The sequence below is a fragment of the Sus scrofa genome, chromosome 14 (assembly GCF_054392235.1).
Source record: "Sus scrofa isolate SSC_HxYL_T2T_F1_AM1 chromosome 14, Sscrofa_HxYL_maternal_Yorkshire_Landrace_v2.0, whole genome shotgun sequence".
Classification (NCBI taxonomy): Eukaryota; Metazoa; Chordata; class Mammalia; order Artiodactyla; family Suidae; genus Sus; species Sus scrofa.
This window is the reverse complement of record NC_139396.1, coordinates 83,481,766-83,607,240: the sequence shown is the minus strand read 5'-3', so window position 1 is coordinate 83,607,240 and position 125,475 is coordinate 83,481,766. Positions and strand designations below refer to the sequence as shown.

The 125,475-nt window shown below is 47.3% G+C and overlaps 2 protein-coding genes across 12 annotated transcripts; both read right to left on the bottom strand.

Moving 5' to 3' along the window:
- Positions 1-8,870: 8,870 nt before the first annotated feature.
- Positions 8,871-51,951, bottom strand: CSGALNACT2 (chondroitin sulfate N-acetylgalactosaminyltransferase 2). 11 transcript variants are annotated; one of them, XM_084996993.1, is made up of 11 exons: positions 51,812-51,951; positions 48,473-48,653; positions 45,981-46,062; positions 34,920-35,116; positions 34,181-34,367; positions 30,858-31,074; positions 29,342-29,443; positions 25,918-26,096; positions 23,816-23,910; positions 13,722-13,803; positions 8,871-11,521 (listed from the first exon to the last, which is right to left on the bottom strand). In XM_084996993.1, exons 4-11 carry the CDS (start codon positions 34,938-34,940, stop codon positions 11,229-11,231), a joined length of 1,176 nt encoding a protein of 391 aa, XP_084853119.1. In that variant the 5' UTR covers positions 34,941-35,116; positions 45,981-46,062; positions 48,473-48,653; positions 51,812-51,951; the 3' UTR covers positions 8,871-11,228. The 11 variants fall into 11 exon arrangements, 8 of the variants coding, with proteins under 8 accessions (XP_084853119.1, XP_084853118.1, XP_084853117.1 ...); XR_014827947.1 differs by lacking the exons at positions 45,981-46,062; positions 48,473-48,653 and adding exons at positions 27,529-27,686; positions 28,364-28,452 and having other exon boundaries at positions 34,181-35,116; XM_084996992.1 differs by lacking the exon at positions 45,981-46,062.
- A 10,906-nt stretch (positions 51,952-62,857) lies between these two features.
- RET (ret proto-oncogene) lies at positions 62,858-118,520 on the bottom strand. Its single transcript, XM_021072832.2, has 20 exons — positions 118,262-118,520; positions 92,989-93,252; positions 90,794-91,081; positions 88,261-88,502; positions 86,892-87,087; positions 85,459-85,658; positions 82,795-83,053; positions 81,631-81,756; positions 80,809-80,919; positions 80,454-80,576; positions 79,065-79,321; positions 76,250-76,397; positions 74,765-74,872; positions 73,596-73,810; positions 73,390-73,512; positions 71,328-71,398; positions 69,583-69,720; positions 68,454-68,553; positions 66,297-66,444; positions 62,858-64,954 (listed from the first exon to the last, which is right to left on the bottom strand). The coding sequence occupies exons 1-20, from the start codon at positions 118,326-118,328 to the stop codon at positions 64,797-64,799; spliced, it is 3,342 nt and encodes a 1,113-aa protein (XP_020928491.2). The 5' UTR covers positions 118,329-118,520; the 3' UTR covers positions 62,858-64,796.
- Positions 118,521-125,475: the final 6,955 nt, after the last annotated feature.

Here is a 125,475-nt window from a genome sequence, read left to right as displayed (position 1 = left end):
TGCAGGGAGGCATGCAGAACGCAGTTCTTTTTGTTCCAACAGGTCACACTTGAAAAGCTACAGAGAAGGGATTTATTGAGGGGGTACACAGGAGCTTGTGCAATTGAAGGAGAGGAACCAAGACACTGCTCTTCTCTGGTCCATCCCACCAGAGAAGAGCAGTGTCTTGTCCTGTCCTCAGTGCCCAGGCTGATGAGGTCTGCTCACCAGACCTGACTGTGCTCCTTCGCAGCCAATTCAGCCCATTAGAACAGCGCTGCCCAGCAGAAAGCTTTCTGCACTGAGGGGGTATTCTGTACCTGCACCATCCAGCATAGTGGCTGATGGTCACACAGAGGGACTGAGTGCTGATAGTACTACCGAGGAACAGAATTTCTAATCTTGTTTACATATTTTTTTTTTTAATAGCTACACCTGTGGCATATGGCAGTTCCCAGGCCAGGGGTCGAAATGGAGCTGCAGCTGAAGCCTATGCCACAGCCATGGCAACACCAGATCCAAGCCACATCTGCAACCTATGCCACAGCTTGTGGAAAGGTCAGATACTTAACCCACTGGGCGAAGCCAGGGATCGAACCTACATTCTCACAGAGACAATGTCAGGTCCTTAATCCACTGAGCCACAATGGCAACTCCTTATTTACGTTTAAATAGCTAATGGCCACCATGCTGGATACAAGGCTAGGCCTGGGGGCCTCATCATCTGTTGCCCCTCCATGTACCTTGTGGAGTCCCTTGAAGATGCATAAGTGAGTTTTGGGTAAAGGACAACACTTTTTAGGTTTTTCCATTCAATGGCACCCTTGATTTCTTGGTAAAGTTACTTTTGGAAGTTTCTACCTACCTCTGCTTAGTCTGTGTCTTAGATGCAGAGCCTGAGCTGGGAGCAAGAGGTAAGCTGGCCTGGCTAGCCCCGGCACTGTCCTTCACCCGGGGGCAGGCTCTCCAGGCAGTGTCCTCAAGGTGTGGGTCCCAGCCTGACAGCCGTAGCCACACTGGAAACTTGTCTGAGATGTTTCTGGGCCCCCACTGTAGACCTGCTGAACGGTAAGCGCGGGGGTGGGGATCCCAGGCAAGTGTGAGCAGGGATCCCAGGAGGTCCAGTTCTGCAGGAGTTGGCTCCGGCCTCCCTCATAGCCCAGGTCTCCAAGGGGCACGTTACCACTCAGGCACTAGGCTTACACTCGTGCACGTTCACCTCCTCCAGTATATTCTCACATGCAATCTCTGAGAGTATCTCTGAAGAGCATCACGTCTTCCTGGTGAGTGGCGCTTGTGCTCCTCCGGAACCTGCCCCACCTTCCACATCACAGGGCTGGAGTCTTCGCTGTTTCTGTGTAGGAGCCTCTTGAGTAGCTGTGTGGCCAGTGACCAGCAGAGGGCGCAGTTCCTATCTGTGCAATGACTGAGGGCTCCCTTTCACTTCCCATCCACCTTTCAGGAACAAGTCTATGTTACAGCATCAGATATGACAGGAAGCTAAGCTAAGGATCTCTACCAAGGCCATAGCCACTTCTGTGACAAGACTTGGTTTTTTGGTGAAGTATACACCTACCACACTCACACATTTGTAAAATGTGTTATGTTCTTTGGGAAGGCAAGACAGGACTTAAGTGTAAAAGCAAGGAATGAAGAGCTCAACTTATAGAGTCCTCATTTCCAGTTCCCAGCTGGGTACCCTTAGACAAGGTCTCTACCTTTTTCAGCTTCCATTTCCCCAGGATTAAAATGGAATTACAGTACTCTAGACCTCATGAGGCTATTGTAATGTTTGTTATATATGGCAGAAAGTGCGATGCTTGGCTCACTAGAAGCGGTCAGTGTGAGCTGTGTACCAGCAGTGGTGCCCCTGATAAAATGGACCACTTCTGCCACAGAGAAATCCTTCAGGAAAAGTGAAACAAAGGATTATAAACACCCTTCTCAAAGGAATAATGGAAGCCTTGGTCAATACAAATATATTCCAGCATTACCAAAGAATCACTTAAGTATCAAATTTAACCAACTATAAACATAAGAAAAATATGAAAACATAGGGAAAAACATGAAAAGATTCAAAGCTGGGATTTAAAACTACTTTCTAAATGAAATACTACTGGTAACTTTAGACCATGCCAACATAATGTCTATCTCAAAGAGGATGTCATGATACTGTGAGGGAGGTAAGGGGCTGCCAACCCCCCCACAAGTATCTACCTCCGCATACCTAGGACTCTCAGGTATGGAGCTTCAGCAACAATGTTAAGGGAACAATGCTGTCAAGACTATGAGAAAGTTAAGCACCTCTTCATCTCTGGCAGCATGAAAGACTAACTGCTTTCCTGTTGAAACCAATGGAGTCCCTTATGCAAAATTTTAACCTCCAAGTCAAGGGGGATAGTCCAGAGCCTGCTTGCTCGAGAAGGGTCAGGTAGGAGACTCTAGCTGACATCCCAAAAAACCACCCCTCCCTGTGATGGTGAATTTGAAATAAAATGCTCCTACTCCAACCCCATCAAGGAGGTTAAGAAAAATTGTCTGTTTTGAACCTCAGCACTGAATGGAGATGGGGAAATTTTACCCCAGATGATTTATAACCACAAGTCAGTAAGTGTCACAAAGTTTTACAGCACAAATCACACTGGTCAAAAAATACTTTTTTTTTTTTGCCCATGCCTGTGGCACGCTGAAGTTCCCAGGCCAGTAGCCAAACTGGAGCCATAGCCATGACCCAAGCAGTTCAGTGACAACTCTGGATTCTTAACCTACTGAGCCACAAGAGAAGTGTAGAAACATTTTTTTTTTTGGGATGCGCCTACAGCATGCAAAAGCTCTCAGGCCAAGGATTGAATCCGCAACACAGCATTGACAACACCAGATCCTTAACCCACTGAGCCACCAGGAAACTACTGGTCAAAAAAATTTTAAGCTGAGAATTTAGTCTAATATGGCCCTTAATCGGTACCATCCCTAAGTTACCCAGTAGAAGCAAAACTTCTGACCTATATTCCAGCTTAAAAAGTCTCTCCTTAGCTGTGTCTAATATTCTGTTAAACACACCAGCTGTATTTTAAAAATTTATTTTCATTTCTAGATGCTCTATTTGGTTCTTTCCCAAATCCATTTGGACAAAGTTCTGTAGCGATTACCAGATTGTAACACAGAAAGACAAAGTTTGGAAAATATGAAACAGGTTTAACATATGTTATCAGAGTTATAGAAGGAAAGAGAGAATAAGCCAGAGACAATGAAAATGTAATAGCTGAGAATCTTTCAGAAATAACAAAAGACAACAATTTGAGAAGCCAAAAGATTCTCATGTAGGATCAGAAAAAAATAAATCTGCACACAGACATATCAGAGTGATACAGAATAGGGATAAAGAGATTTTAAAGACAGCCAGAAAAAAGAAGGCTGATTACCTTCAAAGCCAATGGAGTTCCCATTGTGGCTCAGCGGTTAACAAAACTAAGATCCTTGAGGATGCGGGTTCGATCCCTGGCCTCCCTCAGTGGGTTAAGGATCTGGTGTTGTTGTGAGCTGTGGTGTAGGTCGCAGACGCAGCTTGGATCCCGCGTTGCTGTGGTGTAGGCTGGCAGCTACAGCTCCAGATTCCACCCCAGCCTGGGAACTTACATATGCTGAGGGTGCGGCTGTTTAAAAAAAAAAAAAGACCAAAAAAAGCATACATATAAACTGTTAAGCTATATAGCGGACTTCACAACAGAAATAACTGAAGGCATAAGACAGTGGGATAATAACATCAAGGTGCTGTGGAATTAAAGAAACCTCAGCTAGAGTTAAGAGAGTTGGAACAGGCCTGGTGGGGCAGTTCTCGTACCCAGCTACACATCATCAATTACTCCAAACAGGGAGAGAGGAAGCAAACATCTCCATCAAAGGAAGGTGTTGCCTGTTTTACAACCAAGTAGGAAGAAAATTTCTCTCCCCTGAGGACAGTCCAGCCAGGAGGAGGCTATAGCAGCCCACCAATGAGAAGCCTTCATACTCTGGATTCCCAGCTTCCTACAGGGAACTCTTTGGTCATTACGGTCCCTCCCAACTGCTCCCTTTACCTGATAGAAGCAAGTTTCCTTTCCTTGTTCTCTCATTTGCCTGTGGTCTGCCATAGTTCAGGTATCTGTACATGGAACTGCAATTCCTTTGGCTATTCCTGAATAAACTTGCTTTTGCTCATACAATAACTTTTTGATTATTAAAGTTGACAGTACTAAAGATTTTTCAACCTAGAATTCTTTTTTCTTTCTTCTCTTAAACTAATTCTTGATCTTGATTTTTTTAAATTTTATTGAAGTATAATTGGTTTACAATGTTGTGTTAATTTCTGCTGCACAGCAAAGCAATTCAGTAAACTTATTTCTTTCCATTATGGTTTGTCACAGGATACTGAATATAGTTCCTGTATTATACGGTCGGTCCTTGCTATTTATCCATCCTATATATCATAGTTTGCCTCTCCTAGATGCAACCTAAAACTCTATACCCCTCAAAAAAATATTTCTTTAATAAGATAAAGACATTTATAAACTAGTATTTGTTATCAGACCTCTACTAAAAAAAAAACTTCTAAAGGATGAATCTTCATTCCCACCGCACAATATATAAAAATTATTTCCAGATAAATCATAGATCTAAATATGAACAGCAATACAATAATACATTTAAAAGAAAATATGAAAATTTCTTCTTTATTTTGGAGTAGGCAAAAATTTTAAAAACTGGTCACCAAAATCACTAATCGTAAAAGAAAGAAAACTGATAAAATGGATTTTATCAAAACTAAGACCTTTCACTTACTAACAGATGACATTAAGTGAATAAGGAACATTCTCTGCCTGGGAGAAGATATCTGCAGTATATAAATCTGACGAAAGACTCATATCCAGAATATAGCAGTAACTCCTACAAATCCATTTTTTTTTTAAAGCCAATTAAAGGGTTAGGCATTTCACAAAGAAGATATCCAAGTGGTCAATAAGCATATGAAAAGATACTCAACATCATTTCCCTGATGATAAAAGTAAACTAAAATCAAAATGAGATAACTGTACATATCCAACAGAAATGAAAGAGTCTAAATTAACAACACTGAAAATATTTGGAGGGGGAGGATGTGAAGCAACTAGATGTCTCATATGTGGCTGGTAGGGGGTCAGTTATGTGTAAGAACCGAGAAAAAACTGGCAAGGCTATTCAAGAGAAAAGAAAAAGCACAAATAATATCAGGAATGAAAGAGAGGCTATCATTATAGATTTCACACATATTATACAGATTACAAGATATGGCAAACAACTTTGCACATTTCATCTATAATTTCAAATTTACCAGTATAAATTCCTAGAAAATGGCACCTTACTGAAAATAATTCAACCAAAACTAACTCTAGAAGAAACAGAAAATCTGAATAGTTCTACAATCACTAAATATATTGAACCAGTGATTAGAGATCTCCCCATATAGAAAAGTTCAGGCCTTGGCTTTCAGGCAGTTCTCCCAAATATTCAAGGAAGAAATAATTCCAGGCTTACGTATCTTTTCTAGAAACAGAATAAGAACATATTTTACAAGCTAGTAAAACCGTAACAGAAATGCCCAAGGATGAGAAATAAATATATATATAGGCAATCTTACTCATGAACGCAGATGAAAAACACCTGAAAAAAAATACATACACGTACACACACAAATATACACAAATATGTAAACAAGTGTTTGTGTGTGCATGCAGACAGAATACAGTAATGTATATGGATAATATAATATGTCATAACAGACTGGCGTTTACCCCAGGAATGCAAGGGTACTTCAGAAAATCTATTAAAGAGTTCCCGTCGTGGCTCAGCAGTAACAAACCCAAGTAGTATCCATGAGCATGCGGGTTCAATCCCTGGCCTCCATTAGTGGGTTAAAGATCTGGCGTTGCATGAGCCATGGTATAGGTTGCAGTAGCAGCTAGGATCCCACATTGCTGTGGCTGCGATATAAGCTGGCAGCTACAGATCCAATTAGATCTCTAGCCTGGGAACTTCCATATGTTGTGGGTTTGGCCCTAAAAAAACAAAAAACAACAATAAAAAATCTCTTATCAATTTAACACTGAAGATGGAAAAAAAAAGTCATATGATCATCTCAATAGATAAAGTAAAAATATTTGATAAGCGCTCTCAAGCATGATTAAAAAACTTGCCAGGAAGGAGCCCACGTTGTGGCTCAGCTGGTTAAGAATCTGACTAGTACCCATGAGGATTCAGGTTCGACACCTGGCTTCACTCAGTGGGCTAAAGATCTGTGCCGCAAGCTGTAGCACAGCTCACATATATAGCTTAGATCCTGCATTGCTATGGCTGTGGTGTAGGCCAGCAGTTGCAGCTCCGATTTAGCCCCTAGCCTGGAAACCTCCATATGCGGCAGGTGCGGCCCTAAACAAACAAACAAATAAAAACTTGCTAGGATATAATAAAAGCTAATTTTATTTACTTACTGATGAATCACTAGGTATCTCTCTTGAAATCAGGAACATGGGAAGGCAGTCCACTACTGCCATCTCCAGGTAACACTGCACAACAAATCCTGTCTCCCACGGGAAGACAAGAAAAATAAAGGTATAAAAATTGAAAAGGGGAGTTCCTTTCGTGGCCCAGTGGTTAGCGAATCCAACTAGGATCCATGAGGATGTGGTTCGATGTCTGGCCTCACTCCATGGGTTAAGGATCCAGCGTTGCCATGAACTGTGGTATAGGTTGAAGATGCGGCTCAGATCCTGCGTTGCTGTGGCTGTGGTGTAGGTCTGCAGCTGCAGCTCTGATTCAACCCCTAGCCTGGGAACCTCTATATGCTGTGGGTGTGGCTAAAAAGCAAAAAAAAAAAACAACCAAAAAACAAAAAACAAAATTGAAAACTTTTGCTACTCATAGATGTATGATTGTATTCAGCAAAAGAAAAGCAAGAGAAATTAGGAATACATTATTAGAATTAACTGGGTTTGGCAAGGTTACTTAACACAAAAATTAACCCACAAAAATCAATTGGATTTCTAAATACCAGCAATAAACAATAAAAATAAAAGATCAAAAATCCAAATGCATCAAAAATGCAATCTAGGAAAAAAAATATAAAAAATGATACATGTAAGTCCACAGTGTGAAAAAGTATAAAACTTAATTGAAAGACAATAAAGACTGAAATGGATAATATTATGTTCAAGGATTGGAGGACTCAATATGATAAAGATGTATGTTTTCCCCAAAGTAATCTTACAGATTCAGTGAGACCCTAGTCAAATTCAGAAAGGTTTTCCTGAAACTTAAGCTTATTCTGAAACTTAAATGAAAATACAAAGGCTATAAACAGCCATGACAAACTTGACAAAAAGTGAGTGGATTAGCTCTCAGAAATATCAATTTCTATAAAGTTACAGTAATTTAAACTGATGTTATGACGTGGTGATAGACAGAAAACCTAATCTGTTGAACAGATGAGAGCCCAGGATTAGACCTGTGCATATATGACATCTGATGAGTGGGAGTGGTTCTGCAGATCAGAGGGTGAAATGTGGACTTCAGAGTAAAACAACACTGGAAAAAAAGTAAAATTAGATACTTACCTCATGTCATACACAAAACCTCTTCCACTTAGGTTAAAGACCTAACTGGAGAAAGAAAGCTATGTATGAGGGATTCAGAAGATAATACAGACCAATACCTTTAAGAGACCATTTTCTCTATGACAAGGTCATAAATGAGTATTAAAAAGAAGAATCTGGAGTTCCCATCATGGTGCAGTGGTTAACGGATCCGACTAGGAACCATGGCATTGCAGGTTCGACCCCTGGCCTTGCTCAGTGGGTTAAGAATCCCGCGTTGCTGTGGCTCTGGTGTAGGCCGGTGGCTACAGCTCCGATTAGACCCCTAGCCTGGGAACCTCCGTATGCTGCAGGTATGGCCCTAGAAAAGGCAAAAGACCAAAAAAAAAAAAAAAAGAAGAACAAGAATCTATAAAGGAAAAGATGAATTAAACACATTAATTTTTATTCATCAAAAAGCACCATCAAGAATGGGAAAAGATAAGCCACATCCTGGGAGAGAAGACACATGCAAACATTTAACCAATAAGAGTTGGTACCCAGAATGTGAAGAATTCCTATGAACTTATAAAAATGTGCAAAAAGGTTGGAAATGCAAATTATAATTCATGCCTAATGCCCAGTAGATTGGCAAGAATTAATAAACCTGACAAAATTATTTCCAAGGATGCAAAGCAAACCTCTTACAGTGCTGCAGGTGGTCCACCCTGGAAAGTAAGTTGAATGTGCACACAACTGATGACCTGGCATCATTACTCCTAGAGAGATTCTCTCACTTGTAAGACCTGCTCAGCAGTATTCATGGCAACACTGCTTATGACAGCAAAAGTAAACAACAAAAACTATGAATGACCCAAATACCTGTAAACAGTAGAATAAATATTGTAGTATATTCATTCAGTGGAATACTAGGCGGTAATAAAAAATGAATTAATTTTGAGGTTAACGTGAGTGAACCTCAAAAACAATACTGAAAGTTAGATAAATAATGAAATCACATGTGTAAAAATGCAAAACGGTCTATTGGGTAGAGATATACACATTGTTGGAAAAATTGTGAAGAAAAACAAGTGAAAATTAGCACAAAAAATCAGGACAGTGACTACTATGGGGACAGTGAGGGTATGTGGTCTGGCAAGAGCACACAGAGATAATGGTCTCTATTCTAGTCTGAATAGCTGGTGCACTGCTGCTGGCTTCACTATTTTTCAAAGTACACAATTACATGCCATATGCTTTTCTGTATTTATGATATTTTACAACAGAAATAAACTTATCACATTTTCATTTAACTTTTGGTAATAAAATACTTTATTGGTACCGTTTAATGTCAAAAACATAGTAATGTTTCCATTGCTTAGCTTCCATCTTTAAATTAAAAGCTTGTTTTAAAAATAGGAGGAAAGAAAAAAAATCACTCAATTCTGTCAAAAAACAAGGTACAACTCACTTTTGCAAATAATTAAGTTCTCTCACTTTAAATACCCTAATTCACGGGTCTTCACAATAAATAACTGCGTATAAAAGGAGACAATGGCCTGAACAATTCTGCAGAGAACATCTTATAGATCTTAAAAAAACAAGCCTAAATGCTACCCCAACTTAAACCTGTAAGAATATTAAGTTATTACAAAATTGAATTCATGTAGCACCAAGAAATTTAGGATTTATAACATTTCAGATGATATGATTTACTGAGCAAAAAAGAATAATGATTTGTCTTCCATGAATTTTCAGGAGTTTATATACAAAGAGAATTCAATATAGATCCCTTTATAAAGCCAAAGTTTCAAAAATCTATGCATGCCTTTCACCATAGCTCCAATTTGTGGATCTAGCAATTGACCCTATGGTAAAAGATCCATGTGTGATTAAATAACATAGTACAGTCCTATCTGAATATAATTTCTTATTCATTTTGTCTCAATATAATTTACACCTTATTTAAAACATCATTCTATCTACAAGTTATATGTTTCTCTAAAGTATTCTGTAATTCAGATTTCCATTTAGACAACCCTCCCCTCCTCCCCTTTTCTCAAGTCAGTGTGATCTTATGGTTTTACACCTCATTCAATTGTTTGGTTTTTCTCCCTTCAGTGAAACTCCTCCTCAACTCAAAGTATTATAATAATGCAAATACAGATGTAGCATAATTAATATGTTAGAAAAAAGGATAATACATACATATGGATCCATGCTAAATGAAACAATACAAAGCATAAAACACACATGCTACACTCATCTATTCTGAACTAGCAATAAGAAGGCCCTGACAGGGCTCTGGCTCATGTAAACTTATGTTCCCAGATGCCTTTAGTAACCTGTACTCCAAAATAATAAACTGTTCTGTTAAAATGTTTCCATGTTTATCTGTTTGTTCAAAGTAGTTTATAGAAACTTCGGTTCCTAACCCTGAACATAATAAATGAGTAGTACCACATTATATTTTTCATCAAGTTATAGGTGCTAACCTAAGTATTTTCTATTATTACTCATTTGTTTAAAAACATTCAGGGGGCTGGAGTTTCCACTGTGGCTCAGTGGTAACAAACCTGACTAGTATCCATGAGGATGTGGGTTTGATCCCTGGCCTCACTCAGTGGGTTAAGGATCTGGCTTGGCCATGAGCTGTGGCGTGGGTCACAGACGCAGCTTGGATCCTGTGTTATTGTGGCTCTGGCAGAGGCCGGCAGGTGCAGTTCTGATTTGACTGGGAACTTCCATATGCCGTGGATGTGGCCCTGAAAAGAAGAAAAAAGAAAGAAAAAAAGAAAAAAAAATTCAGGGGGCTAAGCAACAAAGTTGAGGAATTTTTTATCTCTGTCTTCTCTTGATTAGTTGGGGATTTCAGATGTGTCATTTAACTACCCTCTGCTTTGGTGAAAAAAGGATTCTTCAAGCAAAAGACCAAAGATCTACATTTACAAACCAAGCGGGTTGACTGAGTGGTTGGCAGGTGAAGAGCCCCTGTCAGCACACTCCATCCATAACACTCTGTCCTCTCTGCAGGAAGAAGATGCTTCTGACCCACCATCAGCACAATACATTCCATCCCTCAGCGCAGATGCAACCAGAATACAGTCAGAACATGGAGCCGGATACAAATTAACTCAAAACTACTCTTAGGAGTTCCCATCGTGGACGATGGAAACGAATCCGACTAGGAACTGTGAGGTTGTAGGTTCGATCCCTGGCCTCTCTCAGTGGGTCAAGGATCCGGCGATGTCGTGAGCTGTGCTGTAGGTCACAGACATGGCTCGGATCTGGTGTTGCTGTGGCTGTGGTGTAGGCCGGCAGCTACAGCTCCGATTAGACCCCTAACCCGGGAACCTCCATATAACGTGAATTCAGCCCTAAAAAGACAAAAAGACCAAAAAACAAACAAACAGGAAACCTACTCTTAGAACAAAAACCAGATTTTGATTTGTCAATGATTCCATAGTGCAGTATTCTCACAAAACAGAAGTTTTGCATTGCAACACTTGTTTTTTCTTCTTACGCCAAGTTAAATTGCTGAAGCAATGTCAGCAAGAACGCAAGATAAGCACGTCTTCTCTGAAAGAGGCACTGCATCTGGAACTGGAATTAAGGCTAAATAAATAGTGCTGGCTTCCGGTTCAGACTAACACGTCCATGATTACATTAACCAACAGCTTCGCTATTTGTCCTATAGGCCTGTTTGTGAAGATGTGTCTCTATCTCCTCCCTGAAAACCAGCATTCCCAGGTGCGAGTGAGAGGCCTCGTTCATGGCTTTGGACTGGATGCACATGCGGTACTGCTCAGGGGTCAACTCATCAGCGCAGCGCTTCTCATGCCAGAGGTGGAAAAGGCCAGGAACTGGAGTCCGAATCACAATCAGGTCACCATGTAAGTATTTTCGATAAAGATGAACATCTTCTCCACCCCAACCTTTTACTTCCATGTCAAATCCACCTGCAGGAACAAAACTGACACTATTAAATAACTGCCTGGCAGCCAAGAGCACAGTCAGGCCTGATAAATATTTAAGCATTCTGCTTCAAATGAGATGGTACTGTACAGTCCAAAGACACCTGAAGTAGAGGACTGATGTTCTGGTTTGGAATTCCAGTTACCAGCTGGCATCTAGACGCTCAAGGTCTGTTGTTGAGAATATCAAAACAAGATGAAATATTTGAGAATACTTTGTAAACTTCAAAGTTCTACAGAAAATCTCTAGAAAGTCAAATAAAGGAGAGGGAAATATAAATCACACATGATATTGCCACCCTTAATATTTCATTATGTTTTCTTTCTGTCCTTTGAGATCCAACTTTTTCTGGGTCACAGAAAACTTCTCAGAGGGGAAAACAGAAGAAATGGTCAAGGTGGAAACATAAAATTGAGAATGGGCACACAGATGACTTAAAGCCACAAAAGTGGATGAAACTGCTAGAGTTTTTAGAAAGAAAACAGAGCTCATGCCTAAATGCTAAGAAAGGCCAGTTTCTAGAGGCAGAGAAAGACAAGTCAGTAAAAGAGACTGAGAGATGGCTCCAGCGGAGGGAGGAAATTCTGGAGAATGCGCCAATTTAGCAGTCAATGAAGACAGCGTCTTCAGGAAGAAATGGTCAATGGTGTGCTGCTCAATTAAGAATTTACAAAGAATCAAGTAGACCTGGCAACACAAATGTCACTTACAGCCTTACCAACAAAAAGGGAGAGTTTAGACTATTTCAAATTAATCTAAACGGAACTAATTTTTTAAAGAAAAATTTGAGTTTTTTTTTTTAAAAAGTTAGAAAAGATTCCTAAAAATGAAGAAAACATTTATTCTTTAATTAATAGCTTGGTTTCCAAATTATGTTTTTGTCAAATAATTCTGTCACTTAATAGCATAGTCACAGGATGACAGTAATGCTGAGATCTCTGAAAAGTATTAATTTAAATTGTCACAGTTTTACTAATTGCTATATCTTGGCTTTTTTTCCTTATAGATATGAACAAGCTCTTCAAATATTAGAGATAGTGTAGATAGCGAAAACAAACAGAGAACTTCTTGTTTCTGGTCCAGTATGTACAGAACTTAGAAGTCATCACTCTGTTCTGATAACAAGTAAAAAGTTGAACAAAGAGGTCTTCTCAGACCTCTCAGAGAAATAACAGTCACAGAGCAAACTGCTGCTCCCAAATTGTAGAGATAAATAGGTGGGCAAGACAGAATTACAACTATGAGAGAAGAAACCAACGAGTAGAAATCTCCAGGGGAACCAGTACTGGGGTAGGAAAATCTGAACTATAATTGATGAACTGCTAGAGGCTCAGTGGAAAAGTCTAGCAGTTGGAAACTCCTGGAGGGGCCTCTACACTTCTGTGAGTTTTACCTCCAGGTCTACCAGGTCCTCATGGTGAAGACTGTTGAGAAATCCCCCAGTGCTTACAAAAGAAGGGGGAAAGTAACCCTCTTAAAATATGCCAGAGCATTTTGCTCTTCTGAACAAGGCCTGCCCTCAGGAAAAACTATTTTACCAGAGTCTAACCTATCTGGGAGAAGGGACATACCCAACTCCAGCCCACTATGGCCATCCTGCTCCACCTAAGGTTGGGGCAGTGCCTGAGAAACAATTGTGAAGTTCTAAGTACAGACTCACAAACTCTTTAACAGAGTGAGACCACGTAATAGGACAAAAGAACATCTCCTCTTCTCCCACACCTCACCATCACTTCACTAAAGGTCTATTTACTGCACTTTCCTTTACCCAGTAGTCATGTTCAGCTGTGAAGAAAAATATTAGGCAAACTAAAAGTCAAAAAACAGTTTGAAGAGAAAAAGCAAATATCAGAACTAGACTCAAATATGACAGGGATGTTGGAACTATAGGACCATGAATTTAAAACTACTATGATTAGTCTGCTAAGGACTCTAATGGAAAAAGTAGACAACATGCAAGAATATAGGTAACGTAAGCAGACAGGCAGAAATTCTAAGAAAGAACCACAAAGAAATGCTAATTATAAACTCACTTTGCCTTTCATATTTCCAGACTCTTTAGCTAATCTTAAACATTCACAATTTAATAGGAAAGACACTCAAATCTGAAATCTTTTAGATAAATGACGTAAAGTATTATAGTAAATACCTAGAGTCCTATCCTTAAATCTAAGGTATACTTACCAATGGTCAGGAAATCTGATCGATACTGACAAGTCATTCCAAAGCCAAAATCTCGCCAAAAGCCAGAATCCTTTTTGTGAACCTAAAGTTTAAAAAATAAAATTCAATTTAATCCCTCAAAAACTGGAAGTTGTTTTAATCAACAATGAAACAAATTAAAATATTTTCCAAATAATACTTTTTCCTGTCATTTATGTGACTGATAATGGATCACATGCATTTGTATTATTAAATGCTTACAAACTGCCCCCTCCACCCCAAATAGTAATTCCAATGAGCACAGGATTCCTGCCACTCTTAATTTAACTGAATGCAAGCCTTGTACAAGGTGGCAAGCTCATGATCAAAGAAAATGATGTGACCTTAAGGGGTTTACATTCTATTTTAGGAAGACACCAGCTTGCATGAGCACATACTGCAATATCAGTTCTTCACAGTAGACCTTATTTGGTGCTTATCCCCTGCCCCCTTCCTGGTTGTGTAAAGTTCTGCTCTGGTAATTACTTGGCATCATGCAGCCCATGAACTTCAGGGATGCGCCTTCTACTTGCACGTAGAAGGGTCATGGGCACCCTACACCAGTGAGACAGTCTCACTCCACTTACTGTGGGAACTGACTCACTAACAGGCATTAGACAAAGTTCAGGTCAACATGCTAAAAAAAAGAAAGAGGGTTGTTTGGAACTTTGGAAAACAAAGCTCCCTCACTCTTCTGAGAGAGATACTAGAAAAGACACCTGCTCTCTCTTTGGATGGTGTAGGGCAGGAGTAAGCAAACTAAAGCCTCCAGGCTACATCTAGCCTGCCACCTGGTTTTATAAATAATTTTATTGGAACACAGCCACACTCATTTGTTTATAAACTCTCTATGGGTATGTTCATGGTACAATGGCAGAGTTGAATACCTGCAACAGGTACTGCATGACCTGCAAAACCTAAAATATTTTCTATGTGGTTCTTTATAGAATAAGTCTGCCAACCCTTAGTGTAGGGTATAGATGTGAAGTTTGGAACTGCTGCACTACTTTTCCACCATGAGGGAAAACAGCTTTAAAATGGAGAAGTCACCACTGAAGTCCAAGTAGAGAAAGAAAATCAGGACTTTGATGATATTGAGCCTGCGGAATCAAGTAAAAGTTGAAGCTTGATAAACCTTTTTTATCTATCTATCTATCGGCTATGCCTATGGAAGTTCCCGGGCCAGGGATCGAACCCATGCCGCAGAAGTGACGATAGATTCCTAATTGTTAGGCTACCAGGAAACGCCTATAAACTTTTTTTTTTTAATGCAGGCATTCATCAAGTGTTTAATCTGTTGGATTTGGCTCTGGGAGCTGGAATCCAGCAGTAAACAGAGGTGACCAAGTCCCTGCTACCACAGAGGCTCTGTTTTGATGGGAAAAGAACAAATAAATAAATAAATATACGTCTCAGGTAGTGATTCATGCCAGGACGAAAGATGCAGTAGGAAGAAAAGAGAGCATGACAGAAGGCCTGTTTTAGATATAATGGCCACAAAGGGCTTCTCTGAGGAGTTAGCATTTGAGCAGGGACCTTAGTGAAATTAGGGAGCAAGCTACGCAAGTATCTCGCGATCTTTTCGAGACACAGCATGTACAATGGCTCTGAGGTACAAGTGCACTTGAAGTGTTGGACAAACAGTAAAGAAACAACTGTGGCGAGAGCTCAGAAACCATGGGCAAGTTCAGAAAACAGGTCAAGAAACAGCTATTATACGGGAGTTCCCATCACGGCACTGGTGGGTTAAGAATCTGAGTGCAGTGACTCAGGTCACTTGTGAGGCGCAGGTTTGATCCCTGGTCCAGTGCAGTGGGTTAAATGATCTGGCATTGCCACAGTTATGGCACAGGTTGCAGCTACAGCTTGGATTCAGTCCCTGGCTTGGGAACCTCCATATGCCATGGGTACGGCCCTAAAAAGAAAAAAAAAAAAATTTAAGAAACAGCTATTATATTTTTCAAACTTCAGTGTTATTACAGTTTTTTTTTTAATAATTTTTTTTTTTTTTTTTTTCCTTTTTGGCTGTGCTCACAGCATGTAGAAGTTCCCAGGCCAGGGATCAAATTCTCACCACAGCAGTGACCTGAGCCACAGCAGTGACAATGCCGGATCCTTAAGCTGCTGAACCATCAGAGAACTCCAGTATTAGAGTATTTCTGATATGCTTATGGTAATGCCCTAGAAGAGGCAAAACATTAGGACAGGAGAGAGTGAACAATGGCTGTAGGGCGTCCTTGTTTAGGCATGAGGGATGGGTTCTAACTAGTTTACTACAAAAGGATGAGCTAGGCTTACAAAGGGATGGGGGCAGTTCCTCCACTGAGACTGGGGAGAGGCTGAGGGTGTGACACAGAGGCAGTGAGGCTGATGGATCTTAGGACAGGAGAATAAGGAAGTGAACATCTGACAGCTTCTAAGTGAGATGTGAAGCAGGATACATGGGGAGTAAGGAACACTGAGTGTTGCTGGGAGGTGTGAGAAAGACAGTGTGGCTGGCTTGGAGAACAAAGAGTGGGTGAACAAGGGTAAGGCACAGGATGTCAGGGCAGTCTGAAACCCCTGAGGCCTGTGGTCACATAGTTAAAGCTCTGCTGTGTACTGGGACTGGATGTTTCTCACTCTCCATATTCTGCTCCTCTGTGGACAGAGTTGTCCTTAACCCGGTTGGGGTTCTAAGAGAAAACTAGAAGGAGTGAGAGATGAAAGAGGTAAATATATAGCTGAAAAGAGGCCATGGACAATGCCTGTCCATGGTGTCTGAATTGGGTAAGGAGGGAAGTGTGGATGGATATGGATATAAGGAGGCTGATAGAAAGGAGAGAGGCACCTCACCCAAGCTGCAGCATCCTCAGCTTCCTCCTAGAAATGAAGCTAGAGCTGGGATCTGAGAGATAAGGAGGAGTTAGCTAAGTGACAGAAAATGTGCTGGGAGAAAGTTCCAGGCAAATGAATAGTTTGTGCACAGGCCTGAGGTGGGAGAGAGAATTGTGGATGAAAGATGGTGGGACTAAACACTGGGGTCAGAAGGTGCCCACAAATGTGAAACAGGGCTCGGTAAACTTTTAAGTTCTGCAGGACACAGAACCTTTGCCTCACCTACTCAACTCAGCCACTGTAGTGTAAAAGCAGTCATTAACAATAAATAACCAAATGAACATGCTGTGTTACAAAAAATTTTATTTATGGCCACTGAAATCAGAATTTCATACAATTTTCATGTGCTATGAAATACCATCCTTTTAAAAATATTTTTCAACCATTCTTAACTTGAAGGCCATACAAAACTAGACAGCAGGCCACATTTGGCCTAGAGGCCACAGACTGACCCCTGGCCTAGAGTGATCAGTAGGGCCACATCAGAGAGAACCATGTGTGCCTGGTCACAGGGTTTGGGCTTAATCCTAATGGCCAAGGGAATTCTCTGAAGAGTAGGAGCAGAAGGAGTAACAAGATCAGATGATGTTTTTAGAAGATCATTCTGGCTGATAAGAGAGAAAAGATAAGACGTAAGAAGGCAAGGACAGAGGCAGGGAAGCTGATTAAGAGGCAACAGTTACAAAACAGTGTTTAGTCCCACCATCTTTCATCCACAATTCTCTCTCCCACCTCAGGCCTGGAGATGGGAGGCTGGACTACAGACTATCATGGTACGTACAGAAAGAAAAAAAATCTGATGGATGTAGGACAAAGAACTCACATGAGTCTGGCAGGAGTGGGGCATAAGAGGGAAGGATCAACCAAGAATGATAGCAGACTGCTGTTCTGACAGTGGGTATGTGATGGTTCCTTCCCCAAGAGGGGGAGCAGGGGGGAAAGGGCCAGCCCAGAGAGGAATGATGTGGAGCTCGGTTCTGGACATAACAAATCTGAGTGAGATGCAGGGCGACTACACAGAAATTCTTATAGCTGTCTCCTCTGTAAACTAGGGGTAATAGCAGTCCCTACCTCCGAGGTTGTTGCAGGATTAAATGAGTTAACATGCATGAAAAAAAACAAAAAATAAAAAACTGAACAGTACCTCCCACATAGAAAAGGGTACATATAAAATATTAGCTATTTTAGGATTAAAATTTCTAAAAATCATATACAGCATTTCCCTTTTCTCTTTTTTTTTCTTTTTTTTTGGTCTTTTTAGGGCTGCACCCATGGCATATAGAAGTTCCCAGGCTAGGGGTCAAATTCGGAGCTGCAGCTGCCAGCCTACGCCACAGCCACACAGGATCCGAACCACCTCTGCAACCTATACTGCAGCTCACGGCAACGCTGGATCCTTCACCCACTGAGCAAGTCCAGGGATTGACCTACATCCTCATGAGTTGCTAGTCAGATTCGTTTCTTCTGAGCCACAACAGGAACTCCACCATTTCCCATTTTTAGCTTTACATTTGCCTCTACATTTATACTGCTATATTTATGTCCATTTCGTGAACATTGTCTTCTTGACATAATATTAACCACAATATAATTCAATTTATCATTTTATTATTAGAATTTTGCTTGCTTTTAATCTTGTCAATATTATACGCATACTGTTATTCTACAGCTTCAGATTATTTCCTCAGGAGAGACTCCTAGGAATGGAAATAGCTGGATCAGAAGGATGAACTTGTCTGAAAACTCCTGACCCAGAAAGCTCACCTGCATTCCCACATCACTGGCAGAGACGGAAGAGCCTCCACTCTACCATCCTCACTCACAAGGCTGTTTTTTAAAAACAGCAATTTGGAGTTCCCCGTGGCGCAGTGGTTAACGAATCCGACTAGGAACCATGAGGTTGCGGGTTCGGTCCCTGCCCTTGCTCAGTGGGTTAACGATCCGGCGTTGCTGTGAGCTGTGGTGTAGGTTGCAGATGCGGCTCGGATCCTGCGTTGCTGTGGCTCTGGCGTAGGCCGGTGGCTACAGCTCCGATTGGACCCCTAGCCTGGGAACCTCCATATGCCGCGTGAGCAGCCCAAGAAATAGCAAAAAGACAAAAAAATAAAATAAAAAATAAATAAAAATAAAAAATAAAAATAGCAATTTGACAGCAGAAAAAAAGTAGTACCGCATTGTTTATTTATTTATTTTTAGTAAAAATGACTATTTAAATATGTTTATTGTGAATTACTGTCAACTACCTTTTACATATTTTTTCCTACTGGATGTACTTTTTTTTTTTTTTTTTTTTTGGTCTTTTGTCTTTTTAGGGCCACACACCCACGGCATATGGAGATTCTCAGGCTAGGGGTCTAATCAGAGCTACAGCTGCCGGCCACAGCCACACCAGATCTGAGCCACATGTGCGACCTACAAACTCAAGATCCTTAACCCATTGAGCGAGGCCAGGGATCGAACCCGCAACCTCATGGTTCCTAGTAGGATTCGTTTCTGCTGTGCCATGATGGGAACTCAGTTTGTTTTTGTTTTGGTTTTTTTTGTCCTATTTACTTTTAATATATCTTTTTTTTTTTTTTTGTCTTTTGTCTTTTGTTGTTGTTGTTGTTGCTATTTCTTGGGTCGCTCCCGTGGCACATGGAGGTTCCCAGGCTAGGGGTCCAATCGGAGCTGTAGCCACCGGCCTACGCCAGAGCCACAGCAATGCAGGATCCGAGCCGCATCTGCAACCTACACCACAGCTCACAGCAACGCCGGATCGTTAACCCACTGAGCAAGGGCAGGGACCGAACCCGCAACCTCGTGGTTCCTAGTCGGATTCGTTAACCACTGCACCATGAAGGGAACTCCTACTTTTAATATATCTTTAAACATTATAGAGAGGGAAGTTTTTTGTGTTTTAACTGAGGAGACTGAAGCTTAAAAAGGTCAAATAACTTGCAAAGGTTACAAAGTGATGAAACAAGACTTCAAGTAGAAGTACTTAAACTTATTTTTCTAGACAACATCTGGAACAGATGAATCCACACTCCGGTCATTCCTTGCCTACATCCTCCCAAACCAGACAATATTATCAGCACTTCATCCTTGTAGGTTGAATCCATTTTGGATTTTTTTATTTTTGGTTTGCTTTTCAAGTAGAATTTTCTATAAACTTTTTGTTTTCAAATAATTTAAGGGTTACAGAAAAGTTGCAACATAGTAAACAGTTCCCATGTACTTCACATGCAGCTTCAGCTTCCCCTAGATGTTATTTTACATTGTTATGGTACACTGGTCAAAACTAAGAAACCAGCACTGGTACATTACTATTAACTAAACTCTAGACTCTATTTGGATTCCACAGTTTTCCCTTTAATGTCCTTTTTTTCTGTTCTAGGATCCAGTCCAGGGGATGACAATGCACTTGTTATGTTTCCTTAGTCTCCTGTGGAACAGGGACAGTTTCTCTTTTGGATGACCCTGACAGTTCTGAGGAGCAATGGTCAGATATTTGGTAGGATGTCTTCCAATACGGGTTTGTCTGAGACTTTTTTTCATTAGGCTGGCGTTATAAGTTTTTGGAAGGAAGACCACATGCGTGAAGTGCCCTTGTTACATCATATGAAGGGGTACATGACAACACTTCATTACTTGGTTTAAGGTGGTGTTTACTAGGTTTCTCTGTTGAAAAGTTACTCCTTTTTCATACTTGTTTCTTTGAAAGTGAGTCATCTAGCCCCACCTTCTGGAAAAGGGAGTATCTACAAAAGTTATTTAGAATTCTGTAGGGAAGATCTCTTTCCCCTAATCTAATACAATCAACCCTTATTATTTATCTATTAATTCACTCACAAATTTATTTATATCAATATGGACTCGTGGGTATTTATTTTATGCTTGTGGTTTTAATCCAGTACTATGTTATTTATTTTGTTGCTCAAACTGTTCCAGCTTTGCCCCTGGGAGCTCTTTAAGGCTCTTGAGTTCTCTGACATACCCTCGCCCTTTTGTTGTTTGAGTATTTCCTTATTTTCTGGAGCTATAAGATGCTCCAGGTTCCTCTATTTCCTGCCCCAGCACTAAGATATGGAAGCTAGGTGTGCTTGTTACTCTAAAGATATCACTGCTTCTAGGCCCTCTCCAGGACAGAGCTAGGTAATACACATACAGATACTATGTATACATCCTTTGACTTTTTAATCCTAAATTGCTATTAACTTCTTTTACGTATTTCATCAACAACTATTTAATCAAAAGTGTTACTGGGTTTTTGCTGTTGTTGACCATTGTTTTATTCTCAGATCTTCCTCTTTCAATGTGTTCATTTCTCATTCTGCTGAATTAGAAAAGGTCTCAGAGAAAAAAAAAAAAGTTTTTCAATGTTCAAAAATGTCTATTTTGCCCTCAGATAGTTTGAATATGGATTCTAGAATCGAAGTTGTTTTTCTTCAGTATGTTCAAGGTATCACTTGATGGTTTTCTAGAACCAATATTATCACTAAGAAGGCGAATGCCAACCTGATTATTCTTTCTTTGTAGACAAGCTAGGCTTTGCTGTTTCTGGCATCTCTAGAAACTATTAGGATTGTCCCTTAACTTCTGTTCTCAAATGCCAGAGGACTTATCTTTCTTAGTTCTTTGAAGTTTTCTTCTGTTTCCTGCCTGCTCTGTTTTCTCCTTTTTCTTCCTTCCGAAACTCCTATTACACAATCTGGGAACTTCTGGATTGATCTCCTACATCTCAGTTTTTCTCTCACATTATTTCTTGGTCTTTATGTGCCCATATGGCCTGTCTTCTAGTTTACAAATCTGTTTCAATTGTGATGATTCTGCTATTTAGTCCATTTACTGAGTTTTTATATTTTCACAATTTCCAAGTTCTTGTTCTTTTAGCAACACGCAGTGTTTTGTGAAATTAATGTTTTCTCTAATTCCTTAAAGATATATTTAAAGTTGTTTTTTGAATTCATATTCTTGTGTGTGAATTTTTCTATTTATTAAAATGTGCTGTCTCTCTCGTATTGTTGGTTTCCCTCAAATATTTGGCTACTTGTAGTTAGCTGCTACTCATTTTTGTTTCAAAAAATCATTGTTCTAAAACTTACGGCTGTTAGCTATGATTACAGGGGTCTATCTCTCATAAAAGCGAAGAAGGGGCTAAACGTGGTCCTAGGCAGAATGTGCCAAGAGCAGCTCACGTTTGGAGTCTGAGGCTCCCTATCCATCCTACAACTCAATATTCCTACAACTCTCCCCTGCCTCTCTAGCTCCAGTGACCACATACACTGCCTCAGCCTGTAGGTCAATGCCTGTGATGCCTGCCACTTAGCACCCAGGGAAGCAGACACACTCCACCACTCCCTGCTCTCTGTGAGCTCAGAGGATGCAAGGTTCTGTTCTCTCCTCCATCAATCAATCCTATGACAACTACTGTCATCTTACAGAAACTTTTCAAAATTTAGATCTAGTAATGACACTTCTTTCATTCTCTAATACTAATATGCTTTTTATTTTTAGTAATCATTTTCACAAAGGATTGAGGGTAAGACAGTTATGGATGCTTAGTTTGCCATTTTGACCCCATTTGTATCTATATTCCTAACTAATACTAGCCTACAGATAAGGCAGGAGAGAGAGAGAGAGAGAGAGAGAGTGAGTGTGTGAGTGTGTGTGTGTGTGTGTGTGTGTGTGTGTGTATATACATGCTTTGCCAGGGTTTGGTATGAAGACAATGCTGGTCTCATAAAACATATTAAGTAGATCATATGGCACTAATATTACCTGCTCTTTGTTTTGTTTTTGGCTGTGACCATGGCATGCAGAAGTTCCCAGGCCAGGAATCAAACCCGTGCCACAGCTGCAACCCGAGCCGCTACAGTGACAATGCTGGATCTTTAACCTGCTGAGCCACATGGGAACTCCTGCTCTTTGAAAGTCTGAAAAAACTCACCAGTGAAACCTATCTATGTATCTGCATGGTAACTGGTAATTGTTCTAGAAATTTATTTCTCTCAGTGTTTTCTTATTTCTAATGTTGTGTTTTCCTTTTTATCATGCATCTGCCCACTTTATGATTAAGTTTTTTCTGCACGTAAAGAATAAGCTCCTATAATTTGTCAACCAGTTATTTTTGGTTTATTAATCCCTGCCTTTTTCTTTATTTCTTTCCTATAGTTATTATTCATTTTTAAAACATATTAAATAGTTTTCTTGGTTCATTTGTTTCCATTTTTTTTCCCTAATGTTAACAGTAAAAGATTAGGCTAAATGTAACACAGTATCCTGGACTGGATCATAGAACAGAAACAGATTTGTAGAAAAACTAGTAAAATCCTAAATAAAATCCATACTTTATTTAGCGGTAACTTACCACTGTTAATTTCTTTCTTTCTTTCTTTTTTTTTTTTTTTTTGTCTTTTTGCCTTTTCTTGGGCTGCTACCGTGGCATATGAAGGTTCCCAGGCTAGGGGTTGAATCGGAGCTGTAGCCGCCGGCCTACGCCACAGCCACAGCAACGCGGGATCTGAGCCGTGTCTGCAACCTACACCACAGCTCACGGCAACACTGGATCCTTAACCCACTGAGCAAGGCCAGGGATCGAACCCGCAACCTTATGGTTCCTAGTCGGATTCATTAACCACTGCGCCACGACGGGAACTCCCACTGTTAATTTCTTAATTCTGATGAAATTACATGGTCATATAAGATGTTAACATTAGAAGAAACTGGGTGAACAGGAACTCTCTATATTATCTTTCAAACTTTTTTATAAAGTTAAATTATTCCACAAAGTTGATTTAAATTTTCTTTAAAATTTATTTAAGTTCTGATATATGGCATTCTCATTCCAAGACTTTCTAGGTAATTTCTATAGTATATTATTCCTTCTTAGTCATTTTAATTTCTAGTTAGTAAGGTTTTTAAAATTAAATTTTCAGTATTTCTAAAAATAAGCTGGTAGAAAAGACCATACAATTTTCACATTCTAGAATATGAATTTTTCTCTATAGCCTAAAGCTTTTTTCCCTGCCCTAGAATGACACCTATTTCTGAAACAATAAATATGAAAGCATTTTATGGAGGAGGGTAGACTATGAAAATGTGTTTACAATAACTATAGTTTTTAATTGAAACTTTGTTTTCTACTTGTGAAACAAACATAAAGGAACCTAGCAAGGATCTCTGAGGCTTTTCATAACTGATAGTAAGAGACTTACCAGCTGCTGTTCCACAGGTGGGGGTACATCCTGATTGGCATAAACAATGGCAGGGTTGTAAAGACTGAACACCACAGGGTAAAACACCTTCTTACCTATAAGTTAAAATACACATTTACATCACAAAAAGAAGTCATAAAATATGGTGTGCACCATTATTGCAATATCTACTAAGACTTCATTAAAGTCTTTCTTTGTAACATAGGATGATTTTATTAATATTGTATTTTATCAATGTTTAGGTTACTGAAACCTCATGTTGATGAAAATGATGATGATTTTATAACACATCAGTAGGTCAGGCTATGAAACTATAACCTTGGAAACGAACGGACAAAAAAGACTAAAGGATGCCTTTACTCCCCCCCTTTCTTTAAACACATTTTTTTCTTTTTAGGGCTGTACCTGCAGTATATGGAAGTTCCCGGACTAGGGGTCAAATCAGAGCTGCAGCTGCTGGCCCAAGCCACAGCCACAGAAGCACCAGATCCGAGCTGAATCTGTGACCTATGCCACAGCTTATGGCAATGCCAGATCCTTAACCCACTGATCAGGGCTAGGGATGGAACCTGCATCCTCCTGGTTACTAGCTGGGTTCTTAACCTGCTGAGCCACAATGAGAACTCCTTTTAACTTATTTTTTTAAACTTTTTTTTTTTTTTTTTTTTTTAGGGCCACACCTGCAGCACATGAAAGTTCTTGGTTTAGGGGTCCAGTTGGAGCTGCAGCTGCTGGCCTTTATTCCCTTTTGACATGTTTATTCCCTTTGACCTTGGGAAGAGGCACAGGTCTATTCTCTCAGCTGTTCATTACGTGAGTCATTTATTAATCATTATTTCATCAAATTAGCAGTAACAGATGTAGATTAACCTCTGACAATCACTAAGAAACATAGTAACTTCTCTTAAATCCGCCCTTCAATATGAATCATAGAAACAGTGAATCTAAAGGATATTGTACAATGGATACAGAGAGGAAACTAAAATACAGAACTGCAGACAGATTTGAATAAGATTGGAAAGCTTGGGAAGACTGATTTAAAAATACCCAATGTGATAGCCCTTCCAAAAGGCCTTGTCATTAGTATTCAAACTGTTAGCAGTTTAAGGCTAACTAACTAGCCCATCTCCCCTCACCAGAGAACTTCTTGCTGCGACTAGCCTCAGTCAGACATGACAGACAACACGAAGGGCTCAGAAACTGTCAAAGACCCTGGAGGTAATGTGACAACCTTTTTATTATACGGTGGCTTAGAGATGTTCATATTATCTTCATTGATACCCACTTAGGCAAGGGGAGCTAAACTTCCTAGAGGCATATTGATTTCTTTACATTAAAGAAATAATGTCAAATACATGAAAATATTTCTATAAAATATTTCTTTTACATTAAGCAAATACGTTTCCTTCAACTTTCACATTCTGGACTTCATGCTGCCTAGTGTAAAAAAATATATATCTAACTCTCATTTACCCACTAGGCTCACATGGAGTTCCCTACAACTATCCCTAACCAAACTGATTAATAAGAAGGTAGTAATTGGCATGATATGAGCAGTTCTATATAGAAAACATTTACTGTGAGTTTTTTTTTAATGCAGAAAACTTTCTTTTCACATTTAAAAGAATATTTAATATATAAAAATGTCATTTGCTCTTAAATTTTCTTGGAATATGTACAACATAAAGCAAATTAATCATTCCAATACTCATGCATAGTCTGGAGAACAAGCACCATCTGTATCTCCACCTCTGCGTGAGCGCCTGCCTGTGTGTATGCTGGCGCCATCTGCCTGAGGGAGAGTGCTTCTGACTCACATCACACTGCTCTTTTTCTGATAAGTGTTGCCTCCTCCTTGTCAATTTCAAGACTTTCAATTTCTTTGCACTTGTTTATTTGGATTCAAATGTAGACAGCAGAATTGGCCGTAGAAGAAGAAGGAGTATGAACTTCAGAGGAGAAAATTACTTTTTTTACTTACTATTCCAGATAAATTATGCCTAATATAACTTAAAAAACATAATTAACTTGATTCAAATTATGGGACATGCTGACACTGTTCTAAATTCTACACTCAACTCACCCACCAATGTTTTACGCACCTGGCTCAGCATTTAACCGGCAGCTGTTAAGGAACTCGGCTGAGAAATATATATCAACATCACAGAAAAACATCAAGACCTCGCCCTTGTCCCAAGCTCGGGCACCCACATTTAGTCCTCGTCCACGATTAAATTCTTCATTCAATGAGACCAAGGTGTAATTGTGAAAATTAGACTCACTATGAGGAAAGCACATACAACAAATGATAAGTCCCACTTAGAGTTGACTCTCTCCCTTCAACACAACTTACAAAATATATTCTACCCTTCAGGTATTTATTATCTTGGTTCTACATTCATACAGGGAAAGGCAATCATTGGCTTCCCGTGCCTGATCATCATCAGGGACAGATGGACACTAAATGCCCACATTTGAGGCAACATGCTCATAGTATGAAGTTAGTATGAATTGAGGGGCCACTGCCCTTCAGGATCTTAAAAGTTTACTGAGGAGATAAGAAACACACACATGGAAAAATAGCTGTAACATTTGGTAATAAGTAATGCAATTCACAGGGATGACACATACTAAGAATGCTCTTGAGTTCCTCAGATCTTTGCTCAAATGTCCCCTTATCAGAGGGAGCCTCTTGTGTTCTATGTGAAGTAGCCCTGACCTCCCCTCTCTTGGTCTCTATTCCCTGCCCAGCATTGTTGTTCTCAGTACCACCAGACATCTTTGTTCAATTGTCTCCCACTAGAATGTAAGCTCCATGAGAGCAGGGATTTTGTTTTGTTCACTGCTATGGATGCGGTGCCCCTTATAGAGTAGGAGTTCAATAAATATTTGCTGGATAAATGAATGAACAGTAGTTCTGGGGAAAAAAAGACTGCTTTTGTCTGGAGTAGTTAGAGAAGATGTTAGAAGCAGAATTTAAGTTATGCCTTGCTTAAAATCCTGAATTCAGTGGCGAGTGTAAAGATCATTCCAATTAATTATTCTCAAAGGCAAGGAGGTAAGAAAGTAGAAAGCATTTTAAAAAAGAGGGACCAGACAAGTCAGATTGGAAAAGAGGGATCCTAAAATGGGAACAATGAGAGAAGACCGAAAAGGGTCAGACCGAGGACTACCTTCCATGAGAAGTTAAAGAACTTAGTCAGTGTTCTGAAGTCAAAGGTTTTTCCACCAGGGCAGTGGTTCTCACTCACAGCATCAGATTCCCCAGGGAACATGTAAGAAATGCAAATTCTAAGCCCTCCCCCGCCCAACCCTTAAATCAAATATTAGGGGAGGAGCTGAGCATCTGTGTCTCTCTTGGGACAAGTCAACTGAGGTGACTCTCATGTTAAAGTTGGAGAACTGCCACACTTAGGGAGAGCTGGATTAAAAAAGGAACACTTCAAAGAGATTACTCTTACAGTAGTATAGAATGGGAAATGGAAAGATGGAAACAAAGGCTCAATAGTGCATGGAGTGGACTCCAAGTGCTCTGAGTGCCCACGCTCCCTTTTACAGGTTATAAATCTCTCCCTTCTTTGGGGAAACTGTCAATGGCCTCACATTCCCAGCCCCAAGTGGGAGAGCTAATTACAGAATACTCAAACGCTAGTAATTTCAGAGGGGCAGGGACCAGACTCAAGCTGGGGTAATCACAATCCCCCCAACCCCACCTGGCCACAGTGACTGGCTCAAGAGTGGGCAAAGGTCCTTCCCTGGGATTTCCTCAACTGGATCTGGGAGAAAACTCTTTCCTCTCTGATGGCAAAGCTGAGAAGACGTGAGCCCAGAGCCGCAACAGTCATATACCTCACATGTGGAAGAAGCCAATCTGCAACAGGAGAATGAAGTCAACATGCAGGGAAAAACAGACAAGAAGACAACAAGAGAATTCTGACAGTATTCGAGTCTCTGGTCCCAACCCCTATGATACCAAAGCTGTTTTGGTTTTCTACATTAAATTTGGTTATAATAATCCCTTTAATTTTGAGAGTTATCCAAGATTCTTCAATAATGCTCCCATTTTTCTCAACCAAGTTCAAGATAAGTTTGCATCATTTGCCACAGAGGAGTCTTGGTTAATGCAGGGACAACTTCAGTAATACTAATGTGAGTCATTGGCACCTAGTAGGTGATCTGAAGATGTTAAAGAGGGAAGAGACAAAAGGAAGAAATGGAGAGGGGGAGAACCTTGATTAGAGTGGTGGCAACAGCAAGGAAAGGACGGAGTAAAGGCCCCGTGCAGTACACAGGAATTGACCAATTAGAGGGGAAGAATGAATGAAACACACTTGCTCTCAGACATCAAGCCCAGGGGATCATGAGATGGTCCTAGTCAGGACTGAAAGGGGGCCATCAGGAGGAGGAGCTAGTGAAGGGGGAGGCCCAGACAATGTTTGTTTCTCACACTCCAATACTATGACAGTCCCTTTGGGGCAGGGACTACAGTTTCCTCCTTTGCACCCAGTCCTATCCCAACCACCCCGGTCAGACTCCCAAGCGGTGTACCTGGAACATAGTCGGTAGGACTCAGTGAATGTTAGTTGAACGATTCGAGAATGGTCGGCCAAATCTGGACTCTTAGGGAATGGCCACAACTAGCAGAAAGGTAAAGAAGCAAGTAAAGGATACAGAGTTGATGGGGTCAGAAAAGACAACCTAATATCTTACATTTTAGCATATCTACATTTATAAAATATTTACATTTACAAACATCAGAGGAGAGTTTTAAGACAGAAGTACTGCTGAGCTATCAAATGTAAAAAAGCAGTCAAAGAGGATGACAGAGTAAAGGCTGAATTTGGCAGTTAGGTTATAACTTTGTTTCATAACTTAGAGATGAAAAGGATGAGAAGCTATAGAATTAATAATAGAGTATTAAGGAATTACTAATTCATTCATTCAAACCTCTGAGCACCTACTATGTGCCAGGTACTATAGGAGTTGCTTGGTTAGAGGATTACTGTTCTATGAGGTTTAGCTGTGGAAGGACAGAAACCCAACAGTAGCTATGGGGTACTGTAGAGTCAGGTGGGGGTCTCTTAAGGATAGGGGATACCTAAGCATCATTTACAGGGTGACAAGGAACTTAGGAAAATGGAAGGAAAGAAAATAAAGGTGGCAAGTAAGAGACAAGCTCAGGAGATGATATCAAAGTGAAGGGATTAGAGTGAGAAAAAGGGCAAGAGTCAACAGAAGGAAATAAAGAATAAATGGAGGCAAATATACAGAAGGTGAGTGGGCTGCAGAGGGAGAGCACCCTAGTCATGCCATGCTGTCTGCCAAGAGGTTAGGAGAAGACGAGTCTTTTAGAGATGCATGAGTGCACTTAGGGGTGAAATGAGGAACTCTCTACCACCACCACTCACATGCTCAACCAACTTTTAAATGGCAGATGTTCAAAATTATTAACTCATGAAGTATCTGAAATTCTCATTCTTCTAGTGTTACATATCAAGGACTTTAATGTGGACATGGCTCACCAACCTTGTGACAGATTCCAGGATAGACTTGACTTTAGATAGTCCTTCTTTACCAAAATACACCACTGTGAGATGGATTCTCTTGTCCTGATGAATACACACATCCCTAAAAGAATTGAAAAAATAAAGCTCATTCGGAAAAATACATAAGGCACTACTCATTCTGAAAGCAATCACATGAAGCTTTAACAAGAAAATAAGCATTACTCATTTAGAATGAAATCACATGAAGGTTTAAATAAATATAAAACTGGCAATATTGCTGAATTATTAAAGGCATCACAGCAAACACATAATAATATATGTCTAAATGAATGCAATGCTTAGACGGCCATGTAAGCAACCCAAAAGGGTGCCATATTTCAGAACATTTTTGGAACTTTTGCTTTGATATTGCCCTCAGAAACAAATTATAAGCTATTCAAGGAAATAAGTTTAATCAGTTCAAAACCACATAAATAAATAATTCAAATTTGAGGTCAAGAGTTATTTTGTCTTCAGACTGGCTATTTCCAGAAATTATACCGATCATTAAGGAATAAATATTCGCCATGATTGAGATTATAAACTGTAAAGAATAACATAGCATATGAAAGGAACTTCATGAAAGGCAATTAAAAATGCTTAGGAAATCAGATCTCAAGAGAGCAATTTCAAAAAGGCAAAACTCATTTGGCAGCTTCCAGATATTATATGACAGATTTAGGCTTTTATACCCAATAACTTCAGTGAGAACAAAGATTGGGGTTACAAAGCATTAAAACTAACATATTAGAATATTAAAAACATGACATCTGTTAAATTAAAATGAAAAGGCTCGACTTTCCCCACTTACCCTAACACGTAGTTGTTAATTCCTTAACATTTTAGAATTTTAAAATATCCAAATGTAATAACCAAAAAAAGAAAAAATTCTTTTAAAAACTGTTATAGTCTCTGCTTCCCAAGAAGGAATAATGTTCTCCCATTTTTGCATGCTTTTTTTATTTGTATTTCTAAAATTTCCTTCAATTTTAAAATTCAATTGGTTCTCAGGGGAATTTTCTGAGGCGACAGCAATGTTCTATACCTTGATTGGAGAGGCAGTTACATGAGTGTATACACTTGTCAAAAGTCATGAAATCTCTATCCTTAGAACATGTGGATTTACTGTATGTCAGTTATGCCTCAAAAAAGTTATTTTTCAAAATTCAACCTGTTCTAAAACAAATTCAAACACAATGATAAAGGTGATCAAATTTTGTTTCTAATAGTGTCACCCTCGACTTACTTCATAGTTCAAACTGTCAGTCACAATATACTATACATGCTTTAAGAAAAAAGGGACTATAAAATTATTCCAAAGCCTATAAAATTATTCCTATAAATTATTTCCAAAGCCTATAAATTATTTCCAAAGCCTATAAAATTATTCTACAACTCTAAATAATCATACTCAATGAAGGTAGATTAAATAAAATGGCATTAAATGTGCTTCTTTGTAGAAGCACTTAGCCAAATTGCTAAGCCCTCAGAGTTACCTGAAGTTCTGCATAAACTGTGCAAATGCTTCAGTCCTTTCAGCGAGAGGCACAATGATGTTAATAATTGATCTAGTAATGTCAATCATCTCACTCTTCACTTTCATGAGAGGTCCAAAAGGGCGGAAGAGGGTCACATGTCTATATTCCATAAGGTCTGCTTTCTTAAAAAAGAGTTCATACTGTGTGCCCTTATCTCTCTCCGTGCGATAATAACCTAAAAGAAAGAATTAGGATAAAGATGTCTTCTGCCAAAGTTTACGAATTCAATATGACTACTGATTTTACTCAAAGATCAAAAGTATGAAAACAGACTTGCAGGGTTTTTATCTATTTGTGAGAATTTTATCCCCCTGGTACAGTCATTAACAACTATTTCTTTAAAAGGAGAGGTTAGGAGTTCCCTGGTGACTCAGTGGGTTAAGGATCTGGCGTTGTTACTGCTATGGCTCAGGTATGATCCCTGGCCTAGGAACTTCCACATGCCTTGGGCATGGCCTCCAAAAATAAATAAAAGGAGAGGTTAAAAAATGTTCCCCACTCTGTTATATTATTTACTCTATAAAATACGCTCCAAATGACAATGTTTCTTTTCAACATATGACTTTTTAATAGTGGAGCCTATCAACACAGAAATCAAATGATGAAAATAAAGAAATTACTTCTAGCAATATTAAATTCTACACCTGAGAGTCAAAAGTTTTTTTTTTTGTTTGTTTGTTTTTTTCCACTTTTTTAGGGCCGCACCTGCAGCATATGGAGGTTCCCAGGCTAGGAGTCTAACTGGAGCTGGAGCTGCTGGCCTATGCCAGAGCCGCAGCAACAAAGGATCCAAGCTGCATCTGTGACCTTCACCACAGCTCACCAGATCCTTAACCCACTGAGCAAGCCAGGGATCGAACTTGCAACCTCATGGTTACTAGTCAGATTCATCTGCTCTGCACCACAACAGGAACTCCGGGACTCAAAACTTTTATTGCTCAGTTCACCTTAACAAAAAAAAAAAAAAAAAAAAAATGAACTGAGAAGTTCCAATCATGACACAAGGGTTAAGGACCCGATGTTGTCTCTGTGAGGATGTGGGTTTGATCCCTGGTCTTGCTCAGTGGGTAAAGGATCAGCGTTGGTGTGTTGCTGTGGTTGTAGCATAGGCTACAGTTGCAGCTCCAATACGACCCCTGGCCTGAGAACTTCCATATGGCACAGGTATGGCTGTTAAAAGAAAAAAAAAAAAAAAGAGAGAGAGAGAGAAAAGAAAAAAAAGAACTGAGTGCATTTGTGTTGGGCACTGACGTTATAAAGGGGTTTACGAGGTCCCAATTCTGAGGAAGGGTCAGTCTAGTGAGGGAGACAGAAAAATAAAGAAATAATATAGTAATATACACATGCAAACACACAAACTCAGAATAAGATCAAAGAAAAATTAGTATAAATTCATACACAGTGATTGAGATGCCTCTGGGGAAAAATATGTAAAGTCTACTGGGCAATCTGATTTTTAAGTGTGACACTTAGGAGAGAGATTAGACCAACAGATGTGTCTGGAAATAAAATGCTGAACAAGATAGACTGGTTCCACTTCTCCAGAAGCTTATAGTCTAACAAGAACTACAAATCAGAGATGGGCAATGCCATATACTATGACAAATGCTATGAGAGGGGACACAGGGTAGAGGTAACAAGAGCACCCAGGAAGCACTGCTATCTCAGACATGCACGTTGCAGATGACTTCACAGAAGTGACATCTAAGCTGATGTATGGAAGGGGAACAAGAGCTACTAAGTCACTGTCAGTAATTATTTTTTTGGTGAGGGAAGTGGCACAAATGAGAAAAAATGAGGAACAAAATATGTTCTATACAGAGAAAAATCCTGAAGTGATAGAATCCGGGGGAGGTTTTTTTTTTTTATGTTATCTTAGTTATCTTATTTCCCCTGCAGCTTTCAATTCTGCCATAAATTACAAACTGAATTTATGAAAAGACAAAAAGCTGAGCTTGCAGAAAAATTACAGGATTTTTGAAACAAATAACACACCAAAGGCTGCAGGAAGTGACAAGAGGCAAAAGAGGTGGCGAAAGGGAGAAGACAGAGGAAATGCCACAGAAAAGCACAAGGCCCTCCCTGATGGCCTTTAAAGGCCCCAAGGTATTATACTACAGCAAGTGATATCCACAATGATTTGGGGTCCAAAAAACTACATGTGGTATACTGTTTATAGACTCAAGCAAAGAGAACTTTAAGAAACATTTGTGTCCAAAATGGTTTTAAGTCTACAATTAAATATTGAGCAGGGGGTATTAAGATCGAGATGGGTTGAGATCTATAGTTATTCCTGTTTATATCAATCAACAAATACATTAAATTTATACAAGTGATCTTCAACTTTTGAGTCATGTCCCATCTTGACATACAAAAATCCTATGCCCTTTCTGCAGTCTGTATTAGGAAAATAGGTTTATTTCTTTACTTTTCCAAATGCCAAATATGCTTTTCAAAACTATGTATGCCTCCTGATATATGTTTCTCCTCGTCCTAAAATACAGAATAACTACTAATCTGTTAAACTAGATTCTTTTTCTTTTCTTTAGCAAATAGTTTTCAAATCTGGCGCCTTAGTGCACACATTTCAAAAAATATAAAAAAGGAATTAAGATTGAATGCAATTACAAGTTAAGAGATGAATGTAAATATATACACATGCAAATAAACACACAAACCCCAAGAGTCCTTCAACTTGGGGAGTATTCTGCTATATAAGCTTAGATTTATTCTACTTCCCTGGTCCTTATTTTCTATTTTATTATAATCACATTGTAAGGTTTTCTAAAAAGTCACTTCAAATTCTTGGTAGAATTTAGTGAATAAGTCAGCCATACAATGAGACACCAACATTGAATGCTTTCACCGACACGTGGCATCTGAAAAAAGGACAGACTTAACTTCTTTGCACAACAGATGCTGACTCACAGACATTGAAAAACTTATGGTCTCTGGAGGAGACAGTTTGGGGGTTGGGGGGATGTCCTTGGGCTGTGGGATGGAAATCCTGTGAAATCAGATTATTATGATCATTATACAACTACAGATGTGATAAATTCATTTGAGTAATAAAAAAAAAATAGCAAAGGGAGCTATATCCAATCTCCTGGGAAAGATCACGATGGAAGATAATATAAGAAAAGCAATGTAAAAAAAAAATTTTTTTTTAATCATTAAAAATGATTTTAATTTTTTGGATAATGACTGACTTATATTACCAGCATACAATAATATAATTCTGTCATACAAACATTACTATGGACCAACATTTTTCACATTACCTTCTATGAAGTCATTTTCATTAAATATCAGTTTCTCTCCAAGGGGACCATCTTCATCTTCCTGTTCATCATCTTCATCAGGATTATTAATGACCTCTAGGCCGGCTTCAATAACTTCTACCAATTCGTCTCGTTTATCTTTTCTAACTGGCTTTTCCTCTGGATGGCGAGTAAGACCCATTTCCAACTGGAATACTTTCATTAAGGTAAAACTTTCAAAGGGAATGACCCCATACTCGCTAGGTAGTTTGGCTCCTATGCTAACTTCAGCTTTGTCAATTTGTGAATGAAGAAACTCTAAAAGGTCACTAGGTACTTGTTCTTTGTTGCCTTGATAGCCTATACCATTAGCCCCCACATTCTTTCTCTCTTGCAATGATCTCATCTTCTCACTCATTTCTTGTAATTCTTGTTTTAATTGGGCAATTTGGCGTTTCAGACTAGTTGCTCTGGTTTGATAATGTTCTTCTTGCTCCTGCAGGAGGGCTTGATAATACTCTTTACCATAATTTTCCCCAACGATACCGGGGAGAGATGCATTTCCATCCGTCTGAGGGGCACATTCTAGAAGGTACAAAAATAATACCAAACTGCAGAGTAAAGCGAGACCCAATAGTAGCCAGTGGCTCCGGGTCTGAAGAATCAATCCTCTTCTAGGCATTCTTATTAATGTGGACTTGTCTAATGAGATAAGCTCTCTGCTTGTTCATACCTTTAGTAAAAGATTATTAAAAAGTACAAACAAAATCAGGATTTCCATAAAAGGTGCCAAAATGAATTTGGTTGTAGCTTTAAAAATTTCTTTCTTCAGCAGTGAAGACTATTTGCAGAAATGAGAAGTAATGCGTATTTTCTGTATTGTTACCATGATACCCAGAATAAAGAAATCTGATCTACACAATCAGATAAAATTCCATGACACGGGTGGTGGTTTTTCTGAAAGAAACAGATCAGAATCAATCAGCATTTTGTTTCCTTGAGTATATCAAATTGTTGATAGCTTCAGTAAACTTGGCTATGTGACTACCACAGAACATCATGAGAGGCACCAATATAGAGAGAATATTTAGTAAATGTTGGAAGAACGTATTAAGAAAAATACCTTATTAAACACTAAAATATCACATGTAATATTTTCAACCAGAACATCTACATATCCATAACCTGAAAGAATCAAAGAAACATTAAAACTATGTTGCGTTATAGATTTTATTGGTCCCTAACAATTTGAAAATTATATCACATGTAACTCTTTATTAACATAACACTTCGATTAACTTGCCATTTTCCACCTATAGCATATCATCATTTGGGTGTTGAGTTTCTATAAATTGTTTCTGTTATATTGGTAATGGCTTTTTTTAATGCCTTTTTTTTTTTTTTTTTTTGCTTTTTAGGGCTGCACTCACAACATATGCAAGATCTCAGGCTAGGAGCTGAATCAGAGCTGCAGCTGCTGGCCTATGACACAGCCACAACAAGGCAGGATCTGAGCCATGTCTGTAAACTATACTACAGCTTAGGGAATGCCAGATCCTTGACCCACTGAGGGAGGCCAGGGATTGAACCAATATCCTCATGGATGCTAGTCAGGTTCATTTTCACTGCTCCACAACTGGAACTCCAATAATGGCTTTTTAGAAAGAAAGATTTTCTCCCAGCTTATTCAATTCAAACATTCTACTTCATTAATTTCTATAGCTCAACTCAATCTAAGAGCCTTAAAAATAAGTGGGGGGAAAAGCAATTTCAAAAGGTCACATACATCTGGAAAACTCATTAAGAAACATTTTTATATCTGAAGTCCTCCAGGAGATTATTTGAGCATTAGATCATATCTTTCCACTGTATTACACAGCAACAGATTTCCCACAAGTCTGGAAAGGTTTGGAGTCTACATAAAGCAAAACATGAACATATTTATCTTCAGGGAAAAAAAATTTAAGAACCATTTATAAATTTACAAAATTACATGCTATAGTTCATATCACAACCAGTTGTGATATGAACTGCACAACCAGGCAGAGAAGGCTTCCACTGCAGAAAGAAATTCTATTCTAATGAAGTGTTTGTCAAGAATATGATACTACAGTAGGATTTTAACAGTTGATTTCTACCAGTGCAGCAGAACCTGTGGAGGGTCATGAGGGAACATCAGTCCTAGTCAATTTCTTAGTGATTAGGGCAGCCTGGATGCCTTCTGTGAAAAATGCTGCAATACGTGTTTTTTGTAGGACAATATGTACAAAATGTAGGACAGATTCAAACTTCTTATGGCAAGTTGGCAAGTGGACCACAAACAATAGACTTAACTATCTTAAGCCATTGTTACTTTAGTTAACCAAAAGATTACCAAGTATGTGTAAAAATTTAATTCACCATAAGTAAGTTTTACAATGATGGCATCTATTTTACTGATCATAAATCTTTATTTTAAGTGATATAGAAAAAAAATAGGAAACAATTTTGTATTAAGAAAAGTAAGTAGAAAAATAAGAAGGCAAAGCTGGTATTAGTTCCAGGACTTTAACATGCCTCAAAACTCTAATTCTTAGCATAAGAAACCACTTAAATTTCATTGTTTAAAAGTTAAAACTCAGCAGTATCTCTTTTTAACTATTTATAAGTTATTACCAGTCCGTTTATCAGAGAGAAGACTAAAACTAAAAATGTGGAGATATAATCGTAAACTATTAATAAAATTATATTTTTATACTATATTCAAATTTGATAATAGAACTAACAGTATCTAAGTATTTCAACCTTTTATTAATATGGTAACTCATTTCTTCTTTATCTAAACAATGTATTTTAAACTGTGATATATCATGCATTAGTGGATCACTACCAGAGGTTTAGTTTTCAATAAAACAGAACAGGAAATATTGCTGTATACTGGTGTTTTGTGTTGCAAATATTATGTATATATCTACACATACACACATACATATGCATATGCATGAGATATCCACATAAAATGTATTTATAAGTCAGTTGTGATACTGACTTATAAAAATACTGACATACTTTCAAAATAGTGTTTGCTATTCTCTTCATTGTGTGTAGGAAAAATAGCTCAGAAATGAAAAGATTTTTAAAAGGTTACATAACTATTAAGTAGTAGAATCAAAGCCAAGGATTTCTTTCTCCTTCCTTTAAGCAAATATAGGTTTGAGGTGTTACATGCTTATCTTACAGTTGAATATTACCCACTGCAATGAAAGAAAAGCTGCTGTAAGTACTTGAAAATACAAACATTAGCTGCATAGCTCTGTAGTTGTTAAAAACAAAAGATTCCAATTAAAGTCTTATTTGCCTAATTCCTGAAGGAGACTCTTTAGACACATCCTAAAGGACTATGACAGCTCTAACTATGTTAAGAATAGTAGCAGAGGAGTTCCCATCATGGCTCATCGGTTAGGGAACTGACTAGCATTCATGAGGATGTGGGCTTGATCCTTGGCCTCGCTCAGTGGGTTAAGGATCCATCAGGGCCATGAGCTGTGGTATAGGTCGCAGACACAGCTCGGGTCCTGCGTTGCTGTGGCTGTGGTGTAGGCCAGCAGCTACAGCTCCAACTGGACCCCTAGCCTGGGAACTTCATATGCCGTGCGTGCAGCCCTGAAAAGACAAAAAGACCAAACAAACAAACAAACAAAAAAATAGTATTAAAGAAAACATCCATTTTCTGGTGTTAAATTCTTAACTGCCATCATTCTTTGTAGTATGTCTGTGTGATTAACAAGATTTGATCATAACCCAGAGTGAGCAGTTCTGTTTGTGACTCAGTGGGTTAAGAATCCAACTAGTATCCATGAGGATGCGGTTCGATCCCTGGCCTTGCTCAGTGGGTTAAGGATCCAGCATAGCCGCGAGCAATGGTGTAGGTCATAGATGCAGCTTGGATCTGGCATTGCTGTGGCTGTGGCCTAGGCTGGCAGCTGTAGCACCAATTCGACCCCTAGTCTGGGAACTTCCATATGCCACAGATGCGGCCCTAAAAATAGATAAATAAACAACCCAGAGTAAATAAGCAAACTTCCAAGCACCAACAGCAGACAGTTAAGTGTTCCAAGGAGAGAACAGAATACTGTGGAGATGGGAAATTGTACTGTCAAAGATATGTAAAACAAAATCAAAGATGTCAGAGCTGAAAGAAACCTTAGCAGCCACCAAATTTTACTCTTTAAAACAGACTAAAGATGCTTATAGCCAAGGTGCAATAATATGGACCAGATTCACTCTCATACTTGAAACAAAAACAATCAATTAAAAAAAAATATATATATATGATTTTCAAAATACTGAACATTAGTTAATAAAGTACATTGACTCCTGAGGAAACAAGAAACAAATGACTGCACAGCTTACTGCCTTAGTTTCCAGGCCACAGCACAGCGAGGCCCCTCCTAAGCAGAGTCCAGCCGACCCCCTGAGATCATGAGGTGTAGCTACCAGTCTGAGGAGAACCAGGTAGCCAGGTTCGAAGGATTCAGCACCAGAGAATAATGCTGCACGGAAAAATAACTCCAGAGATCTGAAAAGAACACCCTCTGGATGTGCAGCAGAGCACTGATCAGTATAGGAATATGAAGAAACTAACTGAGGTTAAGGAAAGAAGCACACAAAAAATTAGAAGACACAGAACTCAGCATTCAAACAGGGCCAAGAATGGTGAATGTTCCCACCAGACTATAAAACCTCAAAATTCATGAGCATTGGATAGAGTACTCAAAAAGGTCTCACCTCAGTAGTGGGAAATAATTAGCTCTAGACTAAACATGGGTCTGATCCTGCCAACAAATCTTAATGGCAAGGCCTGAAAAGATCAGATTGTTTCCATGTAACTGCACGACAAGCCTCACAAATATTTATAGGAATACAAAAATATCCAGCACCCAGTAAAATTCAAAATGCTTGACAGCCAAACAAAAATAATCAGGCACAGAAAAAGAAAAATACAACCCACAGTGGAAAAAAAAAAAAATCAGTGACTGAAACTGACCTAGAAATGACACAGATGCTGAAATTCACAGAAAAGGACATTAAAACAGTTCTTATAACTGCATTTAAAGAGATGTTCATGCTAAAAAAAAAAAAAAAAAAAAAACTAAGAAGGGACTTGTATGACATAAAAGATCTAAATTGAACTATAGGAGATGAAAACTTCAATGTCTGGGTTGAAATATATACTTAATGGGATTAACAGCAGATTAGATATTTTAGAACAAAATAGTAATAAATTGAAGACAGAAATTATTCAAAAGGTAGAAGGAAAAAAGATTGAAAAACATAAATAGGGCAACCTGATAAGTTGTGCTACAACTTCAAGCAGCCTAATATATAAGTAACTAGAGTCTTATATGTATCTAATTAGAGTCTCCAAAGGAGGCTAGGGGAAATATTTAAAGAAATAAGGGTGAAAATTTTCCAAATCTGATGAAAACAATCAACAAAGAGATCCAAGCTCAATAGATACCAAATACAACAGCCACAAAGAAAACTAAAACAAGGCTCATGATAAATTGCTCAAATACGATGATAAACAGAAAACCTCAAAAGCAGCCAAAGGAGGAGCTCCCATCATGGCTCAGTGATAAAGACCCCAACTAGTATTCATGAGGATGCAGATTTGATCCCTAGCCTTGTTCAGTGAGTTAAGGATTCGGCTTTGCTGGTGTGAGCTGTGGTGGAGATCACAGGCATGGCTCAGATCCTGCGTTGCTGCAGCCATGGCACAGGCTAGCAGCTGCATCTCCTATTTGATCCCTACCCTTGGAACTTTCATATGCCACAGGTGTGGTTCTGAAAAGCACGCACACATGCACACGCACACATGCACAAAAGTGGCCCAGGGAAAATTACACATCATACACAAGAAAAAAAAAAAGAGTGAAGCAATGTCTTTATAGAACTAAAAGGAAAAACAGTCTACCTAGAATTCTACACAGAAAAAGTATCTTTCAAGAATAAAGGCAAAATACTTCTTTTAGGCATTAAAAAGCTAAAAGAATTCATCACCATCAGACCTGCACTTATAATCCTTTAAGCAGAAGGAAAATGTTAGATGGAAATACAGATCTACACAAAGCAATGAAGAAACCAAAAATGTTAACTACATGAATAATTATAAGATTTCTGTTATTATTTTATAACTGAATGAAGTGGATAAAGTCCTAGAAAGACAAAAACTACTAAGGAGAAACAGTAAACATGAATAGACTAATAACAAGATGGAATTAATAATCAAAAAAATACCCACAAAGAGAAGCCCAGAACCAGATGGTTTTACCAGTGAATTCAACCAAGCATTAATAACAATTCTTCACAAACTCTTCGAAAAAATAGAGTGAATACTTACCAATTCATTCAATAAGGCCAGTATTACTGATTCTAAAGCTAGATAAAGATATTAAAACTACAAATATTCCTTATAAATTTGGACACAAAAATCTTTAATAAAATATTTTCACACTAACTTGATCAACACCTAACACCATGACTAAATTTATCCCAAAAATACAAGGTGAGTCTTCCATCTGAAAATCAATTAACATAATATATCACATAAATAGAATAAAAGACAAAACCCATGACTGTTATCAACAGACATAGAAAAAGCATTTGACAAAATCCAGGACCACTTCCTGATAACATCACTCAACAAAATAAGATTAGAAGGAAATTTCCTCAACCTGATAAAGGGCATATACAAAAATCCCACAGCTAACTTATATTTAATGGTGAAAGACTGCATGCTTCCCAAAGATCAGTAATAAGACAAGGATGTCTGCTCTCATCATGTCTATTAAACATCATACTGGAAGATGTTCAGTACAATTAGGCAAGAAAACAAAATACAAGACATCTAAATTAAAAAAAAAAAAGACTATCTCTATTTGCAGGTGATGTGATCTTGTATACAGAAAATGCTGAGAAATTCACTAAAAGTCTATTGTTAGTAATGTAGGAGCTCGGGTTGCAGGATACAAGATCAATAAATCAGAGATCCCTTGTGGTGCAGCAGGTTAAGGATCCAGCGATGTCACTGCAGTGGCTCGGCTCTGGTCACTGCTGTAACATGGGTTTGATCCCTGGCCAGGGGATCTTGCACATACACAAAAAAGATCAATACACAAAAAAATCAACTACATTTCTATAAAATAGTAATGAACAATGTGAAAACAAAATTAAGAAAACAATTTGATTTATACAGAAAAGAATAAAATGCTTAGGAATAATTTTACCAAAACAGTGCAACTTGTACAACTTTACAGAAATTGACAAGCTTATTCTAAAATTCATATGGAAAATTCAAGGAACCCTGAATAACCAAAACAGTATTGAGAAAGAAGGATAAAATTGGAGGACTCAACTTTCCCATTTCAAAACTTACTTCAAAGTTAACAGTAATCAAGATAGAATGGAATTAGCATAAGACTAGACAAATAGACCAATGGGATAGAATTTAAGGTCCAGAAATAAGGTCATATTAAGTCAACTGATTTTCAACAAGAGTAGCAAGGTAACTCAGTGGGAACTGTCTTTTCAGTAAATGGTGCTTGGATACCTGGATACTCACAAGCAAAACAATGAAACTGAATCTCTACCTCATCCTATATTGAAAGTTAACTCAAAATGGGTCAAAGATCTGAATGTAAGAGTTAAAACTATAAACTCTTAGAACAAAACAAAACAAAAGTGTAAATCTTTATGACCTTGGATTAGGCAATGGTTTCTTAAATATGACACAAATACCAAATAAATATAAATCTAACTTCATTAAATACTTATGTGCTGCAAAGGATATCATCAAGAAAGTGAAAAGGATGGGGTAAAATATTTATAAATCATATATCTGATGGGGTTTGTAATTAGAATATATAAAGAACTCTTACAACCCATTATTAAAATGATAAATAACTCAGTGAGCAAAAGTTACGAATAGACCTTTCTCTGAAGATAAAGCCTATAAGCACATGAAAAGATGCTCAATGTTGTAAGCTAACAGAGAAATGCAAATCAAAACCACAGTGAGATACTACTTCATTTGTACTAGAACATAATTCAAAATTAATCAGAGGGGGAATGTACATGATAGGGGGAAGGGGATTAAGAAGTACTAACTATTAGGTATAAAGTAAATAAGATATAAGGATTCTAAGGCACAGGACAGGGAATATAGCCAATATTTTATAATAACTTTAAATGGAAGATAGCCTATAAAAATATCAAATCACTATATCATACCTGAAACTAATATTGTAAGTCAACTATACTTCAATTTAAAAAAAATCACAAAACGAATCATAATGCAATAATAAAACAAACTCAATGAAAAATTGGCAAAATATTTGAACACTTCAAATAAGCACACACAAAAAAATGCCTGGGGGTTCTCGTCGTGGCGCAGCAGAAACGAATCCGACTAGGAACCATGAGGTTGCGGGTTTGATCCCTAGCCTTGCTCAGTGGGTTAAGGATCCGGCATTGCCATGAGCTGTTGTGTAGATCTCAGACGCGGCTCAGATCTGGTGTTGCTGTGGCTCTGGTGTAGGCTGGAAGCAACAGCTCCAATTAGACCCCTAGCGTGGGAACCTCCATGTGCTTTCATACACTGCTGGTACGAATGTAAGATGGTTTCACAGGTTTTTAACAAGTTAAATATAAGCCTATCATTTGATCAAGCCATTCCATTCCTAGATATTTAACCGAGAGAAATGAACTCATATGTCCATACAAATACTTGTACATAAATGCTCACAGCAGCTTTGTATGTAACAGCCAAAGACTCAAAACAATTCAAATGTCCATCAACAAGTGAAGGGATAAACTAGTACAACCAGAAAATGGAATATTGTTCAGCAATAAAAAGGAATAAACTACTGATACATGCTTCAATATGGATAAATCTCAGTAACAGAAGCCCAATAGGAAAAGAGTACAATGAAAGAGTATGATTCCATTTATGGAAAATTCTAGAAAAGGTAAGGTTAATTTGTACTGACAACAGAGGAGTCAGTGGTTGCCTGGGATGAGGCAGAGGTGGGGAAGGTGGTATCTGGAAGGAATTATAAAAGTGCACAAAGAAACTTTGCAGAGTACTGGATAGGTCCATTATCTTGACTGTGGTGGTGATTTCAAGTATATGCATATGTTCAAATTATCGAATTTTATAGTTTAAATATGTATAATTTATTACAAGTCATTATACCTCAATCAAACTGTTTAAAAAATAAAACCAAACCAGAAGTTCCCACTGTGGCTCAGTGGGTTAAGAACACAACAGTGTCTAGGAGGATGTGTGTTTGATCCCTCGCCTAGTTCAGTGGGTTAAAGATCTGACATTGCTGCAAGCTACGGTGTAGGTTGCAGATGAGGCTCGGATCCAGTGTTGCCATGGCTGTAGAGTAGGCCTGTAGCTGCAGCTCCAATTCAACTCTAGCCTGGGAATTTCCATATGCTGCAGGGATGGCCATTAAAATAAAAAATGTTTTTTTAACAAATTATTTAAAAAACCCAAATCAGATTTAATTCTAGTGGTATTGCTAAAGAGTCATTTGTGAGTAAACTCCACCTTGTTCATTAAGATAAACATGAAGATTGGTTGACAAGTTTTGATTTAAAAAACAAAACTAAGCACACCTCTTCCCCCTTCCCCACAAAAAGCAGAATTCAGACTACTCTGAAGGTCTTATTACAGCTTTTCTATTTGGTCTTGTGATGCTGAGTCACAAATGAGTCCTAAAGATAGTTCATTCTGGAGTTCCCGTCCGTGGTGCAGTGGTTAACGAATCCGACTAGAAACCATGAGGTTGTGGGTTCGGTCCCTGCCCTTGCTCAGCGGGTTAACGATCCGGCGTTGCCATGAGCTGTGGTGTAGGCTGCAGACATGGCTCGGATCCTGTGTTGCTGTGGCTCTGGCATAGGCCGGTGGCTGCGGCTCCGATTGGACCCCTAGCCTGGGAACCTCCATATGCCGCAGGAGCGGCCCAAGAAATAACAAAAAGACAAAAAAAAAAACAAAAAACAACAACAAAAAAATATAGTTCATTCTACAGCATTGATCCCTACATAATATGACCTTTAAGCAGTTTCTACTCAATATTTTGATTCTGTAATTTTATGGAACTACTAATACACATATCATACATCATTTATTTCCAGGATACTTACACTGCCAAACACATGTTAGTGTGTCAAATTAACTTCTGCAATAAGAGTAGCTTACTGCCTTTTATAAAATACAAAGCAATCCATTTGAATCTGTATCTACCTATTTTCAAAGTTCTAGTCTGTATAATCCTCCTAAATTTTCTGTACAGAATAATTTCTTATCAAAGTTTCTAAAATCTAAATTTATGGAGTTCCCATTGTGGCTCAGGGGGTTAACAACTTGACATAGTGTGCAGCTGTAAAAAGGAGAAAAAAATCTAAATTTATAATTTTGAGTTCATTTTGTAAACAACAAAGTCACAAAAATTATTTGGAAAAAAAACCTGTCAGTAAACTAAACGAAAACATTATGAAGTACAAACACATGTGAGGGAGGGAATTAGAACTTTTTATTTCTTGAGTATCTGATGAGTATTATAATAGTACATGTATTCTTTAACATGTCACTGAATAAATGCTTTGCAAATATTTAGAAATACTGATCACCACAAGGCAGTAATACTCATGTATGTAGAAACCCTAACCACCAATGTGATGGTATCAGGAGAGAGGGCCTTTGAGAGGAAATAAGTTCATGGCAGTGCAGCCCTCATGAATGGATTAGAAAGAGACCCCAGGGGACTAAGTAGCCCTCTTTCTGCCATGTGAAGATACAATAATTTGGCAGTCTACAACCAGGAAGAGGGTCCTCACCCCACCATGATCTCAGACTTGAGACATATATTTGTTATTTATAAGCTACTCAGTCTATGGTACTTTGTTATAATTGCCCAAAATAAGACAGGGACTGTGTTATGTGTCAAGAACAAGTAACACCAGATAGATCATTTTGACAAGTGTTTCTGGGGAAAACTAAACTTACAATAAGTGGATTTCAGCAAGACAAATGGCAGTAATACCTATATCATTACAGGTGAGGTAGAAAAATGTGCCAAAGGCAGCCTGTGGCACAGTAAAAACAACTCAGAGTCAAGTGTAACAACTACTTGACAGTTATATAATCTTGAGCATGATACTTAACCTTTCTGGGCCTGTCTCTAAAAAGAAGCCATTTGCCTGGATGGCCAAAGTTCCTTCTAAGATGTTACAATTCCTTTATGAAAGATAAACTAAAAATACATACATACACACACTCTTATATTTTGGAGGACAAATTTGATTTAGCTTAACTATTTTTTTTTTTTTTTTTTTTTTGCTATTTCTTGGGCCGCTCTCGCAGCATATGGAGGTTCCCAGGTTAGGGGTCTAATCGGAGCTGTAGCCACTGGCCTACGCCAGAGCCACAGCAACGCGGAATCCGAGCCGTGTCTGCAACCTACACCACAGCTCATGGCAACTCCGGAGCTGAGCAAAGGCAGGGACCGAACCCGCAACCTCATGGTTCCTAGTCGGATTCGTTAACCACTGCGCCACGACGGGAACTCCGACAATTTGATTTAAATGCACTGCCCTTTAATTTGATTTAAATGCACTGCCCTTTAATGCAACAATTTGCAACTCCACTTTTAAGTTTCTCAACTATAGAAATTTTCATACTAGTATATAAAGTCACATGAATAGTCTACTAGCATTATATGCAACAGTGAAATAAAAACAGATAACAGATGAGAAAACTGATGCTTACAGAGATTAAGGAACTTGTCTATATTGATGAGTTAGAAAGTGGCAGAGCAGCTACACAGATTCAGGCCATCTGGCTCCCAACACTATTACACAGATAGAAAATGAGAAATATTTTTAATTTGTTAACACCACTGCACAGATATTAGCTATGTCAACACATCTGGATTTACCTCATCTGTTAAGTGTGGACAGTTACAGAACCTACCTTGGAGTATTACTATAACAATTAACCAAGTAAAACATGACAAGCATTAAGTATTCAATGAAGTGTTAGATATTATTTCCCATTAAGCAAACTTTTGTTTTGTTGTTGTTGTTGTTAACATTAAACCTACCAATCGTTTCCTGCATGACTTCTTGATTTTGACTTCCCTACCAGAAATAATACTAATGATAAAATTTATTTCCTGGAGTTCCCGTCGTGGCGCAGCGGTTAACGAATCCGACCAGGAACCATGAGGTTGTGGGTTCGATCCCTGGCCTTGCTCAGTGGGTTAAGGATCCGGCATTGCCGTGAGCTGTGGTGTAGTCACAGACACGGCTCAGATCCTGCATTGCTGTGGCTGTGGCATAGGCCAACAACTATAGCTCTGATTAGACCCCTAGCCTGGGAACCTCCATATGCTGCAGGAAAAGGCCCTAGAAAAGGCAAAAAGACCAAAAAAAAAAAAAATTTATTTCTTCAAATCGTCAATTCTTAACACTTATTAAACAACCTATGCTCCTGTCACTAATTTGAAATGCCACTTTTGTCATAAGCAAAATTCCTATATGTATAGAAGTCTATTTCTGGCCTCTAAATCAGAGGTTAGCAATCATTTTAGGCAAAGGGTCAAGTAGTAAATATCACAACCAGTCAACTCTGCCTTATAACACAAAAGCAGCCACAGAAAATGGGTAAATGAATGATGCAGGTGAGTTCCAATGGAAAGTGAAATTTGAACTTCGTGTAATTTTCATGTCATAAAGTATTATTCTTTTGTTTTTTTCTCAAGCAATTAAAAAAAAGCCACTCTTGGCAGAGTTGTCATCGTGGCACAGAGGAAATGAATCCGACTAGGAACCATGAGGTTGCAGGATTGATCTCTGGCCTCGATCAGTGGGTTAAGGATCCAGCATTGCTGTGAGCTATGTGGTGTAGGTTGCAGATGTGGCTCAGATCTGTCATTGCTGTGGCTGTGGTGTAGGTCAGCAACAGTATCTCCGATTAGACCCCTAGCCTGGGAACCTCCATATGCTGTGGGTGAGGCCCTATAAAGCAAAAAAAAATAAATAAATAAAAACCACTCTTGGATCTCAGATCATACTAAAACAGGTGGTCAACCAGATCTGGCAACCCATGGTTTAAACCCTTACAATTTTTACATTCCTAAAAAAAATTTTCTGTATTTATAAAATTCCACAAAATAAATACATTAGATAAAAAGGTTAAACATGATATAAGGGCATATAGTAAAACCTTTCCCTTCTCTCCCAGAAGCCCAGTTTTTGTGCATCATTCTAAATATACTGCAACTATTAAACATCTCAACATGAATAGCCTTATATGTATACACATGACTTTCCACATGTTAATTCATCTATACTATAAAACCCCGGAAATGGAAATGCTGGGATAAATTTCCTTAAAGCATTCATTCCAACATGTAATTAGTATCTATAGCTTCCCTTTACTCAGGATAAGCCTTCCAACATGGCTTTATCTTTTTCCCACCTTCCCAATCAATTTTAAAATCAGGAGTTCCCAGGTGGGTTCATGGCCTAGCCATTAAGGATTTGATGTTGTCACTGCTGTGGCTTGGGTTCAATCTCTAGAACTTCCACATGCCACAGGCGTGGCCAAAAATAAAATAAAATCTTGCAGCACTACTCACAATAGCCAGGACATGGAAACAACCCAAATGTCCATCGACAGATGATTGGATTCGGAAGAGGTGGTATATGTACACAATGGAATACTACTCAGCCATAAAAAAGAATGACATAATGCCATTTGCAGCAACATGGATGGAACTAGAGAATCTCATACTGAGTGAAATGAGCCAGAAAGACAAAGACAAATACCATATGATATCACTTATAACTGGAATCTAATATCCAGCACAAATGAACATCTCCTCAGAAAAGAAAATCATGGACTTGGAGAAGAGACTTGTGGCTACCTGATGGGAGGGGGAGGGAGTGGGAGGGATCAGGAGCTTGGGCTTATCAGACACAACTTAGAATAGATTTACAAGGAGATCCTGCTGAATAGCATTGAGAACTTTGTCTAAATACTCATGTTCCAACAGAAGAAAGGGTGGGGGAAAAAATGTAATTGTAATGTATACATGTAAGGATAACCTGATCCCCTTGCTGTACAGTGGGAAAATTTAAAAAAATATATATAAAAAAATAAATAAAATAACAGATTCAAAATAAATAAATAAATAAAATAAAATAAAATCACATTAAGTATTTGTTCCAGATTACAGACTTTACAAATATACCTACCCTGGTTTATGACTCCTTCTGTTGCATTCCATTAAATTTCTTAACTATAGTTATCAATGCCTTGGAGTAAAAAAATAAGTTCCACTGTTTTCTTTGATTACTGTTTCTTTATTTCCACATCTGTTTTTCTTGGATTAATTTTCCGTTTGATGTAGTACATCCTGAGGTATTCCTAGTGGGTCTGGGTGAAAATGACTTTATTTTACCCCTACTCTGAATAACAGTTTGGGCAGGATAAGATTCTGAGTTCAGAATATGTCCAATGAGCACTTTTAAAACACTGCTCCATGGTCATCTAACTTTCCACATCCCAGATTAGAACCTAATCCGGTGTCCAAGACTGCATGGATACTACTGCCCTCATGACCTGTCGTCTCTGTGGTTATTTCTCCTCTTCTAACTTCTATTCCCTCTTGGAACTCTGATTAGATGTACATTGGCTCTGTTGAATCTATTTTCCATGCCATGGTTATTTTTTCCTACTTTCTATGTTTTAACATTCAAGAACTGATTACTTAGTTTCAGGGCAGCCTGTATATGTTCAATAGGCATAACAACCTCCCAAATCTGAGCGTACTATTATTTATCTTAAAGTTTCCTTCTTTTTCTTACGTGAACTCAATTGCTTCAAGGCCAGTCCTTATATTTGTCTAGTCTTATATGCTGCTTTCCTACAAGTGTTCAGTGATTTCTGTTGTCTGTTCCCACAATAAATGTACCTGTATATCAGTACAAGTGGAAATCACTGTGATCCTGTAATAAATTCAATTTTGTATTTATATCTAGAACTTGTGCAGTATGCTAACAATAACGTAAGGTTTTTGACATGCAATCCCATGATACTTCAATCCATTTTTAGTCATATCCTTTCCATGTTTCATTTCCCCTAACAACCACTAACTTGAGTAACACAGTTCTTACCTAAGTGTTATGCGAGCTTCAGGGACAGAACATAACTGGCTCTAACAGACTTGACTAACAGACAGTTAAACAAATATGAGAAGTCTGGGAAAAGTCTTCTGGTAGAAGACTTTCATAAATATGCAATCTAAGGAATAAACAACAGTAATATGGTAATAAGTCTTGAAATCATAATAGGTAGGCTTTTTACCAATCTTTAATGTTACAGAAGTTAAAATAACAAATTGTATCTTTTAAAAGACTCCGTGATAAAAGTTAAAATAACAAATTGTATCTTTTAAAAGACTCCGTGATAATTAAAATGTAATTTTCCATCAACTTATGATTTAGCCATGCCACAGCTGACAAAAAGGCAGATGTTCACCAAGCCATTTACAAGAATGTTCACAGCATTATTGAAAGTAATATACGATAATAACATATAAAAGTTGGAAACATAAATATCGACCAATATCTCTTCTATGAGAAGAGCCATATATCATACAATGGATTACCACACAGCAATAAAAAAAGAATTACTGACATATGAAACATTATGGGTGAATCTCATAAGCAATATGCTGAGGATACTGTATGATTCCATTAATATCAAGCTCCAATAAATAAAACCAATAGGAATCACATGACATGGGTATAATTAATTTGGAAGAAGCAGGGGGAAACTCCTGGGATGACAGATATAATTTGATCTAGCTGGTGGCTGCCCAAGTTAATACATACATAAAAATTCACTGAGCTGTACAATTAAGACTTATGCACTTGATGACTTCATATATATTTTATACCTCAATCAAAAAGTTAAGGAAAAAAATGTAACTTCCAAACTGCTGGAACTAAATATTTATGTCAAAATTATCTGTGCCATAAATACTGGACATCAAAAGAGTTCTCACTGTGGTACGGTGAGTTAAGAATCAGACTGCTGGGAGTTCCCATTGTGGCTCAGGGGTAACAAAGCCACCGGGTATCCGTGGGTTCAATCCCTGGCCTTGCTTGGTGGGTTAAGGATCTGGTGTTGCCATGAGCTGTGTGGTGTAGGCTGCACGCACGGCTCAGATCTGGTGTTGGTGTGGCTGTGGAATAGGCTGGCAGCTGTAGCTCCAATTTGACCCCTAGCCTGGGAACTTCCATATGCTGGGGGTTCAGCCCTAAAAGACACACACACACACAAAAAATGAGACTGCGGTGGCTTAGGTCACTGTGGAGGCACATGTTCAATCCCTGGCCCTGGCCAGGGAAGTTCCATATGCCTCTGGTGCACCCTAAGAAAAAAAAAAAAAAGGAAATCTGATATCCTTTTTACATTACTTAAGGCATAATGACAATTTTAAACAAATGGTATCAGAATAATAATACAAAATCAATGTTAACATGCTCAGTCATAAAGTACTTGGATTCCTAATTCCATGTTCCAAGTCCTTTTTTTTTTTTTTGCTTTTTAGGGCCACACCTGCAGCGTATTTAAGTTCCCAGGTTAGGGGGTGAATCAGCGCTACAGCTGCCAGCCTACACCACAGCCACAGCAACGTGGGATCTGAGCCTCGCCTGCGACCTACCCCACAGCCCAAGGCAACACCGGATCCCCAATCCACTGAGCGAGGCCAGGGATTCGTGTCCTCTTGGATACTAGTCGGGTTTGTTACTGCTGAGCTACATCGGGAACTCTTCAAAGTACTATTTTAATGCATTAATTCTACCAAAAATCAAGGCCCAGCTACTGAGAACCTTCATCAATAGTTAAATGTCCAGACATCCGCACATAAACCTAAGGGGTAGACTGAAGGATAAAAACTTAAAGATTTATAATCAAATTTTCATTCTGCCAATAACATCATCATAAACAAAAGCTTCACTACTGCGTTTACAGATTATTCCTCAGCAAGCTGCTCAGGAATAGTGTAATTTTCAAGATGAAGTCTGAAAATGCAAGAAGCTTCCCGACCCGTGGTCTCCACGGCCCCAACTAATTCCTATATAAAGGCGCATCTTTTAAAGGAGCCTAGTGTCTGGCAGAAATAGAGAGGCTGCCGCCAGAAATGACTATTCTAACGCAATAAAGAGGTAACAGCTGACTACAAAGTTTATCCACTGAGGGGAGCAGAGACGGTGGTTGAGTTGGTTAAAAAAAAAAAAAAAAAAAGTAAAAATAAAACACGCAAACCAACGGTGTTCTGGCAGCACCGTTCTTAAGAGACAACTCAAACCGCACCGAAAACCCGCCGCTGCTCCTGACACCGGAGCAGATTCCGGAGAGCTTGTCTGCAAGGCGACCCCATGGGGACATGGCCCCCAGGGTAGCTCGTCCGTGAGGTGACCCGACTGGGACGGGGACCCAGAGTCCGCGGCCCCAGCGCCTGCACGGGCCGGCGGAGCCGTGACAGCCGCGGGCGGGTGAGGCCAAGAGGGCCAGGTACTCACCGCGTTCACCCGTCAGCACACGGCGGCCACCGTCCGGCCGCCAACTCCCCAGCCGCTGGCACACCTAGGCGGCGCCTGGCACACTGCAGCCGCCACCACCTCACCGCCCACCCTTCGGGCGCGCCGCCGCGCCGCCAGCCTCTACTTCCGGCGCGCGTGAGGAAATGAGGCTGCCGCCCGGCGATGCCCGCCCCTCCCCTCCTATGCCCGCCCAGCCCGGACAGCCCTGCCCACACCACCCCCAGCCCCTCCCACTCCCCCTCCCGAGTCCAGGGCTAGGCGAAAGGAAGGCTCTCTAATCTGCATCCAGTACTGATTAATCCGATATGTTACAAATATGTCTGTGTCCGTGCGCGCTCGTGTAGTTCAAAAAACAATTTGTGGCGGCTAGGAGGGTGCAGGAGGCAGGAAACCGCTCTTGCCCGAGCAAGTGTCTGCAGGGAGTGGAGTACCAGCCCGGCCTGAAGGCTAGCTTTGCCGGAGGGACGCCGCGGAAGATGGCAACGCTTTCCTGCTCTGGAGCCCTGTCCTGGAAGCTCGAGGGAGCACTGAGCTAAGGACATACAGGTCTCCAGAGATGTCCGAACATCCTCAGGAATGCTGGGCTGCGCATGAGGCCCAAGCCGGGAAGCCCCGGGCTGCCAGTCACTCCATTTTTTTGGACCTGAATTTCCTTATATATGAAAGGAGGGGGTGAGGTAAACTTACCGGAAAATGGCTTCAAGGTCTCACAAGGCACAACTTTATCGGGTCGAGAAAAGAGAAAAGCCCGCCTTGGCATCCCCTCCATTCAGCTGCTTATTTCAGGGACATCCCCAAGGCACTCTGTCTAAGCTGAGTAGGTGAGGGGCTACCCCGCAGCGCCAGCCCCTGCCCATGTCTGCGTAGGACATGGCCGTGCTAAGAGGAGCTCTGCCTCCCATCTGGGCTCTGCTTTCCTTAATGGGTGACCTTGGCAGGCTATGCGGACTTAGCCTCTATAAGCCTCGGTTTCCACAGCTGTGTTATGGGGACAATACCAATAGCCTATTCTTCCTAATATTGTTCTGAGGATTAAATGAAATTTTGTATTTGAAATGTTTGGCACTGTACCTGGCAGGTGGCAGGCAGTCAGAGCTCGTTGCCATTATTAATGCATTAGTTAGAGTAGAAGTCTGGGACGACTGGGGGGCACATCCTGCAGGAGGGGCAACGTTCCAGGGGGATATGTTCCTAATCACCACTGTCTTCACTGGATGATGATTTTGGAGATGTCTTTAACTCGGATGCTCTCCTTGGATATGTCCTGTGGGAAATTCCATGGGTAGAAAAGTCTGGACAGCCTATGTTTTTTGTTTGTTTGTTTGTTTGTTTTTGCTTTTTAGGGCTGTACCCACAGCATATGGAAGTTCCCAGGCTAGGGGTCGAATCAGAGCTGTAGCTGCCAGCCTACGCCACAGCCACAGCAATGCCAGATCTGAGCCACATCTGCGACCTTCACCACAGCTCATGGCAATGCTGGATCCTTAACCCACTGAGCAAGGTCAGGGATCAAACCCGCAACCTCATGGTTCCTAGTCAGATTCGTTTCTGCTGCGTCACAAGGGGAACTCCCTGGACAGCCTACTTCTTAAAAAAAAAGAAAAAGTTTTTTTTTAATTGAAGTATAGTTGATTTACAATGTTGTGCCAATTTCTGCTCTACAGCAGGGTGATCTAGTCATACATATACATATATTCTTTTTCTTATATCATCTCCCATCATGTTCTATTCCAAGAGATTGGATATAGTTCCCTGTGCTATACAGTAGGATCCCATTGCTTATTGATTCTAAATGTAATAGTCTGCATCTGCTAACCCGAAACTCCCAGTCCATTCCCACTTCCCCTTAGCAACCACAAGTCTGTTTTCCACATTTGTGAAGCACAAATGAACCTATCTGCAAAACAGGACAGACTACTTCTAAGCCAGTCTTGCTGAATCTCCAGTCTCTACCTAATTTAAAGATCTCACTTTTCTCTCAAGTTATTTCTGAGCAAATGAAAACATTTGTAGTTCTAATGCCTCTTCCTCCCAACCTAGCCCGAGTAAAGAATGAACCAGTCGTAGAGTCCATGGGTCTGTAAGCTCCTACAAATAAGGACCATGTCTTTTTCATCTCACAGTACTTTGCACATAGTAAGTGTTGAGTAAAACAAATTGAATTAAGAGAACATGCAGTGATCCCTCCCCCCGTCCAGAACCTCTGCCACTTGACTGGCTCCTTGAGCAGATGGCATGACTGATTACATTTTCCATCTGTTATAATTAAGCTTTTGGTCTGGTTGGCTAGTTAAGTTCTAGTGCAAGTCTCCTGACATCCTATGGAGTAGGTTATGGTCTTCAGCTGACAAGAGAGAAAATGGAAACTTGGGAGAGGAAACTCAGAGAGGCTCTCCTAGGGCAGGACCTGGCATGAAATCACAGTGTAGGGTTAGGATTAGTGTCATGTCTTTAAAACTATTCTTTGAATTCTCCATTAGAATTGTTTTTAAAATAACTGAGGTTCTGCCATCAATGGATTTAAATTGTAAGTGTATTATTATCTTAACTGCCAAACCAAATGCTAAATGTATGTAATTTGAATTTGGAGATAAGATAATGCATAATTTAAATTCAATGGCAGATAAAGGGTGATGTACCAGGGCTTATAAAATAAGTAGTTCCCTTGGGAAAAACACTAAAGTACTACTGTGGTGTGATTAATATCAGAAAAATGTATTTCAAAAAAAACACTAAAATTTCCCACCAATCTCTAATCTGAGACTTTTTTTTTAACTATAAAGCTTTCCCATTCCCCTAGCCTTCCTTTGAGTCTCTGCCAAAAGCAAGTGATGGGTCTGACTCCGTAGCTATCACACGCTGAATAAATAGCCTTTGCCTGTTTCATTTGAGCAATCTTCATTTGTTTGCAGTTTTCCTGGTGGCCCCCACCAAGATATAGCCTGCACCACAGTCTGCTTGTTGTCTCAGACTGCATGCAGGCTGCATCAGGTGTGGTACCCACAGAGCCCTCCTTGTGCCTTGCAGTTCTTGATTTATCCAGTCCCCAAGGATGTGAGAAGTTGGCAATGGGTCCTAACCTCTGCTCTCTTTGCGTTGAATTCCTTGGCTTTTTATCTCAGTTTGGTACTCAGGTTTTGTCATTGATTCCCATTTTCTGGGCATCTTTGATAGAATCAGTTCACTCTTTTGTATCATTTTCACTGTCTTTGGTGTTACTGTTTTGAGTTGTGCTGTCTAAAAATGCTGTTTGTCATCAGGAGAGTCAGAGCATAGAATACTGTCATAGGTCCTAGAACGGTGCTGTTCAAGCCAGCCTCACTAACCTGTGAGTGGGGTTCTTACCAGACAGGCAATAACTAGGACAGAATTTATTGCAGTTGCTAATGAAACTGGATGGGGTTCTCCCATCTTGATTTTATGTCCTGAGAGACATGGAATGCACAAGCATTACATTCCACCCACTGCTGTCAGCTCACATGGTGTTGCCTAGGTCTAAATTGTCTCCTGCAGGAAAACCCCTGCTTCTTATATGTGCTCTTTTTGCAATTGCAATCCCAATTTATTTCATTTTTTGGCCACACTAGCAGCATGAAGTTCCTGGGCTCAAACCCACGCCACAGCAGTGACCCAAACCACAGCAGTGACAGTGCCAGATTCTTAACCACTAGGCCACCAGGGAACTCCTGCAATCTCAATTTTGGGTCTGTCTCTCCAAATGGCATAACTTCATTGAGGATGGTTTGGGTGTTCAGTGGCCACTCTGAGGAACAGTCACTTTGGACAAGTTTGTTCATTTAAGAGATGCCTTAGAAAAGAAAGAGAATAAGCTTTCTCAGGTCTAATGGCATGATTTGAATCATATTCAGAAGTCACCAAACAGAATTCTGAGTCCAAAACTGTCTCCCTGAAAGATTCTTTGCCCAAAGCTGATGAGAAAAATTTTTTTTCTTTTTTGCTTTTTAGGGTCACTCCTGCAGCATATGGAAGTTCCCGGGCCAGGGACTGAATCCCAGCCACAGCTGTGACAAAGGCGGATCCTTTAACCCAATGCACTGGGCTGGGGATCAAACCCATACCTCCTCCTCCACCTGAGCTGCTGCAGTCAGATTCTTAACCCACTGTGCCACAGCAGAAAACATCCTAACAAGAAATTTGACAGACTTAAGCAACAACAAACTAGACTCATTTTTCTAGAAACAGCTTTTCCTCCTGCCATCCTATGTGGCGCTCTCCCTTCTCCCCGCATCGTTTTTTGGTTGCTTTTTAGTTTTGTTTTTAAGGCCATGCCTGTGGCACATGGAAGTTCCCAGGCTAGGGCCCAATTGGTGCCACAGCTGCCGGCCGATGCCACAGCCACCGCAACACCAGAACCCAAGGGCATCTGTCACCTACACTGAATTGCAAGAACACCTGATCCTTAACTTACTGAGCGAGGTCAGGGATCGAACCTGCATCCTCATGGATATTAGGTTCTTAACCTGCTGAGCCACAACAGGAACTCCCTTCCCCATCCTTCTGATCTCTCTACCACAGCTCCGTCCACTCCTCCTTCTTGCCCTTGTCCAGACCACTTACCACTCCCTAACAACACTTCTAAGGCTCTCAAATTCTACTTGTCTCTGAAGATCCATTCCTCTCATGCATCAGGCATGTAGGCAACTGAAGAATCTAAACTTTGGATCCATGCTGAATTAAAAGCTATAATTAAATATTTTCTCAAACCCAGACAAGATCAGCAACTATTCATAGCATAATTTAGAATACTTCGGGGTGCAGGTGACCCAAGTTGACTTGACCTCTATCAACTCGTACACATGTTGCGCAGCACCTTATGTGCTAAATTCTGACTGGATTCACCTGGAAAAGGAGCTTATCGGATTCGTCTTTCCACAATAAACCTGAGAGTCCACAAAACAGCTCAAAATGTAGTGAAGTCTCCTAAAAGCCATACCTAAAACAACTCCAAGGAAAACAAATTGAACCACAATTCAATCATGCAAACAGAGAAAAGATGCATCTACAGAAAATCTTTGGGAGAGGAAAGAAAATACATTGTAACAACATTTGGGAATTTTAAAATTGCCCTATCACCATTCATTTCGTTAATGTGGTTACACCTGAAATTGGAGCCATCTCAAAACCAGAAATTAAGATGAGAAATAGCTCTTGACCCGAACAACAATCCCTAGCAGATATTTTTGAAAGGATTTTAGAACAAAGACAAAACAGGGCCCCAAATAAACTTGTGGCCCTGCAGACCAAAATGATTCGGTGGCTAATTTCCCAATCAACCCCCTACTGACAAGGACGCTTGCAGCTATCGGAGACAGAAAAGACACCGAAAAAAGACTGCCCCATCTTATGAGAGAAAAATCAAGACAGAAAAAAAATCCCTCAATTCAGATTAAGGAGGGTGCTCTGAGAAAGGAAATGAAATGCACCCAGTACAAATACAGATGATGTGTTAGTTTGCCAGGGCTGCTGTCACAAATTACCACAAACCAGGTGGCATACAACTACAGAAATTTACTCTCTCCCAGTTCTGGAAGCTGGAAGTCCCAAATCAAGGTGCCAGCAGGGACATGCTCCCACCTATGGTTCTAGGGGAAGCTCCTTCCTTGCCTCTTCTAGCTTCTTGTAGTTGCCAGCAATCCTTTGCTTGTGGATGCATCACTGTGGCCTCGGCCTTCATCCTCACGTGTTCCTCTTCCTGTGTCTTCTTTATTTCCAAATCACCCTCCAGTCACTGAGTTAGGGCTTCCTCTAACCCAGGAATACCTCATCTTAATTTGATTGCATCTACAAAGACCCTGCTTTCAAATAAGATCAAATTTAGAAGTTCTGAAGGTCATGGCATATTTTGTGAGGGACTTCCTCATCCTCATGGCAACCTCATCCATTTTAGGTAGCTACAGGTGCTGCTTTTTCTATACTAAACCTTGCCATCTTTGCTCCAACTTTACCCAGGGGTAAACAAACATATGACATGGGATGGGAAGCATCTGAAAATATCCACAGACTTCCTCTATATCCTAGCTCTTAATTCCAAGCCTTGAGCCCTTGATTGCAAACATTCCTTCCTGTTCTGTACAAATTTAATAGAGACTTTGCAATATTAAATATACACCAGGGTATTTGGGACTATTTGTGAAATTCCAGAGGACTCATCTATTCATAAACAAGTTGATTCTGTCCTGGTTATACCTTTTCCTTCTCCATTATATTTGATACATAATCCAAATAAGTATTTGACACTGAACTTGACACTCCATGGGCTAAAATTTCCACTGATATGGGAAAAATAATTGGAGCAGAACCTTTTTTTTTTTTTTCTTTTTATGGCCGCACCTATAGCATATGGAAGTTCCCCGGCTAGGGGTCAAATCAGAGCTGCAGCTGCAGGCCTACACCTCAGCTACAGCAATGCCAGATCCAAGCTGAATCTGCAACCTAGGCCACAGCTTGTAGCAACCTTGGATCCTTAACCCTCTGAGTGAGGCCAGGGATCAAACCTGCATCTTCACAGAGGCAATGTTGGTTACTTAACCCACTGAACCACAGTAGGAACTCCAGAACAGAACCTGTTAAAGCTCATATAGATCCTACCAAGCCACTACCTAAACCTCCCCAATATCCCTTGAAGTCAGAAGCAGAGAAAGGGGGAATGCCCATTGTGCCTCTTACGCCACGGCCACAGTAACGACAGAGCCACGTCGCATCTGTGAACTACGCTGAAGCTTGAGGCAACACCAGATCCTTAACCACTAAGCGAGGCCAGGGATTGAACTGATATCCTCACAGATTCTAGTTGGGTTCTTAAGCCCCCCGAGCCACAATAGGAACCCCAATGCTTTAGATCTTAAGCTGACTGCTGAATCTACAATCCATCCAAATCTACTGAACAGACGCTAGGTAATTCTAAAATTTGAATTCGGTAACTTTCATTGGATGATAAGTCAAATATTTACCACCTGCAGGAGACCAACAGAGCCCTAAATATGTAATGCAGCTGACACAGACCCTAGTTCCCGCCTTCGGGCATGAACAACTTCTTTCCTAGATCGCCACATGTCCCTACCAGCTATTCCATCTTCTGTGGTCAGGATGCCTGGCGCTGTTTGCTTCCGACCAATATCTAATGCACATAAGGATTAATGTTCCAAGACTTGTCTGGACATAGAGAACCTAAATATATAAATTACCAAGGCTGAAAATGCCGAGTTTCAAAACAAAGCCACCCTTGATTATTTAGCACTCCACCTGGGGGAATTACTGACTCACCGTTCTCGTGAACAATTGCAGCAGTGTTCCTATTGGTAGGAAACTTGCCTATAGGACTGTAAGAAACTTATCACCAACTCTGGCCAATTTCCTCAGGAATATCACCTGTTCCCAAGATGGAACACACACACGTCAGTCCCATCTGGTTGGCACAAGGAGTGATGGACATGTGCATTGCTCTAGATTTCTTGTTGGTGAGGCATGACCTGTGCCATTCCTAATACCATCCTTGGATCACTGAAACAGGGAAGCTGGGACAGACTATAAAATGCCTTAAGGCAAAGCTGCTTTTCTATATTTGATCCTCATGGCTTATATGGGATTTGTTCTTGGCTTGGGCAGGGGTTCTTGGTTCAAAACATCTTGCAGGGATTACAACTGTTATTTTTGTCATAGTATTCATGATGCTGGTCCACTGCATTCTGTCTCAGATGCTTCTTCACAGCTACTTTTTCATAAGAGGATCACCATGATGACACAACAACAGAAAGGTCAAGAACACCTCACAATACAGTTAATCATGGAGACGACTGAACAATCAACCTCTAAGCTGTGAAGATCTGGATTTCTAAATTTCCCTGAATTCATCAATCTTCAACCAAGAAAATGACCAAAAGGGGGGACTGAGACCCACATATGCAAACAGACAACAGCCAGACCACATATAACCAAAGAACTCTGACCTGCAACCTCTGCAGTCACAGCCCAGAATGGTCAGGATTTGGTCAAAGACTGCTAGATTCCCTACTTTTTCAGCCCCAATTTCCATCTCTTAAGATGCCCTGATTCTAGTTTGCCTGCCTCCAGCCTCCTCATGCCAATAGCTTCCAATCACAGCATACCTAAAACCTCCCTCTTTTTTTTTTTCCTGTAAGCTTTCCCACCACTTTACCTAACTTTGAGTCTCTGCCAAAAGCAAGTGATGGTGGCCTCTTCCTTTGTTACAGCAAGTTCAGAATAAAAAACCCCTGCTCATCCTCATTTGGGTGGTTTTCATTTATTTCTACAAAACTAAAGATTATAGATAATTTGACCTAATTTTAAAAATATCATTTTCTGCCACAACGCAGCTTTTAACTTCTTTCAATGACTATCTTGTGAGAAATCAGAATCCTTCCCTTGTCTCCGTCATTCCTGCCCTTAAAAAATCACTTCTTGGAGTTCCCTTGTAGCACAGTGGGTTAAATATCCAGTGTTGTCACTGCAACAGATTGGGCTGCTGTCATGGTGCAGGTTCAGTCGCTGGCCCAGGAATTTCCACATGCCATAGGCGAGGCCAAAAACAAACAAACAAAAAACCCACAAAACAACAACAACAACAACTAAAAACTTCTGGGAGTTCCCATTGTGGCTCAGCAGTAACAAACCTGACTAGTATCTATGAGGATTTGGGTTCGATCCCTGGCCTCAATCAGTGGGTTAAGGATCTGGCATTGCTGTGAGCTGTGGTGTAAGTCACAGACGTGACTCGGATCCCATGTTGCTATGGCTTTGGTGTAGGCTGGCAGCTGCAGCTCTGTTTCGATCCCCAGCCTGGGAACTTCCAGATGCCATGGGTGTGGCCCTAAAAAGACAAAAACAAAAACAAAAACAAAACCCCAAAAAACAAAAACCAAAAAAACCCAACATTGATAAATAAAAACATGGACACGAAAAACGAACTTTCCATTTTTATTCAAGTGACAGCTTGCATGAGAAATACTGCATGTATAAAATATCAAAATAGTTTCCTTCTTGAAAAACAATCTTTTCCCCTTTGTTTTAGAATGCAATTTCCTTACCTTGTCCGCCCACGATAATTTTGAACTTGAATTGCTCAATGTCATCTGAAAGGATGAAGGATCTGAAAAGTCTCTCCTGGTTTGGTACAGAAGGCCTGAAGTCACAGCAACTGGTGTGGTCTCTGGTTGCGGCTCCCTCCACGCTGCCTGGTCCAGTACCTATGACACTGATGTTCCTGAAGCTGCCACAAGGAGATGGCCTCCCTGTCATGGTTTCCCTGGAAGGGCTCCTGCTGAGATATCTTCACTGACCAAGTCCTGTGATTCAGCACATCCCAGAAATATCTGCAAAAATATCTTGTCACTGGACACAGCAACCAGCACCCGAGTTGCACAGATTAACTGGGATTTCTCTCACATGTTCACATATGCATATTTACCTCTGGGAGTGAGGCTTACTCTCCCAGCTGTTCCATTGTCTCCCATCCAGCCTCTGCTAAAGGCCCGGCAATACATTCAAATTGAAAAATTCTCTATATCCAGGTTCTGGTTTCTTATGATTCTCAGCCAAGAATCCTTCACATGAATCCCAGCTCCCTAAAGCTCTAACAAGGCTGTCAAGGTTGCCACTGTGGAGAAGAGAAGCAGGTGGAAGTGGGGGTGGGCAGCCTCAGTGGGAGGTGTTTTCTGCAGGTACAGGCCCACCCAGTGGACAGCACAGCACAAAAGCTCACACTGAAGAGAGGGGTGCACCCCCACCCCCATTGCCCATTTTCACTAGGGGCCCATTTTTACTGCATCTTTCACAGGGTCACAGAAGTAAGGAAGTCTTAGGCACTTTCTAGAACCACCCTAAATACCACCAGCCAAATAGCCCACGTGTGAATAAGCTTGAAGGAGAGAGGAAACCATTCCCTGCTCCGCCTGGGAAAATGCTCTATTTATGCTTCTTTAAATTGTCTTTTATACATTAAATATTTGTCTAAGACCTCAGACATCATATTCAACTACATTTCCACCCAAAGAAGCTGGCCTGGTGGCTAAGGAATCCTTTGTGGAGGCTAGTGGAGAATGTACTTTTTCAGAAATGTAAACCAAACACACACACACGCACACGCACACGCACGCACGCACGCACCCACCCACCCACCCAGTGGAAATTCTCTGCTCTTGAAAAGGGAGTTTTTAGTTCTGGCATCAGCTTTTCTCAGCATGGGTTTCTTAATGTTCAGAGGTAAAGGGTGTTAGCAAATAACCGACCCTAGAAATTATGCTAGTTTTTAGTCCCTGTGGTACAGATTGAAGGAGGAAGCTGAGAACAGACACAGGAGCTGAAGGCCAGGAGCTGCAGCACCTTGGGCCTGGGGGCAGCCCCTGGGTGATGTGGCCCCATGCCTGTGTGTGCAGGTGTGTACCTACCTCTGTGTACACATGACAGAGGCCCTGAGCGGCCAATGCACAATGTAACCATAAAGCAGATTTGTGTTGGTAACAACTTGAGTTTGCCTACTGACCTACCTGCTCCTTGCCAGGCTTTTAAGGACGAGCTCATACAATTTCTACACAACAGCAAGATGTACGCAGAAGCATTTAGTCTTCCAAGCTTCACTGCGGCTCAGGGCAGTTTTTCCTCCAACAGCTGTGGCCCTTCAATGACTATGCATTGTACATACTCTCACAACTGTTCAACTGCAGCTTCATGAAGTAGGCAGCAAGCTAATTGCCAGAGAAGAGCAACTACCTGAACTCGACCTTGGGCTGCTGCCCTATTTTAGGGAAGGAATTCCTTGACGGGCAGAGTTAGCTGAGTTTTAACAGTTACTATAAATGTTGGCTGTTCATGTACACATTGTTCGTGACGAGTCATTAATATCACCAGGAGCCTTTGATCACTATTACTTCGCCGGCTGTCACTACAATAGATCCTCTGTGACATCTTATTCCTTACATTTAAGCTTCAACATCAGAAACCTGATGTTTCCAACCAGAATGTTAAAAAGAGAAAAGAAGTTTACACATGTTATGATACATGATTTTATTTACAGAACGGAAATTATTTTCTTGGTCACCTTGATTACAAAAGCAAATTAACATGGTACCGTTTAATAATCTTTCGTAAATAGATTTAACAAATTTTAGTAATGGACAGATTGCTACTTAATACTCAGTAATACTTAATGCTTAGTAACTTCTGTGACTATGCCTATGAAAATTCTGTCTGATAGGACTAATCAGTACGAGTACTTTATAACTTAGGAATAGGCAATTAGATTACAAGGCAAGGGGCAATTCCCCATCACTGGGTCAGCCAGTTAGACTTGGCATTCTCACCCTGCAGCCACTTGTACTTACTGAGTAGGCATTTTTAAGAACTTGCATTTACCCCTACTTCTGCATTTAACAAGACTATCATTAAACGCATCTGAAACCCCAAAGTTTACCACAACTAGGTACTTGTAAAAGAACCTATCACAGTGTATCTGAACGATGGCTTATATTAAAGCCATAGTGCATCTGCAGTGTTTTTCCAGCGCTCTCCCTGGGGGTGTGTGCACAGAAACACACTCACCTACCCACCACAAGTCTCCTTCACATACTCATCCAAGCCTTCTTGGCCACAAAAATGCTGTAAGTTGACTGCTTTTGTGCCATGCCTATAAAATCCAGTATTTTCATGACTCTAGGATCTTTCACAGTGCTTTTTAAGTCTGAAGACCAGGCAGTGTTTTGGTGATCGACCCTCTCGTGCAACGTAACAACGCTGAGACAGAAAGAGCCGCTGGGACTTCCTGAAAGCCACCCCCGCAGGATGGGAGGAGTGCTGAGTGTCTGTGACCACAAACAAGCAGTGAAGAATGACAAGCAGCTTATGAGTCATGGTCAGAACCGAAGAAACAAAAAACATCTTGCCCTAGCAGCATGAAGTTACAAACTCAGAAAGGATGGATAGGCATACCTTTTCACACAGGCTCTATAAGAGCCAAAATGCTGTGTTTTCCACATCAGAACTGTAATCAGAAGTGAGCAGTCCTTGGTCATTGGCAATGCTACTTCTCGCTGAACTGTCCCTTTGAAACTGAGCACAAGCCCCACCCACCAACATGTGAGATGAGCCACCACAGCTCCACAGCTTTTTGGCGCTTGAACGGATGCTGCACCGAAGGCAGGAGGGTGGGGGGTGGGGTAGGTGGGATTCACAGCGGCCAGGTCTCTGCCATCAGCAATCCTTGGACAGGAGGCCACTCCACTCCAAGGCCCACTCCTCCACACAGTTCTCACCAGAGGGTATCGGTCACTCAGCGATGGTGACAAACATGTCTTGGGGCCCTCTCCCCTCCCGCCGCCTGTCTACCTAGCAAACATGGCATTACACCTATCCATTGTGCTAAATCTAAGAATCATTTTAATCATGATAAAAATCAAATGTCTTCCTATGAAAAGGTTACATGATTTAAAAAATAAAACCATTCTCGGGATCTCCAAGGCCAAGCTGAGGGCTGTCCCGAGGTCCCCTCTTCCCTCCTGGTGGGCTTTGACATCACCACGAGGCCTGCTGGGGTTTCGTTCGGAGCAAGGACAGGTTGTCTGGGCTAGTTGTTTTTTTTTTTTATTATTGTTTTTTCTTGCTGCCTTGTGTGTGTGTGTGTGCTTCATGTTTAAATGGTATGGCCTTGTTTGGTGGCAGCCAGAAAAATCCAACAGTTCAGATAGTGAGGGGCCCACACACGTGAGCACGGAGGGTGAGTTGCTCGGTGATGACCCAAGACCAACCTGGGGTACTGCCGAGGGGCTGGAGAGGAAGGAACCCCTAAACACTGGCCTCGGGACGCTGGTCCAGTGCGCCACGTCTGCCGGGAGGGAAAGTCACCAGCCCGTGTCAAGTGCGCGAGATGGGGCCGGCAGACTTTCTGTTCTCGGCATCTTCCCCTTGTGAGTCCATTACCTTTCACAAAGAAATGTTAACTATCAAATGCGTCCATTAATTGTGCCGCTGAGGGTGAAACCATCCAGTTAGCATATACACTATCATTTGCATATCTCGGGCAACCAGTGTTAGTGCCATCGGCTCTCGTGAGTGGTACAGGACTCTCTTCAGGCCAGTTCGGGTCTGACATGCCTAAAAATGAAAACAGATCATTTGTTCTGCACTGAAGAACCCAAACTTCATGTGCAGACAGTAAGGCCTTGGCAAAACTCCCTTTGAGGTTCAAAGCAAACTTCTGGCTTTCTGGGCCAATTGCCTGAAGGGTTTTGTGCTCCAGGTTTCCAAAACACGGGGACACTAGGCGGTGGGGGGGCGGGGGGTGATAAATAGCACGGCCTTGCTTGGTCACTGCAGCTTAAAAGAAACTACCAATTGGACTTGCATTAGCTTCAAACTCTCAAATCCAATATATATATTTGTTGAACCTGTTTAACTTTTTCTCTGAGGCAGCTTAGAGCATCAGCACCTTGCCTTACTGAATGGCTCACTGCAGCAGGAAGTCGCTATAAAAAGTTCTCTAACGAAAGGGAGCCTACTTGTCTTCCATCCAAGCCTACCACGGAGGAGAGCATCTTCTGAATCGAGGGCGCACACAGGTGAGCCCCACAGCGGCGACGGGACAAATGGCAAGTAGCACTAGCCAGCAAGGAATCACTGACTCAGGAGGCATGCAAAAGGAACAATCTCAGCTGAAAAATGCTTGAAACTCCAAGATTTCAAAACAATCCATGGTGAAGTTAGGAAACAGAATAAAAAAAAAAAAATTTCAAGTATTGAATCGAAGACAAAAGAAGGAGTTTTGGCAAGAACCATATTTACTGTCCATTGCAAGACCACAGCACCACAGACTACGTTCTTTCAAAAAGCATTTTGCTCCAGCTTTTAGCACTGACTTCATAAGTGACAACTGTCACGACAGGGTGTAATGCAAAGGATGTGAAAACAAGCAGTCTGCCTGTGTCCTCCCCGATGGTGGTCCCCGGCACCAGGTGGCCTCCAAGAGCCACTGCCACTCAGAAAGGGCCTGGGGGAACCACTGGCTGCACGCATGGTGCCAGCCGACAGGTGCTGGCTCCTCCTTTCTAATTTAAATGCCCCCCAGATCAGGTAAATTTATCCCAGTAGTTATACAAGAAGGACTATGCCTTGATACCCACCCGACAAATGACTTATTTATCATTTTCTCCATATCCCCTGAGAGTTCTGCCCTGCTTTCTTCTTTCTCTATCATCTTAAATGGCTGGGCAGCATGGTAATTATACATATTTTCACATCCTTTTTAAAGAAAACAACAGTGGTCAAAATGCCTGAATGTCAACGGATGCAAACTCAGACATTTACAAACAAAAAGGTTCTGAGCAGATCTTGGTTTCATTCAGACCAGAAACACTCCTAAAAAGCGTTACAGAGAGTAAAGGACAGTGCAGAGAGGAACAACGTGGCTAAAATCTAGTAAATGCATGTGAAATTCTACCATAGAGTTTGTTTTCAATCCACGTGGAGGGAAGGGTTCGAGGGAGGGGAGCATTATTACAGTCCACCAGGGGCGTCTCCTCCTCCGAGAGGCCGTCGTCATATAGCAGGGAGTCAGATGGGGTGGACGCAGCCAGGTCCAAGTAGTCCTGGAGGGGAGAGATGGCTGGTCACCCCTGGTGCGGCTACTACTAGGCATGCCCCACCCCTCCCTGAGGCAGAGCAGAAGCCCCAGCCCAAGTTCCATCCCGCACCTACTGGCCTCGCTCCAAGACCAAGCCCCTGGCTGGGTTGCCAGCACTGAGCCTCTCCAGCCGCTACTCCATGGTCCCCACTGCCACAAGCCCCCCCCCCCGCCACTAAAAAGTCAGCTCCTTGGGGGCAGAAATGTGCCCCCCTCGTCATTCTAGTCCTCTCTCTGCAGCACTGGGGGCCTCAGGCCCAGCACTGGAGAACCGGTCTAGGAGCGCGCTCACTGCAGCCCCATGACGCATGCGGGAACACCAAGGAGCATCCCCCATCTGCAGAACACTTTGCAGCTTTCCTCCAAGCACGCCTGCCATCTAGAATATCACATCAGGACTCAGAAATCTCAAGTCACTGATTGGGATTTACATGCTGTCATAGGCTTTAGCTCCCCAGCATGATGATTCGAGAGTACTTGCTATTTCCACTGTGCTGGTTACATGTGCAAAGAATGGATCCAGTATTTCTCTGGCTGGTTCTCCACACTGTTCTAGGAAGGCTATCTCTTGGCATCAGCTATGACTTTTGTTTAGGACAACCCTGCACTCATGGGATTCAGGGGCTTCCCTGAATGATACACTGACGTTAGGTGTTATTACAAGCAGGCACGCATCTTGCTTTTTGTGTCTGAAGAGATGACCACTTCTAGTAAATGTGTTAATGTAAGGATGAAACCACGAGGGCAAGGTCTGTGCCTATTTTGTTTACTTGTATCCTCAGCATCTAAGACAGAGTATGAGAGGCAGCAATTGCTCAATTAATCTCAGTTGAAACTTGGTTGACCTCCTCAACAACCTGCAGTTGTAAACTGGAGGTGCACAGATACATTCTATCTGAGCTTTGGGAAATGTAAAGGAGTTGTTAATGTTAAAAACCGGGAAACTGGGAGTTCCCTTTGTGGTTCAACAGTTAACAATCCCGACTAGGATTCATGAGGATGCGAGTTCAATCTCTGGCCTCGCTCAATGGGCTAAGGATCCAGCATTGCTGTGAGCTGTGGTGTAGGTTACAGATGAGGCTCAGATCTGGCGTGGCTGTGGCTGTGGCGTAAGCCTGCAGCTGTAGCTTTGATTCAGCCCATAGCCTAGGAACTTCCATGTGCTATGGGTGCAGCCCTAAAAAGCAAAAAAAAAAAAAACCAAACCAAAAACAAAACAACAAAAAAAACAAAAACAAAAACCCAAAAAACCTGAGAAACTTAAAATAACCCTTATAATTCAGAGGACCTGACCTGCTAGCACTCATTTCTCTAGGTGACATGTGTCTACAGTGAGAGTCCTTTAGAAGCAGCTGGTGGGCTCCTGTTTGTCACAGTCTCCACTGTTCTCCACTTCTCAACCCCAGCTGCCCCTCAGAGCATCTGAATTCACATTCACTTCAACTCTACTTTCTCATGTGCTGTTATTGAAAAACAATTTTGTTTGGCTTTGGAATATTTACCTCCTGCCCCTGTCTGTGGAGAGTTCTTTCTAAGTGTCAATGTAAAAAAAATCTCTATTTCTTCATGACTTAAAAGAAGGCCAAGAGAGTTCCCGCAGTGGGTTAAGAATCTGCAGAGGTGCAGGTTAGATCCCCGGCCCAGTGCAATAGGTTGAAGGATCTGGCATTGTCACAGCTGCAGCTCATATTCAATACCTGAAATGGGAACTTTGATATGCTGTGCATGCGACCATTAAATTAAAAAAAAAAAAAAAAAAAAAAAAAGACGGCCAAGGGGCCTGGCTTAAAGACAAGGATTCAGTCACCAGCTGCCTCCAGGGGACAGCATGACCATCTCCCGCATGACCATCTCCTACACAGCCTCACGATGCCTCGGCACTGAGAACTCCACAGCCGGGGGCGAGACTGGAGTCCCCCACTGCAACGTTCAGCATTCGAGCAGCTGCCACAGGAATGAGCTCCAGGTACTCACTCTGCTCTTAACCATCATCTTATCCAGGTCTTTGCTGATGTCAGCAAACACTGGCCTCTTGTCCGGTTCCTGCTTCCAGCACTGTAGCATCAGACTGTACCTGGTGGGATGCAGAGGTGGGTGGTTACAATCCAGCAAGGACCATCCAGCCATACCAACACATCCAGTATGGTGCCCTGGGCCCCTGTTTCCAAACCCCAAAGCTGCTTCTGTGTCACTGACATCCTTCTCTGGGCCGGGCCAGGGTTTGAGGGGTCAGCAGGGGTTCACAAGTGTCTGGTGCTGTGGGCCAGCTGTGCCTGCTGTGGTGGCTGAGGCAGAAGTGCCAACCCTTAATACTCTTATGATGAGCTGGGGTATGAATACAAACACCTGCCGATCCTACCCCTGTCCTGCCCCTTCCTCCCTCCCCTGAGGCCCTGGCACAGCTACAGGTCTTCTAGGGTGTGCGCTGGGTGGCTGCCTGACAGCCCAGGCCACCAGGCAGGTGGCACCTACTCAACTTTGCACTCCCCCGTCTAGCCCCAGGCCAGACGCACAACAGACTTTGTGGACTGACTGGACCAGTGCGTCTCTGCCCATGGCTGACCCCTTCTCATGCGTTCTCAACCTGTCCTCTGAGAATCATCTGATGGAACCACCAGCAGATGAGAAGATTCCAGTACTCTCAGGCTAAAATCCGGGATCTGCCTGTCTGCTCCTTGCCTGGCTTTGTCCTTCCACGTGGGCACTCCCCTTCATGTTCCCAGAACTACTCTGAATCACCTGCCCCTCCCCAAACATCTTGGGACAGGTCTCTGGCCTTGGGCTCAAGCAGCTCTCTCAGTCTGAAGCACCCTCTCATCCTTCCACCACCTCTCCCTAGACCCCAGCTCCTCCTCATCCTAGTAAGTCCCTCCAGGAGGCCTGCCCGGCCCCCAGGGGAGGGATGGTCCCCAGCACCTGCCCTGAGGCCCAAGGTAGTTCTCTGACCTCTTCTCTATCACCCTATGCCCATCACTACCCGCCACCCAGCTCTCCCTGGGCTGCCCCCCAGGGCTGCCCAGGAGCAGGAAGGGATGTGTTGGGTTCCCTTCCCTCCAGTGTGTGTGTGTCTGGGGGAGGCTGGGCCAGAGCAAAGTCTGCTCACATCTCCTCGCTGCAGTTGTCTGGCCTCTCCATCCTGTAGCCTGTCTTCAGAAGGTTGAAGAGCCGCTCTGGAGGAATGCCAGGGTAGGGGTTGCCCCCCAGGGTCACAATCTCCCACAGCAGGACCCCAAAGGACCACCTGTGAGGAGCAAGAGGACACTTGAGTGGCTGCACGGGGTCTGTGGCGCCCTCTGCGCAGCCCAGACGCCCACCCAACCAGCAGCTACTGAGCCCCTGAGTCTCCCCAGGACAGAGAAGAGCCCAAGTGCTCCAGGTTTCAGCCTGGCTGACCGTGCAGGTGGACGCATAAGGCAGGTGGGGACAAGCCCCCTGCTTTCCCTGCCCCTGCCAAACCCTACACCCGGAAGGGGCCCCCAGCTGGTCCCTGAGGTGAGGCTCTGAAGCCTCAGAGATGGCACAGAGCAGCCAAGCAAATACAGCAAAATGGAGGCAGGACCTAGGTCACAGGCTCCCTGGCACAGTTCCTTCATCTTTTCTGTGTGCTGGCAAATTTTCATAAGATCTTAGAAAAAAAAAAAAAAAAAGGCATTGCTTTTTAAAGAAAAAGACTTGACTGTAAGGGAAACGTTTACTGTGAAGTGTAAACAAAATCCTATGCAAAATGGCATTATCGCATGTGCCCACTTACAGTAACAAAAAGCATATATCAGCATATATAAAAGCATATATCAGAGTTCCTGTGATAACTCAGTGGTAACGAACCCGACTAGTGTCCACGAGGATGTGGGTTCAACTCCTGGCCTCAGTGGGTTGAGGATCCGGTTGAGGATTAGTGGGTTGAGGATTATCCGGTGTTGCTGTGAGCTGTGCTGTAGGTCACAGATGCAGCTTGGATCCAGCGTTGCTATGGCTGTGGTGTAGGCTATCGGCTACAGCTCCAATAAGACCCCTAGCCTGGAAACTTCCATGTGCCGTGGTTGTGGCCCTAAAAACACACACACACACAAAAGCATATACCTGCACACCACAGAAAACACTAGAAGGCAATGCCTGCGAGGGCCAGCAGTAGTAATTTAGGGGTGGTGGGATCCTGGTGACTTTTAGTCTCTTGATTATGCTTTTCCCCTGCATTTTCCAATTGTTTGACAGTCAACTTTGTAATCAAAACACAACTTTGTTAAAACTCTCCAAGAACTGCCTTTGCACAGCCCACAGTATTCAAAATATGCATGCTTGTTCACAGCAGAATACTTGGAAGCAAGTTGTTTTTTTGGGAAACCATCAAGAATGCAATTGGACCTAGAAGACTGAGTTTTGGCTCCCGTCTTGGAGAAATTTGGGGCACACAAGCCTACAAACTTACTCAAGGCCACCCCTGCCTGTGGATGGGGAGGGGGGGGCTGGTCCCAGGGGACCTGCTGGAAGCCAGCCCATGCTCAGGCCCCACAGGAGGGGAAATGTTTGGCTGGGCCTGTGTGTCCCTGAGCCAGCCAGAGAGAGGAGGTGAGGGGAGTGGAGAGGAGGGGATGGGAAGAGAGGGTAGCCCAGGGGATCTGCAGCCACCGTTCATGCCCTCACACACTCCACTTCGGCCTTCAGAACTACTGCCTGGGCCCTTGCTGTTTGCTGAATGAATACAGGAGGGCCCCTCAACCTGGGGGTCACGGCTGATGGCCGGCATGAGCGGACAGGCACTCAGGGCCAGCACATTCTCCAGCAGAGCTGCCCAGACAGAGGGCACAGCATGCGTCACCTCCACCCCAGGAAGGCGACTCCCAGACTCACACATCACTCTGGGTGGTGTAGATGTGATCGAAAAGGGACTCAATGGCCATCCATTTGACCGGGATCCGACCCTGCAGGAGGTGAAAGAGAGGTATTAACATTGCTCTGACATCCTGGAACTGGGTGGGGGGCTGGGGAGGTATGTCCCAGGCTCTTCCAGCTCTGAGTAATGACATCCAGCCAGTTCCTGGGTACAGAACTGGCAGCACAGCCTCACAGGGGCTGGAGCTCCAGCCTGGCCCTTCCAGGCTTGGCTGAGATGCTGGAGGGAGTCAGCTGGCCTACCCACAGCTACGTAGGCGTGCCTGTCATGCACCATGTCCCTGTTGAGAAGAGACCAGAGGAACTGATACCAAGTATGAACCAGGTCCCCCTGTGGCTGTCTGGGGAGCTCTGGGGCACCCTGGGTGGTGCTGCCCAATGGGCAGGCCAGGAACACCATCCAGCAAGATCTCCCTTGATCTGTGTATGTGACTTGAGGCTGGTTTTTTGGTTTTATTTTATCCCATGGCCCTTTCAGCATCCTCTGAAAGTGTTCCCCTCCACATAGGTGCTGGGGTCAGACCTAACACATTCTTTCCAATGCAACCCCAGCAATAGCTTTTCAGTACAAGGAGGTGAGGCTTAAGGCATAAAACAATAAAAGAGATGTGCGTTGGATTTTAATGCAATGTTTACTATAATTCCTTTTTCTTTAAACCATTCTTTGGGGAGTTTCCGCTGTGACACAGTGAGTTAAGAATCTGACTGCAGTGGCTCGGGTTTCTGCAGAGGTGTGGATTCAATTCCTGGCCTGCTGCAGTGGATTAAGGATCTGATGCTGCAGCAGCTGCAGCTCAGATTCAATCCCTGGCCAGGGAACTTCCATATGCCACAGGTGTGGCCATAAAAACAAAAACAAAAACCTATTCTTTAGGATTTATGTCCTTAATGAAATGTGACTGTTTCAGGAGTGTGTGTTCCTAACAACACTGCCTGCAGCCTACGAGCTACAGGGCTGTGCATGGCCTATTTTCTTCTTGCTTCATGACGTGTGAGGACTACGGCATCGGCAGGAAAGCTCTCCACCCCCTCTACCCCTCCTCCACAGGGCAGGGAGCAATGTCTTTTCACTTCCCCTTCAGTAGTTCTGAGATATGCTGTCACAACAGAAACCCCAGAAGAAATGAAACATTATCGTCACAGCCCTTAGCAACCCAACAGCTTCTCCTGACCCTCAGAGCCAAGCTGACGTGTGCGCCACCACTGTTGGTGTTTTTCTTTTTGAGCGGCATCTGTTCTGAATGCCAGGTTAACTGTGGCTCTTAGTGGGCCCACGAGCTGCCCCACCTAGTCTGTCACAGGGAGGGCACAGGAGAGGGGCTGAGGACATCAGAATGAAGAGAGTCAAAACCAATGTCGTGAGGAACTGGATGACTTAGGGAGCCAGATTTCCCCAGATGGGCCCTTGATCACCTGTTTCAGTGACTTGGAAAAAAGCTTCTGAAATCCCTACATCCTGGACCCTGTCTCCAGGGCCTCCCCAGACACCGACCAAACTCACTTAGCCAGGTGTCCCCAGGTCCCCGTCCCAGGAGCACCCCCACTTGGTAAAATGGTTCATTCTCTTCTGCAAAGAATGACTACCAAATTTGGGTTTATTTCATTTCTCTCCTCCAAGCAAAGGACTAAAGTTACACAGAAATGCAATAGGGACCTTCATTCTGCAGACGTGAGAGGAACAAGTGTGGAGAAGAAGATTGTTATTTCTGCGTCATTTGATGACCTTCAAAGGTGAGAGTGATTAAAAGCGAGAGAAGCCCCAGGGCCCCTGATCCCCAGTGGGCAGCTCCAAAAGGGCATGTATGGCCCTGAGAAAGGAGAAGGAACAGACTCAGGGTGGGCCCTGAAGTGAGTCTCTGGGGACTCAGAACAAGGAAAGGCTTTGGGGGCGAGAGCTAGACCTTTACACTCTAAAAATCGGCTTTATCTTCTCCAGGTGTTCCAAAGGCTCTGCCCCTGCCCCCAGTGGGCACCCTGACCACCACCCCCATCCAGCCCAGCACACCCCAGGGCCTGGTACCTTGCTCCTCTTCACATAGGAATCCTCTTCATAAACATCTCGGGACAGACCGAAGTCTGAGATCTTCATCCTGCGCCCCTCGGCTACCAGGACATTTCTGGCCGCCAAGTCTCGATGGACGAGCTGCGAGGAAGACAAGGGCAGGGACCCCTGAAACCCAGGCCCGCAGCAGGCGGTGGCGGGGGCTGGGCGGGGGCGGCACACACCTTCATCTCAGCCAGGTACTGCATGCCCCGCGAAATCTGCCACGCAAAGGAGATGAGGTCGCCCATGGTCAGGGCCCGCTCCTCGGGGTTGTCCAGGTAGCTGGAGTGGCGGCTGCCTCCGCTGCCCACATAGCCAGGCCCCGCCTTGCGGCTCTCTCGGAGGAAGCCCCGCAGGGAGCCGTACTTGGCGTACTCCACGATGAGAAGGAGTGGCCCTGGGGGCAGAGGGGGCTGTGGGCTGGCTGCCTGCGGGGTCTGGGCAGGTGAAGGTCAGGCCAGCTCTGCATGTGCTTCCCTACTTGTAAGTGGACAGATGGGCATGGCCCTGCTCTGGGTGGCAGGTGCCCGGGTTCTGGCAGCCTGAGGACTTAAGTCCCAGCTCACTCTCACATCACTTGCAGAGCCTGTGCCAAAGCCAGCTGCCTGGGTGGTTGAGCACAACTTTTGCCCTAGAGAGGGGGTCACTGCATCCTTGGTCCTGCCACAGCATGGCCTGGGGACAGCTGATGGAGGCACAGGGTCTAACTCCGCAGATGGCCACCTGCTCCCTGCCCCTGCCTGCTCTCAGCAGCTCCTAGGCTGCAGTCCTGTCCTTGGCCCAAGCCTGAGTTCTGCTGGTGCTGACCAGTGCTCCTGCTGCCCTCTCCTTGTTGGCTCTCTGTCGCCCTAGCGCCCCCAACACACACACGCACGCATGCATGCAGCAGGTTTGAAAAACCAACAGACCAGGATGCTTTTGTGTGACAAATGGTGACAATGCCTTTGTCCTGCAGGGTTGAGGTTGGGATCACCTGGCAGTTATGGCATGTCTAGCCCCCAGTGGGTGCCCAGGAGGCACTGTTCGTTTCTGGAGCTCCCTGCCTTGGGGGCTATGTCTGGGGCAGGGTAATGACAACCAAGATAGTGCCAGAGACCTTGTGGCAACCCCAGCAGGCTCATGGCACACACTCGGGTAGAGGCCTCACACATACACTCCTGCAGAGGGCCTCCTGGCCCCTCACCCTCACAGGAGGGGGCAAGCTCCAGCAGGGGTCAGAGACCATGCTTCAAGGAAGACAGAGGACAGGAAACACAGAATGAAAGGATGGGGAAGGGGGAGGAGGAAGAACGGAAGGGCCCGGAGCCCCCTGGCCTGTGCCTGGCAGCTGCTCATCCCCGGCCAGCCTTACCATCTTGGCTGCAGGCCCCGTACAGCTTGATGACTTGCGGGTGGTTGACCTGCTTTAGCAGGTTGAACTCTGACAGCAGGTCCCGCAGCTCGCTTGGGGAGGCGTTCTCTGAAATGCAGGTGAACATGGAAGGTTGCAGAGGGATCCCTCCTGTTAGCCTCTTCTGCGACCTTGCTGGGTCATGGGACCCATGCCAGGGGTCTGCATAGATCCATTAACTCCTTTACAGACACCCTACCCAGGTTCAGACTGAGGTCGACAAGGACTGCACTGCTTGGGGCTACTGAGCCTGTGGGGTGGCCAATGGCAGCCTCAGGTGTCGCCTCACATGTCTTCGGGGAATAAGAACTGGAGAAGCACACCTCCAGTGAGCACGATCATTCCATGGAAAGCCTCACAGGGCCAGGCTGTGCACACGAGTGCCAGTATTTCCCTGCATTCACCATCGCTCAAAGACAGGAGTACACAGAGACCCTCCCCCCCCCATTAACCCTCTGGGATGGCAAGGGACTCCCTGGTGTCCCCAAACACTTGCTGACCAAGCACTCAACAGTGGGGGCTGGGGCCCTGGAGAAGGGCGAGGACAGAGAGACTTCATACTGAGCACGTTTGTCCCCAGGGCAGATGAGGCTTGGCTTGGGCTCCTGCCAGGAGCTTGGGTGTGGAGGGGTTTTGAGTCAGAAGCTGTGGCTTAGACAGTCCTCTTGGGTCAGTGGCCCCAGAGCCCCACCTCTTCTGGCTGCAGACTCATCTAGAAATGAGAAGACGGCTGGGAGAGGGGGTGTCGGGACCCTTCAAACTATACGTGGGTGGCCTGGGGCCAGTCTCACCATGCCCCTGAGGGCCTGGGGTCTCATGGGCAAGGGGCAACGCCAGACTGAGGACCTGGCTAAGCATCCAGAAGCTCTCTGCACAGCATGGCCCCCTGACTGCCAAACCCACCAGCTGACCTGTGCCCACCCACAGCCACTGGGCCCTGAGGCAATCCACTACCCACTCTGCTGAGAAACAAGAATAGGCCCAGCTTGTGGAAAGACTGGGGTGGGGCAGGCTCCCCAGGGACCAGTGGAGATTGGGTGAGACAGGGGCTGGTCCTTACAGGTGGCCCCTTCACTTGGACCCCCATGGATGCTTGGCTGAGAGGAAAGAATGGGGCATAGTGGGGTGGGAGAGCTGTCAGTTCAAAACCAAAAGGGCTTTTCACTTAAAACTCAGATCTTCACCCAAGACTGGAACAGAAGTAGCATCACTCAGAGAACTTTCAAGGGAGGAATGTTTTTGCCTTGCTCCTTAGGGAGCACCCCTGCCCACATCATTCACAGTGGGGGTCCCCAGACTGCATCCACTCAAGACGAGCAATGGGTGGCCTTAAGGACGCAGCAGGCCAGCCACCAGGGCCCTGGTTGTCACAGTGGCTTCATCTACCCTTTGGCTTCCCGTGGTTGTGTGTGGCAAAGCCACTGTGTGTATTGCCTAGACAGGTACCTTTCAGCATCTTCACGGCCACAGTTGTGTACCCTGCTTTTCCCTTCAGCCGGAAGGCTGTCGCCTTGACCACTTTTCCAAATTCACCTTCTCCCAGGGTTTTTCCAAGAACCAAGTTCTTCCGAGGGAATTCCCACTTTGGATCCTCCTACATTAGGTTTGACGGAAGGGAGAGAAGAGAAGAGGGAAGAAAGATGGTGAGGGTAAGAGGAAAGAAAGAAGGTAAGACCCAATGGACAAGCTCCAGGCAGCAGACAACTGACAGTCGCCTGGACCAGTAGGTGACAGTCACCACGTCCAAAGGCAGGACCCCAGAGTCAGTCCCCAAGGTGCTGTGACATGACATGTCTTCCCCATGGGAAGGCAGGTGTTGTCACAGACCAGGTTGGGCTCCACATGCCCACACCCCTGCTGGCCTCTGTTACTAACGAGGGATGCAGGGCTTACTCAGCATCCATAGGTGCTTACAGGGGTGTGTGTGGCCTCTTCCTTGGGAGTCAAGCCAGGCCTTGCGGCACCACCTCTGTTTTGAACACCAGACCACAGGGCACTGACTGGCTAGCAGCCCAGGCCTTGTGTGCCCTCTTCAGAGACCACCCCCAGAACTCCCAAGAGAACCAAATTGGCACCAGTGGCTCAAGTTGCCTACTAGCCCAGGACCCCCAGCTATGGGTGGAGGTGTCTGGTGCATCCCTGGAAAGGTACCACCATGCTCCCTGGAGCCTTCACCCCAACACGGGGCAGAGCTGTTCCTCCTGCAAGCATGGCCACTGCCCCGAGCTTATGCATACCCTCTCTGCAGGCTTCCTTCCACCCACCTGCCCTCCCACTGATGTCTCTGCCATATTCCACACCCACTCAAGACCACTCTGGGGCACCTTCTGAGATCCCCATCTAGGTCCTGTGTACTTGAACTTTGACTGGGGATGCTGAAGCCTGGCTGGAACCTGCCTTCTTGTGCCAGTACTGGGCGTCCTCCTCCCCAAGGCTACCTGCACCTGGGTGCAATTGTGGCTTCAGGTGTTGCTCACCACGTGTACTGCCAGGCTCCCCTCAACAGAGATAACACCTCTGGAGATCCACTGCCCTCCAATGACCAGAGCCTTGTATTCTGGTATCTGGGTGCCAAGGCAGCCTCCTCCCAGCACCATGGCCAGGGGAGACTTCCAGTCAGCTTCCAGGTGTCCTGGTATCTCAGGTTCCCCAAGAACCCAGAATCAGGGTCAAAGCCAACACCACCATCATCGCTGCCCTGGTGTCCTCACCCCGACACCACATTGGATAATGGCTTACTGCACACAGAGACCCTAAGCCAGTCTGGATGTTACTGATTTGATTCTCTTAAAACTGTTAAAAATCATTCTCCCCACTTTAACTAAAGCCAAACAGTCCAAGACTGTGGAGCTGGCCACTGTGGCCCTTGGGCCTCAGGCTTAGCTCTGGCCACTCTGTGCCTTTGCCTAGAGACAACATGGGGTTGGGGTGGCCCGTATCCCCCACACTCTGTCCCTGACAGCATCACTCTGGCTGTGAGTGTCACCACAAACCACCAGGGTGTGTAACAGGATCAAATGGTTCATTTCACAGGCCTGCTGTGGAAGCTGAGCTGCTGCTGGGGGTGGAGGCTGGAGAACCCTACCTGCTGACCGATTAGAACTAGGAAAGTCAAGAGGGAGGCTGCTGTGGCCACCACATCTGGGAATGGCCCTCAAGGCCCAGACCCTCACCAAGGAGTGAGCATCCCTTGGTGTGACACCTCCTATGAACCCTGGCTACCTCCTAGCTCAGGCTGCAGACTGCCAGGGCCCCATGCCATAGCCCCCAGGTGTTGAGCTTCCCGCCCAGAGGCCCCTGCAGAGGTACACACGCTGCCATGCTCCCTACCCAGCCTTGTGTTTGCAACTTCTGCTCCCATGCATCCTCGGCTCTGACCACTGCCCTCAGGCCCTCCCAGAACCCAACTTCCAGCTCCCTGGGCATTTCTGGCCAGAACACTGAAGGGGCACAGCAGGCTGGGGAGAAGTCTGGCCATGCCAGGGGTGATGTCTGAGGAGTACAGGCCGACTGCAGGCCCAAGCCCTGCCATGCGTGAGGGCTCAGAAGGCCTGCTGGCTCTGGCTGCCACCTCTCCATCAGCCGGCCAGTTACAGAGCCCCAGGGCCTGGCTCCACAGCAGGTGCCCTAATGGGCCCTCAGCGCCCCCACCCTCCCTGCCACAAACAGCTCCTTTCCCTGCCACTGCCACCCTGGCCAAGTCCCTGCCTGGCAGCATCTCTTGGCTGGATAGGGACAGTCCCTCAACATGGAGGGACTCCCGCACAAAGCAGCCTGCGGAAATGAAGGCAAACATGGACCCCAACCCTCAGATGTCACACCCTCTGAGAATAAAATCCACATTCATCCTCAGGGCTCCCCGCTCTTCCTCCCCTCAGCTCTTGGAGCATCTGCAGGATAGATCTCATTCCCTGGTAGGTACAACACGGCCTGCCCTCCCTGTACGCTAAGGCCCAGATCTCAGCCCATTTAAATCGGCAGTTGTCATTCTTCACCCTGCTCCGTACTCTCCACCCACCCGCCAGGCAGAGCCCTCCCTGGAAGGCAGCTCAGTGAGGGTGGGTTGGCTGGAATGCTCATGGTGTCTTTCTGGAGGGCAAGGATGCATGAGTCCCTGTGGGCTGCAGGATACAGGGTAGCAGGGAGCTCCAAGTGCTCCATCCCCTCCACACCTCCCAGCTGTCTGCAACCAGAGGCACCATCTGCAGGGCCCCCGCAAGGGGCTGCCTTCCCAGCCCCAAGGCCACGCCTGGAACCTCACTGGGATCTTGAAGGCGTCCACAGAGACCGGGTTCTCCATGGAGTCCAGCGAGGGCCGGCGGGCACCAGATGAGGAGTAGCTGACTGGGAAGGCCTGGGCAGGCCGGCGGAAGGTCATCTCAGCCGAGGCAATGGGCGGCTTGTGGGCGTTCTTGTGGTAGCGGTGGATGCAGAAGGTGGATAGCAGCACGGATACGATGAAGGAGAAGAGCACAGCAGCCGCAATGACTGTGCGGCAGAGCTCATCACACAGCGGGTCTGCAGGTAGAAGAGGGGGGCGTGAGATGACACTCTAGGACGGGTCCCCGCATACCCAGCGGAGTCAGTGCACCATAGCTCTCCCAGGCTCACGACAGCCAGGACGTGTGCATAGAAGCCCAGGAGGGCTGGTGGGGAGGGAGGCAAAGCTCCTCCCAGGGGCTTTTGTGTTTTCTTTTTTTATGGCTGCACCTGAAGCATATGGAAGTTCCTGGGCCAGTGATCAAATCTCAGCCACAGCTGCAGTCTACACCACGGCCATGGCAACTCTGGATCTGAGCCTCGTCTGCTACTTACACCACAGCTTGCAGCAACGCTGGATCCTTAACCCACTGAGCGAGGCCAAGGATTGAACCTGCACCCTCATGATTACTAGTTGGGTTTGTTATCGCTGAGCCACAACGGTAACTCCTGAATTTTCTTTATATAAAGTGAGGAAAAAAAGAAAGTAGCTCAGGACCTGGGGCCGGGCAGTAACAACCCAAATACCAGAAAAGCATCTCTGGGCTCAGGAGTTCCTGTCGAAGTACAGCAGAAACGAATCCAACTAGGAACCATAAGGTTGAGGATTCGATCCCTGGCTTCGCTCAGTGGGTTAAGGATCTTGCATTGCTGTGAGCTGTGGTGTAGGTCACAGATGCAGCTCGGATGTGGCATTGCTATGGCTGTGGTGTAGACTGGCAGCTGTAGCTGTGATTAGACCCCTAGCCTGGGAACCTCCATATGCCACTGGGCTCAGACAGGAAAGCTCCTTAGGTGCTCAGTGGTGTACCTGCTGCTTCATAAGGAGCATCTGGAGGCTCCAGTTGGGAGGGTAGGGACCCTGTAGGCCAATGCCAAGGGCCCAGCAAGGGCTCTGTACAGGGACAACTAAGCAGATGCTGAGTTACCTAGTAGAAGAACTAATTTGCCAGTCCAATTTTCATTATTGAACTTGGGGCCTAAAGGCAGTCTTAGAGGTGCTGACCCAGCTCCCTGTCTGCACAGATGGGGGCACCAAGACCTCTGAGAGAAGGAAAACGGTCTCCTGGGTTTCTGTGTCTTGCTGCAATTTCCTCCCTCGCTCGCTCACTTCTGAGGTTCAGGGAGGTGTGGGGACCCCTGCCAGCATGCCATTCCCCCATCCACTGACCCTGGTTATCTTCCGGCTCACAGAAACACTTCTTCTCCTCAGGGAAGCAGTTGCAGATACCGAAGCCAGCTTTAATCCCCCGGCGCTCCCCTGGCTCGTGCCCACCGATGATGCTGCCGCCCCCTGGTGACAGATATAGCCCGCTCAGCAGCTCACTCAGCTTCTACGTGGTCCTGAGCAGCTGGGACCACCTGAGATGCACCTCCCCACCTGACAACAGCATACACAGGCCCTGGGAGAGCAGTGAGCTCAGAAGTCTGGGTCACCAGGGCAAGAGGCATGGCGAGGCCACACCCTCAGCCATCCCAGGTCCTGCCCTTGCTCAGGTGGCATGTGAGGCTCAAGGGCTGCTTACGGAGGCAGTCCTGGGGGCAGATGTGGGCATCTTTGCTCTCCACGGCATCACAGTGGCCATCAGGGCAGGTCTTGATGCTGGGGGAGCAGGTGGAGAAGTTCCTGGTGATTCCTATGACATACAGCAGGCTGGTTACCACCACAAAGGTGCACTCACCCTGAGCAGACCTCTAGGGCAAGAAGGGCTGCACCCCAGGGCCCCCTAGGCCAACCTGGCCCCTAGCCCCACTCCACTCCCCGCCAGGAGGAATACTGAGGCCTGAGCAGAACCACCATGCACAGAGCCCCACCAGCAGGCACATGCCTGAGGAGAGCTCCAGGGTCCTGAGTGTACAGGGCAGCCCAGGTGGGGAGTCCCGGAGGGGCTGGGCAGACTCAGGGCTGCACCCGGCCTCACATCAAGGAGGCCAGGAGAGATGAGAACTGACCAGATAAGACTGGCACCCTCTCAAGGCGACAATATGAATAGGATCCTCACAGTGACCCTCCATGGGCGGGGCTCAGAGCCAGTTGCTGTCCACGTCCGAGCCTGCTCAGGCCCTTCCTGCTTGGGGCCAAACCCCCTGGAGAGGGACCCTCCAGCTAGAGCTTCTCTGTTCTAGCTATAGCCCAGCCATCCCCAAGCCCAGAGTGTAGCCTCAGGCACCTGTGATCCCTCAGCGATCACCAGCCTGAATGTGTGGTCTGGTCCCTGAACTTACCTCCACCCTCTCCTGGCATCAGGAGCCACGACAGGGGATAAGGCACTGGGGAACAGACAGCGTAGGGGTTGCGGGGGGCATCGCAGGGGCTGGCAGATCGCCCCGCTCTGCTGGGGGCCTACCTTTGCCGTCTCCCTGTCTCCACTCGCACCTGCCATTCAGAGAGCCCAGGCCGCCACACTCCTCACACTCGGGCTGCCTCTTGCTGACCGCGCAGGACAGGGGGCAGCCTGGCTCCTCAGCCACATCTGGGGGTGGAAGAAGTCAGGTTACGGGGGCCCAGCCTGGGCCTGGTGTCTGCCCAGGCACCCACGAATATAGGCAGCACTGGCTGAGCTGCATTGAGCCCAAAGGGAAGGGAGTAACTAGGGACCAGGGTGAAGGGCAGTGATGGGGCCTGACGGGGAATGGGTGGTACCATTGTCCCAAAGTGGGGACAGCTACTGGGCTGAGATTAAGTATAGAGAGAGGATGTGAGGTGACCACACTCAGCCAATGATACATAGGACACCCAGTGAAACCTGGACTTCGGATCACAGCGAATACATGCTTATGCATAATTATATAGTAAGTACTTCCTTCATATCATGGTAACACACTTGGAAATCTGTCTTTAAGAGACCCTGCAAAAGTTGTGTGAGATGTACTTACACTCCCCAAGTTGCTTGTACTTTTCTTGTTTCCTGAAATTTACATTTAACCACGGGGCCTCTATTATTTTCTTTCTTTCTTTTTTTCTTCTTAGGGCCGCAGCGTTCAGAAGTTTCCAGGCTATGGGTCAAATCAGAGCTGCAGCTGCTGGCCTACACCACAGCCACAGCAACACTGGATCCAAGCCACATCTGCAAACTTCGCTGCATCTTAAGGCAATGCCGATCCTTAACCCACCAAGCAAGGCCAGGGATCGAGCCTGCATCCTCATGGATACTAGTCAGGTTCTTAATCTGTTGAGTGACAACGGGAACAGGAACTCCCAGGGTCCTCTGTTCTATCTATCAGCCTGAAAGTGAGTGCATGTGTAGGACATGCTGATGGGGTAGTGACAGGTAGCAACCACCCACAATGTGGTCTCTCGAAGCTAAACAGATTCACCCTTTGTCCTTGTCGTCCTTCCAGCTTGGCGGCGCAGCACACATAGTTGTTCTCATCTTAGAGGGAAGGAGGTTGAGGTCCAGGGGAGCCTCCAGTTAGTGAGGGGGAGAGGACCAGGCCCCTCCGTGTGGGAAAAGCCGGAGGCTCTATCACACCCCATCCATTCCGACCCTCCGTGCGGCCCTGGCACTCACATGTCCCCTCCACGGTGACAAGCAGTGAGGCCTGGGTTTGCCTGCGGGTCAGCCGGTCGACAGCCACCACCTTGTACTCGAGCTGGGCACACTCGGACCGCTGCAGCGCCTCCGTGTCATTCACAAACAGGGTCCCCGTGGTGTCCTCAGCCGAGGTGACTATCCCCAGGGCACTGCAGTTGGCGTTGGAGAGCTGCAGCTTGTACTGCACATGGATGCCACTGAACTCCTGGCAGTTTTCCACGCAGACTTTCCCAATCTAGGCGTGGGACACAGGGGGTGCCTTAGCTGGGTGGCTGGTCTGCCTGGGATGGTGGCTGGAGGGACTTCCTGGCAGCCTGAGTCCCAGGACAGTTTCCTGCTCAGCCCAGGGATGGTAGCTCCCTCGACCTCCCTACCCTCCATGTCTCTGGAACCTGCAGAGCCATCGTGCAGCCCTGGCCATCACACCACCGCCCACCCTGCTGCTGGGAGGGAAGGTGAGAGAACACGAAGCACTGGCTTTGGTTGCATGGCTGGCCCTCAGAGAGGTGCTGGCTTGCCAGGCTCATCCCTCACTTGCTCACTCATTCAGACACAAAGGCTGCCCGGATGCTCCCCACTCCCATCTCTTCCAGCCTGGCCAGTGTTGCTCTGGGGCCCGCCACTTCCCATCTTTAGTGCATGTGGCTGGGGTGGTCCACTCCCTGCCCGGGCCACCCACCAGTTAGTCAGAGCTTGGCACCCAGCCTGCAGGATTGCCCACAAGGGACCCGACGGGCCCTCCTGGGACTTGGGCTGGACCCCCCAGAAAAGAGGGAATGCTTCTCCCAGGGTTGCCAGGCTGACAGTTGCGATCACAGGGGCCTGGACCTGGGCAATTAACTCTATTTTTTTTTCTTTTTTTTGGTCAAACCTTGGGCATATGGAAATTCCTGGGCCAGCGATAGAATCTGGGCTGGATCTGTGACCTATACCACTGGCAAGGTCGATCTTTAACCCACGGTGCTGGGCCGGGGATCGAACATAATACCACAGAGATAAGCCTGATCATTAACCCACTGTGCCATGGCGGGAACTCCAGTTGAACTCTCCTTTTTACTCCTTCATCCATCCAAGTTAAAATTAGGGTTGTAGTGGCTTGAAATCGGAAGCTGTGACTAGTCAAGGCCAAGGGCTGGAGGTTTGGTGGGGGATGAGTGGGGGCAGAGCCCTGCCTGTAGCCACACATCAGGCCCTTGCTCAGTCCTGCTCAGGCCCAGGCAGAGAACTAGGCTCCTCCAAGCCCACCGGTGACACCACAACAAAACCACCTCCTGGTATCTGAGCACTTTCCCATACCAAGGGGACTCACTTCTACTCTCTCCCGTGATCCCCCAAATTGCCCAAGGACACTACCCTCAATTTACATTCATAAAAATGGTAGAGTGGGTGAGAGGTCACATCAAGTCCTAGGCTGGACTGGGATTCAGATCCCCTGTGGTTTTCTGAGTCTATTGGAGTACAGGTGATCCACATCCAGCAACGCCTGCTCCTGCCTGGCCCACTGGACATACCTCAGGACCCTTTGCCCCTCCACTATCCTGGACCCCTGCCTCCAGGAAAAGCCTAGGGGTGGGTGGTAGGTCAGGGAGCCTGGATGTGTCCGGGGGGGCGGTTGGAGGACACATGGGTGGCTGGCCCTGGGTGGCTTCCAGGAGTTGAGGGGGCATAGGAACCAACCACAGTAAGTGGCAAAACCACTGGAGGGGAAATACATGGCTCTAAACAGGGCATTCTAAAGAGGATGCATCCACAGAGGTGCCACTAGGAGGAGGCAGCATGTGCGTGTAGTAACTGCAAGAAAATCTTAAGTGCTTAAGAGAAACATTCTAGAAAGAACTGCACCAAAATGCTAAACACTGGTTAATACGAAAAGAAGAGATAACCCCCATCTATCCCTTATCTCCTTTGATAAATACTTATTACTTGCTGTTTATTTGTTTTGGGCATGCAGAAGTTCCCCTGGCCAGGGAATGAACCCTCACCACCGCAGCAACCCAAACTGCTGCAATGACAACACTGGATCCTTAATCCACTGAGCCATAAGAGAACTCCTACTTTAATTTTTTCTACTTCTAGTCATTATGTTCCAAGGAGAAATGCAAAATAAGCTCTAGCAAACAAACTTGCTGGAAAACAAAAAATTGAAGCACTCCCTGTCTTTCCCTGCAGAGGGCGCGCCACTGATAACTGCTGCCTGCATATTCCCACACTTGCAAACTCCCAGCAATGAAGACTCCTTTTGGAACATATGGAGCCACGTGACACCAGTATTGCTACAAACCAGTTTTCCACTTAATTCATCAGGAGTGTCCTTCCAAGCCAGCATGCATAGATTTACCTGGTGCCGCTCTTTCAGTAGCATAAAACACGCTTTAAAGATACCACAAAGGGCAAAAAGGCAAAAAAGAGGGGTCTCTGGAGCCCACCAGCCCAGCTTGTGACTGTCCCACTTCCATGGACCCAGCCTCTCTGGATCTGTGCTCATGGCTCCCCTAGGCCACTCCATCTATGGCTTAGCTCAGGGAGGGAGTGTTGCCCACCCCCCACCCCCCACTTGAAGTCTGCTAAATAGAGGACCCCACCCTGGGGGTCCCCCTCTCTATGCGCCCCTCCCCAGGCAGGCAGCAGGTGGTTGCTCACCTGGGCAAAGCGGTGGGCCCGCCTGCTCACAGCAAAGGAGTAGGCGCTGGGCAGGTGCAGGCTGACGGGCAGCACGGACACATTGAAGTGGAGGAGGAGGACTCCCTCTCCGGGGCCCTGGAAGTCTGAGTCGTTGACCAGCACGGCCAGCTGCACCGCCCGGTTCTCCAAGATGGAGAGGCTCCGGTTGAGAACCAGCCCTGCAGGTGGGGGCACAGTGATGATGGGTGGGGGTCCTGCCGGTGGGAAACACTGCCCCACGCCCCTGCACACCTCCTCCCAAACACAAGCAGGTACTTCCAGCTACACAGTGCAGATAACACACTTGACAGGAGGCACTAAGTTATAACTACTATTTAAATGTTAGCTTCTGTGCTGAGCTGGAAGCCCAGAACACCCCTCTCAGCTGGGAGGTAATCTGGTAACCCGTGTGTGCGTTGCATGTGCAATGTGTGATATGTGCGGGGTAGGCACACACAGGGTAAAGACCCCTCGGACCCCCCAGGCCTCCAGCATCTGGGCGCTTCCATACTTCTATGCACCTGCCATGTGCCAAGGCTATAGTAGGGGCAGAAAAGGGGGGCTGTGGCACACATGTGTACAGAGTGAGTGACTGGGGGCAAGGATGACACTTCCCTCGCATGGGACAGAGGCCTTCAGAGGCTTGGTGGGGGAGAGGAGGATGAGAAGCTGATAGGGCCGGGCCAGGCAGAAGCTGGTAAAGGCACCTGTGATCCTGGGTTTCCCAGAAGCAGATCCCCAAGCAAGAACCCAAGTGCAAGTGGGGTGAAAGGTGGCCCTGGAAAGCACCAGCAGGAGAGCAGGGCAGCCTGGCAGGTACTGAGGATGTCCTGCCCTGCAGGTGAGTGCTGTGGCCACCTGGGCTTAGCCCTGAAGGTGGGTGCATTCCCAGAGCAGACAGGACAACCAACTCAGAACCTTCCAACTCTAGGACACGGAGCTGCCATTGGACATCAACACGCTCCTGCCACCTTAGCAGAGTTGTCGGGAGTTGGGGTAAAGGCAATAATCCCTGGGCACTTGGCACCTGGCAGGTGGCAAAGTAGATGCCAGGGCCCAGAGGAAGGCCTCAGGTGATGACATATGTGTTGGCAGGAGCAGTGAGCCCCAGAGGGGTCAGCATGGGGGATGCCAGGGGGTCCTTGGGACAGTTCAGGGAGAGAGGGGAGCCTGTGGGCACCACCAAAGTGGCTGAGGCAAGCCCAGCGGAAATAAGGAAGGGCAGGGGTGGGGGGTGGAAGGGGAAGCTGTCTGGGGCCCAGGGGGCCAGGACAGGTGTGTGTGTGTGTGTGTGTGTGTGTGTGTGTGTGTGTGTGCGTGTGCGCGCGCGCGCGCAGGGTGCTGCCCTGCCCAAGAGTGGGCTGCCGGTTAACCCTAGGGGGCCCATCCAGGCCACGCCTGGCCTCTCTTACTGTAGTCATGTATGGTGGCCCGCACAAAGCTGCCGTTGACCTGGGCCAAGGTCTCGTTGGGCAAGTGCTCTACTCGGAAGGTCTGGAGGGCCCAGGTGTCCCTGGAGAGCAGTGTGTTCGTGTACCGGCGCAGGAGCTCCCCAGATGCTGGCACCACATCTGCATCGAAGACACGCAGCGTGGCCACCACAGTGCCCTGCAGAGATGAGGGAGTGCCAGTTAGAGTCCCTAAAGCCAGAGACCATGGAGGGAGGGAGCAGGTGCCCCACAGGTGGACCAAGTGTGCAGTCAGAGCTGGCTCTAGGGACAGACTCACTTGGGTTCACCCTTCCTGGGCCACTGCACCTCACCTGTGCAGAAGATGTGCTAGGCATCTACAGATCTTCCGGAAGAATGGATTAGAGCAGATGCCCTGGTGCTCCACTCAAGATCTCATCCAGGTCCCCAGAGAACACAGCGGGCACCCCCACTCTCCCCTGAGGACACCAGGCACCACAGGGTGGGCGAGTTAGCTCAGAGTCACACAGTGATAGTATCAGAGCTGGGGTACAAGCCCAGGTGTCCAAGCATCTTCTGTACACCAGGCTGGAGGAGATCATGAGGAAGGTTCTGAGCAAAGTCAAAGGCATCTCTGCTCTCACTGCTAACCAAGGCTCCCCAATGTCACCACAAGGCGGTCCTGCCAGGTTTGTGAGACATTTCCTTAAAATGGGTTTGCCTACCACCCACCTGCCAAACCTGCCCTGAGGTGCGGAGAGAAGCAGGCAATGACGACATAGGTCCCCATTCTCCCCTCACTCCACCGGCCTGCCGGCTGCAGGATGGGCCGAGGCCCAGTAGGTGGCAGTCATGCTCCACCTCAGTGAACCAGAGAAGGGCTGGGCCGGGCTGGGCCAGGCAGGGAGATCGCGGTGGGATCCACCATTCAGGCTTTCTTCACTGCCTGGGAACCACCCCCTGACCCCGAAAGTCAAACCCTTGAGCGGCTGACAACCCGGGGAAGGCGGTGCCCTCCTGGCAGATGTCCCCTTCCCCTCCTCCGGGCAGCGCGCCTCGCCCGCGCAGGGGCACATGTGCGCCCCTCAGATGTGAGTCCGGGCACAGGCTGGGAACCCAGCCGCCCTACCCTGCAACCCCCTCCCCCCAAGCAGGGGTCAGCTGGGTGCTGGCGGGCCTAGTCTCCTTTTTTCTCCTCAGCTATCCCAGAGGGCAACAGAAAATCCCACAGACTGAAAGACAAACGAATGACAAGTAACTACATGGCTGGTCAGCCACATGTCTGGCTAGGAGTCAATGGCGGAGGGAGGAACTTAGACACGAAGAGAGAGAACCGACACCGGACAAGCACCCGGGGGCGGGGAACAGGCACCTCCTTCCGCTTGAACTCCACCACTGCGCTGGCACTGTCGATGCCCCCGAGGAAGGTGGGCGCACAGTCGTCCTCGTCGTACACCGTCACGGGGAAGGGCACCATCACCTCCTCCTCGCGTGCGCCCACACGCACAGTGCACGCGGCCACCAGCTCATACTTCTCCCGCTGCTCACGGTCCAGGGCCCAGCGCGTGCTCACCTCCAGGCTGTCGGCGGCGCAGCGGAAGGGCTGACTCTCACCTGAGCACCAAACACACCAGAAACCCCGGGAATGACTCCCGGGTTGGGGAAAGGCTGAGCTGCCTCCCCCTGGTGCCTACTGGGAGAGGCGCACGGGAATGGGCTCTGCGAACAGAGCAGGGCGGCAGCAGCCCCCTGTTGTTTATGGTTGCACTTCCCCCTCCACCGCCCTGCGCGCTCCTCCTCAGCTCCACCGTGGGGCATAGCGCTCCAAGCACAATTAGCAGTGAATTGTGCCCTAAGCTTCCGCGGTGGTTGCAGCGTCACTGGTGCTCATGGAGAAGGGTGGGGACCAGGAAGCCTGCATCAGGTCCTCATCCTGACTACCCTGGGAGGGCTGGGCACACCCCTCTACCCACCTTGCCTCTGCTATGGGAAGGGCTGGCACCAGCTCAGCTGGACTGCAGGCCCAGATTGTCAGCTCCCACCATTTGCTGGTTTTTGAAAAAAAGTTAGGAATTTTTTTTCTTTTTTTTTAATTATGGAAGCAATGTGTGCTCATTTTAGAGAATGGGAGGAATAAAGCCACAGTTTCACCACTGGAAGACAAACACAGTGGACATTCAGGGTCTGTTTACATTGCCATACAAGTATTTCTGACTGCCTGGTTTGAACTGCTACCCTATCCACACTCTGACTGCGTGGCCTGAGTTTGGTCGTTCTGTCTCTCTGTGCCTCAGCACCCCACAGCCAACCATGCGGGGGAGGGGGGGGGTCACAACAGAGCCATACATTACATGTGAATTACACATGTGGGAAATGCTTATCATATAAAGCTTCCCTCTATTGTTTATGGTTACACTCCCCCCACGCCCTGCCGGCCCTGCCGCTCAACAAAATCAAAATTTAATCATGGGCTGTTTTAGCAAAAAAGGGCAGCATGCTAAACCATATGCTTTGCTGGCAATCTTGTACAAAGACACCACTCCCTGTGCAGGGCAAATGGAAGGATGCTGGGGGAGTGTGAGTGACCCCTTTACTTACTTTAGTGAGATTTTATTTAACATTATTACCGTGTGTGTGTCCTCAGCCTGGTGTGAATCCAGGCTCTACTTACTAGTGGTCCAGCTACTGAGTGTCCCTTTTCAGTCCCAGTTCCTTGCCTTTAAGTGGTTTAACACTCACCTCCATTGGAATCCAACCCCTTCTCCCCCATGCCAGCTCCTGGCCTCCCCAGGGCCATCGTGTGGCAGGGCCATCAGGTGGCAAGGGTAGGTGTCCTTGCAGCTGCCCAGGCAGAATCCTGGAACCATGTTTGGTTCCCTCTTTCTTCCAGCACCTCACATCCAACTCACCAGGAAAACCTGCTGGATCTTCCTTTGAAACACACTCAGAATCTGCATGCCTCTTGTTTGCCCCAAGGCTTCCACCCTCACCCCAGTCCTCATCCTCTCATTCAAGGATTTCTCCTGCCTCTTGATTGTTTCCTGGCTTCCCCCCTCAACCCACTGTGAACCATCTCTCTCTCTCTCTCTCTTTTTTTTTTTTTTTTAGGGCCGAACCTGTGCATATGGAAATTCCCAGGCTAGGGGTCAAACCGGAGCTACCGCTGCTGGCCTACACCACAGCCATAGCAACTCAAGATCTGAGCCTCGTCTGCAACCTACACCACAGTTCACAGCAACACCAGATCCCCTAACCCACTGAGCAAAGCCGGGGGTCAAATCTGCATCCTCATGGATACTAGTTGGGTTCAGATTCGTTTCCTCTGTGCCACAACAGGAACTCAGCTGAACCATTTCTAATACAGCAGCCAGACTAATCTTTTAAGGTTAAATCAGGTCCTATCAAGGACCCCCTCAGACGTCTTCCATGATTCCCCATTCCTTCAAGGGGAAGCCCAGCCTCCTTCCCAGGAACTTCTCTGCCCTCAGCAGCTTCCACATTGGCCATCATTCAGTCCTCCAGCTACACAGGGGGGGTCTCACCTCCATGCTCTCAAAGCAGTTCACCCTGCTTGCCTGGTACCCTCGGTCTCTGCTCCAGTGCCCCTTTCTCAGCCACCTGATCTGAGATGGGGTCCCCCCTGCTCCATGCCCTCCCCCTGGTCCCTTCAGAGGCCACCCAAGTTCCCTAGTATGAGTGTTCCCAGGAATCAAAGCTCTAGGCAGGCAGGATTTTGGCCTGATTTGTTCCCCTAGAACAGTGCCTACCCATGGCGGGCACACACTAGAGCCTCATGGACTTCTGAATGAATGGATGATGTGGTGGTGGAGACTAGAATGGATGGCTCGTATGGCAAGACCACAGTCTGTGGCACTGAGGGACAGCTCCACGTGGCCGGCACTCACCTCCCAGGAGGCTGTAGGCTACACTGACGTTGGGGCAGAGGAACTGTACAGGCAGCAGGCGGAATTGGTGGAAGGTTCCTGGAGGCCTATTCTCCCGAATGCGGAAGGACAGGCTTGCCTCGGGGAAGCAGAGATCCCGGGGTTTGAGGGCTCCACAAGCCGGGAAGGAAGCATTGATGAAGGAGAAGTACACTCGGGCACAGCCTGGCCACTGGCACTCGCTCTCTCGAAGGGACGCAGGTGACAGGAAAACCTGGAGGTAAACGGTGAGCAGGGGGAAGCCGCCGTCTGCAGAGAGAGAAGTGAGAAGTCAAGTGTGGTGTGGCGTCAGCCACACCTGCCAGGTGGGGGGCGGTGGGGGGGTGGGGCAGGAGCTCAGGGCTGGTGGAAAGCTCAGTCCTCTCCATGGTCCAGAGGGCTCTGCTGGTGCACTGCTGCCCTGGCCACCTCAGGGCCCTTCTGCTCCCTCAGCCTGGGGGTGATTTACATACCCACCTCTCTTGCTATTCAGGTCTCAGCTCACATACCCTCCGCCCCAGGGAGGTGCCCTGAGCCCTGGGTCTAACACCAGGTAGAGAGCTTCTAGGTTGGGCTCTTGCCACAAAAGGGGACCCCTTCCCCGCCCTCCCCCAGGCAGTTTCACTGTGGAGCACCTCTGCAGAGACACAGACTTCCCAGAACCTAGAGACAGGATCTTTTCCTTCCTTCCTCCCTCTTTCTTATGGCTGCACCCACGGCAATGGAAGTTCCTGGGCCAGGGTCTGAACCTGAGCTGCAGCCACAGCAACGTCAGATCCTGTAACTCACCGCACCAGGCTAAGATCGATCCTGCACCTCTGGAGTGATCCACGCCGCTGCAGTGAGATTCTTAACCCGCTGCACTATAGTGGGAACTCCTAGAGGGGACTTTTGGCAAGTTCCATCATGGAGGCACCACAGTGACTTCCCTTCCAACCAATTGGGCTCTCACCTGGGGTAGGGGGCTCTTCCTGGGGCCTCTATCTCCACCACAGGGAAGTGGCTGCCTCTCACATCTGCTCTTCTCAAAGTCATTGGTTCTCTGTGCTTCTTAGCCTGAACTTTGCTGTTCCAGTCCCCTGCTGGGGTTAATAATTCTCTATACAAATGTTCCCAGTTCAAATTACTGTGCTTTGTCTCCTGCCTGGGTCTGATAGGGACATGAGGCTGCTTTCCAATCATGAACAAAACAGGCCTTCTATGAAAACTCAGATCCTCGGCAAACTCCACCCTGGCCTCCACCCCAGGGGCCCTGGTTCTTCAAGTTCCCCACTGGGGGCTCGAGATGAAGATGGTGGCCACTAAGTGTGTGCAGAACCAAGACCTATCTCCAGTGCTACCTCCACCAGGAACTATCTGGGGTGCCCTCAGCGGGCAACGGGGAGGGGATATCTTTCCTTGGGGACCCTGGCTTCACTTGTCGGATAGGTGCGGCTATTCTGTCCCTACTGGGTAGCACCACCTGTTCTGTGTTCACAGGTAGGCCTGCCTCTCACCACACTTGGGAGCTCAGGGCTGGTGTGAGGGTCCAAGAAGGCCATGTTTCTGGAAGAGGTGCTCAGCAGGGCAGCTCCTGGCTGTGTGATCACCATTTTGTGCCATAAGGCAAAACTCTGTTCCACAACCCCCTCCCCTCAAGAACCAGTGTCACATGTGGCCTTCACTCCAGCTTGGATCCCTGCACTGAGGCACTGGCTAGGCCTTCCCCTGCTCTATTTTCCTCCCTGGCACCAGGCCACGTCCCCACCAGGTGCCAAGGGCAGTTTTCTGCTGATGGGATGACAGGCTTTCCAGCAGGTTCTAGATCCTCTGCTAAATCAAGACCTGGGTTTCTTTCCCTCTTAATGCCTTTCTCACAAGCTCAAAGCCTTGTTAACCCAACTGGAAGAGGCACCTGGATCCAGCATGGAAAGGGCACCCAAATCCTTCACATGGGTTCTCCAAAATCCTAACTGCCTCCGAAGGCCCAGGGGTCATCAATGGTTCCCTCACCAGGCTAAACACAGAGGCAGGCCAGCCTCATCTCCCTCCCTCCACTCTTAGGCAATGGGAGTCACAGGAGTCATAGGGAAAGCCACCATCTGTGTGATGCGCGCCACAGGAGGATGAGGCAAGGTGGTGGGTGTCGGGGTGAGATGTGTGTGTTGGGGGGGGGGGTGTCAAGGGTTCTCCCTTACTTCGGATGCTGAGCTTCTCCCAGGAGCTGTGGTCCAGGCTCTGGTTAAGGTAGAGAAGCCCCGTGTCCTCCTGGATGCGGATCCAGTCATTCTCGTGCAGCCGTGTGCGGTAGACACCATAGAGGTGCTGGCCCAGGCGGAAGCTGGGCACCTCCCCGGGGACATCCTGCAGGGCGTGGACGTAGAGCAGAGGCATGCCTGCCGGCTGGTCCACATACAGCTTCTCCCAGTAGGCATCCCTTGAGAAGTAGAGTCCCAGCGGGGCTGCAAGAAGCAGGGAGGCATGTGAAAGAGGTGACAGCAGAGCCTGGAACAGCCTCCCAGGGAGGCCAGTGTTCCCCAGTTGCTGTATTTCAGATTTTAAGAAGAGCTTCTTTGTGGACCAAAAAAGAAAATTCACTCAAAATTCTGATCTTAGGAGTTCCCATCATGGCTCAGAAGTTAATGAACCCAAATAACATCCATGAGGATGCAGGTTTGATCCCTGGCCTTGCTCAGTGGGTTAGGGATCTGGAGTTCCCCTGAGCTGTGGTGTAGGTAAGCAGACACCACTTGGATCCCACGTTGCTGTGGCGTAGGCAGGCAGCTGCAGCTCCAATTCAACCCCTAGTCTGGGAACCTCCATAAAAGTAAAAAAAAAAAAAGCAAAATTCTGATTTTAGTAGGGTCTTTCTCATCTGTAGTCCTAAGAACATCAACACACTATTATTTGTATAACTAAACATTAATTGCAAAAACACCGCTTTAAAACAGAAAAAGAAGTGAGGCAGCATAAAACAGTGGCAAAGTCATTCTTGATTACTCAAGTTCAATAAACAAGTAACCTACTCAGCTGGCTTCTGAGCAAATCACATGGAGTCAGAGTTTTCAAGTGGACAAGACACTGCCAGACAAGCCAGGCAGGCAGAAGTCGCCCAAGATGAACAAAGCCCTTTAAGTAACAAATCTATAGCTGAAGTCAAACACACTCATAGCATATGACCCAGAAATTCTGCTCCATTTATCTGAGAGAAATGAAAATACATGTCCATCAAATGACTTATTCACCAATGGTGGAGTTGTTCACAGAGCCAAGAACTGGAAACAGCCCAGATGTGCTCCAGTGGGGGAATGGATAGGCAAATGGTGGTATGTCGCACATGGGACCCTGCATGGCCAGGACAGGGTGTGAAGAGGTGACAGCCTGGATGGATCGCACAGATGTCACAGGAAGCAGAAGGAGCAGTGCAGTGGAACCATATGGCAGGGTTCCAGACTGATTTTAGGTGGAAGAAATCAGACTGGGTAGCTGCTGGGGGTGGAGGAAGGCAAGAGACTTCGAAGGGCAGGTGGGACGTTCCAGGGAACATAAAGGCTCCTGAGTCTTGTCAGGGGTGTGGGTCACATGGGCCCAGCTGCCTGTCAACAATGCACAGCTAAGATTTGTGCATTTCAACCTATGTAAATTTTGCCTAAGAAGCTGTGGGTAGAGCTGGAAATGCCACGAGGAAGGCGGGGGCTGACCTTAGCCGCAGTGAGTCCATGGGGTACTTGTCCTACTACTTGGTGACTTTTTTCATGATAAAACATTTTTCATCATAAGAAAAGTTCTAAAAAACAGTAAGAACTTTAAAAAAGATGGATAAATGTGCCAACAATGCTTCAAAACCTCTACAAAGCACACCAAAAAATCGCCAGATAAAGCAAACATTAGAAATACTGTACGTGGGCGTAACTGATTTCTCCTTTCAATTGGTTTATTCCCACATGCATCCCGCTTCTCCTGCAGCCATCAGGGTGACTAGTTGGTCCTCTCTGCACCAGCAGAGGACACCCTGAGGCTGCCTGGGGCCTTGAAGACACAGGTGGGTGTAGGAAACGATCAAGTGTCAAGTGAAGTCAGGTGAAGAGAACAGGCAAGACCTTCTGGATCCCAAAGTGGTAAAACAGTAAGAAAACTAGGAGCTAGGAATTAGGAACATTTCCCAAGGATGACCTCAAAGGCAGCCAGGCTGGGACTGCCCACTTGGCGGGAAATGTGCACTTGATCCTGCCTGACCAGCAAGGGTGTTACCCTGCCAGCCAGGCCAGGACCACAGAACCAGGGGGAGAGAGGGGGCAGGAGAAAGGGAAGGAGGGGAAAGAGAAAGGGGGTTAATGAGAAAGGGGGAGAGGAGGAGGGGCAAGGGAGAGAGGCTCTGTCAAGGGCCAAAGGCCTGGCCCTGCATATCCCACACTAAACAGCATTGCCACGGCTTTGGCGTAGGTCACAACTGAGGCATAGGTTCAATCCCCAGGAACTTCCACACGCTGCAGGAGCAGCAAAAAGAAAAAAAAAATCTAAAAAACAGAGATGGAGTGAAGGGGGGCACATGCATGTTGCTGACCTTCCAGACCTTCAGAAGCTGCTCCCTAGAGGGTCTATCCCTGGGGTGGGGCCAGCATTACTGGGCCTCTGCAGGTGCAGCACAGGGATGGGCAGCCTGGGACCTTCAGGCTCTGTGCCGTGGTCTTCCTGCCTCGCAGCCTCTTGAGGGAGGCTCCACCCCAGAGCATCACACTGCCTGCCACCCAGGGGGAGGCCGCCAAAGCCCAGTGATGAAGTCTCACTGGGGACTCTGGGAAGGCAGTGCTGGGACCCTGCCTCCCCCACCCAGGGTCTCCATGCAGAGACCACAGGCAGGAGCAGCCCACATGGAAACACATTCTCCTCTCTGCACTGGCCCATGGGGACACGGGATGCCCTCCAGATGCCCTCAGGGCTCCATTTTGGGGATTTAGTAGCTGACCCTCAGAAGGGATGGGAGGCAGTGCAAAGGGCTGTGTTGGCCCTGAACAGCTGCAAGGCTGGCCTCCTCTCTGCTGCTGTTACAGGGCAGCCGATGGCTCTGGCTCAGATCAGGCCTTCTGCAAGCTGGGCCGAGTGATGGGCCACAGCTGACAGGTCCTCCAAGAGTCCGCACACAGTGAGGATTCACCCTGCAGGCTCCATTCCCGGGAGAAGCACCCACACTCCCAGAGTTTGGGGGCCCAAAGTGGACCCTACAACACTGCTCATCGCTGCTATCTCCTCACCTGATAGGAAGGGAGGGACAGCTGCAGAGGGGTCCCTGACAGAGCCTGGCTGCCACCTCCCACCAGGAGTGTGTTGGAGCCCCACAATGCGGCCTGGCAGAGTAACCTGGGGTCTGCCCTCCTCAGGGGGCCACCCAGCCTCTTCCCAGAAATCAGAGGGGCTCCTAGCCCCCTATCCAGCCCCATGAAGGCCAGGTCCCGGAAGACAGGCTCAGAAGGGGGATCAGAACCAGGCACCACTCTGCTGCCCAAGACAAGGGCCCGCATCACCAGCAGCCGTTTCTTTTTCCTCCAACCTCCCACAAGGTCAGAGGGTCTGGGGGGAGCTGTGTGGACGGGGGAGGGAGGGGTCTGGGGAAGGGGCTAGGAAGCTGATGCTCACTGCCCTACAGACAAGAGGAGGAACGTCTCTCCCTCCCCCCACCCCCACCTTCTCCAGAGGACCTGGCCGCTGCAGCCTCCCACCGCCTCTCAACAGTGCCCTGGGGGATGAGTGCAGCCAGCCAGATGGCACCTGCCTCCTACACAGTGCAAGGCCAAGCCCCCATGCACACAGTGACCCTCCAGCTTCCTCGCAGCCCCAGGTGGAGGTGCACCAATGGGACCACTGCTTTGCAAACACAGACACTGAGGCTGGAAAAAAGGAAAGTTATTTGTATGCACCAGGGCACACACACGGACAGCAAGAGCATGGGAATTTGTAAAGCAGTCTTTCCAGCAGCACATCCCTCACCAGCCTGCACAGCCCCACATCACAAGGGCTGGGCCCTGCAACCACCGTGCCCTTGGCCACCAGCTGACTGGGCCTGGGATCTGCCTGCCAGGGAGGCTCCATCCCCAGACCAAGCCCTGAGCCGTGACCCAGGTTCACTGAAAGTCAGGAACACCAGATCGCAGTGGAAGGAGGCCCCTGAGGACTCACTGTTTCTCAACCCCCAAAGCCACAGGGAACTCTGCCAGGGAGCGGGGGGAGCCTGGGTTGGGTGGGGATCCACAGGATGGCATACAGCCGAGGGCAGCCTGTGTCTTCCAGCCCACAGGCCACCAGCTTTCGTTGGTGTGCCAGACCCCTCTGTGGAGAGGTGAGGCTTGCAGCGTTCTGGCCCCCGGAGTAGCAGCAAGGGGACAGTGTGTGAGCTTAGGTCAGGAGAGGAACATGGCTTCTCTCGGCTTGGCTCATTCTCTTGGGACGCACATTCCTGGCTCTGGTCACCTGTGCATAAACTGGTGGCCCTCAGAGCCACTCTCGGGAGGGCCTTGCAGCTGTATCTTGTCTGGGGCAGATGCTTGCTCAGAGGTCCCTACCTGCCAGGTCGGGAAGAGTAGATCCAGAATGGCTCCTCCTCTGAGGGGCCCTTGAGCACACGCACTTTCTGTGGTTCCGGAGCTGGGAGGTGGGAGGGGACTGTGCTCCCAGGAACCCCTTACCCGCTACCAAGCTGGTCCAGTCCGAACTACACAAACCACATGTGCCGGGGAGAATGGGCCCTGCAGCTCTCATCTCACAGAGCCAGGCCCCATGGGATCCATGTGGGGCCCAGTCTGTTGCTGCCAAAAGGGATTTGTGGGTCGGGCAATGATTATGAGCAGAAACAGACTTAAATGCACTTAAAATGCCTCCCAGGTGGTCCGTGCTCAGGGCATGGCTGCCTTAATGCTCCTCCTTGTCACAAACACTTTTAGATAGAAAAACACATGGTCCAAAGCAGAGAATGAGGAGGTGGATGCAGGGCTGGCCTCAAGTGGGGGTGGCCTGGGGAGCCCACAGGGCCCCACGCTTGGTGTAATGCTCTGCTGTCACTGTCCTATGAAAACCTTCATAATTCTAGAACAAGGGGCCCACATCTTCATTCTACACTGGGCCCCACAAATGATGTGGCCAATCCCAGTGGGTGAGTGAGGAGAGCCTGGGAAGGGCCATCAGGGGTCTCCAGTTTCACAGGCTGTGCAGCCTCTTCAGAGTGCTGGCCCCCTCTGGGCCCCAGTTTCTTCAACATGAACAAGAGAAGGGCACACCTGGGAGAGGAGGAGCAGCCAGTGCAGGTGCAGACATGTCTTACCTTTGCCCAGGTACACACCGTACAAAGCTCTCACTTCAGATTTACAACCACTGTGTGCCAATCCTTTCACTGCCCCATTTCGAAGGTAAGAACACTGAGGCTGGAAGGTGAGAAGCCTGCCCAAGGTCAACCAGCTGAAGGTTCCACCTCAGGGTTTGGTACAATGGACAACAAAGTGGTGGTAGAAGTCAGGATCAGGGCAGACGCAGGGCCCAGGGCCTGCCAGCCAACTGCTCACTGCTGGCACCATTCTGCCAGGAAGGGCTTCCTGGCCCATGAGCTCAGACCTGCCTCTGATGAGAGCCTCTCCTGGAACTTTGGGCAGGTCAACACAGCAGGACTTGCAAAGGCCTTCCTACCCATGCTTTCCACCTCTGATGCCACCAGTGGATGAGTCCTCCCCTCACACCTCATTTCACATTTCCCCCTGGGCAGGTGTGGCCAGGGTCAGCCTCTCAGGTTCCATCTGGTTCCCCAGGTTGCCCTGGTACCGCACTGAGGGGTGAGGAGCTGGTTTGGGCTCGCACAGGAGGGGCGGGTCCCACACTGCTCCTGGCACACCTGCTGAAGTCTTTGGAGGACCCTGCAGGGGTACAAGGGCTTTGCTCCTGCTTCTGGCTGTCATCCCTTGCTTCTGCAACTTGGGTGTGGGGACATCCTGCATGCTCCACCCCAGTCACATGCATGCAGTCCCTTGGTGCTAGTCCAGCCCACACAGTTGCCTTGCCATTACCTCCCCACAGCCCCCCAGACGCAGCCGTCTCTGCACGCCCATGGACAGCCTCAGTTCCCCTCTGCCCCGGAGGGTCGCCTCCCTGGCCCTGGGGCTGCAGGTCAGTCCTGGCCCAGGCAACCCAGCCAGCTTCTCCACATGCAATGGGCTGCAGCCCAGCAACTCTGGGGGACTGTGACCCCAGCCTGGGGAGGAGGCTCCTTCCCTGGGTGCCTGCCCTCAGCCCTGCATGGCCCACACTAATCACTGCTTACCAACTTTTTTGTTTATGTGGTTTTTTGGGGGTATTTTTGGTCCCACCTGTGGCATCTGGAAATTTCCAGGCCCGGGATGGAACCCAAGTGACAATGTGACAATTGTTGCAGCAGTGACAATGCCAGATCTGTAACCTGCTGAGCCACTAGGGAATTCCCACTGCTTACGAACTCTCATGCTAAGCTCTCCTGTTATGTGGGTGCTGTCTCCTTATGGTCTATACTACCACACCTCTATCTGTCTATCTGCCTCTCTCTCTCTCTCACACACACACACTTATCTCACACACATGGTTACAGGCAATCTCATAATGTTGCATACTCACCCCCACCCCCAGCTTCTCTCGCTCACTAAGTAACACACGCTGAGCCCGCCAGGCCCTGACTGTGGGCCCTGGGCTCCATGGACCTTGCCAGCCTGGCACTGGGGCCACGCACAGCTCCCTCAAGCTTCCTTCAACCTCCTTTGCCACCATTGGGGGAAGACGTGCTGCCATCCGACCATGCGAGTCCAGATCCAGGCAGGTACCTCCTAACCAGGTGACCATGGTCTCTTATCTCACATCTGGGCCTGTCCTCCAGATCTCTCTGAGCATCAGTGACTCTTGCTCACTGTGATCATCCTGCCATGGACATGCACAGGGCCCCAGTTGACAAAAGATGTCTTAGGACAGCAACGTGAAAGCTGGCATCTGGGGCTCTCAGGAAAGAAACAATATTGTGAGTTGGCATGATATAAGAACTGCGTGGGGCTGGCAGCAGCGCTCGCATCTGTGTGCAAGGCAGGCCCTTCCTGCAGAACCCACTCACGGGGCCGTCCCTGCTCTTGCCCTTGATGAGCGCCAGATCGCGCAGATGACAGTTTTATTACGGCCCAGCAGAATCTCCTTAACGCACGGTTTCCTAATGCCATCATCTTCGCTGCGAATGGGAACCAGACCTCGTGGGCTCCTCCCCAGGGGCAGCCCCTCCCTCTGCAGGCCAGCTGTCCCCATGGGGGGTCCCTCCAGCCCCAGAGCTCAGACTACGGCGCTTGGCACCATCACCCTCTCAGGAAGTGGCTTGTCCACCCCTCCGCCCCGCCTCCCATATCCCGTTCACGTTTTTGCTTTATTCTAATTGAATGTCTGATACATACAAAGGGCAGATTTGGCAGAACATTTACGCTGCAAGTACGGAGCACAACAAACACCCACGGACCCGTGGCCAAGCTACCTAAACACTGAGCAAAGCTGCTGCCCCTCCACACTCCCACCTCCCACCTCATCTACTCACAGCAAACATGAATCTGGGTCTGTGTTTTTCTTGCCTGTCCTCCCCCACTCCAACTTTTTTTTTTTTTTTTAAACACTTTTATGGCACTCTCGAAAGGTACTTCTTTTGGGAAGAGAATTCTGCAGGACAGTTATCTTGTTCTCCAAAGGCACGGTTTCTGCTGTCTCTTCTGTTCCTACTGCTGAAAGCTCTGTGCTCATTCTAACTGTCCCTGTCTCTCCTTGGTGTTGTCTCTCTGGTTGCTTCTAGGACCTCCTATATTGGCTGCTCTCCAGTTTCACTCCGATTAACCAGCCTGCTCACCCCCCGTGCTGGTTGCCTCCTTCTCGGCCTCTCCTCCTCTAGGTGTTCCCTTTGGAGATTCTCCTCTAGCAAAGGGCAGCCAGCCCCCTGGCTCAAATGACCGCCTCTGGGAGGAGGGCTTTGGTGTCCACCAGCCCTGAACTTGACCCGAGCACTAGATGCATCTCCACCAACTTCCTCCAGCCTCTCTGCGTCTCTGCTCAGCTGACAGGACAACACACTCCCCACTGCAGTCCAGGCACCCCACAGTTAGTTCAGGTCGCACACCTTGGCCCCAGTCTTCTCTTCCATCCCTTCCGCCACCCCCGCCATCCATTCTTTTCCAGATTCTTTTCCTACATAGATTATCATAGAATATTGGGTAGCATACTTTGTGCCATACAGCAAGTCTTCATCGGTCAGTGGGGTTTTTTCCTTCCTTCCTTCCTGCCTGCCCCCCCCACGCCCCCCGCTTCCTTATCTTGTTAGGGTCGCACCCACGGAATATAGAAGTTCCCAGGCTAGAGGGTGAATCGGACCTGCAGCTGCTGGCCTACACCACAGCCACAGCAACAGTGGATCCGAGCTGCATCTGTGACCTACACCACAGTTCATGGCAATGCCGGATATTTAACCCACTAAGCGAGGCCAGGGATCAAAGCCGTGTTCTCATGGATACCAGTCGGGGTCTGAACCCACTGAGCCACAAAGGGAATTCTGGGATCCCAGTTTTTAAAACTAATTGTGGTAAAATACACATAACATTTCCTGTGAAATGGCAAAAAAATATATTTGCAAATCATATATTTGATAAAAGGTTACTAAAAATATTTCATAGAGGGTTACTAAAATTTACCATCTTAATCATGAAGTGTATTTCAGTGGCATTAAATAAATTCACATTGTTTTTTAACCATCACCACCATCCACCCCAGAACGCTTTTCATCTTGTGAAATTGAAACTACACCCCTTCAACACTGACTGCCCATTCCCTGTTCCTTCTAGGCTCTGGCAACCACTATGTGACTTTCTGCCACTAAATCCGACTCTTCCAGGTACCATCACATGAGTAGAATCATACAACATTTGTCTTTTTGTCACTGGCTTAATTTCATGTACCACAATGTCTTCAATGTATCAGAATTGCCTCCCTTTTTTAAGGTTGAATAATATTCCATCGTTTAGATAGGCCACATTTTGTTTATCCACTCACCCAGATAGACACATGGGTTGCTTCCACTTTTTGGCTACTGTGAATAATTCTACTATGACTTTGTATATACAAGTATTACTTTGAGACCCTGATATAAATTCTCTTGAGTATATACCTAGAAGTGGAATGGCTGGATCATACAGTAACCTTATTTTTAATTTTTTGAGGAACTTTCATGCTGTTTTTCACAGTGGCTGCACCATTCTACTTTCCCACCAATAGTGTATAAGCATCTAATTTCTCCACATTCTTACCAATGCTTGTGATTTTTTTTTTAAGTTTTTTGATAGCAGCCAACCTAATGAGTGTGAGGTTATATCACACTGTGGTTTTGATTTGCATTTCCTAATGACCAGTAGTGTTGTTCATCTTTTCATGTGCATAAGCCAATAATGGCTATTTCTTCTTTGAAGAAATATCTGTCCAAGTGCTTCGCCCATTTCTGAACTGGGTTTTGCGTTGTTGTAGAATTGTAGGAGTTCTTTATATATTCTGGATAGTAACCCTTTACCAGATATATGATTTGCAAATATTTTCTCCCATTTCACAGGCTGCCCTTTCACTTTGTGTCCTATGATGTTTTGAATTTTGATGCAATATGATTTTTAAATTTTTCTTTGGTTGCCTGTGCAACAAAAAGTTTTAAAGATGTCCCCACAACTCTACCTTTAGAACTGAAGCCAAACAAAAATGGTAAGATTTTGGCCCTATGTGACATCCCACCAATGCCGCCCTGGTTGCTTGCCACAGACCAGGTAAATGCTTGGACACTGCTGGTTTCTGCTGTGGTTCCTGTCTTGGCTGCTGGCCACTCACAGGACTGCAGGACCAAGTACAGGAGAGACCAGGCCTGAATAGCCGAGAGGCTCAGCATCCCTGGGTGAGGGCACACACAGGCATGGCCATGTGGGCCCACCCTCAGAGCCAGGGGCCTAGGGTCCTCCGTTTCTGATTGGCACCCACACTGCAGCTACTGGGGCTTTGCCCCCGTGGCCAGCTGTCTCAGCGCACACAGTGGGTACAGTGCCTGGGGTCCACGCAAATGTTTTAATTTATGTTAAAGTCAGAAGGAGGGCAGAGTTCTGCTCATGGCTCAGCAGGAAATGAATCCGACTAGGAACCATGAGGTTGCAGGTTCTATCCCTGGCCTCGCTCAGTGGGTTAAGGATCCAGTGTTGCTGTGAGCTTGGTGTAGGTCACAGATGCAGCTTGGATTCCGAGTTGCTGTGGCTCTGGCGTAGACTGGCAGCTACAGCTCTGATTAGACCCCTAGCCTGGGAACCTCCATATGCTGTGGGTGCAGCTCTAAAAGGAGAAAAAGACCAAAAAAAAAAAAAAAAAAAAAGTCAGAAGGAGGAAAGAATGTAATAATAAGGGCTATGGAACAATAAAGCAGCCTAGCTTGTCTCTGTCTTTATCTTAATAGTCACAAAATACAATTTCACTTTTTTGTGGGGAAAGGGGTCCCCGAAGGTTACAGGGCCTGAATTCACAAGGGTGATGATGTGGCCCTGGCTCCAGAGAGTCACCTGGTCCCCAGAGAGAATGCAGAGCCCAGACCCAGGCCAGCTGCATTTGGCTCAGAGCCCTTTCCTCTGTCTGGGTGGCCACAGCTCCTCCCCACATGTGCCAAGATGCCAACCACAGGAGTCCCATGCCGCCACTCACTGTACCCTGCCTGGCACCTTGGGCATCAACCCAGTTCCTTCCCACCTTCTCTGCACCCAGGGTTCAGAGCACCCCCGGCCTCCCATCTGCCCTGAGCAGCCACCATGCACACCCATCTCCTGGTGTCTCTTTGTGCCTTTCGCGGGGTCTCCCATGCCTGGCCTGATGCCAGCAGCCTTGGCCTGCAGGTCCCACTTGTCACACCCTGGCTCTGGGCCTCACACTCACTCTTCACAGCCTTGCCCACAGCTCCCAGGGATGTGGTCCTCCACCCCCACCTCGTCTTCTCTCCTGAGTGAGCACCCCGTTTCTTCCTGTCCCGAAACATGTTCCATGCTGGCCGTTCCTCCCTTAACTCTCCGAGCTCTCACCTGGTACTAACAGAAGCAGCCCATGTGTCCCATAAACTAGCCTTGCTCTGAACACAACGCCTGCTCCACCTCTCTGCACCACCACAGCCTCCAGGGTTTATTCTCATTATCCCAATTCCAGGTGAGAAAGCTGAGAGCAGAGAGCTCAGGGACCCGACTGGCCCAATGGCAGGGGTTGGAGTGACAGGGCAGGCCTCTACTTCAGTGTGACCGTGGCAGGAGGGGCTGCTTCTGCGGCAGCCCTGCCTGTAAGCACAGAGGAGGGCCCATAGACCAGCCCTACTGAGCCCTGAGTGAGGGGGGCTGCTAGGATGCTTAGTGCCCGCCTGTGTATGGCCATAAAAGCACCACCATCATCACATCCCCCCCACATCACCACTACCATCATCACCACCCTCACCGTAACCAGCATCACCACCATCATCACCTGGACTCACACCCCCCACCAGCATTATCCTCACCTCCACCCCCCCCCACTTATACCATCACCACCACCATCACCACCCTCAATCATCATCACCACCATTACCTTCACTCCACCCCCAACCATGGCCACCATCACCATTGTCACCACCATCGTCCCATCCTGAGGCTTCCAAAGCAGTTTTGACCCACCCGAGCTGTGAGAAGAAAGCAGGGCTGTTGAGACCCACAGGGTCAGTGCTGGGCCTGTCTTGCTCACTGTTGTATCCCCAGAACCTTGCCTGATGCCTGGCCCAGAGCAGGTATGAAGAGAAGGGTCTGGGGTGGGCTTTAGTACTCCAACAGCCCACGGGCACCTCAATGTGACAGCCAGTTGCCTCTGTTCATGGGACCTTGACTCAGCTCTGCTCTACTTACAAGCCAAAGCCTCCTTCAGGGGAAATCTGACAGCTTATTCCCATCCTGATGCTGGGAATCAAAGCCTCTGCAAAACCATTGAGGAAACTCTGGCCTCTGCAGGTATCCTCAGCAGAGGGACAGCTTAGTGCATACACTGGGTGCTCAATAAATGCCAGAGCCAGCTACTTCCTTGGTGCCTGACAAGGAACCAGTCCCCACAAGTGTGGCCTCAATTCCAGTCTTAAACTCCTTTTTCCCCACATGCTGCCAGCAGCCCTCAGCGGGCAGCCTGTGCCACTATGGCCACAGGCTGAGTGGCCTTCCTGGGTCTCGGTACACAGCAAGGGCAAGCAGGATGGGCCTGGTACACAAGAGGGAGCAACAGCCGTCCTGGCACACACCAGGTGCCTGAGTCTTCCAGAAAGACCTCCGGGGCTCATCATATTCCTGAGGGTTCTGTCTAGTAAAGAACCCAGGCTGGAGTTCCCATTGTGGCTCAGCAGGTTAAGAATGTGACATAGTGTCTGTAAGGATGTGGGTACGATCCCTGGCCTGGCTCAGTGGGTTAAGGTTTCAGCGTTGCTGCAAGCTATGACGTAGATCGCAGATGCAGCTTGGATCTGGTGTTGCTGTGGCTGGGGCATAAACTGGCAGCTGCAGCTCCTATTCGACCCCTGGCCTGGGAACTTCCATATGCTGTAAGTGCAGCTGTTTAAAAAAAAAAAAAGGAATCCAGTCTCCTGCCTGCCTGCCAAGGGCCTTCATACACCACAGCTCTCCAGGTCCTTCCCCCCACCATCCCACCAGCCTGAACCCCCACTGTGTGGTCCATGGTGGGGAAGGGCAGGGGACCTCATGTAGGGGTGCAATGTCTCCCAGGAAACCCATCATCCTGCGCCCTGGCTGGAGAGGGTGGCTGGTGGCCAGGAAGAGCAGCTGATGGAGGAGAAACCAGAGAGCCACCCCTTGTCTGAGGCACCACTGCCCCTGCGAGCACAGGCCCACTCCTCCACATTTGTGAAAAGCTCTTCCTTGCACACCTTGCCCAAGCTTTTGCCACCAGCCAGACACCTCACTCTCCCCATCCAGGGCTGGGAAACAGAATCACGTCCTGCACTTGGAGTGGAACAGCAACCAGGCCCGGGTCTCCTGACACCCCACTTCATCCACATGCCCTGGGGAAGGGGTCGGGGCCTGGCAGAGGTCTGGGAGTGAGGTGCACAGCTAAGGTCTGCAGCCCGGCACCTGGGAGCCGGCAGCCCAGACTCATCCCCTGCACCCAGGCTCCAGCTTTCTCCCAGAGTCCCAGGCTGTACCCAGCAGGCACCCCCCGCCACCATCCAGGCTTCCCCACCCACCCAGACCAGCTGCAGTGGCCTCGCTCAGAAGATGGACACTCCTGCCTAAATGTGATTTCCCAGCTGCTGCTGAGTTAATCACTAGCCTCACTGGCAGTTCCTTCCGGCTTCTATGCAAAGGAAACTGTCAATTAGGTTACAACTAATTTCTTACCCAGAGCAAGGCCTGGCTGGAAAAAGACTGGCCACCCAAGTGGCCTGATGATGACCGTGTGAGGGTCACGAAGTCCGCTCAGCTCCAGGGCTCTCGTGCCCTGCGGCCCCCATCAACTTCACATGTGCCAGCTCAGCCTTGACCCCGGTGCCTTGCCTGGGCAACTGTCCCCCTTACCCCCAGCAGGGCACTGTGACTCAGACTTAAACAAAATCTGTCACCTCATCTAGCGTGAGCTCCTCAAATAGAGATAGTCCTGCCCATTTTTCCCTCCCTCCAGCACCCTTCTCCCTGAGACGTCTACATTCTGCCTGAGAGGCCCTGTTCCAGATATTTGACATGCGACATCCTGCTTAACCAACACAACAACCGCCAGGAGTGGCAATGATTATGATTCTGGTCTTTTTTACTTATTTTTTTCTTTTTTTAGGGCCACACCCAAGGAAGTTCCCAGGCTAGGGGTCCAACTGGAGCTGCAGCTGCTGGCCTACGCCACAGCCACAGCAATGTGGGATCTGAGACACGTCTGCAACCGACATCGCAGCTTGCAGCAACATCAGATCTTTAAGCCACTGAGCAAGGCCAGGGATCAAACCAACATCCTCATAAATACAAGTTGGATTCTTGCTTTTTTTTAGGGGGGTGCCGTGCACAGGTGAGATTATGGAAGTTCCCAGGCTAGGGGTCAAATTGGAGCTACAGCTGCTGGCCTATGCCACGGCCACAGCTAGACCAGATCCCAGCCACATCTTTGACCTACACCATACCTGATCACAATGCCAGATCCTTAACCCTCTGAGTGAGGCCAGGGATTGAACCCACATCCTCATGTACACCAGTCAGGTTCCTTACCTCTGAGCCATGATGGGAACTCCACCAGTTGGATTCTTAACCTGTTGAGCCACAGCAGCAACTCCATGATTCCTGTCTTAAAGAGGGGAAAACTGAGGCAGAGCGAGGTTACCTTGCCCCAGGCCACACAGAGGGTGAGCCAGGACTTAAGACAAGAGTCTCACCCAGGCCAGGGCATGTGGCCACCAGGCTCCTCTGCTCATTGATGGCTGTGCACACACATGCAGAACAGCCAGGGCACCATGACCTGGGAACCCAGGTCGCCCACCCACCTGCTTGTGGACCGGGTAGAAATCGCAACCATGAATAACCATCCGAAGCCTCCTTCCGGCTCCTCTCAAAGCAGGTACCCCTAAAAGTTTCCTCATGTAAATTTGCTTTTTTGCATCTGAGTGAGTAGGGCAAAGGGCCAGAAAGGCCTGACCAGATGGGAGTTTGCTCAGGCAGCACCAGCAGCTCCAGCCATTCAGGGACAGACAGGGTCATGGCTGCTATGTGCGCAGGCGCCCCAGATGCTAGGGGCCACGCCCACTGGACACAGAAGTGAGCCTTGTGGGATCCTTCTCTCTGCCCCTGTCAGGCCCTAGGACCATCAGGGTGGATCAGGCAAAGTGCAGATTCTGCATGTGGATGGGGACCCAGGACCTGTTCCTCTTGGTGGGGGAGGGGCTCAGCCCTGCCCCTAGGAGAGCAGCACCCACATGGCATGACCAAGGCAAAGCCTGCAGCAGCTAGTCTGTCAGAGCCGGGCCTTGCCAAGACCCACTGGAGCTTGAGGGGCTGCTGGAAGGCCATCCTACTACCTGGATGCACCTCCCTGTCACGCCTGAGAGGAATGGGGGGCAGGTCGACCCTTTCAGAGGAAGCAAGCTGGCCTGCCCTCCTGCTCATGGTGCACTCTTCCTCCTGCTTAGAGCAGGCTCGGGATGTCAGAGCACTGCTGGGATGCCCCCCACGCTCCCTCTCCCAGCTCTGGGCCCACCGTCCTCTCCTCTCCCCACTGTCACTGTGAGCGTGGGGAGGTGCAGCTCGTGCACTGCAGGTAAGATGCTGGGGGCAGGGCAACAAGGGTCTCTGGGGCAGAAGCTGGGCTCTCCCTGGGGGTGGGGGTAGGGGTGGGGGTGAAGCCCAAAGAAGGCCTGAGGGTCTGCTCTGCTGGGAGGGTGGAGGGAAGAGCTGGGGAGGCCTCTGAGAGAGGCAGCTTTCGGCAGAGCAGAACCTGGATGGACAAGCTGGCACATCCTGAAGGACAATGTGCACCAGGCAGACCAGTGCCGGGGACCCCAGGCCTCAAAGGTCTCAACTTTATGAGTAAAAGGGAACCCAATCCCAGGGCTGGAACAGCCACGTGGGGAAGGGGGTCATGGCAACCAAGTCCACAACTGAAGCCTCACCAGAGTGAAAACCCACACCTCCCTCCTCGTCCCGTCTCCCCATCTGTACAATAAGAGGGTTGCACTGGAGGCTGAGGCTTTTTCAGAACAAATTCGGATCCCCTGTGAGCCTCTGTGATGTCTGTGCAGGAAGGTTCATGGGATGAGCTCCCTGACCAGGGGCCGAGAGGCAGGACAGTGGGCAGGATAGATAAGCAGGGTGGGTTTTGTTCTAGATGTCCCTTGGGGAGCCAGGGACATGGGGCCGGAACGGGATTAGAAACACACATGTCTTCTTAGGCCACTGATGATAAGGCAAGAAGATGTGAGTCTAGATACAAAGGCGAGACTTTTGTTGTGACTTGAGAAGCAGAGGGACAAGGGCAAGGCCAACTTTAAAAGATTCTTCAACACCACAGCTCTATTAATGGACCTGTGGCTGTGCTCTCCTTGCCATCTCTCTTCATTTCTTCTCATTCTCTCTTGAACCCTTTACAACTAGTCATCATGCCCACCATTTCTGTCTAGCAGTTATCATAGCAACTAGTGGCCTTCACTGCCTCCTGCATAGCTTGCTTGGCTCTCAGCCTCTCTGGGTCTGTGCCCAGCTGTGAACTGGGACAAGATCCCCTCCCTGGAAGCACTGCTGGGACAGAGCACTTGCTGGTGGAAGCCAGAGCCAGTTTCCTCCTCTCTCCCTTCCTGATTCTTGAATTAGACCTGCCTAGGCCCACAAAGGTTTCCTGCTCCCCCTGGTCGAGGCCTTCCAACCCTGCACTGGGCTCCGGCACTCATGCAGCTTCTGGGGGCACTCACACAGCTTCTGGGTGCAAGTGGGAAGCACTGCCTCGCTGAGTTCTGCCGACCTGGGAAAAGGGCTTCAAGGGGCTGGCTGCATGACATCACACTGCTGCAATTACGGTAATCAATTTACACCAGATCTGCCTGGTTATTTTTAGAGCCTGGATTAAGGTTGAGCAAGACAGGGCAGCCCTGGGTTCCCCTGCTGCCAAGTCCTGCCTTGTCAGGTGGGCGGGGTGGGTCGCTAGTTCCCACGACTCCTGCTTTCCCATCCTCTGAGTCCTTCACAGGACAGTCCTTGAATACTGGCATCTCACATACAAGATGTGACATCCTTGCTTTTGGGACATTTGAGCTCAATGTGGCTTTAGGATCCAGATCATCTGAGACTGTTCTCAAGGTCCCAGTGGAGTCATGGTGACTCGATGCCACAAAAAGACACTGGAGGAACCCACGTCCTCTTCCAAAGGGACCTGGAGCTCAAACACTGACAGAGACATCTCTGGACTAAAACTGCTTCTCAACAACACTTGGTGGAAATTTGATAAAGCAAAATAAATCCAACAACAAAAACACCCCACCCAATTAAAACATAGCCAAAGGCCCTGAATAGATCTTTCCCCAAAGAAGATACAAATGGCCAATAAGCATACAAAAAAGAAGCCCTTCACCACTAGCAATTGAGGAAATGTAAATCAAAACCACATGAGTTACCACTTTGTACCCTCTAGGATGGATACAATTTAAAAATATAAACAGAAACTAACTAGGGTTGGTTGAGGATGTGGTGAAACTGGAAACCTCACACACTGCTGGTGGGATTGTCAAATGTTTCAGCTGTTGAAGAAAAAACAGTTTGGTAGTTCCTCAAAAAATAAAACTTGGAATTACCATATGACCCAGCAATTCCACTCCAAGGTATATACCTAAAAGGACTGAAAACAGACTCAAACAGGTATTTGCACATAAATGTTCACAGAAGTATTATTCACAAGAGCCAAAAGGTGCAAACAAGCCAAAATTCCATTAACAGTTGAATGAATAAATAAATGTGATAGATACACACATTGGAATATTACTCTTAAAAAGGAATGAAGTTCTTGGGACTTCCTCTGTGGCTCACAACAAAAAGGAATGAAGTACTGATACATGCTACAATGTGGATACACCTCAAAAACATCAAACTAAGTAAAAGGAGCCTGATACAAAGGTCAATTCACATTAAATATCCCAAACGAACAAGTCTATAGACACAGAAGCAGAGTGGCAGTTACCAGGAGCTGGGGTGGGAGGAACAGGCAGCACTGCCTAATCGATACAGGGTTTGATGATAATGTTTTAGAATTATACAGGAGTCATACCTAAGCAACACTGTGAAGGTACTAAATGCCACTTAATTGTTCACTTTAAAACAGTTGATGTTATGTGAGTTTTACCTCAAAAAAAAAAAAAAAAAGTAGTGAATTGTAAGTATCTGCCACCCCGTCCTTCCCTCCCAACCCAACCCAGTGGCCAGGTCACACACAAACCCCTGCCATGCTGATCAGGAGAGGCCAATATGGAAGAGCAGTGCACAGAAGCACAAGTCCAGAGGGGGGACCCCCAGGAGAAGGCACCCCAGTGTGTGCCCCACTCCCACCACGCTCTCCTGTATACTCTACCTTACTTTTGAGAGAAGGACCATGTGCCAGGATTCCAGCTCATGCCCATGGGCAAAGTGCCCTGGGCCCCTCCCCATGCATGCAGCCGGGCATAGCGTGGCTGATTGGGGAGGGTGGGGCACCAAGAGCAGGAGGTAAATGGACTGCACTGAGACGCTGAAAATGAGAGCTTCTGTCACCCCTAAGTCCACTGTCTCTCCTGCCCTCACAGATACAGGTGGATGAGGGGCTGCAGAAGCAAAGAAGATTCCAATGGGTCTGGTCCACAGTGGAGACTTTTCAAGGCTCTGTGCAGTCCCATGTAGAGACCACCTGCAGCTGCCCAGAAGACCCTCTTCCAGTGACAGAGCAGGTGCCCACAGTGCTAAGTGCATGTTAACCCTGCTTCCAGGTGAGGAGATGGGGGGCGGATGCACCCACTTTGTGGCCAAGTGGCCCTACTTCCTGACTCCATCCTTTCTCTTTCCCAAAAAAGAAGAGAACAGGCAGCAGTGGATGGCCCATGGGCAATGCTGGAAGGACAGGATGGAGGAGCAGGCAGGGGAGAAGGTCCACAGGGGACCAGCCCTCCGGCTTATGGGTCTTCCTTTCCTTTCACAGTTTCTGGGTCTTTGGCTGTTTCAGAGGCAGAAAAGTTTGAGGAATAAACTCAGTAAACTTCCTCCCTCCCTCCACTGAGACTCCCACCATGACTCAGGGCACCCCCAGGCCTCCCCCCAACACTCACCCCACTCTCAGATCCTGGCACACAACCTGTGTATCTTCCCAAGAATTTTCCAGGCTTAGGTTAAAGTTTAGGAACTTACAATGCTTCTTTTCTCCTTTCTGCAAGAGTGACAGCCATTGGAAATTTCTGGCAATCTCATAGCACATGGAGGTGGGGTGGGGGTGGGGGTGCTGGAACCAGTTTTGATGTCCATTGCCTGGCCAGGGGCTTTCGGATCGGTTCAGTGGCAGAACACTTCCTCCAATCAGAGCACAGGTCAAGGTTCTGCCTCCCTCCCCCAGCCAACCTGCCCCAGGCACTTCTCTGGACCTCTGGGCCCTGCAGAACCCAGACAGTAGCACCCCATGTCAGAAGAGTCAAGGCTTAAGACTGCAATGAGGTGAAGCTGCCTGTACCCAAACATGGGAGGGGGTGCTGGGGCCCCTAGGACGTGGGTCTACGGGGGGAAGGGTGTCTCACCTGCAGCTGCCTGTATCTGAATCTGGGAAGGGGGCTGGGGTGCCCAGGACCTGGATCTGCTGTGGGGAGGGGGTCACCCCTCGGCAGGTCCCTGCCAGCTGTGGGGTGCCACCCCTTGCCACTCAGTCCCACCAAGGCGGTGCTGATGTCATGGAGAGCCTGCACCAGCTGGACCACCAGGTGGGCACACACCTGTCCAGGTGTACAGGTGACCTTTCTGCAGTGCTTCCCTGGCTGCTATACTCTATGGAGCCACTCACAAGGCAAAAGCAAACAGAGGTGTTTGCTTGGGGCTGGCCACCTGCTCTCCTTGAGGGCCCAGGTGGTGCCTAAATACTGCCTCCCTCAAGGTCCCATTGGCGTCATCGACTTCACAACCATGCTTTCAACAGGGCACCAGCTCCATGGGGAGGAGCTAAGGGAACACGGCTGCCGTCTCTCGCCCCACCCCCACCTTGCCCAGGGTCTCAGAGTGGACAGCTGAGAGGGCCACTGGCTTTACAGCCTCCAGCCTTCAGGGGTGGAGGGGGGGCTCTAGGCTCCCACAACACACAGCCGTGAGCCCAAAGCTTGCTGGAAGCCCAAGTTCATCTGCCTCAGAGCTCAGAGAAGGAGAATGGTGGGAGGACAGGCAGGGAAGGAGGGCAGGAGGAGGACCTGGTCCACAGGGGCTCCAGGTGTTCCAGAGCCTCAGCCCAAAGAGGGCCCCATCCTCTAAGGTCCTTGGAGGTGAGGTGGAGTCCTGACTCAGGAATCACAGTCTCCCCTGAACACCTGGACACAGATGACCCTGGCTGCCACTCTGCTGTTCTGGGGCCCTGGAGGGAGAAGCCATGTGGGCCTTCTCCCCTTTCAAGGCACCCTCCGTGGAGCGCCCTCTACAGGCCACCTAAGTCATGGCCCTCAGAGGGACACCCTGGGCCTGATCTCTCTGAGTCACACTGACCCCCTCAGCCTTCCAGGGGCTGAAGCACCTCCACACAAAGCATGGAAAGCGTGGAAGATTGATCCTTGGAGACCCAAGGGAGGCAAATGAGAGGGAATAGGGGATGGGAGGGTGACAGATGACCCCTCCTGCCCTCTACCGTCACACCCTGGTGGCCCATGGCCAGGCGGGCCACTTCCTTGTCTGGCTGCCCATCGTCCCCTCCCACCCCACCCTCAGCCTACCCCTCACCCCACACCTCCACCTGAGATCACACACACATCTGAGATAAGTGACCGCTCAGTGCCTCCCTAACTGTACACTCTCCCTACAGGGTGACAACCCTGAGGTTTAAAGGGACCTTCCATTGTTTCTGCAAGGGCATCCCTGCAGGTGGTCCCTCAGGGAGTGTTTGTGGGCTACTGTTATTGTTACTACTAAGTGTCTTGCTCAGAAAAACAACTGCAGAGGTAGGAGAAGAGGAAGAAGAAACAAGCAGGTGGCAGAGGACAGGGGGGCTTGAGCCCCACCCAGAACAACATTCACACAAGGAAATGTCCTCCCTCACACGCACAGGAAGGGGGAGGTGTTCCCCAGTGGAAACGCAGCCACTTCTGCAGGATGGAACCACTCCTATGGCAGGGGCACTTCTCCAATTCTGCCCTTTTTCCTTGGGTGCCAGTTGGGCAATTTCTTGTCTTTTTTTTTTTTTTTTTTTTTTTGAGGGCTGCATCTGCAGTATATGGAGGTTCCCAGGATAGGGGTCGAATCAGAGCTGTAGCTGCCAGCCCGCACCAGAGCCACAGCAACACCAGATCTGAGCCATGTCTGCGACCTACACCACAGCTGACGGCAACGCCAGATCCTTGACCCACTGAGCGAGGCCAGGGATCGAACCCGCAACCTCACGGTTCCTAGTTGGAGTCGTTTCCACTGCCCCATAACAGGAACCCCAACTTTCTTCTCCCACTCTGTCTGGAGCCCTGGGGAGGCATCCTGTACAAGAAGAAACAGTTGTACCCACATGCCCTTAGCCCCCTCTCCCCGCCCCCAGCACAGTAGCTTCTGTCAGATTCTGGGTCCCCAGGCAGATGGCAGGTGCAGGGGCCACATGCCTGGCCTAACACCACCAGCAGAGACCTTTTCCTGCCAGGGCAGAGCACACATGCCCCCTTCCCTGGGACCGGCTATGACAGGACCCCACCTGGTGGCAGTGCCTGGACCCACAGGACTTCTAGACTTCAACTAAAGCAATGGCCCCGCCTGAGAACCAGCCAGACCCACTGGGGCTCCTATTTCAGGTGTCAGAGCACCATGCCCCACTTCCCTCCCATACCTGGGCCAGCCTGTCCCTAGAGCCACGAGCAGGTGAATGAGTGAGGGGCTCAGGGCCACCTTCCCCTCCTAGGACCCCTCCTCAGCCCCACCCTTGGTCCCCACCACCAATGGCCCAGAGAAGAGGCTTGCTGAAGGCCCAGGGACCAGGGACGGGATGTCAAGAAGTCCTCTCCAAAGGCCCAGTCCACAGGCTGTGGCAGCCTCAGTTTCCTTACCTGTGAAATAGGGAAACAAGGCTATGTCCCCCAGGGTTTCAGGAGGACACAGTAACCTAGCAGACAGGCAGCGCTCAGCACAGGACCAGGCCATGAACTTCTGGTAGCTGCTGCCAGCATCAGCCTTATCCAGGCAAGACCAGGGGACAGAGGAGTCCTCTCTCAGGTCACAGAGCAGGGGAGGCCTCAGGGAAAGCAGCAGCTTCCTGGTCCCCACTTCCCCTTGGCACCCCAGGCTCCATTTTAATAGATACCATTATTTTTAATTAGTTTTCTCGTCCCCTGGCTAAAAGGCCATTAGCTCCCCATTAGATGAATACATCCCATTTTCTTCACACCACCAAGGAAACAGTGATGTACTTAGATATTCCTAAAGCAATTCTGCAGAATCAAGGCAATTTAGCAATGGTCTCCATAAACCTCCCCATTTGCTCTCTACTCTCAGACCCCACCCTTAGGAGCCCACCAGCTGACCCAGTCCCTCAGTCCCTGGGTAGGCTGGGTCCCAGCAGGGGACACAGGCAGCTCCCAAAGACCAGAGGGGCTTAGTGGGCTGGAGTGGAGGAGAAAGAAGGGTCCAGGCAACCCTGAAGTAGGACACGTCTTCCACAACCCCCTGGTCAAAGAAGAAGCCAAGTCAAAGAAAGAAGTCAGCCGAGTGGCCTTCCCGGCTGAGGGGCTGCTCTGCACTTGCTGGTCCAAATAGACGTGGCATGGGACAGGGAGCCTGGCCAGTCATGGCCAGCCTTCCCTTCTTCAGCACCTGAAAGGGAGAAGCCCAGAGGATGTACAGGCAGAGAGGGCACGTCTTTCGTTGTGGCCAGAGGTGCTGAGCAAAATGGGACACAAGAAGCCAGGTCAGAGAGATGTGAGGCCTGGTGAGGAAGAGAAGGAGCTCAGGGAGATGGTGCTGGCTGAGGGGTCAGCCTGAGACATCCAGGGGCAGCCCCAGAAGCGGGGACTCAGTTTCTTCATCCATGCAGCCAGCATGCTTGTACCTGTACCAGAGCAGCAAAAGGCCAGAAACTCTGCTACAGACAACTTTTAGATGGAAGTTCTTTAGCTCTGGTCCCAGGATACCCAGGGTTGATGGGCTGTGCTCCTGAGAATGAGAAGCAGGGGCCACAGGGGACAGGTGTCCCTGTGTATACACATGGAGGTCCCAGGGCATGGGAGGGGCCAGGTTCCTTGGGTGAGGGTGCAATGTGAGGGCCAGCCTCACTGTGCGAATATGTGTGTATGTTCACAGGCCTTGTGATCACATATGCTTAAAAAAGGACAGGAGTGTGTCTTAGAGATGACCGAGAGTAAGCGTGTGAGCCTGGTTCAAGGGTGTATATGTGTGTGCATGTGTGTGTGTGCACGTGTGCTCACATGGATACCAAGGTATGTGAGAAGTCTTATTCTGATTCTGGATTGAAGGTGTGTGCATTCACACACAGTGAGAGTACACACATGCTGAAAGGAGCAGGATGTGTTTCTGTCCCGTGACCTTGCTATGAGCATTCCTCCCTGCCAGCTTTGGGGCAGCTGTTTCTTCCCAAGCACTCTGGTCAAGGCCACTGCCTCTTCATCTGGTTTGTCCCCCTACCCATCTCCCATCAGTCCCCCAGCACAGAAGGGAGCCTGTGGTCCTGGGGAGGTGTGTGGTCCAGCAGGGGAAGGCTTCCATCCTCTAGAGACCCTGCCCATCCCCCAGGCGAAGGGCCCAGCCACTGGAGGGATTCATCCACAAGAGGGCGCCCATAGGCAGAACTGCTCTCAGCTTGGGCGGGTCGGGGTGCCTTGGCCGGCTGGCTAGCTCCTGTCTGGAGTAGCTCACTGAGAGCGAGGCTGGGCAGCTCCAGGACAGCTACTGCGAGTTAAGGGCCCCAGCAGGCCTCTCCAAAGTCCAGCTGTCTCCTCCTGGGTGCTCCGGGGCCACCTCTCCACGCTCAGTGCCACAAATCGTGGTTTCTTGCTCATCCCATGGGAAGGGTGGGCAGGGCTGGGGACTCACTTGCCCTGGATTGGAGGGTCTTTTTTCCACCACCCAACTCCATGGGCCTCGAGTGTGGAAAAGCCACGTGCATTCTTGCCAAGTGTCAAAGACCCACCCTCGCAGCGCCCCCTCCAGTCCAGCTCCTCACTGCCTCACTGGGCACCCTGGCTAAGCAAGGAACTGTGGAAAGGCATGGAAAACCACGCAGGCTGAGGAGACTGCCCAGAACTGCCCAGAATGCACTGGCTTCCAACTCACACCTGACCAGCCTGCCCCCAACTACAAAGTTGCAACTCAGAGTTGTAAGAGATCTTTGCAACAACTTGTTTGTGTTTACGTCTAGCCTGCCTTCAGCCTCCTCCTACCTGATTCCCCTTCTTGCCACAGCACTGTGATCCCCAGACTTCCATTGCTGGAAACAGACTTTCCTGCATCCTTTCCAGGACAAGGAAAGGTTTTCTTCCCTGCCTTCCCTATGATGGACTTGGGGCACATTCTGGCTTCAGCATCTGCCTCTGGAGCTCAGGATCCAATCACGAAAACGAAGTCTTGAGCGGAACTGTGAACCCAGTGGTCCCAGAGTCTGTGCAGGACCTGAGGCTGGAAGCAGGGGACCACCGCCTCTTCTGTTCCCAAAGGCCACAGGGAGAGAAAGCCCTTTGTAAGCGGTGGGGGAGGGTGGCTGAGGCTCTTCTCTCAGAGGGAAACTTGGTGCATAACTGCAGAAGGGAAGTCAGGGACAGTTTAAAGGAAACTAAGATTCGTGGTCAAGATGGGGTCAAAGACTCTGCGGGTTCACTCACCCTGTCAGGGTTTGAAGGAAGGGGCAATGACCAGCCTTTGCAAGGCTACATCTAATTCTCCCAGCACCAATGTTGGTGGCACACAGCTCTACTCCACTCCAAGATGGTCAAAAGCGCCTGGTACAGGTTGGCCTAGAGCCGTCAAATGGTCCAAAAGGCCGCACCTTTGGGAACTCCAGCCTGTCAGCAGCGCGGGACTCTAAAGCTGCGGGTGGGGCAGAGCCACTGCTAGCCCTCAGCAGGCTGCGCTGAGCCAGTATGAGCGGGACCTCGAGGGCAGCTTCCCTAGAAACCATTGGCTTTTTGATTTTTTTTTTTAAGTACAAAATTGGGCCAAAAAACACAAGAGACAAGTGACCTTTTAAAAAAGAACGGATCCCCTCCGTATCCCGCGGCGAACCAAGCAAGGTATGGGAGCTGGAGGAGGAATGCGCCGACGGGTAGAGCAAAAAGGAAACCACGACAGAGTAATCTTTTACAGAAACAGAACTCCCCGCCCAAGTCTCTGGCTTTCTAGGGCCACCTCACCGGTCCTCCCCCACCTGCATCGAAACGGCGACAAGGTCCGTTCAGTTCGCTCCAAGACGCGACTGCGGCACGAGGCGCGACCAGGCTAGGGCGCGCGGCTGCGACTCGGGCTCTGGGCAGCGACCCCGGCCGCCCGGCCCGCGTCCTGCTCCGACCCGAGACCCGCCCAACCCGGGGCCGGAGGCGCCCTGTCCGCCACACCACCTCTCTCCCAGCCGAGCCCAGGCGGCCGGCAACTGCGCAGCCCGCTGCCCGCCGCAAACAGAAAGGCGTTTCCTAACGCGTCCACTCCGCCGCTTGCCGCTCGCCGCGCGGCGCCAACTTCTCCCCGGCCGCTACAGGCACCGGTCCCCGGCTGGACTCACCTTCGCCGAGTAGCGGCAGCAGCAGCAACAACCGCAGCCCCACGGCACCGACCGTCGCCTTCGCCATCGCCGTGCACGCAGGGGCCGCGGCGAGAGGCACGGTGGCTTGGGCTGGGGGTCTCCGCGGCGGGGTACGACGCTCAACCAGGCCGCCCCATGCCCGCCCTGGACGCGACGGACACTGCGGGCGCAGAGCGTCGGGGCGCGGGCTCCGGGGTACTCTCCGCTGCTGCGCGCCGGGCTCTCTAGCCGCGGGACTGAGGCGGGGCGGGCGCGGGCTGCGCCCGCGGAGCGGGCAGGGGCGGGGCGGGGCGGCGAGGGGGGCGGGCTGGGGGCGGGTCGGCCGGGGCCAGGGTGCGGGCGGGGTGCGGGAGTAAGGGCGGGGCACCGGGTACCCTCCGGACTCCGCCTGGTGCAGCTCACTGGGCGCGAGTGAGGGGACCACGGCTGTACGCAGTGCTCGGGCGGAGTCGGGCGCGAATAGGAGCGAGGTGCGGAACGCGGGGTGCCGGCCTGCCAGTCTCAGCCCCAATCCGCGCACCTCCGCACGCACAGCCACTCTTTCTCAGCCTATGCTCCCGCTCGTAGTCTCAGCGCTTCGACCTTCCTCGCCGCCCAGAGAGGGCAGGGAAACCACGCTGGGATGCGCGATCTGGGCAGACTGGCTGGGGGTGCGTCCGAGCGGACATGGAGACTAGGAAGGCGCCCCGCCTCCAGGCTCCCGGCGCGGCGCGCATCCTCCGCCATTTCTCGGAGGGGGGGTGGGAGGCGCGGTGGGAGCGCGGCCTCTCTTGGGGCCAGAGAGACGGGAGGAGGGGAAGAGCCCAGGCTAGGGAAGGGGGAGCATGAGCGCTTGCGGCGCACTCTTGGGGCGAACCTAGCTCGTGGCTTACAAGGTCCGAGGAGGTTGCGATGGGGAAGACGGTAGGAGTCTCCTAGGGGTAGTTTGTGAGCCTCCCTCTTTAGGACTGGTTCAACTAATGGGAGCAAGAAACTCTGGGCACTCCTTTCAGAGAGATCTGGAGCTGGCTTTATGAGATTCTTGGAGGGTGGGTGCCCCCTACACCCTCCAAACAGAACTCTTAGGATGTGGGGCTGACTGGGTAGCAGACCAAGTGGTAGGGAAGAACTGGAGCCCAAAAGAATTTAATTTTTGCCCCCAAGAAATGATGCCCATAAACACACCCAAAAAAGCAAGGGAAGGCTCTAGGCCCCCAATTCTGAGGGGTCCTGGGCGAGGTCAGAGGTGAGTTCAAGGCCTCCGTGGGAAAAATTCACTGTTCTCCTCCCATCCCCTAGCTGCCTTTTGAGATCTGGCCTCCACCTAGGCACAGAGAATTGGAAGCCCATGGGGCCTTGGGGTGGGAGGGTCCAGGATACCCAGGCCTGGGGTGCCCCTATTTCAGTGTCTCTTCTTCGTGCTGTGCACAGAGCCCCGCCCTCTTGCCTGGCTGAGCTCAGGGCTGAATAAGAGCGGCTGCACATCACTCTGCAGATATGAAGTCAAAGTGAAGTCACCCTTGCAGGAAGGAGGAGGAGCTGCCAAGACAGACTGGCTGGGGGCTCTGCCAGCTGAGATGTCCAGAGTTGGCCTGTTGGCAGGAGGCCAGGGCTCAGGGCTGCCAGCTCAGGAGAGCCGCCCTGCGGCCACCAGACCTTGTGTTGCCTGCCTCACACTCCCAGGGCCCCAGCTCTTGGATTTATGGGGCTGGCATTAGCCATGGGGAACTCCCTTGGGTGTAGACAGGCCCTACCTCTGGTGCTAATAATAGCTGCTAAAGCTCCACATTCAGGCCTCTACACAGGGAAGGGACCTGAGTAGGAAGGGAGGGCCTGAAGGAAATGTCTTCTTTGTTACAAACAGGCTCCCATGGCAGGAAAAAGCGGGAGGAAGGGGGTAGTGTGGTCCCTTCTTCCAACCAGCTCCACCCCTGTGCCTCCCAGACACTACCCTGGCCAGACCTTGGCTGACACTGGTCAGGCTAGATGTCCGATTGTGCTCTGTGTGACCACCTCAGGGGCTCATTTGAGGCTGTGCTCCTGCCTGGGTCCCCTCAGGCCCTCCCACCTTCTCTTCACCTTCACCCTTGCTGGTCTTGAGTAGACATCTGACACTATGGTGGGGACATTGCCCTCTTCTCAGAAAAAGGCCTGGGGGGCCTCATTTGTGTACTCCTGTACATACACGTCTATACACACCTGGTTCACATACAGCGACATGAGTGTATACCTTCCACCATGTGCATGCCCAGGGACCTGACCACAGGGACATCCAGCAGAGGGCAGAGGTGAAGCACTGGGCTTGCTGGCCCCAGAACCACAGGGAGGGGAGCGACTCTGCCCTGCCTGGGCTTAGGCATTGGCTCAAGATCCAGAACATCAGAGCAACAGGGAGGAGCTTCCTCACCTGGCAGAGAGGAAATGGACGTGACCTCCCTGAGGTCACACAAGTGGAGTCCAGAGGCCAAGCTGGGCTAGAATCCGAAGGTGCCAGTCTGTGATTCCCAGGAAGCCCCTTCCCTTATTTCTCTTTGTCCCAAGGGCAATTGAACAGTTGCACAGGAGAGTCTGCAGGAGGTTCCTGCTTCCTGTCTTAGTTTCCCCTAGTCACCTCTCTCCTAGTCTTAGTTTCCCCCACTGCAAACCCCCTCCTCTCAGCAGAAAGAATGAGGATGAAAAGAGGGTGGAGCTCAGTGCCAGGCACACCTGAAGTGCTCAATATATCTTCGCCATGGTCTTGCCCTGGCTCCGGACCTGGCGGTAGCATTAGCTTTGCCCCCACCACACTGTTGAGGGGTGTGGCTCCCTCGGGTGTTGAGAAGCTCTCATGCTGGGGGAGGGGGACACATCACAGTGTTGTCAGTGCCCCCCCGCCCCTGCCCGCAGGCCCTCTTGGAGTATCACAAGGGCAGCTTTTATCAAGACCTAAATTCCCCAGGTGCCCAAGAACGAAGGAGTCCCAGGTAATCGGCATGAGCTCTTGTTGTTGATTTCCATCGGCTTATAGAGGCTGAGGCCCAGGTGTGGTCAGTGGACCCTGCTAAGGTAGCACAGAAAGCAGGTGGTCTCTAAACTGGGCTGTCTCATGCCTTCAGCTCTGGCTCCCCACTTGCATAGGTAACGAGTCACACCTGTACGGGGCTGGCAGCCAGTGAGAGTGGCCTGCGGGAGCCAGCACCTGTCTCTCACCCTCCAGGCCTTACCTGCACCTTTCTCAGTAGGAGAGCAAGCCTGGAATTCCAGAGTCCTCTCCGCCGCAGCAGCACTTATCTGGGTGTTTAATACACATTCGGGAGTGGTGGGTTGATTAATGCTCAGGTCTCACCTGGACTTTGGGGACTTTGCTCACACGAGTCCTAGCCAAGGGTACCATTGGCCCGAGGCCACCGAAAACCAATGGGGCCTCGGGCCTGGCAATGGCCGCCTCTGGCCTCCAGGACACCAGAAGGCCCATCCTGGCTCACGAGCAAGCCATGGAGATATCCAGGGAGCTCGAATTGGCGAGGCCAGCAGATATGGCCTGAATGCTTTTTAGAAAAAACATCTCCCAAGGCAGTTTCATAATCTGCCTTGTAATGCAGATTTAGACAAGTTTTTACGAATGCACTTTTTAAAATAGGTCTTAATGGATCCTTTGCAGTAGTTACAGTCCATTGTGTAAATGCAAACAGAAGGCTTTTTGAAAACATGTATTATTGATCAGAGAGGCAGCAGCAATTAGAAGCCAGTGTGTCATATCACTCAATACACACTTCCTATACAGCCCTGCTTGTGCTCACTCATAACATTCTGACAAATTATCCTGTCACTAGGAAGCCCTCTCCTTTCCCTTTTGCTTCTGAAAGTGAAGGCGGACCTCCCCATCAGTTATTAGCAAGAGGTGAATGAAAAATAAAGCTTACCTTTACCATTGCAAAACCTATTTATGACTTCTCCGGTTTCAAGACTGAAATGGCAAAACCTTCAGGTAAGATGGATGATGCTTCTTGATTTGGTCTATGGCCCACAGTGAAAAAAAACAAAAACAAAAGCAAAAGCCGGCGACAAGTAACATGTGCTATGGGAGGGGAGAATCACAAAACTGGGTACTCAAGAAGGGCCCACAGGGAGGGGCCCCAAATGTCCCTCCCCAATCATGGACCCTAACATGACGAACGACCATAAAGTTGAGTCTTGTTTTTGCTCAAAAATTCACATTTGAGTCTATATTTCAGCCGATCTACACATGTCCCATTGCCCCTTCTTGAAAAGTTCATTTATTTATCAAATACTTGCTGGGCACTTTCTGTATTCCGGGCACTGCTTTCAGCAATGGAGACGCCACAGTGAACTAAACAAAGACCCACCCTTTGTGGAGCTTCTCCCGGACAATCATTAACCCATGAGGCACACATATAGGGCATTCAAAACTGACCGCAGTAAACTGTAATGGAAAGAATATGAAAAAGAATGCAAACATGTATAATTGAATAATTTTGCTCTGCGCCAGAAATTAACACAACATTGTAAATCAACTATATGGCAATACAATTTTTTCAAAAATCAAAAAATGTTTAAATTTTGTTTTAATTTAAACATTTTTTAAAAAGTGACTCAAATGGGGAGGGACAAGAGGCAGGGCATCTGTCAGGGCTGGATATCCTGGGGAGCTGACTCTGGGCAAAGAAGATAGAACTGTGACGACGTCGCTGCCCACAGGGAGCAGGGAGGTGACAGCATGGCCTTGGTGTTTCCTGCACTGCCCCCAGCAGGGACCAGGAGTCATTTTTGTCTCCCCACGAGAGCATCACCTCAGCAGCCTCACCTCACCCCTCTGGAAGGTCCGCTCTGGTCTCTGAGAGGGTTACAGCCAGCAGGATCTGCAGAGTGAATAAAATACGCCTGGCCTGGGCAGTCTTTTGGAGCTGAAAAACCTGCTCGGCTCTTGGAGTGCTGACAAATAAGAAGTCCATTGACTTAATGTCCTGTAATGGCTTCGGAGGGTTCCTTGCCCAGGATGGTGTGGGCTGCAGCTCCAGACATGGTGCAACTTCCACATCCTTCTCAGGCCTGCGGGAGCAGTGTGCCAGGAGGTCGAGGGGTGGTGGAGAGGAGGGCCAGCAATCTGCCTGTGGGAGGGCAGAGAGTGAGGCCCAGACCTGGGTGCCTCCCCCTCCCCCTCCCCCTCCCCCCAGTGTTTGCAAACAGGCCCTGAGTACCAGGGCATTTACTTGCCCCTCTCTCCCTGCCCTCCACCTTGGAAGTGCCGCAGAAGAACTTGCTTGGCTATTTCAGAAGCCCCAGTGGTTGGGGGCGGGGTGGGGTGGGATGGGGGCCTGATCTCAGGTAAATCACAGATGCCCTCTCTGCATCCTCTCCAGCACCTCCCTGAGGCCTAAGCCCACCTGGGCTCTCAGCCTTGCTGCAGACCCATTACACTTCCAGATGGGGCCCCTCCGCCCTGCTTGCAGAGAAGCCGGCCAGTCTGGCATCCTGCCCTAGCACAGTGCTGTCCAACAGAAAGTTCTGCGATGGTGGAACTTCCTAGTCTGTGCCATCCAGTGTGATGGTCACTGGCCAAGTGTGGCCGTGGAGTAACTGAAATGTGGCTAGGGTGACTGAGGGACTGAATTTTTAATTTTACTGAATTTAAATGATGTAAAATTACATAGTCATACGTGGCTAGCGTACTTATTAGGCATTGAAGCTCTAAGAAACACCTCCCCAGCCTCTCCCTGGGGCTCCTGGGGGCTGCGCAGGCTCCTAGCCCAAACCTCCCCCATTGGAGCGGGAGCAGAGAAACCAGAGCCAGCCCTAGCGGGCTCTGAGATCCAGCAGCGTCCTCTCTGTTTCCTGCTGGTTTGAAGATGCCATAGCCCCCCACCACCATCCCCACAGGAGAAAAACGAGGCATTGCTGGGGTTCACCTCAGGCACGCCCTCTCACCCTGGGGCGTCTCCTGTTCTGCTCCAGGCCCAGCCCCCAGTCTGACCACGCTGCCTGAAATCCCAGCCTCCCGTAGGCAGAGTGAGCAGTGCAGGGCCCAGCTCTCAGGGGCCTCTTTGGAAGGGGCTGATGAGCTCGTGCATATTAAGATGTGGTGATGAAGGGCTGTCAGGGGAGCAGCCTGAGACACTGGGGTCTGCTTGCCAGTGCTGGGAGCTCAGCATCTGGCCCCTCTCAGGACCCTCAGCTCCCAAGCCACCCTGCCCCACCTCCGATGTGGCCCCACACTCCCCACGTGCTCTCTGGCCACTGACCTGGGACGTTTCTTCTGTCGAGAAAGTCTTCCTGCCTCCCCTTCTGTTGTTCAACTCCTGTTCATCACTCAGAAGCCTCGGCTCCAGGGTGTCCCTCTTCCCAGTTCTATGTAGACACTCCCAAGGGGCCCAGCGTGCCTTCTGGTCCAGCGGCACTGATTTATCCCCTAGGCCTCTGCGTGGGGACCTAGTGCCCGTCAGTTGACCTGCTGTGAGAAGTGGCCCTCGCCGCTGAGAGGACAGCCTGGGCAAAGGCACATCTGTTCTCACTGTCCTTGCTGCCTGCCCGCCCGGCTGCACCCCTCTCCCTCTGGGCTGCACCCCTCTGCGCCCCTCTCCCTCTGGGCTGCCAGCCTCAGAGTGAATGGCAGCACCTAGTCTGTAAACACCAGCCAAAGGGGCGATAGGAGCAGGGGCTGGAACCGGAAAACAACTTGCAGGGAGGGAACAAGGCGCCCTAAATAAATCATTTGGGGCCTGACATTTGGAGCGTTTGAGTTTGAGACCAAACACAGATGCCCTTTATATAAATACAATTTTGAGACGTGTTCCTCAGGAGAAGTTTATGACTTTAATAGGTTTTTAGTGTCAGACGAGCATCAGGGAGTGTTTTGTTGAGAGATGTTCTCTTAAAAGCTAAGAATCCTTTTCCCTCTGGCCCTTTAAATATAAGGATATAGGGATCCTCAGCAAGGGGAACTTCTCTTTCTCCAGGTTCCTGGGGGACTCTCCTTGGGCTGGGATTGCTCAACCGAAGAATGTTCTGGAAGGTTCTGAAGACCTCGGTGCTCCAGGCCAGCGGCTGGCGGGGGGGGAATGGGGGTGTCTCTGGGGAAGTTGATTTAGAAACTCAGAAGCATCCTCCTCAGAGCAGCTCCCCCACTCCTCCTCAATTCCCCCCACCCCCACCCAGAGGAGCCTGATGGCTGATCTTCCAGGATGAGAAGGGCTCTGAGTGGGGGACATGGGTCCCCC

Bases quoted from the DNA above. Each gene is read 5' to 3' on its own strand.
- CSGALNACT2 (XM_084996989.1), bottom strand. From the start codon at position 34,841: ATGCCTAGAAGAGGATTGATTCTTCAGACCCGGAGCCACTGGCTACTA. The intron at 23,911-25,917 runs GTGCGTAAAACA...TTTAACTTATAG, and splicing joins CCGGTTAAATGCTGAGCCAG to GTAAGAAGGTGTTTTACCCT. The intron at 13,804-23,815 runs GTAAGTCTCTTA...TTTAAACTTTAG, and splicing joins CACCTGTGGAACAGCAGCTG to GTTCACAAAAAGGATTCTGG.
- RET (XM_021072832.2), bottom strand. From the start codon at position 118,328: ATGGCGAAGGCGACGGTCGGTGCCGTGGGGCTGCGGTTGTTGCTGCTG. The intron at 83,054-85,458 runs GTGAGCAACCAC...TCCCACGCCTAG, and splicing joins GGGCCCACCGCTTTGCCCAG to ATTGGGAAAGTCTGCGTGGA. The intron at 68,554-69,582 runs GTGAGCAGACTT...GCATCCCACCAG, and splicing joins GACAACTGCAGCGAGGAGAT to GTACAGTCTGATGCTACAGT.